General features: G+C 40.4%; 4 protein-coding genes and 1 pseudogene across 5 annotated transcripts; 3 read left to right on the plus strand and 2 right to left on the minus strand.

Annotated features, from left to right (window-relative positions):
- Nucleotides 1-10,650: 10,650 nt before the first annotated feature.
- On the plus strand, nt 10,651-73,324 carry slc12a2 (solute carrier family 12 member 2). Of its 2 annotated transcripts, XM_026172708.1 has the most exons (27): nt 10,651-11,695; nt 35,251-35,370; nt 38,181-38,256; nt 41,040-41,135; nt 41,221-41,360; nt 41,531-41,641; nt 42,465-42,573; nt 42,715-42,839; nt 43,071-43,155; nt 43,245-43,402; nt 43,523-43,630; nt 43,786-43,909; nt 45,506-45,607; nt 48,396-48,551; nt 50,022-50,121; nt 51,162-51,273; nt 52,367-52,507; nt 53,369-53,475; nt 57,998-58,077; nt 60,513-60,656; nt 62,161-62,208; nt 63,070-63,192; nt 65,404-65,515; nt 68,430-68,516; nt 69,096-69,231; nt 69,514-69,581; nt 70,688-73,324. In XM_026172708.1, the coding sequence occupies exons 1-27, from the start codon at nt 11,144-11,146 to the stop codon at nt 70,821-70,823; spliced, it is 3,456 nt and encodes a 1,151-aa protein (XP_026028493.1). In that variant the 5' UTR covers nt 10,651-11,143; the 3' UTR covers nt 70,824-73,324. The 2 variants fall into 2 exon arrangements, with proteins under 2 accessions (XP_026028493.1, XP_026028494.1); XM_026172709.1 differs by lacking the exon at nt 62,161-62,208.
- Nucleotides 73,325-75,561: 2,237 nt separating this feature from the next.
- Nucleotides 75,562-79,054, minus strand: LOC113027237 (major intrinsically disordered Notch2-binding receptor 1-like; annotated as a pseudogene).
- Nucleotides 79,055-82,639: 3,585 nt separating this feature from the next.
- On the plus strand, nt 82,640-90,911 carry LOC113025203 (solute carrier family 12 member 2-like). Its single transcript, XM_026172710.1, has 6 exons — nt 82,640-82,968; nt 85,180-85,291; nt 88,209-88,295; nt 88,875-89,010; nt 89,293-89,360; nt 90,467-90,911. The coding sequence occupies exons 1-6, from the start codon at nt 82,776-82,778 to the stop codon at nt 90,600-90,602; spliced, it is 732 nt and encodes a 243-aa protein (XP_026028495.1). The 5' UTR covers nt 82,640-82,775; the 3' UTR covers nt 90,603-90,911.
- Nucleotides 90,912-94,992: 4,081 nt separating this feature from the next.
- LOC113027496 (major intrinsically disordered Notch2-binding receptor 1-like) lies at nt 94,993-98,873 on the minus strand. The gene is made up of 3 exons (XM_026177114.1): nt 98,680-98,873; nt 97,983-98,228; nt 94,993-95,533 (listed from the first exon to the last, which is right to left on the minus strand). Exons 1-3 carry the CDS (start codon nt 98,824-98,826, stop codon nt 95,339-95,341), a joined length of 588 nt encoding a protein of 195 aa, XP_026032899.1. The 5' UTR covers nt 98,827-98,873; the 3' UTR covers nt 94,993-95,338.
- Nucleotides 98,874-121,987: 23,114 nt separating this feature from the next.
- Nucleotides 121,988-136,754, plus strand: ajm1 (apical junction component 1 homolog). Its single transcript, XM_026172711.1, has 2 exons — nt 121,988-122,205; nt 133,197-136,754. Exon 2 carries the CDS (start codon nt 133,251-133,253, stop codon nt 136,527-136,529), a length of 3,279 nt encoding a protein of 1,092 aa, XP_026028496.1. The 5' UTR covers nt 121,988-122,205; nt 133,197-133,250; the 3' UTR covers nt 136,530-136,754.
- The last annotated feature ends 7,425 nt before the right edge of the window (nt 136,755-144,179 follow it).

Genomic DNA, 144,179 nt, shown 5'->3' on the forward strand with positions numbered 1-144,179 from the left:
AACCTTCACAGACATACTATTAGTAAACAACAGAGGGCCGATCCCGACAGTTTTTGTAATGGGTGATGACAAAAGAGTCATTTTTTTTAAAACTCCCTTGCCCAAATTTTATTAGCATATCCATCAAGGAAACAACACACTTGACCACAATAATAGTAACACTGGTTTCAAGGCTTCACCTCTCTCCCATCTCGGACTATTTGAACAGATCTCTGTTTTTTATTCCAACATACAGACAAGTTATTAACATGGTTAAACCACTCACTAGAACAATACAAGTGTGACCAGTGCAGACTTTTGAACAACTTCATGACTTCATGACCAACCGGACTATATTCAATGTGGACTGTCAGAAGTCTGCAAGACATGGCTTATCACCAAAACTAATCATACAGAAGTACGGTACTGAGACTCACACGAGTGAGCTTCATTCAATGAGCTCCTTCATCTTTCTGCTGTTAAGGGTCAGATTCTTTTGTCCCCCAACAAGAATCTAGATTTTCCACTTCTTTCCTGTAAGCCTTGATGTCATTTGAAAACTTCACAATTTATTTGATTCATGTAGTTGTAAATGAACAGTGACTAGAGGAATGAATTGACTATGCAGCCTTGTGGTACCCTCATACTAAACATCAAGGCAGAGGAAATGTGGCTATCTAACCTAACAGACTGGAGTCTGTTGGTTGGAAATCCCAGAGTTAAGTTGCAAAGTGAAGTGCTGATGCACAGATGTGTGGCCATCAGCTTGGATGGTACAACGATGAGAAGTCCACAAACAGCGTTCAGAGAGTAGTGTCCAGAACTTTAGTTTTATCCAGATGTGTCAGTGTGAAGTGCAGGATGGAGGCATTGGCATCCTTTGATAAAAATGTGTTGTTTGAACTGTGTTACTTATTAAATTTCACAACTGAATGACTTGAAGGCGGTTGGTGCCGTGGCTCCAGAGACCAGCTATGTGCTAATAGTCTGACACCGCTTTGAGAGGTCACACTGACACTTAATGCCCAGGTTTTCTTCCACCCCGACACTGAAAACCACTCTTAGTATTGCACTTCATTACTGTATTCCAGTGTTTTGTACAACTATAGTTTGTCTTATGCTCTTGAATGACAAGGGGTTGTTTTTGTATTTGTTTTTTGTTTTGTTTTTTTGTTTGGGGGGGGGGGGGGGGGCAAAATAAGGTGCTAAAAATACAGATTAAAAATCACTAGCGATGGCTGCTGTCAATACCAGCATGTATGTATAAATATATTATAAATATATATATTTTATTCATTTTGAAATAGTCACTGTTAGAAAAAACATTTTTTTTCCATCATAAATTTTCACGTTCTTCCCATCAGGTTGATGCAGTGAGCTCTGATATGTTACTTGTTAGTAATGCTGTTAAATGCTGGGTTTTACATCTGCTCAGAGTGTGTATGGAAAAATATTTTCACCTGCATGATGTTTGTAATGGCAACCCACTTGTTTTTTGTGTAGCAGAGCATCTGGGCAGAAAGCGAGAGGTAAAACTCAATAGCAGCTGAATTTGTTAATTAGATATCAGAGAAACACAGTGTGCCATTTTCTTGAAGGATGATCAAAGAGTCTTGTAGATTGTTCCAAAATAAAAATCAATGGGTTTTTTTTTATTATGAATAAAAAAATTTTAGAATAAAGTCCTAAAACAACTCATGTTTAAAATAATTTCTCCATGCTCCAAACTGCATCCCGATTGGCCATATAGTTAAAACTACAATAAAGTAAGTCCAAAACTTCTGCATCTCATTTTTTTGTACTGTTGATCACATCATCCCCGATCCGCTCAATCTGATTTAAGAGAAATACAGAAAAGCAGAATGAATCCTACATCAGACAGCATTCCTTGATCAACAGTTTAGCGACTTGCCTCTTCATTTATGAGACATTTAAGGAGTGTTATTAAAAGAAGAGGGGATGATAAACACTCATAAACACAATCCTGTCTCAACTTTTTTTGAGATTTGTTGTGTTGCGTTCAACACTTGTTTTATTTGCATTTTTGGAATTGGAACTCTAAATTCCAGTTCCAGTCCAAATGACTCTCACTCCTAACTTTTCGACCTTCTTCACTAACAAACCCCAGCTATCGTGACCCGATTTTTTTATTTTATTTATTTATTCATTTGGGGGACGGGGCTTAAATTCTGACTTTCCATTGAAGTGTTAATGTTATTAATGCTTTGTTTTGTTTTTTACTATAGTTGTGATGGTACCTGAGTCGTCGATGTCTGTTTCCTGTTTTATTGTGATAGTCTCTTACCCTGTGTAGATGTTTAGTTTTGCTTCCCCTGTTTCATTAGACAGATTTGTTCCAGCTGCGTTTCCACCTGTTGCCCATCCTCTCGTCATCCTGCATATTAAACCCCTTAGTATTTCTATGTTACCGGTCACATTGTCTCATGTTTAGTGTAGTTCTGATTTACTGGTGATCTCTTTAAAAAGAGATCAAAGGGGGAATTGTGAGATTATCCTATCCTATGTCTATAATCGAAATGAGTGAATCATTATACTGCTGTAAGCCACACCATACTCCTTATTATAGAGAGTATTAGTTTGTAGCTGTAGTTCTAGTTTGCATTATGCTTCTGAATTACAAAAGAATGTGAAAATCATTAGATTCATTAGATAGGTTTGTATTATCCTATACTGTTGATTTACTGTGAGTGAGTTACACTGTTTCATGACATTTCATACTGCTGAGTTAAGAAGAGAATACTGTGTGCAGAGAGCACAAAGCACATTCAACAGGAGCTTCACCCCCTTGTTGGAAGCAGATAGGCAGGGAGCCAAGGTCATAACACAGGCTCACTGAGAGTTAGAGGGTATGTAAGTTTAGGCTTTTTATGACTAGGTGGTAGGGCTGAACGATTATGGAAAATAATCTAATTGCGATTTTTTGCCCCAATATTGCGATTGCGATGCGATATGCGATTATTTTTTAAGGTCTTTGTCTTCTGTATTATTAAACAAAGACAAGCAATATATCATATAGTATGGCCAATACTATATTACATTAATTTTAAACTGTTCTTTCCTGGAAGACAGACCTCTGTTATGATGACATGAGGTGATGCATGAATTGATGACTGACATTTTTATTTAACTTCTTCAATCACAACAGTATATTTGAACATACACAATAGTTTATTTTTAGCTTACAAACATCTGAGCATAAAGTGCTGACAAGGAACCCTGGTGTAAACATTAAAATGAAAGTCAGTACAATGTGCAGATTGCAGAAATATACATAAAAAAAATCAGTGGCTTTACCACACTCAGTTTTTCGACATCTGTGAACTACTAGACAGTCATTCAATTAAAAAATAATATTAAATAAATAAAACTAATAAATAAAAAATACACACATCTTACTGATCTCTGCAGTCAGTAACATTACACATAAAGTGCAAACATAATAGCAATTGTATAAACACACACACAAACACGCCTTTAAAGTTTAAAGGCGTGAAATTGGACGGTCTAGTTCTGATTAGCGTCACCGCTGTCTCGGTGGAGTTTAATAAACTCGGCCGTCTGCTTCTTGCTATCTAAAATATAACCAGACACTGGTGTAAATTCTCGACTGTCTCATACTTCTGTTTAATAAGTTTTCTGTTTGACGTTTAGTCAGCTGTGTGAAAACCAAGGAGGAACCCACCCGGGGGATTAATAAAGTTTTATTTTATCTAATCTAATAACTTTAATCTCAGCCAAACCGATTTACTCACGAACAAACAAAACACTGAAAAAAGCCCAACAATAACATTTTTAGGTTGTCTAAGTGACTTATATATTACGTTTAACCCGAGCAGCGAAACTCCGCGGTGATCTGAAAATGATGTGCCGGGAGTTGTGCCGTTCTCGGCAGCATCAGTAACCCTCGAGCTCCCGGCTAACTGTCGAGCTGGTGGGTAGCAGACGCCTCTGAAAACGTCGAAGCACTTTTGCAAATATGGGATATCTTGATAAACCGAGCAGATATTTGATGTTTACACAACTACTTTCTCGCCTGAAAATATGTTAAAAGTTTATTTTGTGACCCTGAAAGATTAGTATGAGTAATTTTAAAACTTAGTAGCGGCCGCCATTGCTGGAAACTGGAGTTTGGCTGGGCCGCGCTATGAATTCTGGGATATGGTAGTAATTTGGACAGCCTTCGGCGCGTCGCTGTGACGTAATCGGTCTACAAATGCGGCCTCAGGAGGATGCAGCCCATGAATTTGGACATGTCCAGAGTATAATCGCAGCCTTTGCGGTTAGAAAATTGCACTTGATCATGTCGCGATATTATCGCAAATGCGATATATCGTTCAGCCCTACTAGGTGGGGGCCACTAGAGGCTACAAGAGCTTGAGTAACCCTCCACCAGTTGGAGATTTGCTGTGTCCCTCTGCATGCATGTCTCCCCATCTGGATGGTTTATGCTCATAAAGTGTTGAATTGTATGGAATAAATGATAGTTGATTGAGCATTTATACACCGAGTATTGTAATTCTGGAGATAACATGACACAGCCATCCTTTTGTCTGTAGAAATCCTTGCTGTAAAATACTTGGGGATAAGACCGAGTTCTAACAATGTAGTCAATTTCTGACATTCTAAACTGCCTTAGTTGATGGGATAAAAGTAAAGAGTGAAACCACATGAAATGACCCTATTCTTTCATCTGGATTCAACGTAAGTTTGCAGACGTTATTGGTGAATCCTGCAACTGAAGGATAAAGGTCACTTGTTAAAGGATGTCAGTGGTCACATTTTTGGACCAAAAGATAGATCGTTTGAAAGAGGAGTAAAAGAGGCCATTACAAATAAACATTATTGGACAGAGGTGGTGGCTTACGACACCAGCTATCAGCCACCTACAATGGAGTTTTTAGATCTCTTCCCAGGCGCCTCAACCCCCACTCACATCTTGCAAGAGGGGACCTCAATAGAGTGAGGCAAGGTATTACAGTGGTTTTACAAAAAACCTCTTTTCACACTTTCGCTCATGTGTTGACACACATGATTGATGGTGCATCAACAACCCTCTTAAAGGATCCCCCCCCCCCCCCCCCCCCCCCCCCAGGGTTTAATTACCTGGTGCTCTCCACCTTTAGGTTTAAGAAATGAAAAAGTCAAGTGTCTTTCTTTCCAAGTTCCTTTGTTTATGTCTAACTAATATCACACGAGTTTTCAAAATACAAGCCAGCTTGAACTGTTGTTTAATAATTTCAAACACAAATACAAACACGCTTACACTTATCTCACCATCCACGCAATATATTTCCAGCTCTAACTTAATTAACCACAGCTAGAACTACATTCATTTCAAACCTGTAAATTATTGACATGATACGTCCCACATTACAAAAGTTAAATATTGCATGTATTTATGTTAAACATGAAATGTCTGTTGACATTAGTCTACTAAACAGACTAAAAATGTACTCTAGACATGACATTTTACACTTAACATGACAATGACATTAGTCTGTGGACATTTTTAAAAATGTCATGTTCATATAGAATGTTGACATTTATTTCCCTCCACATAAACATACATGACGGGGCTTAACAGTCACCTTTCCATGAATAAGTTGAGTGTGTTTGGCATATAAAGTAAGGCTGTCCTCACTGAACGTCACACTACCCTGTTAACTGAAAGGCCACAAATATAGACAAAATAAACCAAACACTGATGATATATTATACTCCACCACTCCAGCTTGAAAGTTATGGTAACATTACTCATCCATCAAACAGTGTAGATGAAATAAACAAATTACTCTTCAAGTATTACATTTCTTGTTTCTTCTTGTAAAATAATGTTTGAACACCAGGGTGTGGCTTTAAAGAAAAGAAATGATTAGAGACACAGAAAGACATCATAAATACAAATAATGATGAACAGACAGATTTAGTAAAATGTTTTATTAGAATTTAGTAAAACAAAACAGGAAATGAGTACTTAACAACTACCACAACAAAACAGGAAACAGCAAAAAAATGAAAGGAAACATTTTTACAAGTGGAAATTTCAAAATACAAGTTCAAATTGTTATTCACATTCTCATTTTTTATTCTACGAGCTCTCACACTTTGCAACATATTTACCTTCAAACTCCTGGCCACTCCAGGGCAGTTCTGTCTATAGCCTCCCGGATGGCCTCCCAGCTGGCTCCGTGATTTGGTTTGTTTCCATCGCTGGCCACCCAGCCAGCCTCCCGACTTGCTTTGCTTCTGCTACTGGCCTCCAGGCAGACGCTCTAAACTGCAGTGTTCCTAGTGCTTACAACAAGGTCAGGCTGAACCCTAGAACAGTGTCTTGTATATGCTTTTATTTCTTTGCTTAAATAACCTTCATTGGCATGTTTTACTGGAGTTATTCTATCCATCCATCTCCTACTTATAACTCAATCTAACACTCTGAACTATGTCTACAATCTACATACCTAAATACTGCTATTATGTGATTGGCTGATTAGATATCTGCGTTAGTGAGCTGCTAAATTAGGACATTTTTGCTCTGCTTACAACTATTTCATAAATTATGTATTGGACAAAATTAGAGAAAACGCCATCACACATTTTGGACATAATATGAAGAGAATCTTGTTCTTTCCCCAAACTCCCGTGTTGTGTCTTCTCCCAGTGTTTGTGCTCTCCGCTCCCGTGTCTCAGCACTCCCCGTGCTGGGTGCTGTCTGGCACTCCACACCTCTCGTGGAGTCTCGGGTGTGGCCAGTCCCCTAGCAGGGCCACACCCACCAGGCCTGAAGGTGCCTGTAGACGAGTGCTCAGATACACAGCCACCCACACACACATATGTACAATCATAGAATACATAAGTAACATAAGTCTATAACTGACATGAAATGGCTCATTATTTTACTATTAATTATCACAAGCTGTTGGTTCATTCTCTTGATTTATATTTCACTGAAAGTATATTACTGAGACTAAGTTGCAACACTTTTTTTAACTACAAGTTGTGTCACTGCCCACACCCACGTCAGAATAGGCTGCTTGTGGATTGTTGATGTAAAAATAATGCTCACTCATGAGTAGCTACTAAGTAAGGTGACGGCAGACTTGCCCTCAGTCCTCTCTGTAACAGAAACAACAGCTCCTTAACCAGAGAGGAGATGTTTGTTGTTACACAAATAAGAATTATTTACATACTAAATAACACTGTGTGTTCCCATTGTGATGTCAAATGTTCATCATCATCATCATTATCATCATCATCTTTATTTATAAAGCACTTTAAAACAACCACAGCTGACTCAAAGTGCTGTACATTGGAACTAAATAATAAAATTACATAAGATATAAATATAAAATATAAAATTTAGAAGAAGCTCAGACAGGTAAGGCTCGGCAAGATTGTGAAAGCATTCAAAAACAAACATAAAAAATTAAAAAAAAAGAAAAAAAAAAGAAAAACTCTAAAAGACATAGGTAGTCAGTGCAGCCGACCAGCACAGAGGTTATATGCTCTCTTTTACAACCTGCTTTTAACCTGCTGCAGACGTGAGAGCAACAACTGACTAACCCCACATAAAGTGAGTTACAGTAGTCCAGACGGGAAGAAATAAAAGCATGGACCACTGTTTCAAAGTGCTCAGGACCCTGGAAAGAAAGGAATTCACTCTTGCCAGACGCTTTAAATGATAAAAGCTGGACTTCTGCACTGCTCTAATTTTCTTTCCAATTAAAAATCACTGTCAATTTAAAACCAAGGTCAGTAATAACAGGTTTAAAATAAACTTCCAGGGGTCCCAAGTCAACAGAGGAGGACGCACAGGGACCATCAGGTCTAAACACCAAGACCTCTGTTTTCTTTTCATTAAAATTAAAAAGGTTTAAAGCCAACCAAGCTTTAATGTCTAGACATGTCAAGAGAGGTCTTATGGAGATGCCAACCTTCTGCTTTAGTGGCAAATACATTTGGCAGTCATCAGCATAACAATGAAAAGAGATCCCACGCCTTCTAAGGATGGAGCCCAGAGACAATAAATACAGTAAAAAGAGCAGTGGCCCTAAAATTGAAGAATTAGATGATTCGGAACTGAGAAGGCTATCAGAGAAAGTTCTATTTGCCACATAAGACCTAAACCAATTAAATGCAGTGCCGCCAATATCCACTAGATCATCTAATCGAGATATTAGATGCTGTGGTCTACTGTGTCAAAGGCAGCAGTTAGGTCAAGCAAGACCAGAACAATGTGGTTATCAGACTCACATGCCAGAAGGATGTCATTAAAGACCCTTAATAATGCAGATTCTGTGCTATGAAGTGTTTTTAAACCTGACTGAAAAATCTTAAGGATGCCATTATTATCTAGAAAATCTTTCAGCTGACAAAAAACAGTTTTCTCTAAAACCTTGGAAAGTAAAGGTAGCTTGGAAATAGGCCTATAATTAGCTAAAACTGTGTGAACAAGACCAGGTTTCTTAAGCAGTGGCTGCACTACTGCATGTTTCAAGGTTGCAGGAACCACACAAGAGGACAGACTACTGTTAATAATGGCAGGGGCAGAATGCCCTATACTAGGAAAAATTTCTTTTAAAAATTGTGGAGGGATAGGATCCCGGGGGGAACCTGCGGGCTTAATATGGCGAATCACATCCTCTAAATTGGAGACAGTCACAAGCTCAAACTCAGTAAAAACAGCCTTAGGCTGCCTGGTTTTTAACTATTTGTGATTAATTAAATCACTACAAACCACTCAGCAGACAGATCACAGGTAATGAAGTACTGGTTAGTATTGTTTGTTCTATCTTTAGCTACCTGAGGTTACAGGTGACTTTTTTTTTTAAATTAATTAATGTTGTCTTGAAAGGGACAAGTTCTACATAACTGTAACAGTATCTATACACTTTTGTTTCTTTTCTTTTTTTTTTTTAAGTCAAATATAAGAAGCTACAAAAAATGTTACTTAACTTGACATTACAAAAAGGATTTTTGTTAAAATCTCTAAAAGAATCTCAGAGATTCCAAGAAGGCCAGGTACCCTGAACTGTCATTCTGTGCATAAGCGCAGATGACAGTGAGGACCCCTTCCCTGACCAAAAGGTGCAGAAAGGTGATGTTCAATGTAGCAGTTGTCAGTCTTGGTAACCAGGGATCGGTTTGAAAAGGTCTCTGTCTTTGGCTGCCACCCAGCAAACGCTGCACCTAAGCGCTTCGGTGCCTCTGGCGGCTGGTGAGCCTACAGGAGGGTGTGCCCAGCCAGGCCCCATGGCCTAAGACATGGCCATCAGGTGCTCACTGGCCGCCCTCCCCGGGCCTGGCTCTAGGACGGGGCCCTGGTAACCCTATCCTGGGCAGGGTGAACTGTTCCCTTGGTCTTGTACTCATAAGGGTCTTCTGAAATACTTACTCTAGTCCCTCACTCAGGACCAATTTGGCATGAGAGATCCTACCATGGAGCAAAATCTGCCCGACAGGTGAGGGCAGTCAGCTGGAAAGCTGAGGACGCTTGGAGAACATCAGTGCCGAATCAGAAGCACTGTGTGCATAAACACTAAAGAAAAAGCAATCAGATCACTGTGTGAGTCCCTATGTGTTCACAAATGCTTATATTAATGGGTGTATTAATGGGGCAAGTTGTATAAAGCGCTTTGAGTGCTCAGGTAACCCATGGGGCCTGGCCACCAGGCGCTCTTCCTTGGGCACGATGGAGCAAGGTCTGGATCCAGGGCTGGGCCCCAGTAACCCTATCCCAGGCAGGATGACGTGCTCCCCTGATGTTACACTCATGTTTATCTTCTGAATCACTCTTTGTCTGGTCCCTCACCCAGGATGAATTTAGGATCCCTGGGACACACAAATCCCTTCATCACAAAAACGGTAGCAATTCATGGAGGGGATAATCATTTTAATCGAATCCATTTTTAACATACTGCTATTAGCCCTGTGCAACTTATGTTAATGCCCTAATAAATAAAAATGAAAAAAGGCACTCGCTTGACACTTCAAGCAAAATGGTTTTTAACCAGAAATTAATGGTAGAATACTGTATGTTGAGAAATAAGGGTTGAAATGTGATGAAATGTTCACAGACAGATGTGTTATATGAAGAGTTCATTACTTCTTACCCTAATTACCACTACGGACTATTGTATATTAAAATAATAAATCTAAAATGTACTGATAACTTATAAAATATTATTCAAATAGTTTAAAAACCCCTCAAAGGTAGCTTAAGAGATATGGAACAAGAAAGGAAGGAGGCCCACAGACTGCTTATGTATTGACTGAGAGTTCTGTGCTATGCGTCTGCATAAATGCAGAGAAAACTCAAAATGTTTTGGGACATGAAGGGTTTGGGCCACGCTGGGTACAATACACCGCTAAAGGGCAAACGTTATCCCATCCACATACTACAGTGAGATAGGCAATGTACAACAGACAAAACCTATACTTGTGAAGTCGTAGATGGAGCTTTGACAAAGACAAACGGACAAACAGACAAACAGCGGCACATATAGTGGTGCAGTTATGCCCTTCCCCGCCCGTCCCCAAATCCCCTCCCCTCTTCTCCGATCTCACAGGGGTCAAACAACGTCACGCCTACTCTTTGGGTATTGTCATATGTTCTCGCGACATTACCTTCCCTCTTAAAAAGGAACGCGATCACTGACACCTCGCGAGGTTCTTGTTAGTCGTTGTCCGCCCTCTGGCGATGCCGTCTGAAGTGTGTAAAATAGCAGCAAGGAAATCTCTGGGAGTCTAGGAGGAGCTACGGCAAGGTCGATATCAGCATCGTTTTCAGGGCAGCAGAAGGACCATAAGTGGCTGGGATCTAGTGCTGTGTCCCCGAGCGAGGGACAATAAATTGTGAGTTTTGGGATTTATCACCGTGGAAGAAGAAGTAGGAGAGCGACGGAAAGTTTACAATCTGTAGTCTTGTTCCGACCGTGCTAACAAGCTACCCTCACTACTCCTCCTTTCCTCGCCGCTATCCTGCGCCTTTTCTAACCAGTCAGAGCAGCGAGTTCATTTTTCCTGTAAATAGGAAGACGCTTTGTAACGGGTGGCAACCGGGTTTTTGCTCGCATCCATTATATTGTGTGGCCGAGTAAAGCGTTTGATCCACACGCTTTCCACGTTCATCTCTGTTTGCTGTACCATGTCAGCACCATCCTCTGCGTCTTCCGCTCCGGCGGAGAACTCTGCGACGGACCATGATTTTCTAGCCCCGGATGCGGGGCAGAAGCCACCCGGTCCGACGCCCAGTCAAAGCCGTTTCCAAGTGGACCTCGTGGCTGAGGCTGCGGGCGCCGCCGATGATAAGACTCCGAGCTCCGACGCCTCTGCCGCTGCCCCAGATGCTCCGAGTAGCAATCCAGCTGTCAGCGGAGAGGAAGCTAAAGGCCGGTTTCGGGTGGTGAACTTTGCGGATCCGACTGGGGTAGGCAGCGTGGACTCTCCGGAGGCAGCGCCGACTGAGGGAATGCAGAACGGAGACACGGTGATGAGCGAGACTAGCTTACATTCGTCGACTGGGGGGCAACATCACTATCACTATGACACGCACACCAATACCTATTACTTGAGAACTTTTGGTCACAATACCATCGATGCCGTGCCCAACATCGATTTCTACCGGCAGACAGCAGCACCGCTGGGGGAGAAACTCACCAGACCCACCCTGTCGGAGCTGCACGATGAGCTGGACAAGGTAAGACCACTCGCATCACCCGAAACTACTGGTTGAATCATATAGAAATCAGACTACAACTTATCTTATTATAATGGGAATTAACCCCAACTGTCAGAGTGTTCACCTTATGTATTTACAATCTCCGTTTATTGTCTTTAAACCATCACATGCCGCTCTACGTGTTATTGGTAGATGGGAACCTCTGCTTTTCCCGTGTACTCCATCTAGGTCACAGCAGTCCTGTCAGATAAAGTTGTTTTTGTTTTTGTTGTTGTGGTGTGGTTTTTGTTTTTGTTTTTCTTCTTCGGACAGATGCTCTGTAAGATGTTCAGGTCAAAATGACTGAACCCAGACTACCGCTGTGTTTGCTGGTTTGTGTCACTGTTTACGTTATTAAGAAACAAACATATCTAAAGAACATGGCAGATGTTTCCCTTGTAAATGACAGTCGCACTGAAAGCACTTTCGTGTTGCTAGTATTAATTTATTTTTAAGTAAAAACTTTATTTCTGAACTGTGGTGGTGTTTTCCCCCCCTTTTCCTCTAACTGGCCTGGAGTAGCCTGTTATTGTGAAGGTTATATTCTGATAAACTTCAAAGTGACTGTTGGCAGCAGTACCCTGACGAACTGATTTTCACTAACCACAATGAACTCCAACACGGACCCAAGCTTGTATGACAAAGCCCAGGTTCTCAGTGTTTTAAATACATTTTTCCAAAAAAATATCCACTTCAGTTTCATCCATATTGCTCATCTTGTATTGCGTCCATAGCTTAACAGAACATTTGTATGCTGTGTTTTGCTCTGGTGAGAAGTCACCTTGCTTACTGGGTCAGGTTAGATTGTTGGATGTTGCGATAAAGGAAAACGGAAGAATTCTTACACTTTTATTGCGTGTAGAAGTTCTTTATTTACTACAAAGTGTTTCGAGACAACTTTTGTTATAAACTGGCGTGGTCTAAAGAAAATTGCATTAACTTTATGCTGTCTTTCAGCGCAAACCAGTGTCATCACATTTGCAAGTCAAGAATTGTTACTTGGTGCCGAATTACTGGCACCAAATCAAGTCTGTTGACACGAGACTTGATTTTCCGGTATATCATTCAAAACTAAAGCAGGACGCCTTTGTCAATGCCTGCCCACTCCAGTCGATTGTATACCTTATGAAACTTAATGAAAAGTAAAGTCTGTTCTGATCGCTTTTTTTTTTTTTTTTTTTTTTAAATATATATATCTAAACATCAAGTAGTTAGTGTTGAAAAGCTGGTTTTGTTTTTTCAACTAGAACAGGGCTTCTATTGTCTTCCCCAGTCAGGCTATATTGAGACTTTATGGCAAATATTTAGTAGGCAAGTATGTTTCAACACCACAGAATTACAGCTGCTAGCAGATATGCATGATCAGCTGATGGACAATGGAATTTAATTAGCTGCTGTGGTTGGCTGATATTCATACAAGCTGCACTCTTTGGCTCAGTAGATTGGAAATAGCCTTTGAACATTAAATATCATGGGGTTTCTTTTAGTTTGAAGGTCATGGTCACCTTGGTGCTACTACTTTATCATGTCTGTCACTGAGTGTTTTGCAGTGTTTGTGTGGCACGCCCAGATCGAAATGTGGAATGGAAATTCCACCAATTGATTGTTGCTTCTGGTTGTTTTTCATGGCAATCAATGAGTCCTCTTATAAAGTTGGTAAAGTGTCTATGTGAAAGCTGAACGCATTGTCTTTATGTAATTGACTGTGGCAGTAAACTCCACTGAGAGTCTTGAGCCTCTAGTGACATGGGCCGTCAGGAACAGGCAGGTAAGTAAGTGTTGCCGTCCTGTAATGTTGAGCTCCAAAACAGCACCTTCAATAGCGCTGCGCTATGGGTCCATATTGAAGAGCCGGAAGGGAAACTGTGACAGGGAAGATTTTATTCAGTCCAGAGCAGCAGAGCATAAACACACTGTGCTTAAATATTGATGTCGCACTCAGTGCTGCTGAAGTTTGACATTAGACTGGAATATTGTACATAAAATACTGCTCTCTATACTTTTAGAGTAGCTGGGACAGTAGTTAAGGATAAGTTCAGTCTTAACTCGAGTCTTAATGGCATTTTTGCCGCAATACTTGCAAAATGTGCAGTTTCTTTCATGTCCTCTTATTGCTCCTGGATTTTAATGTGCTGAATCCAAAAACAACAGTTAAAAAAAAACTATGGATAAGCTATTTAGTTTAATTTTACACCTATGCACTTTGTTTAGATGATTTTCAATCATACATTGTGAGCATAGAGATATATCTCTATCTGTATATGGTAGGTGAATTATTGTGATGTGACGCTTTCTTAATTTTGTAACAAGATTTAAAAAAAAAAAAAAGAGATGAAGAACATTTGATGCAAACCATTATATTGGAAGGCACAGCTGGATTGTTCCACATCAAATCTCAAAAGATTTTCCCGAATTTATTCAGAGGTAGGCCAAGTCAGGATGTGGGTGTGGGATGCTGTGACACTGAGACATGCACAGTTAATCAGTTAGGTCTGACGTCTCGTGATGATGCCAGATATGAATAAGTGATTGAACATGTGATCCACATGTTTATTCATGTTAGTTTCATCACTTGACCACACATCATTTTTTTTTTTTTTTTTAAATAAATAGATGTTTACACAACTAAACAAAAGTAATTCAACAATGTCATGCACAAATGGAGGATGTGCAAAGGTGTCAAATTCTGAGTCGCAGTACCTTCCACAACATATCTGAAAAGAATTTATTTTTTAAAGTTTATTATAATAATCTTTAAAAAAAAAAATCTGTAGCCTTATTTTGCATCATCAGATTTGTTGCTACGGAGAAGGTCAAAGTAAGACCAAGTAAGAGTAGAGGTCAAAAGTTCAAATATCCTGCAATTTAGGCATATTATGTACATGTTATAATGATGTTGTATTATAATTAAATTATATTTTGATAGTATACTGTGTGTGTAGGTATGTGTGAGGTCTTAAAGACCTCTTAGTACAATCCCATATGGAAAAGAAATAGTAAAAACTTATATGTGATTACTCATGAAAGTGGCCACTTTCTCATTACTTTCATATATTGTTTTAGTAAGTATCCAAAACATACAAGTTTCATTATATAATTTTTCAAGGGATCTTATATCTGTTTTCACTCTTATATGCTTTTCATACAAGTTTCACACAAGACAGATACAAACTTTATAAGATTTATATCTTTTCCATATGGGATATCACACCGATAGAAAACTGCTATCAGACTGCTTGCTTACAGGATATTTAGAAGTAGAATGGCAGGCAGAACCTTTAACTTTCAGTTCAATTTAATTAAATAATCAGCTGCATTATTTAGTATTTTGTGATTGGTATTGTTATAGTTGTCAAAGGCTTGTTTGCCCGGTGGCCTTGTTAATTGGGTAAGTGTGACGGCATTGTAGTGCATCGGTTAAGACTGTTTATTCAGAACAAAAAAGGTTCCAAGTTACCATTTGCTACTAGGCTGGGTGCTTTCTGCGAGGAGTTTGCATATTCTTAAGGTGGATAAAATGCTTAAGGGGTTACAGTTAAGTGCTGCTGTTTTGTCAGTCTATATGGATATGAAATGTGGGATTGTAAGTTGTTGATTAGTAGAGAGGTACACATTGTAAAAGTGCCTGCTGCTTTCAGGGGACGTTGCAGGGTCGATTTGCACAATGGAACCCTTGTTTAAGTCTTACAAGCTTTTTTTTTTTTTTTTTTTTTCCCCCCCTTTTGAAGCAAATCCCTCCTGTGTTTCTAGTACCTCACAGCCCTGCAGATTGTACAGGCTGTATACAGAAACAGGAAGCGAAGGACCCCCTGGGCTTTTAGTGTGTCATTTGACAAGCAGTGGAGTCCTTTTGTCTCAGAATCAGCCATAGATGATGGTCTTACAGCTGTAGTAACAATCTCGCTCACTGGCTCGCACACGTGCACACCCTCTCTGTGTCTCTTTCTCACAGAGCCTTTTGGCAACTGCGTGAGAGAGAGAAAGAGCTTTTTGTCTGCAGAGGACCTGGCTTCTTCCTTATTCCCGTGTGCGTCACATAGACCCTGATGTCAGAAATAGCACAATGACCCCACCCCCTTGTGAGACGCAAGTACAGTAATTAAGCTGAGAGTAAAACAATAGCGGTATTAGCAGTAGCTGTGCGTATTCCGTTGAATTTATTTTGGCGGTAATGTATCTGTGAGAATATGTAACTATTGATGCTTTAGTTTAGATATGATAAAACAGTCCTTGAAAAACAAGCAAGTGCTGCAAAACCATCCTATTATATATACTTCTATACTTCTTATCATGACTCTCAAACTTTTGTCAGTCTCTATACTGCTTATATTGTCCTTATAGGTTGCAAATAATTTATTATGTAACTTCACCCTGTCAGTTGACACTCGTGTTTCAACCAATGTGTTTTACAGTGCTGTCACAGAAACTGTAGTTACTCTGAGACGCGCTAATAAGAGTTTTCTTAGTGTCTGTTTAGACATTATTTCCATGTTTAACTAGCCAATCAGGACATGAATTGTTTTTTGACATTAACAAAAAATGTGGGTTCCAGTTTACTTTCTAAGATACCTCAATCACCCCAGCTCTGTTGGAGTGCAACAAAATTCCACTCTTTTTTCCCCCCCCCTCTTTTCAGAGGAGTGGAATTTTTTCCCTTCAAGGATCAGAACAGAATTGACCTTCATAACCACATTTCCTGTTGTCTGCAGTTTCTGCTCGGCGTATTACAACAGCTTGACTGGCCACTCCCAGCACATAAGTTTAGCACTTCACAAAGCCCATACCCCACCTTGATTTGGGGACTCACTAGCAGCATGAGAGGTGAATTTTAATGTCGGGAAAAGGGGAAATGGTTTGGAAAAATAGCTCCCTGTTAAATCCAGACTCGAATATAAAATTCTCCTCGCATACCAGGGTCTTGTATAATCAGGCCCCATCTAATCTTTGTGACCTTATAGTACTGTATCGCCACAATTGAGGACTTCACTGTCAGACTGATGGCTTTCTTGTGGTTCCTAGGATATTTAAAAGCACTATAGGAGGCAGAAACTTTAGCTTTCAGGCCCCTCTTCTGTGGAACCATCTCCCAGCTTGGATTCGGGAGACAGACATCCTCTGTACTTTTAATATTAGGCTGATCTGGACTACTCATCGTCTCATTAATTCAATTCATTTCACAACAACAGTCACCTCAGGACACTTAATTATTCATTAGACCGCTCTGTCATTGTCGGGAATGCCATACAAGTGTGTGGGCGCCATAGAAACTATTGAGTACCTTTTTTTTTTTTTTTGAGTTGTTGCAATGAAATTCCAGCAAAAAGGACTAGCCCCCACGTCATTTTTTTTTTCACTTCAATTTTCAGGGTGTCTTTGATGTTCTCTGTTCATTGATAATTCATACACATTACAAATTTGCACACCCAGATACGTCTGTGTTGCAAGTATCAGTTATATGTGGAGATGTGCCATAGCAAGGCAACTTGAATTTTTTATGAGTCTCTTAATAATTCATTATTAGTCTGATCTTATCCATTCGGGAAATGAGATTTTTCAAAAAAAAAAAAAATGCCTTGACAAACAAGCTGATGCCGTGTACTTTGACATCATTGTCATCAGAACAACCCTGCTGTTTGGTCTCACATTACATCTCCAGTTAGTCTCGTGTCTGACAGGAAATTAATGCTGCTTCCTGTTTTCTTCAATAATCTGCTCAGAAAACAGCAAGGGTCATAACTTTTCATTCACCTTGAATTGGGGACAGTTGGACAAAAAGAGCTTTGTGAGTTAACGTGTCATATTTCTAGAGAGGGGACATGTGCATGTTGTTCAGAAGGAAACAATTTGATGAAAAGGTCAAAGATGTTTAGAGGTCAACTTCATGTGCTTGCAGCCTCTCCCTTTTGCTTACTTAGAGCTTGTTTCACAAGGAGAAAAATCTTATTCCCTTGATCATGGTTAGCATCATGGAAAATTGGCAAACATCCCTTTTATATCAAGTGTTTACAAATTGTCCCTTGTGTGTGCACATGCAAGCCGTATGGCAGGATGTGCCCACAGTTGGACTAATTAGCATTCTATTGCAAGATTCAACTACTCGTGGTAGCCTAGTTCCATGCACAGATGTACACAAAGCCCATGTGGTGCACAGTTAGTCATCAGTAGTGCAAAAATAAGCAAAATTGTTCAGAATGTGAGTGTCTATGAAAGTCTGAATGTTTAAGAAATGTGATGTGAAATGATAATTTTGTTTCAAAAAGAACAGCTTTTTGAAAATGTGGCATATATAAAAAGTGTTTTATGTTAACACTAAGGATCTGGTTACCCAGGACAGCTAGCTGGTTAGCAGTGACAGAACAAGTGTCTATAGCTCAAGCAGTTCTCTACTAATCGGAAGTTTGCAAGAGCAAGAAGGTCCTGAGTTCAACTCCATCATCTGGCTGGGGCTTTTCTGTGTGGAGCTTACATGTTCTCCCTGTGTTTCCATGGGTTCTCTCTGGGTACGCTGGAGATCTTATTTTATAATACATATCTTTATTATTGCTCAACCCTGCACAGTCACTAGTTAGCTAGTGACAAGTCACAGGTCACTAGCTAACTATCAACCAGTGGATAACTCTTCCAGTGGATAACATACCGATACTTACACTCTAAACTGCTAAGCAGCTCTTATCAAAAGCTTCTCTGTTTGTGGGACTCTACCTCTACCTCACTCGTCACCTCTTTTACACTCACACCAGAGTTAAATAGTAATTTGACACAATTGGGAAAACAAAAGTCTCTGCACTGTGAGGACAGGCCATTTTGATTCCGTCAGCGGCCCTCAGCAGACAGCGGAAAATCCAACACTGGGAGCGTTTCAGGACCGTAAAAGAATAATGAACTGAGTTGTGGGAGGTTTCTCCAAACAATGGTGAGATGTCTGAGGGAGTGGACATATGATCGGCCCTCTCGGCCAATGATCATTGTGCAAGGAGGACTGTCAGCCTGAGCATTCATCAGCATCAATCAGACTCAGAAGATGCTTACCACTGTATAATATGTATAGTATGTGGAACAGAGCGTACCTGTGAACAGAGCTATGGAGATATCCTTAAGTCTTAAATGACTAACAAGCAATGCGGTCTTTCGGTTAGTATTTAGGTATGAACACAAAGCCACCAGTACAAATCAAAGATGAAAACCAGCACAATGAAACTTTAAACGGCAATTGCAACCTGACATCAGTTTGTTACCTGTTGAAGTTCAGCAGCAGCTGGCTTCACCGCAAATGACGACTTTCTTTATCACAGTGTTTGGCTGGGGTCAGCATTCATTCATCTTTAACATCACTCAGAGTTCTTTGCTAGCTTAGTGTCAATATACTGTACATGCAGGTGCTTGCGAACACCGGAAGTTGTGTTAACAGTGTAATCTTTTTTTTTTTTTCTTTTTTTTCTTCTTCCTGGAGCAGTCTCCACTTTTTATTGCAGGATGACAGCACAATGGCAAACATTGCGCTGTCATCCTGCAATAAAGCTAAAAATAATGTCCATATCCAAACTGTAGATTGCGTCGATCTTTTCTTCCTGCAGCACACAGTTTGTACAGATATCGATGTTTTTAAAAAATTGCATCAAGTTTTGGGGTGATGAATTACAAACTGTGGTCGGAATAGAAACGGATGCATAATACTGCAACAGAAATGCAGGTCTCTACATGCATCTCTACAGACAGCATGCTAACACATTACCACAATAATTCTAAACTATCACTTTAAAGTCTCTTTAGGTTGGTTTTCGTCTTTGTTTTGTGTTGTTGGTTTTGTATTTATACGTAAAAGCTGAAGGCTCATATGTCTGTCCTCATTAGAATAGGGATTTGTGTTGGGTTGTTGAACTGTAGCCTCAGTTCTCTTTCAAACCTCACTTTGTATCTCATTATGACTAATCATGGAAGCTCCACCACCACCATGTCTATCCAACACAGACAAACGCGCCAAGGACACAGGGATCCAGTGACCCCTTTATAATAGCTCCTGGGCCCTTCTTGCTTATTTTTCCTTGCAAAGATCATAAGAGCTCTTCAGTGGTTCTAGACCAGGATATTTTACTTAACTATTTACTGACACAGCTATCAAGGTAGTCCACAAATGTGGGTTTTTCTGATTTCAGGAATATCTATTATGCTGTAATGATACATTTTTGTTGAGGAAATATATTCTTCTTGGAGAAGTTGATGCATTGCTGCATACCCACATGTTATAAAACTAGCTAGTCCCACGATTTGGGAGGAGATGTGTATTGCTGCTGATCTCATTTTCTGGGTCTCTAGGGGTGCAATACAGTGGCCACGTTATGGGCATGGCCATTGCAGGGGAGCGATCTCTGTGACTCAGTCTCTCCAGCCTGCCTTGCCAGGATAAGCAGGTTATTATTGATTCTCTGTACCAGCCATAATGGCCTAGGGGATCGTTTGAGAAGGTAAAAACTTCTATGCAGTGCGAAAACAACCGGAGGAAGATGCAGGTTAAGACTTTTGACCTCTGTCTTCCCCATAAACCCATGCCACACTATCCATTGCCTACCCGGGCTTTGTGGATATGCCAGTAAGGGAGTGTAATATAGGCTTCAGCGGTCCTACTTCCCAGCTGCCTGAGTAGCAGGGTCTGTAGATTGCCTACCAATGGGGAAAAAGTCTTCTGTTGCTGCCACACCTGCTGCTGCTTGAAGCCGTCAATCCAACCATCCACAAGGAAAATGTTCAACTTAGGAATTGTAGTGGCTGCCAGGGTCTTAGTGGGCAGCACTCACAGAGATCACTCCTCTAACCTCTCCAAGTACTTATTAACTGTTCCCTTCTTCTCTCAATAAATCGAGAGAGTCAGACACTTTCTCAGGTTCTAATCTAAGCTGTGTAATGGCCATCTTTGTTCTACCCATATACACAGTCAAGGAGGAGCACGGGTTCCTTCAGTGCCCCCCACTTCAATTTATTCACCTCTCCTCAATGCTTTGTGGGGGCAGTTCAAGGAGAGAAAGACGTGTACACATGTTTGGGTTTTTTGGGTCGCCCAAGGAGAGTGCAGCTGTCCCGGCTTTGAACTTCCATCCTCCTGGGCCCCTTGGCCGGATGGAGGATTGGTGGGCATGTGCAGTCCATTCATGGTTCTTGACCATTGTTGGCAGGGGTTACAGACTAGTTTGCAATGAAACCACCCACTTTCAGTGGTGTGGTGTTTTCAGTGTCTGCTCTCCAAAGCCATTGAGCTGGGAGCGGGACTTGGACTCTTCATCATATTTAGAATATTTTATGTATGCACTTACAGTAAAGAGGAAGCAGAGGAAAAACACACAGGTACTGTTACGCAGCCTATCTGGCCTAGGTTTCGGCACCAGTGACATCTCCCATTCAGAGTATAGAATATCTAGGCCTCAAACTTTCTTTTCAGGCCTTTCTGTAGTGAGGTGCTCAGGGACTGTTGAGGATGTGGGATTTTCAGGGTTGGGTGTCCTCCCTGAGACGTGAACCATATAGTGAGAATTTCCCTGAATGTTTACTGGCTCTAAGTCACTGGAGAGACTCTACAGTGTTCATTATTGGTGTTCCCTTTGGTACAGTTATTACGAGGCAAAACTCTGACAACAGATGGTTTGTTGACGGGGTGGGGGCTGTTTTCATGGGGGAGGCTCCAGGCCCCTTAGGGTCCGTTGTGTGTAAATATAAATTACCTGGAGCTGACTGCAGTTTTTCTGGCTTTGAGGTTTTGTTTTTTTTTTTTTGGGGTTTTTTTTCTGCTGCTTTTGAAAATTTGTCCTGTCTTGGTCTGGACAGACAATACAATGGCAACACATATAAATGGTCATGGAGCCACTCGCTCTGTGACTTTGCAAAGTCACAACCTGATAGCACATATCATGTCATTAAGTGGGACACACATTCCCGGTGTTTTGAACATCAATTTGGCTCTGCTCTCCTGAGGGGAAACTACAGGGTGTTGACACTCCATCCAGAAATAGTCCACCACCTGTGGGAGAGGTTTGGCCAGGCGTCCGCAGATCTGTTCACATCATGCAAAAAAATCACAATGACCTCTGTTCTTTTCAGTAGTGACGGAGCAGTGACGGTCTATGATTTTAATAGCTCCTTACTGGCATAGCCATGGATGGCGGGGCTAGCCTATCTGCTCAGTTGCGAGCCCTTGCACAGGGACCTGGTATTTCAGTAGCATGGATAGATTTTTCATCCACATTCATATTGCGTTATTTTTGTGCCGCTATTCTGAGCGCACGAAAAAAAAATTGCAGGTGCAAGTGTTGCATTTTGAGAAGAAATTTATTTTGAGCGAAAAAAAGCTAAATTTGAGTGAACAAAATTCATTGCTGCGTGCAAAAAATGTATTTCAGTGTTTGCTATTATCCACACACACGCACAATAGCAGCTCTTCTCGCTCAGTTTTTGCATTTGCGCTTGCTCGTAATGTGTTACTTGCACTCTCAACATTTCTGCCTGTGCGCGCTGAACTCTTTCTGTACACAGTTATATTTGTGCCACAAAACCAGCCAATCACAGACTTGGATGAAAAAAATCTGATTAGCTGTTTTGGTCTCCAATCAGCTCGAAATGACGAAATGTAATATCCCAGAATCCATTTGGTCCAAAACTCAAACAAAGCAGTGGCGGAGGAACACAGAGTGGCGGAGTTTGAAATATTACTCTTTCTGGGTCACAAAATAAACTTTTAAAAATGTTTTCATGCGAGAAAGTCACAGCTTCATGCGAGAATTCATGCAGCAATGAATTTTGATCACTCAAATTTAGCTTTTATTCGCTCAAAATAAATTTCTTCTCAAAATGCAACACTTGCACCTGCAAAATTCTTATTATTATTTTTTTTTTTACGTGCGCTCAGAATAGTGGCACAAAAATAACGCCATACATTCAGAGCAGGCTGAATTTAAAAGTATCTGGGCTCCCTCTGATCGTGATTGAGAGCATTTGGAGTGCAAGAACTCTTTTGCCACATGCTCACTTTATGATGGCAAATGTTGTGTATTTGAAAAAGAGTGCACAGCTAGCAATATGATTCCTTATCAGTTCTCTTTTCTAGATAAGGAAGGAACATTTTCCACTATTGAAGTGTATTTAGCTGCAGTTTCAGCAAGTCATGTTGGCTTTGGTAATGCACCAGTTGGCCAGCATTCTCTGATAAGGAGATTTGTGAATGATGTCCACAGACTGAGGCCTACTATTAAGCAACTCACTCAAGCCTTGGAGTGAGTTGTCTTAAAGGCTCTTTCACTCAAAACTGTCGTATTCCTCGGTTTGTCATCATTGAAAAGGATGTGTGAGTTGCATGCTTTATCGTTATACATTATCTGTCTGCAATTTTTCCCCAACTATAGTAAGAAGACCCTGCCCCCTAATGTTGCCTTTATGCCTAACGTTAGGGAATTTGCATTACGCATTTATCTAGGCGGTACTAAGGGGTTTATGAGAAGCAACTAGCTCTTTGTGGGCTTCCTCTAATACTGGCAAGCTGTGTCGCACCAGCCAGGTAATAAAGGCTATTGTGATGGCAATATCACAGCACAATCCCCTACTTTCATGGACATGTGGAAGAAATACCCCGTAGCCCCACAACAAGGAAGTATTCTAAAAGGGTTGGGGGACACTGTGTCCTTGAAGTGATTGGTCTGTCTTGGACATAGGTGGTGGTGGTGGACCTTCCATCATTGGTCATGACAAGAGGTGCGAGATTCCTCACATTGTTTTCAGAGAACTTGGATTATGCTAGTAACCACAAGTTCTACATTGTTAACTGGAAATTATGTGACATGTCAATTTACAAATGTAACATGCATTATTTTAAAGGAAAGTAATGAGTAATGTATAATAATAACTTTTTTTTTTTTAGTAACAACCCCAACCGCAGTTCCCTATTCTATGATGTGCTCCTTAATTCAGCACTGCTACATGATTTGGTAAAATCCTCTCCGTGGGAGAGAGTAGCCTCCCCCCCCCCCCTTAAGATACAGATTGTCAATCAAAGGTCTACTTAAGGATCTATCCTGTGTGCTTCAAGATTCACAAGAGGGTTTTTTTGTTTGTTTGTTTTTTAACTTTACTGTGCACAAGGTTAGGTTTTGTAAAACCTAAACTGCAAAATTAATTAATTTTATTTTGTGTAACTACCATTTGTGGCACATCATGATACAGTTTTCAAAAACATCCAAAGCTCTTGATGCTTTGTCATTGTTGTGCAGAGACGGCCTTTGTGTTGTTTCAGTCATGTAGAAACTGTTCACTAACCCATTCTGTGTTGTTTTGTGCAAGTAGAATGGGGAGCTGAATTTAAAAGGCAGTGACTTAAACTTATTAAATTTGTTCCTAACACAGAGCCAGCAAGTAAATTCAACAACATACTATCCTAATACGTAGCATGTGATGGATGATCTGATATCCTCGTGTTGGTGTTGTTCCCAGACCATCATGAAAATGTTGTTCCAGGTTCAACATTGCAAGTGACCAATCACATTGTTGTGACGTTATTCTTTTGCGCGCCAAGCCATTCGTGCATTTATGAAATTCCAATGTTATCAATTCTGCTTACTGTTTATTAAAGGGTTACGGTTAGGGTCAGGGTTCGTTGATCGGCAGACAGAGGCGGTTTCACGCAGCTTTAGTACAGTTTTTTGTTTTACGCCGGTTTTTCCCGAAGTCGCAAAAGTATGACGTCACAACATTCTGATTGGTCACTTGCAATGTTGATCCTGAAACAACATTTAGTATGATGATCTGGGAACAACACCAACACGAGGATATCAGATCAACCAGCATGTGATACTGCTTTCAGCTTCTTCTCCAGCTTTCATTACTGAGCACATGAACACTGTTTCTCCTTTTACTGCTTATATAAGATAAGACATGCTTATATAAATAATGACCATAAATTCTCTTAGAGCCCAGCTGATGTAGGATTTATTAGACTCATACTGATTTAGCGCTGCCACAAACAATTATTTTGACAGTCGACTAGTCACCGATTATTTTTGCGACTAATCGACTAATCAGATCATGCATCCATTGGACGTAAAACGTACAGCTTATTGCACCAGCATGCATCTGCTCTTATATAACTATCATTAGCTTACAGCTTTAAGTGTTTAAGGTCTGTGCTAACTAAAAATAAAGACAAGATGATAGTTTATTAAATTTTAATAAAATTAGCAGATTGTTTCGGTGAAGTTTAATAAACTCCTTGCTATCTAAAATATAACGGGACACCGGAGTATATTCTCGAGCATCTCACACTTCTGATAATCAGCCGTCTGTTTGACGTTTACTCAGCTGTGTAAAAACTTTAACCTCAGCCAAACCGATTTACTCAGGAACAAATGAAATACTGAAAAAAGCCAAACAATAGCATTTTTAAGTTAGCTAAGTGACTTCTATATGTTTAACCTGAGTAGCCAAAGACGGCGGTGGGTTTGAAAACGATTTGCCGTGAGTCTGGTGTTCTCAGCTGCTCTAGTGAGCCTTGCCCCCGGCTAGCTATCGAGCTAGTGGGTAACAGACGTCTCCGAAAACGTCGGAGTGCTTTTGAAAATATGTGGTGTCTTGATAAACTGAGCAGATATTTGAGGTTTACAGAGCTACATTCTCACCTGAAAATATGTTAAATGTTTATTGTGACCCAGAAATAATAATAAGAGTAATATTAAAACGAACTAGCTGCCGCCATTGTTGTAAACTGAGCTGGGCTGTGCTATGAATTCTGGGACAAAGCTACTTCTTCTTCTTCGGGGTTTAACGGCAGCTGGCATCCTTGTACATACAGTGCTGCCATCTTCTGTTTCAGTCCGTTATTACACTCTTAAATCCTGCTACTTATTCCTGCGTCTTTTGTGATCTTACAAAGCTTCAAACGACGCGTCGACTATTAAATCAGTCGTCGACGATTTTGATAGTCGTGACTAGTCGACTAATCGTGGCAGCCCTAACGGATATCTAATGAGTTTTTAAAATCCAATAAAAGCAACTTTTTCAGAAAGGGAAAACATTCCATAAAACAAACATAAAAAGATTGTTGTTGCCTTGCATCCACTATCAACTATCTTTCTCTCATCTAAAGTCAGGTTGTGGTGGGTCTATGCTAAGCAAGGTTTTCCAAATGTCTATCTTCCCAGCCACATTCCAGGTCCTCTTCAGTTTCTTAATCCAGAATTCCTCTAGATTTCTGAGCTCCCCGCCCTGTCTCTAAGGCCGAGAAACTCATATTCATGACCTTACTCATTACCCAGAGTTCATGGTCATAGATTGACTGACTGATAAAATCAAAAGCAAAGCTTTTGTCTCTCTTCACAACGACAGTCTGGCACAATACCAACATGACCCATGACGCCATACCAATCCACCTGTCCAAGTAAACCTTCCCATCACTTGTGAATAAGATATCAAATTATATTAACTCCCTTAACTCTGAATGGGCCCTTGTCACCTTTTTAGGCTTTGCCTGACTGAGCCGCACAGTTTATAGTCCGGCTCTGCCTTAAGCTTCCTCCCTAGGCCTGCCTATAGGGCAGGGCTCTGGTAAACATGTTCTGGCCAGAATAAATTGGTGCCTATGTCACATTTTAACGTAGACTAAGCCTACTTTTGAATTCTGATATATATTTAATCTTACATCTTAGGACTTACGTCATAAGTCTTAAGAGTGGTGATTTGATGAAGGCTGTTAACTTATACAGTTCGCTTTTTTCCTAGCATGGGCGATCGATCGTGGCTCAAGAGTTGGCAGTTCGTCTTGTAATCGGAAGGTTGCTGGTTGGAGCCCCGACTCCGACAATCTTGGTCGTTGTGTCCTTGGGCAAGACACTTCACCCGTTGCCTACTGGTGGTGATCAGAGGGCCCAGTGGCGCCAGTGTCCAGCAGCCTCACCTCTGTCAGTGCCCCCAAGGGCAGTTGTGGCTACAATGTAGCTTGCAATCACCAGTGTGTGAATGGGTGGATGACTAATGTAGTGTTCAGCGCTTTGGGGTCCACAGGGACTAAGTAAAGCGCTACACAAATACAGGCCATTTACCATTTAGCATCCTTTCTGGCTTCAAATAGGCTGGACATTATAGCACATAAGTTGATTTACAGTGGGGCAAAAAAGTATTTAGTCAGCCACCGATTGTGCAAGTTCCCCCACCTAAAATGATGACAGAGGTCAGTAATTTGCACCAGAGGTACACTTCAACTGTGAGAGACAGAATGTGAAAAAAAAAAAAATCCATGAATCCACATGGTAGGATTTGTAAAGAATTTATTCGTAAATCAGGGTGGAAAATAAGTATTTGGTCAATAACAAAAATACAACTCAATACTTTGTAACATAACCTTTGTTGGCAATAACAGAGGTCAAAGGTTTACTATAGGTCTTTACCAGGTTTGCACACACAGTAGCTGGTATTTTGGCCCATTCCTCCATGCAGATCTTCTCGAGAGCAGTGATGTTTTCGCCGAGCTACACGGATTTTCTATGGGGTTGAGGTCTGGAGAATGGCTAGGCCACTCCAGGACTTTCAAATGCTTCTTACGGAGCCACTCCTTTGTTGCCCGGGCGGTGTGTTTTGGATCATTGTCATGTTGGAAGACCCAGCCTCGTTTCATCTTCAAAGTTCTCACTGATGGAAGGTTTTGGCTCAAAATCTCACGATACATGGCCCCATTCATTCTGTCCTTAACACGGATCAGTCGTCCTGTCCCCTTGGCAGAAAAACAGCCCCATAGCATGATGTTTCCACCCCCATGCTTCACAGTAGGTATGGTGTTCTTGGGATGCAACTCAGTATTCTTCTTCCTCCAAACACGACGAGTTGAGTTTATACCAAAAAGTTCTACTTTGGTTTCATCTGACCACATGACATTCTCCCAATCCTCTGCTGTATCATCCATGTGCTCTCTGGCAAACTTCAGACGGGCCTGGACATGCACTGGCTTCAGCAGCGGAACACGTCTGGCACTGCGGGATTTGATTCCCTGCCGTTGTAGTGTGTTACTGATGGTGACCTTTGTTACTTTGGTCCCAGCTCTCTGCAGGTCATTCACCAGGTCCCCCCGTGTGGTTCTGGGATCTTTGCTCACCGTTCTCATGATCATTTTGACCCCACGGGATGAGATCTTGCGTGGAGCCCCAGATCGAGGGAGATTATCAGTGGTCTTGTATGTCTTCCATTTTCTGATGATTGCTCCCACAGTTGATTTTTTTCACACCAAGCTGCTTGCCTATTGTAGATTCACTCTTCCCAGTCTGGTGCAGGTCTACAATACTTTTCCTGGTGTCCTTCGAAAGCTCTTTGGTCTTGGCCATGGCGGCGTTTGGAGTCTGACTGTTTGAGGCTGTGGACAGGTGTCTTTTATACAGATGATGAGTTCAAACAGGTGCCATTCATACAGGTAACGAGTGGGGGACAGAAAAGCTTCTTACAGAAGACGTTACAGGTCTGTGAGAGCCAGAGATTTTCCTTGTTTGAGGTGACCAAATACTTATTTTCCACCCTAATTTACGAATAAATTCTTTACAAATCCTACCATGTGGATTCATGGATTTTTTTTTCACATTCTGTCTCTCACAGTTGAAGTGTACCTCTGGTGCAAATTACTGACCTCTGTCATCATTTTAAGTGGGGGAACTTGCACAATCGGTGGCTGACTAAATACTTTTTTGCCCCACTGTAAGTCTATATTCTGTCTTTTTATGTGGATAGAATAACTGAGAAAGAGTATGTCCAGATTCTTTAACTTCACCTCAAAACAACAAGGGGGTTGAAAATTGCACAACTTGGTGTTCCAGCAGGACAAAAAACCTCACACGCACGTCAAATGTGGTTTTGGAATCGCTAAAGTAGGCTGAGTTTTAGAGCTTCCCAAAGCTCTGACTTCAACTCTGTTGGAAATTTGTGGTCTTTGTTTACAGGCTGGTTCTCTGCCATGAAAAAAAGTCAATTAAATAAAACTCTACCAATTCTTCCAAGAAGAGTGGTCCAGCCACAATTATGTCAGAAGCTTGTTCGTGGCTGCTGAAAGTGTCTGGTTGAAGTGGAGCTTGTTAAGAGACATTTAACACCAGATTTGTGTTTTTAAGTAATCTCTAAGATGGTGAACATCTTTACTGAAATATAGTCTGACCAATGCTAGGTTTCCACAAATTAGTTTTAACTGTAAGTGTACTTGGAATTATTTTTTACCAGTTGAACAATGCAGTATTGTCTTTGCTTAAGTTTGATTGGAACTCTGAGAATGAGTTTGAGATAAACAAACGCTAAACTCTCATTTGTACAAAGAAGTAACAGAAGAAAATGTCTGCAGGGAACATAAGTGAAACCAGCTGGAACTTGTCATTGCAGTACGATCTGGAAATAGTTTTTCCACCTTTGTTTTTTTTACTCAGTATAGTAAGAATCATTCAGTTTTTCCAGTACAAACACAGAAAATGAGTCAAAATGAGGGGGATGGGGCTGCATGTGTGAACAGTTATCAAATGTCTACCATTCATGAATATGATGCTGAATAACTAGTTATGCATTCTTGAACTTTGACAAGTGTAAATGTATAAATGAATTTCTTCAATCTGTAGTAGAACAGTAAAGGGCGTTGTTTATTTCCATTCGTCATGAAGAGTGTCCAGGAAAGAGTCTGACCTCTTTCTACAAACGAGATGCTCTCCTGATTTATGGTGTCCGTAATAGCGCAATGACATAAGCAACATGACCTGATATCACCCATAGTTAGGAATTCAATTTCATATTGCCCAGCTGTTTAAAAATGTGCCCGAAGCAGATTTATTTTACCTTTGGATCTGTTAAGCTGTCCTAATGCCACATAAAGGTATCCTCAACCACTTGTCCAAAAGCCGCGGGTGCATTACTAAATTGCAAATGTGTTGGGGCACATAATGCAGACTTGCGTCAGTAGCTAGTGCTGCGTATCGTCACTGCAGTTTGAAAAGGTTACTGTATTCCTGTGGGATTTGTTATAAAGAACAATAGGTAAGAAAAGAAATGCTTCAAATGAAAGGATCATGTAGAGCTGGTGCTTTGTCATGGCCTGTTTTGTCTTTTTCCCCCCTGGATATGGTGATAATTGTTTGGACTGATTTCAAGGTAGATACTTGGAAATACTAGAGCTGGGCGATATGAGATTTTTTTCATATCACGATATGTTTTTTTCATTTCAGGCAATAACGATATCTATCACGATATAAGCCAAATAACTATATTTGTAAGATTTAAATGTGCCGTTGCTCACAAGTAAAATGTGAAATAATCAGCAGCTTGTTTTGATTTAAATATTTATTTCCCATAATAAGTTCAACAGGGTAGATGTACTAAAGAAACATGAGACTTTTTCAGATAAATAAAGGCAAATATTGCAAACTACACAAAAGGCAGCCGCTAAAGCGTTTAAGTTTCAAAATAGAACAAACAAAACAGACTAAACTGTCAATTCCACTTAGAAACAAAATATTAATTCTAAAAATAAATCTTAGTTTGTTTTACAGAAGAACAGACAAAATTGACTAACTTTTGTCAATATCAAATAAACTGAGAACTAAAAGGAAATTCTCAATCTCTCCTTGTTGTATAGCTGAGCTTTTCAAACAGTTTTAACAGTTACTTTAGTCTGACAAAAGCCGAATGACGAATTAGCGCTTCCAGTCAGAGATTGAGCATGCACCGGTTTATTGCATTTCCAGACTTGCTTTCGGCACAATTTATAGTGCGCGCTACTCTTTTTGTCAGACTTGAAATAGCCGAAATACCTTCACACTACGGAACTTCTATGGCTCTTCCGTTCGACAATCTCTCCGGCATTGGAACCATCATCTATTTTCTCTTCGGTAATCTTCGGTCACGCTCGGTTGATTTTTCTCTAATCGGCACACTCATTTCCTCCGTTACCCGGGCGGCACGGCGGCTGCCTGCTTCCCAAAACAAATACACATGTGCGGCTTGGCACTTGTGCTGTACATAACAAGTCACGTGACGCTGCGGCTGTGATTGGTTCGGCTCTGCACTATTTAATTTGGATTTCTTCTTCTTCTTCGTCTTCGTCTTCTTCGAGCGGTGAGGCCTATCGCAATACATATCGTTATCGTTCTATCGCCCAGCTCTAGGAAATACTATGAAGTGTCATTTCATAATGGACATCCTTCACCATTAACAGATGCTGGCTTTTAAACTGTGTGCTGATAACAAACCTGATGCTCGCTCTTCTCTTTAGCCTGGAGACAGAGCATCCATGATTCCCATAATGCATCTCAAAGTTCTGATAGGTCTCTCCACAGCACAGTTCCATTTTGCCTGGGTCCCTTTTCAACTTTGTTGTACAAGAAATTGTGTCTATAGAGCAATTTCTGTCTACGTTTCACAGATTTTAAAATGGATTGATCCATCATCTTAATACTTTTATAATTCTGGTAAAATAATACAATTATGATAATTCAGATCAGAAGCCTTTAGCCCATCCAGCTGCCATGGCTTGATTGTAGCAGTTTTGCTGAGTCATTGAGGGGATGTTGACAGATGGTCCAAGTGGAGTGATCTTGAGGCCCTCCCTCCCACAGCTCAGCACTGCACGTGCCAAAGGCCCAGCTCACTTGAATAATTTATAACACCTATTTATACAGCCAGTGTAACAGACCCGGTCCACTGACACGTCTCTCTCTCTGTGCGTTTGTTCATGCGTGTGTTCTCTGCAGTACAGTATCACTTCATATTCCTGTCACAATGCACAGTGGTGTTTTTGTGTAGCCTATTTAATGAAAACGTTTTAGATGACGTCTAGATAACGAAGTGTAATCTTCACGTGCTTTATCCAAGGTGCACCCTCTGTAACTGACACTAAATGTATTTATTCACTTTGACTGTAGGGAGTCTCTCGCTTGGCTTGTAGCCAACTCGCAACCAGCGTGGCTTCTTCACCTGTCCTTCCTGCACCTTTCTGCTCAGTGTATAGCTACTCTTGTAATAATCTAGTCCGTTTACTGCTCTGGCGACCAGGATTACTGAATTGAAGGCCCAGCTCTGCACTATTGCGAAAAACTCATAGCCAGGCTCCTGTATTCAGTGCAACTGTTGTTAGCATAGCCACCATTAGCTCTCACCCCAGCAGATTGTCCCATCAGCCAGGAAAGCATGATAGCTGTGTGACTGTGAAGAGGGAGCATAGCTCTAGACATAAAGATCTGGATGGCCTCTAATTACCTGCTGTTAAATTCAGATAAAACTTAGGGCATTGTATTAAACCCTAAAAATCTTAGAAATGTCTGTGTCTAACCAGATTCTTACTCTGGATGGCATTACCTTGACCTCCAGTAACACTGAGAAATGATGGAGTTATTTTTTTTTTTTTTTTTACCAGAATATGTGTTTCATTGTGCATATTAAGCAAATATGCAGGACTGCTGTCTGTACTTCTTCTTTTTTTTTTTTTTTCCTTTTTTTTTTTTTTTGCAATATCTCTAAAAGTGGAACTATCCTGTCTCAGAGTGACACTGAAATACTAGTTCAAGCATTTGTTACTTCTAGGCTGGGCCAATGTAATTCATTATTATCAGAATGTCCTAAAAACTCCATGAAAAGCCTTCCATTGAAATGAAATACTGCAGCGAGAGTGCTAACGGGGACTAGAAAGAGAGCATATTGGCTTCTCCCACTGGCTCCTCCTTACCTAATTTCACAATTTAAGGAGGACAAAGTTAATAGATTTAGTCCCCCAAAAACATATGTACCTGGAACATACACACCATTATTAGACCATTACCTACAGCTACTTTCAGTACCATTGATATTTATTTAGTCTTTTTCTTCAATTGATCTTTCTGAGTTAACTTCAGTTATTACTTCCTCCAAACTATCAACATGTCTTTTAGACCCCATTCCTACAAGACTATTCAAAGAAATGCTACCATTAATTAATGCTTCAGTCTTAAATCAAACCTATCTCTAATAATCAGCTATGCACCACAGACCTTCAAGCTGTCAGTAGTTAAACGGTTTCTTAAAAGGCCATCTCTTGACCCAGCTGTCTTAGCTAATTATAGGCCAGCCTTCATCTCCAACCTTCCTCCATCTCAAGAATTCTTGAAAGAGTAGTCTCCAAACATCTTAAAGATCATCTGCAGAGGAATGGCTTATTTGAAGAGTTTCCGTCAGGTTTCAGAGCTCATCACAGCACAGAAACCCCTTTAGTGACGGTTACACCCAATCTTCTTATGGCCTCTGACAGTGGACTCATCTCTGTGCTTGTCCTGCTAGACCTCAGTGAAGCGTTTGATACTGTTGACCATATCCTTTTACAGTGATTGGAGCATGCTGTAGGTATTACAGGTACTGTGCTGCAGTGGTTTGTATCATATCTATCTAATAGACTCCAATTTGTTCATGTAAATGGAGAGTCCTCTTCACACACTAAGGTTGATTATGGAGTTCCACAGGGTTCAGTGCTAGGACCAATTCTGTTTACATTATACATGCTTCACTTAGGCAGTATCATCAGAAGACATAGCATACATGTTCACTGCTATGCAGATGACACCCAACTTGATCAGATCGTGCCTTTATGGATGATCTGATAATCCTCGTGTCGGTGTTGTTCCCACATCATCATAATAAACGTTGTTCCAGGTTCAACAACATTTATTATGATGATATGGGAACAACACTGACACAAGGATATGAGATCGTACCAACTTTATCTACCCATGAAGCCAGATAACACACACCAATTAGTTAAACTGCAGGAATGTCTTAAAGACATAAAGACCTGGATGACCTCTAATTTTCTGCTTCTAAATTGAGATAAAACTGAGGTTATTGTATTTGGCCCTGAAAATCTTAGATATCTGTTAATATTGTAATCAGATTCTTACTCTGGATGGCATAACCTTGGCCTACAGTAACACTGAATGGGGACATGCAGTAAAAGCTTTAGTATAAGTTAGTAATGTGCGTTACCACAGATAACATTTTTGCCCCAATACCAAGTAAAATTCAGGTTGGTATTAGTGATACTGATCAGATCCAGATACTCTGTACAAAAACTTGATGTGTTTGGAAAATAAAAATAAAAAGTTGTGCATTTCAAACTGCACCTTCATAATGAATACAAGACATTAGACTCGTTGTTTTTATTGTTTAATTATAAAGAAATATCCTATAAGAAATCAAAAACCTAAGAAGTCATTACCTACATTTTAAAATATTCAATTAACAATCAAAAACAATAGCTCCTGTTCTGCAGCACCAAAGAACTCCACAAGTGACATCTATCAGTGATGACGGTCATCATCAATATACAGCTGTATTTCGCATCTCACTCTGTCAGGCGGAAGAAGTAGTAGTTTCTACCAATAATTTAGACAGTCCCAATAATAGTTACTTTCCACTGTGTTCCTGTTAATCATAAACAAATTTACCCCAAATACTAGTATACGTGCAGAGGGCTGGCTTGCAGATGTCCTTTGTTCTACTTCAGGTTAATAAGAAGGCAATCAATGCAGTTAATATAATACACTGTATACCCAGGGAGGATGCCAGTGGGACACTATTGTGCACAGAAGGGAGCTTCTAGTATTTTTAACGGCTACACAAAGTAAAGAAGGTGACCTGTGTCTGTAAGCCAGTGTTCCTTTTTTTTTAATTGCCTTTGATTTAAGCAGGAAATGAAACTCTTGTTATTTCGGAATGTTTTTGCAAGGGTGACCTGGAGAATGTTTTCGATGGCAGGAGAAACCAGAGTGCTGCAAAGAAGCCTGCAAACTGTCAAAAGAAGGGCCTTGTCTGGGTTGGAATTTCAGATTGTCTTGCTGCGAGGCATTATTATTATTAGCAAATGAGCCACTTTTGATGCTGTATAAAATGTGTGAATGCAGCAGTTTTTAAATCTAAAATCTGTTAAGTTTGATTAAGAATAGTACAATTACAACAAATGTTCAAACTGAGAAATCTTCATTTTCATGTATTTATTTTCAATTTAGTCCCAACAGTGTGTTTCAACAAATTTTAGACTGGGACACTCAGAATGAACAGAAACGCTCAGAAAGTCCAAACCTTAAAAACAACAAAAACCTTTATTAGAACACATCCCAGAATGACAGAGAAGAAAAATAGTGACCTGCAGTCAGTCTGTTACATATTGAAAACATTTGGCAGATTGTGAAATGTAAAGGAAGCCACAAACTGTTGAGCAGCTAAAATTTTATTTCAAGGATGAACAGGTAAACATTCCTGTCTAAATTATAGCAATTAGTCTATTCTGTTCCTCATTGCATGTAGTATGTTGTTTAATGTCATGCTGTACAGTGGGAAACATACTCTTGCATCAGTTTTATTTATGTGTTCCAAATGTTCCTAACTTTAAACACTTTCTCAGTTTTAACTTTTCATGTGCTTTGTTTGCATTTTGTGCTTAAACATCAGATTTAAATAAGGCACCAGCATTTCGCTTTAGATTACGTTTACTTCTACTTGTTGCTGACTTTGATTCAATTTTTTGTGCTTCTAAGGAACCCTTTGAGGATGGCTTTGCCAACGGTGATGAACTTACACCAGCGGAGGAGGCCGCTGCTAAAGAAGCAGCTGAGTCAAAAGGAGTGGTCAAGTTTGGCTGGATTAAGGGGGTGCTGGTAAGTCAAATTTAATTATTACTTTGCTTTGTTACTTGTGTGCAGAGTGAATATGCTGTCTTGCGATTTAAAAACTAAGTATGTCATTCTGTTAAGCCACTTAACACTGACCTTTAAGTCATTCAAGCACAGAAAAGGCACCTAATCCAGGGGATGAATAAATTTTGTCTACATATAACAGACAACTAAGCAAAGAACCAACTTTAAATTCTAATTTTAGGCCTTCATCAAGGTCAACCCTGACCCTGATGAAGGCCACAAGCCGAAACGCGTTGGTCAATCAATAAAGTTGTTCCTCCTCTTGTTTTTTTTGTTTTTTGTTTTTTTTCCCCCCTCTTCCCATCCTCTCCACGCACCTTGGAAGCAGGTGAAGTTGTGCCAGAATTTTTTTGCCTGCACTTTAATATCCCCAAAACAAATAATAGTTGTATAAAAACAAGGTGATTCCTAAAGAGCCTAGCTGAGAATCTGGAATATCTACTGATGGTGTGCAGTGTGCCCTTAAAAATCTGAGGAAATTGGAAAAGTGCATAACAAAAAAGATGTGCCAGCCCTACAAAACTATCTTCAATAGACGAACAGTAAGTAACTGAAAGTCATATCTTTAAGAAATAGGAAAATAAATCCAGCAAAGTGTTGACACAGGACCCAGCTGGCCCTTCAAAACTGTTCCTGAAGACTAGTTAAATGACGAAGTTCATGCTGTGTGTGGGTGTTTGTTTTTGTTTGTTTGGTTTTTTTTCTCTACCAAATATTGACCTTCAGTCTTGTTAGTTGTAAACAGGCTTAAGTGCTTATGTTTCATTTATTTCCTAGTTTGTTAGTTTTTTAAATCAAAATATAAAGAAGGAAGGATGCATGTGTTTGGGCAGGACTTTAGCTGCGGAGAAAGTTGGACCTAGTTTTCTTTACAATATTGCTTTAGTTTGTGCACATTACTTTTAAGGTACTGCCATAGTAATTTAATGAGGTAGTGAGCTGGACTTTTAATGGACCAATTCAACACCTTGACTGGCAGTACAAATGAGAGGTTTATGGTAATATGCCATTTTTATTTTTTACAAAGGTGCAAAGCCCACTTTAGTGACAGTTGTCCAAAGGAGTCTTGTGGTTAGTGCAAATTCAACTTTATAAACCTAAGCTGCCAAGTTGTGTTAGACAGAAGAGGCTTTCTCCAAGGAACTGTTCCAAACAAGCTTGCCTTGTTCAGTCTTTAATTGTGGCTTTAACTGAAGCCTGTAGAGTCTGAGATGTAGCTTTGTGTTTGGAAATGGTCTGCATGTGCTGCAGACAGTGATGAAAAATAACAAATTCCATGTAAAAACCAAAAATATTTCTAAAATAGTTGAAGTTTGCATTGTGTTCTTAAGAAAATGTTTTCTTATGTCAGATAGCACAAATTAATATTGATATATCTGCTATAGTCCAATATGGGCATCAGTTGGCTGTACTGCGTTTTCCATTCTGTTCTGTACTTTATCTGCAGTCCACTTACTATTATTGTCTTTCACCAGCCCAGCCAATTCATAATTGTCTGGGCATAATTGTGGCATAACCGTGGTTCAGGGGGTTGGGAAGCTCATCTGTAACCGGAAGGTTCGATGCAGCTGTGGCTACAGCTGTGGTTTGCCTGCACTAGTGAGTGAATGTGAAAGTGAATGATTAGTGAAATTGCAAAGCGCTTTGGGTGCCTAGAAAAGTGCTATATAAATGCAATTTATTATTATTATTATTATTATTATTATTATTATTATTATTATTATTATGCTAGTTATTTTAGCCATTGAGGGTAAAAACGGACATGTTTGAATCTAGTAAGCGGTTAAAGGATTATTCATGTTCATGTGTCTGGATATTGTCATCTTACTTCTGTTTTAATATGAGAAAGTGTTACTTCCTCTGTAATATAAACCTTGGCTTCTAATAACTTTTTTTCAAGTATTGTCTTCACGTTTACTTTGTAAAATGAGATCCTCGCTGATCCCTACTGGGGAGGGGTGTTGCTTATGGAGTCTATGTGAGGAATTTTAAGTGTTTTTAAATGACATTCTGCCAGAGGGGTAAAACCTGCTTACAGTGCGAGCTCTGTATACAAAATGTGAAGTTTTTTGCAGTCACAGGCAACAAGCACTGAAAAGAGATCTGGTGTTCGATAAAATCTTTGGTTTATCACATTGTCAGAATAAGAACTTCCACAGACTTGGTTAACAGAAATCTGTTTTCACTTCAACGTTTAATGTTATCTGCTCAGTTTTTGAACTCAGAGAATATTTTTTTTGTAGCTTAGTTTATTTATATTTAATGAAAATAAAAGGGCTCTTACTCATTGCTGTGTGAAAATAAGAACAAGCTTGTTGAACTTTGCAGTACAAATTTCAACAAGCATACAAACGAGCAAATTTTTAAAAATCTTTTTCTTTGACATTATATGTTACTGTAATAACTAATGGTGAACAAGTGCTTATGTAATGGCATTAGTAATGAATTAGTACCAGCTTGAACATGATATGATCAGTTTTAGATCCAGTTGTTTGTAGTCGACCCCCCTCCCCCGAGTGAGAGAGACTGTTTTTTACTTGTTTTTATTTGTATAAAAGGAAAAAACAAAAAAAACATTGAAAACTAGATTTGTTTTATTGACAGCGATTGACTGTCTGTGACGTAGTGCAGGTTTGGAGATTTATTATTTTAAGTTAAAAAAAAAAAAAAGTTTAGTATTTAACTTTCTGTACTTTAATATAGACTGACAAATGTGTTTTGTTTTTGTTTTTTTAAATGGCGTCAACAGTAACACTTCTTCATCTCTGTAGGTACGCTGCATGTTGAACATTTGGGGTGTAATGCTCTTCATTCGCATGTCCTGGATTGTGGGCCAGTCTGGAATTGGTAAGTAGAAAGCTGTCCAACTTAAAGGGGGTCACCTGTAAAAAGGGGTTTGAGCTCAGTTTTCCCCAGCTGTCAAAAGTAAATGTTGGATGGTAGAAGAGTCCTTATTCTATTTTTATTTAATCTTTCTAATCTAATCTTTCATAATTTTTATTCTAGATTAGTCAGAGGTGCAAGTGTTTCACTACATCTTTTTCAGTTATAATAAGGCTACGTTCACAACACTGCAGGCGAAAGCGCATCAAATCGTTTTGGTTTTTTATTTGTTTTTTTTATTTTTATTTTTTTTACACCCTATGCGACCCATATCCGATCATGGTGTGACAGTGTGAACGTCACAAATCCAATATTTTCAAATCCGATCTGGGTCACTTTCGTTTGTGGTACTGAATCCGATACATATCCGATGTTTTAGAAAGCGACTGCTGTCTGAACGGTCAAGTCGCATTAAATCCGTCTTTTACATCACTGACACAAGACAGACGCCAATTATCAGCGCCCGATAAGACATCGCGAACGCTTCCTGGCCATCCAGTGAAACTGTTGGGAAGACAGCGTTGGAGAAACATGAACATTTTATTTATACTGTATAATCTGCAGATTCTGACAGAAATCTGCAACTATCCTTTGAAGCACCGCTCCTCTCTAAAACAGCAATAAGGATCATTATTAGGTTATTTACATTATTATGTAAATGTTGGTATTGGGTCATTAACATTTTAAGGTGCTTAATGTGGAATCTGTTTGCATCCACATTAGCATTAAAATGAGAGCCAGGGTTGGCATGATACTAGAATTTCAAGCCAGATCCTGATAGCCAAGGAAATACTCGGTACCTGTTTTCATTTCTTGAATATGTTAACTTTAATTATAACTTTGGTTTAACAAAATAAGTATTTACAATTACGTTAAGTGATTTCATTTGTACAGATGGTTTACAGAAGGTAAAATGTATTTTAAAACATACTAATGAACAAAGATTAAATAATACATAAATTATATAATGATTGTAGAGTATTATGGAAAAGCTAAAAATGAATTTGGAGAAATGAATAGTAGTGTAGTATTAGTCACACACAAATAAAGAATGTATAAAAACACAGAGTACTTACTGCAAAAGATTGAACCAGTCCCTGCATTTTCAAACTGACCACACAGTAATTAAAGGAATACAAATGAATAAATTATTGTAAGAGTAGAAAGTTTTAAGCTCGTCTTCTTCTCCACATCCGTGACATCTCCCTCTCTCTTTCTCGCTTTTTCAGCATTCACACTGCTGCACGTTTACAGTCTGCAACTCCTTATGTCTTCAGCTTTGCTCTTCAAACCCGAAACCTGTCTGAATTGGCTCCTCTGATCCAGATTTCACACTTTAGTTCTCCACACTCTAGACCAGACATCTGAAAGTAATTTTATATTATTGGCCACGAACAATAATTGTTTGTGCTAATAGTTAAATGGCCATTGTTAAAATGTGCACTAGTCAATTTAACATTTATGGCTTATTAATACTTCAGTATTGATACCGGGACACTACTGGCTTCTGACCCCTTACCCCTGCTGGGCAAATGGCCACCCCTCCATGAGCCTGGTTCTGCTGGGAGTCCTTCCCACTGTCACTAAAGCGCCTCTCTCAAAGGGGATCAGTGGGTATAATAAACATTGAACACATTACCAATCTAAGTAAATGTATTTCTAAGGCATAAAAGTCATGACTCCAGCTCAAATAAGCATGATTTAGAAAGCAACCCCGCCACTTAGTGCAAATTAATGTCAGCTGGTTCAGTCCCCGCAGATGGCCTATGTAAAGGTCTCTCCAAAAAACAAGGTGTCACACAAGAAACATCTTTTGATGGGTAAAAATAAGCTCTCTCAAGATGTTTGTAACCTTATTACTGTAAAACGTGATGATAGCATCGTGCCAGAAGAATTTCTAAAGGCCAAAATGTGAAAGTGGAAAGAACATCATTTCAACCTAAACCAGCCACAACCAGGTGCTCCGCACAAGATTTCAAACAGAGGCGTGAAAAGAATTATCAGAAGAGTTGTCCAAGAGCCAAGAACCACTTGAGCCAGAATCAATAGTTACAATTGTTTCAAAGAAAACCATCAATAATTCACTAAACCACCAAGGCCTGTATGCTTGCTCACCATGCAAGACTCCACTGATTGCATGGTGCAAAAGGCATGTTGAAGTGTGTTTAAAGTTTGCTGAAAAAGATGGAGGCAAGTCTGTTTAATCCTGGGAGAATCTAGTCTGGTATGATGGGACCAAAATTGAACATCATGGTTTGGGGCTGTTTTTCACCACACAGCACTGGCACGCTTCATGTAATTGAAGGAAGGATTAATGAAAAAAATGACTGAGATGTTCTTAAAAAGACAAAAAAACCCAACATAAAAATGCAGCTGCCATCTACCAGGGTTATGATAAAAAAATGAAACAAGGTTTGTGGTATTAAGTATTACTTTCCAGAAAACCTAGCAAGGTGCATATGTCTCATTGCCCCTTGTTTATTGACAGTTTTGTGTTCATCACTTTTTCTCTGCTAGCTCATACTCAGCTAAGCCCAGTATTCCTAGCCTCCTGGCACTTGTTGATCATTTTCCACTTTGATGTGAAATATCACCACAACGTGAGACGTGCGACAGACGTTGCTGCATTGGCTTGTCCTGTTACTTTTTACAGAGACATGAGAGTGATTGGAAGGGCTGCTAAAAACTGTTAAGTATTATGCTTTTTTTTTTTTTTTAATCAGTTCATGATGTGGTCTCTTCTGCAGCTCTTTCCTGTGTGATCGTCGCCATGGCTACAGTAGTGACAACCATCACTGGCCTCTCCACCTCTGCCATTGCCACCAATGGATTTGTAAGGGGAGGTATGTTTTACTTGACTGAATGACTGACTTTGCATGACTGACTTTGCATGACTGAACTTTTGCTAACACTCCCTGCTATTTTCAGGTGGAGCATATTACCTGATTTCAAGAAGTCTTGGCCCAGAGTTTGGAGGCTCTATTGGTCTTATCTTTGCCTTTGCCAATGCAGTGGCTGTTGCCATGTATGTGGTGGGCTTTGCTGAGACTGTTGTGGAACTTCTGATTGTAAGTCTATTAGGATTTCACATTGAATTCAAGAAAGCTGCTAATTATGGCTGATCAGTGATCAGCAGGAGTGGGTTGTCCTGGCATCATTGAGAGAGAAAAGCACATATCAAAACACTGTTTGCTGATTATTGTCATTCAATTTACCAAGTCCTTGTATTGTATCTCAGGGTATGGATGCCGTCATGACAGATGAAGTCAACGATATCAGAATAATTGGCACCATTACAATAATCATTCTTCTGGGCATCTCTGTAGCAGGAATGGAGTGGGAGGCCAAGGTATGCACAACATCCCAATTCATAGAAACTTACACCTATATGAAACTACATAAAACATGAATGTAGCCAAAGTAGTGACACTCACTGGTTGTAAAATTTGTTTTTTATAAAGACTTAAGTTCGGTCTTATTGTGTGCATGTGTGATTGTGTTGGTGTTGGGAGGTGGGGGGTCCACACAAAAATCAAAATTTGAAGGTAACATGAAAATCTTCAGCTTACTTTGTTGGCAAGCTGTTAGCAAGTTTCGCAAGCTAAACCAATACAGGATTACACTCCAAAATTTGGCAACTTAGAAAGCTGGAAAATGTTTGTAATTCTGTTGCTGCTTACTCTAGTGATCTCATACTGCCTTCATGGGGTGTTTTGTTTTTTTGTCCTTTGGGTTTTTTTTTCCCCCTCTAAACTGAACAAGCCCATGTTGGTGCATGATGTGCCCGTGTGCTTGCCTCTGTTCCAATGTTGTTAATTTTGCTTGATGCTGGAAAGCTTTTAGAGTGAGTTTTTCAAAGCATGGCAGCCAAAAACGGTTTTATTGCTATATTTGTGTTATTGCTGTGTAGGGTCTTTATCTTACAACATAAAGTATCTTGAGACACGAGTTGTTGTAAGTTGGTGCTATATAAATAAAACTGAATTGCACTGAATTTTACTATGAAGGCTGTGGTAACTTGGAATCGGTACATTGCAATCCCAAATACTGAAGACACCAAATCATCCCAGACCAATGTTTACATGAGACTCGGACAACCCTGCAGATATACTACAGGTGTAGTCGATTTAACTACTACACATTAATACACTGGTTTTAATTGCTTCCTATAGGCCCAGATCTTCTTACTCGTCGTCCTTGTCACAGCCATCTTCAACTATTTCATTGGAAGCTTCATTCCTATGAAGTCAAAGGAAGCTAAGGGATTCTTGGGCTATGATGGTAGGACGTTTGTTTGTTTGTTTGTTTGTTTGTTTGTTTGTTTGTTAAAAAATAATATAAGAAACACCTCATAAATCTGAGGGCTCATGTTGGCTTTTACACTGCTGTGTCACAGTTGGCCTTTGATCTTTTTTCTGTCAGCTTCAATAATGTGGGAGAACATGGGTCCAGACTTCCGAGGAGAGACGTTCTTCTCTGTGTTTGCCATCTTTTTCCCCGCCGCCACTGGTATTCTGGCTGGAGCCAACATTTCAGGAGACCTTGCTGTAAGTCATGTGCAACCATGTGATGAATGTTGATATAGTGTCAAACCAAGTAAAGGTTTACTTTGTAGATTGTACTGTGCAGGTGAATATGACTATGCTTCCACTGATTAAGGCTGTTGAGACGGAACTCATAGCGTTGAATTGGCTGTAGGATTTGATGTACTCATCTTAAAGCCTTGTATCCAGTTATATATTGTAATCTTAAAATGTTGTTGTGGTTGGTTGTTGCAGGACCCACAGATGGCCATCCCCAAAGGGACCCTTCTAGCCATATTAATCACAGGGATAGTCTACCTGGGTGTTGCTATTTCAACAGGTGGTGTATAGTACCTGCATTTTTCCAAGGTTGTCACATCCTTTTTAAATACAAAATCTAATATGTGGATAATACTTTTTAAAAACTAGGCTCCTGTATTTTGAGAGATGCCAGTGGAAATGTGAATGACACAATCAGTTCTCACCTCATGGCAAACTGCTCCACTGCTGCCTGCAAATTTGGCTATGACTTCTCTACCTGCAAGAATGAGGATACCTGCCGCTATGGACTGCATAGGGACTTCCAGGTATCAAATAAGTGTAAAAGAATATGAATATTACAAAACAACTTTATCAGAACATGAATGTTAATGGTTTTTTTAATGTAGACATCTAACTTTTCAATTTACATGTAATCTTTTGTTCAGGTTATGAGCCTTGTTTCTGGTTTTGGGCCCATCATCACTGCTGGCATCTTCTCTGCCACTCTATCCTCAGCACTGGCCTCTTTAGTTAGTGCACCTAAAGTTTTTCAGGTAAGATCAGATCCAAGCTTTAAAGTACTGTATATAATAAATTGCAGTATTGAGTGATGGAAAAATGTAAATGATTTAATTAGTTTTTCTTATAGCGTTTGATTATAAACAGCTTAAACTCCAGTGAGACAACACAAAGGCTTTTGTTTCCGCAGGCTTTGTGTAAGGACAACATCTATCCTGGCCTGCAAATGTTTGCCAAAGGCTACGGCAAGAACAATGAACCCCTACGAGGATACATCCTGACCTTCGGTATCGGTCTGGCCTTTATCCTCATTGGTATGGCTTCACTCATTGCTTGCTCGCTGGTTGCTTTTCATACTTGATCACATACAACCGTACAAAAATATTAGCTGGAAAGTAAGAGCACCGTGGTTCTCAGAACCCTTGTTCTCTTTTGTGAGAACCGGTGTTTTCACGCAGTGTTTGTTCTAAACAGAAAAAATCCACGTTGGTGCATGCTGTACTGTGCCCTTGCCTAAGGGACATTTAGAATGATGTCATGATACTAGAATTTTAATCACGATATCTATACCCAGAAAAATACTCTATACCAAAGGGAGACTTTTGACCCCATGCTGAAACAGAAGAACTAATGGCCAAGAAGTCATTTCTTAAAAAAGTTATGTTGTCAGCTTTCTAAAATACAGCAAGTAAAATAGATAAATAAGTAAATGTATTTCTAAAGGTGCTATTGACACGATGTTCTCATCAGGTGTTGGTGACAAACCATCCAATCCACACTTTCAAAGAAACCCTGTGTGATCTCCAAGTATTAAAGCCGCTTACTGAAATTTGTTTAATACTTCAAACCAAGCCTTTGCTGGCGATGACAGCTTCAAGATGCCTCCTGTATGGGAAAGCTAGTCGTAGGCATGGCTCAGATGTGATTTTTGGCCCATTCTTTTCACACAGTCTTCTTTGTATGTTTGGATTGGATGGGTTGTTGCCAATATCTGGTGAGATTTCATGTCAGTAGCACCTTTATTTACTTTGAAAACTGGTGATGTGTTCAATACTTGTTTTACCCCCTTTATTTGAGTTTAGGTTTTAAAACCTGACGAGTCTAAATATTGTAATTATTGTAGAAGAAGAACATCATGGAAAACTTTCAAATGAACCTTGGATAACGTGTAGTATTAGTTATGCTAAAATAAATATAATGAAACAGAGGGCTTGATGTGAAAAGGATTGAACCAGCAAACAATAGAATAAGACACATAATGATAACACAGTGTAATAAATTGTTGTAAAATGGTTACATTTTACGTCTTGTCCACATCTGCGACCTCTTGAGCGGACCTGGAGGGCCTCTCTCATCCAGCACTCACACTGCTCAGCCCCAGTCTGCAGCTGTATATTGGCACCTCCCCCTCTGTAGGCCTGAAACCCACCTGATTCAGCTGCTCTGCTCCACATTTCATTCTTTGTTTGCTTGAACTGATACAGAACCAGGGTCATTACTGTCCTCTGAAATTCATCCTAAAGTGTTGTCAGTTTTATGAACATGGCAACTGGTCTAAAATTTGACAATAACTCTTGTCTGTAGTTTTTGTTTGTTTGTTTTATTGCAAGCTCCTAATAAAAACACTTTTACAGACCAGTGAAGTAAATTAATATTGATACAACAGCTGTTGAAAACTTTACCTTTTTAGATGCCTAAATATTTAAGATTTTACAGTAATGGCGCACTGCATGACCACATGCTGGAGTCAGCAGCAGCCGATATGTTCACTGTCTTCATCCTGAGAGTTTGAGTGTTTATTCAAAGGGTTTTGTTTTGTTTTTTTGTTTGTTTGTTTTTTTTGACTGGACATAAAATCACAGGTGAAATTTTTAACTTTTCTGAGTTGACTGGTGCTTTTCTTCTTGCAGCTGAGCTGAACACTATTGCACCCATTATCTCCAACTTTTTCTTGGCATCATATGCCTTGATCAACTTCTCCGTGTTCCATGCATCACTGGCTAACTCACCAGGTAAGATCAGTACATTTAGAAATGGGAGAATCTAAGCATAATAAAGTTCTTGATCAACATATTAAGACAATAGAGGAAGTTATTGTCATCCTAATCCAGACTGTAAAAAGGAAGCCTTCATGTCATTAGGTATAATGTTGTGTTTTTTAAAAACCAGTTACTGGTTTTCAATGAGACTGTCCTGATGTGTGTCTCATAAGAGAGGTCATTCACACTGATGACATACCAGAGGTTAGGTGGTTGAATACATTTAGGCTTAGAAGTTGATGCATCTTAGACAAAGAAAATTCAATTTGGACAGTTGATCATAAATATAGAAAGCATATTGTCATTAATCTCCTAAGACCCAAACTCTTCCACTGCATGCATTGTTAATCTCTCTTTGATATTTGGACATATTGGGGCCTGATGAATGTAAAAACAAAGAATTAACAGATTTTTTTTTTTTTTGCCTTATTTTTGTTTTTAAGAAAAATAAGAGACACATATGAGCATATTCGTTTAAAATTTTGATAGAACAGGAGCAGTATAATGTCCTCGTAAGTGGATATCAGGCCCTTGTAGAGCAAAATTCAGTATTTTGGTCTAAATAACCCAAAATGTGATGATGAGGTTAATGTTGTAACTATATTGGGACAGTACTGTTACACAAGAAGGTAGGTGATGTCTGTTTCCTCTAATGTTAGTCTTTGTCAACCACAAAGGGCTAGCCAAATGAAAGTTGTTTTTAGACTATTTACCTCCACTTGTCTGAAAGAAGAACCTCAGTTAAAGTCAAAAATCTCAAACTGCCCAGAATGGGAGATTTTCAAAAATGGCTGATACTCATGTTCTTGTTTTTACTTCTTATTTCTCTACAGTAATCCATCTATATGATGCAGTCTTTTAGTATTTGTGGAAAAAGTGTGTGGTATATCTGATGTGTTACCTGTTAAGATTAGTAACCATAAATCTTAGGTGGGATAAGATGGTCTCCTGCTCCCTTGGTACCCATCTCTCTATTCTAGTGACTAAAGTGTCAGAAATGCATACAAAACTGAACAAATAGATTCAGCTACTGATAAGGGAAAGTTCTCTTTTTTTTTTTCTTCCTTTTTTTTTTTTTTTTTTTTAAACTAACTTTGGTGAAGTCACACTTTGTAGACTGATGACAAATTCAGTGATGCGTCTGGCTGTAGCTCAGGAGGTAGAGCAGGTCATTTACTAACTGGAAGGTTAGTGGCTCGATCCCTGGCTGCTCCAGTTTGCAATTTTTGGGCAAGATACCGACTCAAAGTTGCTGTCCAATGTATCCATCGGAATAAGAATATGTGTGAATGTTAGTTAGAAAGCACTTGCATAGGGGGGAAAAAAAGCCCAGGGGGCGAGTTGTATAAAGCACTTTCAGTGATCATGTAGAGTAGAAATGTTCCATATACGAATCAGTTCATTTACCATTTATTGATGGCGTATATTGAGTTCTTTGCTTCCCCCTCTCTCTACACCCTCTCCTCTCTCTACACCCCCTCATCCCTCTCTCACACACACACACACACACACACACACACACACACACACACACACACACACACACACACACAGACAAACCAAAGCCTTAGCAGAACTGCAGGTACAGATTATTTTTCTCTTTCCAATTCCTCCAGCAGGTCATAAAATTACATGGACCTAAATGGTACATGACTCATTTAGCGAGTACAGAAACAGTATGATGGTGTAATAGATTTCTCTCTTTGGAACACAAACATTACTTTCAGTTCAGGGCCAATTACTTTCTCATTTCTGGGACTCCTAAAGTCCCTTCATAGACTCAGGAACGACACTGTCAATGTACCCTTTATGTCCTGTTTTTTAAAGACTCTGTCATTGTGTAACCAAACACACACCAACTGTATTCCATCACTAAAATCCCACTATTCTAGTTACTGTACTGTCCAATGAATGAATATGGTCCCTAATGTCTCGTATAACTTCTAGTAGACTGTCAACTCATTCTTTAACCCAAACATATGCCTAGATCCATCTGAAACATTATCCCTCCTCTCTAACAGCAACATTGACCGTTTTATAATAAGCTTCTTTAAATGGAGGCTGACTCAACGTTTCCTGTTCTTTAACCTCCCACATTGCTGGTCTTATTTAATTTGTTCCCAGCTGAAGTGTCTGAAAAAGAATTTCTACTCAGCCTTAACTGAATTTAATTCAGTTTTCAGTTCTAATTTTTGCACTTAATACCTAAACTGTATCAAATGAAATCAAAAAGTTTTGTGACTGCTCCAATAAAAAGCAAAAGCCCTTGTCACCTTGTACCCTGATACAGTGACTGATGCAGTCAGTCCTACTGCTTTACTTGAAGTGCTCAGCGGTACCATCTGGATCTCCTTCACCATGTCAGAATTGCTTTTGACCTGATGAGCCTTCTTTGGTTTTGACTGCAGATCCACCCACTAAGGGCTGCTCTGGGGTCTAACATAACTAGACCCAACTCTTCTTACCAGTGATGAAGAATCTTGAGTTGCTTTTAAAGTAAATGCTCGTAGAATTCAACACAATGGTTCTTTTGCTCTCATGTTATGAATTACAAATGCACCAATGCAAATAGTCACAACAAGAATAACATAAGCTTTCATTGTCATTGCCAAAGGTCATGTTTCATGCACACGACCATGTTCATACCCAGCTGGAGCAGTTATGGAACTTTTTGTTTGCACCTTATATGTGACTAGCACTGTTTGTGTGGCATTTTAAATGTATTTTGCTATTTTGTGACTAATTTACATCGATGTTACAGGCTGGAGACCTAGCTTCAAATACTACAACATGTGGGTTTCCCTTGCTGGAGCCATTCTCTGCTGTGGGGTGATGTTTGTCATCAACTGGGCAGCTGCCCTTCTTACAAATGTCATTGTTATGGCTCTGTATATCTATGTCAGTCACAAGAAGCCAGGTGAGTTGGAGAGCACGCCAAATTTGGCCAAAAATTCCTCACTTTTTTTATGGAGTAAAATAATTACCAAGTACCAATATGATATAAGAATTATATATTGGTTGTCATTTAGTTAAGCTGAGTTTTATTAATGTAGCACCAGTTCACAACGACAGTTGTCTCAAGACACTAGAGAGAAGGTAAGATGACAGTTAACCATGATTTAAGATAACATGCTGTGAAGTATTTTGATAATAAGCAGTGTTCTGTCCACAGTATGGTGTTTAGCCCTAACCTGCCTATGGTTTCTCCTCCATGTTCTGTTAAAGATTTTTCTTTTTAAAAAGGAATTTCTCTTTCCCACTCTCGCCAAGTGTCTGCTGATAGGGCGTCTTATAGGAATTTTGTAATTTTTTTTGTATTCTTGTATTAATGTAGGTCTCAATTTACAATATAAAGCACCTTGAGGCAAATGTTGTTTTGATTTTGTGCTGTATAAATACAATTTTATTGTATTGAATTCATTTGCATAAGGAATATGTTGCATTAAATTGATTGGTTAATTTAAAAGTCCCTGCACACCTCAGTCTTTTATGGAACCTCTACATATCTCTGGCTTTTTCCAAAAATGTTGAGGTGTTTATGGTTTACCTTTAGTGTGAAATTTGCAAACAGAAATAATATAAGTTCATAAATCAGGTGGACAGTAGTGTAGTGGTTAGTGGTTTTTACCTTTCAGCAAGGAATCTTGGTTTGTGCTCAATCATCCAGGTAAGGAAATTCCAGAAAATTGATTCTTTTTATCTGGATGTTGCGTGTTCAATGGGAGAAACGTTTCACTACTCATCCAAGTGAGTTCTTCGGTCTTGACTGACTGCGGATTTCCCTAATGGCTATAAATTATTATTATACATTTGCACAACGATGAAAATTTGCAGCACTGACTAACAGTGAGACAGTTTCGTGATCATTAATATGCAAAGAGTTGGAAGTTGGGGAATGGCTGCAATCACAGCATTGTAAGATGCTACAGTAAAGACTGAGCCCCATCCCTACAGACACAGCCATGAGGGAAGCTGAAGAACATCATATCAAAAAGGCCCTGAGCAAATGTAGCTATCCCAGCTGATATATGTTAAATGTACCTAAAGAATGCTCCAAGTGATCCAGGAGAGAAGAAAGGCAAATTGTTTCTCAAACTGAAAATGCTACATCCAGATGAACAGAATCAACTTTCTGGGATGTCAGCCAAGAAGGTTCTGGTTTTGAATCCATAATCTGAGTGGGGCAGCTCTTTAAACTAAAAGCTGGCTATACAGTTCTAAACACACCTGTGAGAACACTCAGTTTGACATGCAGCTACACATACACTAGGCCTTTTCACTGACGTTAACACCACATGGGTCAGGTAGCCTTTAGTCCAGCAATCTGACCCATAAACACACTTGCTAACTCCACTGTGTTTCTGCCTGCATGTGTCCTCCATTCCAGATGTGAACTGGGGCTCATCAACCCAGGCTTTGACCTACCACCAGGCCCTGACCCACACTCTGCACCTTAGTGGAGTGGAGGACCACATCAAGAATTTCAGGTACCAAACACAAACGTGATTGAGCTGAACCATTCTTGCCTGCAAGTGTAGATGGCATCTGAGTTATGGAAGCACAATATTATTACTCACCATGCTTGATAAACACTCAAGCTCGGTCCACATATAAAGCGATTGCTTGGTAGCTCTCGGTTGGATGCTTATGGACATCTGGTTATGTTATCCTCTAATCTATTTTTCCCCAACGTCATGTTAGTTGATGGGTTTTCTTCATTCCCAAAGTCTCTTTAAACTTCTGTCAATTGTTTATCATCGTGTTGTGCTAGGTTTAGCTCAGCTGCTATGCTCGATTTATGCTCACATCGTTGTGAGTGCCATGCAGTGATTTTGACGTTGCACCATGTGTCGCAATCTTTGTGGTTCTTCAGCCAGTCGTTCACCTCTGGATTTTTGCAGCCTGAGAAGAACAAAATTTGACATGATAATAACTTAGCCTTAGTGTTTCATGAAACAATTTAAATAATTTACCATCATATGGGGAAAAAGTAGAGACTTTGTGGAGGGGGAGATGATTAATTTTCAAATGTATTGAAATTTATTGAGTATATTTATATATGCGGCCTCATGTTGTGTGCATGTGTTCATTCTCTTAAAGCTTGCACATGTAACAAATTGGCTCAGTAATTGTTTTGTGGATTTACTGCACATTTCTCATGGCAGAAAACCAAGCAGTAGTTTAAAAGGATGAATCTTCAAAATTCAAGAATTTGTTTTGTTCCTCTGAAGTTGTTCTTGCCTCTGTATTGTGTCCAATAATCCTATCATGCTAACATATTTGCTTTGATGTTCATTGCTCTGCTTCTGGTGTCTGACTGTATATGGGTGTGGGTGTTTGTGTGTTAAGAAGACTAAAGGTTGCCGGGAAGGTCAAATGAAAAGTTGGCTACACATAAAGCATAAAATCAAACAATTCTGTAAACTTGGCAAAATATGGCGTCCCTTCTCTGCTTTTATAGATGTGGTAAAGGATGATGCAGATGCAGACTTGGTGGATGTTTTCTCTCATATGTGTCTTTTTGCAGACCCCAGTGTTTGGTGATGACTGGTTATCCCAACTCTCGTCCTGCCCTTCTGGATCTGGTCCACAGTTTCACCAAGAATGTAGGCATGATGATCTGCGGCCATATTCGCACGGTGAGCAGATGTCATTTGGCTTGTTTTTTGTTTTTGTTTTTTGCTACTGATGAATTAGCTGTCAAATTGCTGTTTAAAAGTCAGTTTTTAGCTAGATTCATCCAGTTCTTCACCAAACTGTTTAAACCACATAGCACTGATTAGCAGGCAATATAAAAGAAGACTTTGATATGCTGTGGGAGCCTCTGGATTTGGTTGCATCGGTGGTTCTTAGACTGTAGGATGTGGAGCCAATGCAGGGGCAACCAGGAGAAAAATGTGAAATGTGTATAAGGTGTTTTCATATCTTGGAGAGGACATCTAATTGACATAATACTTTCCCTGTTCCCTTGCTCTAACCATCAAAAAACCAATGCTTAACCCTAACCTCAGGTTATGGTAAGGTTGAGGCTAATTTTAACCCTGACACTAAAAGCACATTTTGAGCATCAAACACGCCTTCACACTCGTGGGTACTGGCATTTTGTCCCCATAAGTGAATGCTGGTCCCCACATGTTTAGTAGGAAGCCAATTTTCTGTCCTCAGATGCGCACACACAACCATAGAAGATCAATTTATGTACCTGCGCATTTTCCAATGTTTGTTCCAGGTGTTATGTTTATTTTTCTTGCAGGTGCAGCAGTTGGTGATACATTGTGCATTTCTATTTTTTAATCTGTCCTTTTATTTATTTGGATGGTGGTGGGGACTTTTTTTCCTTTTTCTAGAAAGCAATGAAAAACATATTCCAGTGAAGAGTTTTCGACAGCATGAAATAAACGATAGAGTACAATATGTCGTTTTAATATATCATCATATCGCACAGCCCTAATGTTGCACACAAAGCTAGTGAACGATTTGGAATAGCCTGGTCTTTTGTATTTTAAAAATAAGTACTGCAGAGTACTGAACGAAAAAGTCACAAAAGCAGGCAGAGATTCAGAGCAGGTGATTGAGCCGCACATTAAATTCTTCTGTTTAACTTTCACACATCAAAAGTTGTTGAAATTCGCATCTTTTCATCTTTGAAACTTAGATTTGTGGTCATTTGTTGTACAATACCAACACTGATAAATTTAAGGCTGTTGTTAATTTGGCCTCCTGTCTCCATAGGGCTATAGAAGACCAAACTTCAAAGAGCTTGCCACAGATCAGGCACGCTACCAACGCTGGCTGCTGAAGAACGAGACCAAAGCCTTCTACACGCCAGTGTTTGCTGAGGACCTAAAACAAGGCTGTCAGTACTTGCTTCAGGTAGGAAAACTAAATTCTATTCAGAGTTGTGTGTTTGTTCTTAACTCTTTGCACAGAAGCATTGTTCAAGTACTTTTTTTTTTTTTTGTGTGTTTGTTGGGCCGAGCCATCAATAGTAGAGGTTGGGGCATAATACTTGAACTGGTAAATGATGTTGTACATTATTGGTAAGTTTAACTAACTAATATTTCTGACAATGACTAGACCAGTCATGCAGATCCATGATTGAAACATTAACTATTATTCCCAAAATACAATGAAAAGAACACATGCTGTGACTCACACAGACGCTGTGACATAAATAGCAGTACTAACTGGAAGATAATTTTTAAAAGGCTGTCATTTCCTTAAACAAATGTGTTCCTGTGAATTATGGTGAGTTATGTAAAGTATATTGGGATCTACAGTATGTACAGAAATAACTGAAAATCTGGATAAAACTATTAACACTCAAGAGCATAGCAACAAGTTATTAAGATTAAGACAGTGAGTTGAAGCTAATGATTATTTGATGCTTTTAAAAAAAAAAGAGATGTGGTGTTGCAGTAAAAGGCATAAAATTGCATAAGGTAGCCCAGGTGCATTACTGTAGTGAAAGTGAGACTGGTTATTTTCAGGACTGAGGAGTAAGGTGCCTGGAAGTAATTATTCACACATTATTTGCTATCGGTAACCAACTTGAGAGTGGATAATATGAGTCTCCTTTAAGATTGGACTCATAACCCAAGTGAAAGGCTGAACACTGTATGGACTGAACTGTTTTTATTTCCTGCTCCACACTCATAGTTTTGCTTATTCTTTGGAAATGAGCCACATTTAAGAAATGATTAATCTGCGATTCCTGTTCCTGGTCCAATCAAGGCTGCTGGTCTTGGCCGCCTCAAGCCAAACACCCTTGTTCTGGGCTTCAAGAATGACTGGAGGGATGGGGACATGATGAATGTGGAGACTTACATCAGCATGATCCAGTAAGTAGAATAAGAGAAGAAAAGAATTATATAAAAGAAAAAACACTCTCTTCTTTCGACAAGTCTTCACTGTGTTCGATGGTACATCCGATGCTGTGGAAATTTTATACCCTCCTGCTTTGTAAGTGTTCTACAAACCGTGAATTTTTCTTTAGTACGCAACTCGGTAAATGTCAGGAAACTCCTACTAGGACAGCTGGATGTTACATAGGGCTAATCGGTCTCTGTAATTGTTGGCAGGTGTGTACAAAAGAAGACTGAATGCTGTGATTAAATCAAAAAGGTGCTTCAACAATTTTGTTGTTGACACTAATAAACTAATATTTCGTAGTTTAATGGTATGCACACACATGCAAACAGGTTATTGTACGTTTTATATTTTTCATATATTTCACCCTAACAGATTTATAAAATTTTCAGTGGTATAGGTTCTAGGTAACATAAAAGGTACAATTGGTCCATGCTGGAAGCTGCCAAGTTCTCTCACCATATTTGAATTCAGTGGCTGGGAACGATGTCTCTCTTACAACATATCCTGTTTTGTGCATGTCGCCAAACTCTTAGTACCCCAAACGTGGAGGCCAATAGAACTCAGCTGTCAGCAGGGCCATTAGAGCAGCTCGTTATAAGCTAACATTTTGCCAGGTAATTTTGGGCTCGAGTGTCGTAAAAATCACACTTTTCCTTAAACAGTTTGATTACACTTTCGCAGGGTACGATGGTTCATTCTTTAGGAATGTGAGTCCAGCAATGTTGGATCCACTTCAGAGAAAGTTTCACTAACACCCACTCACATTCTTGGCTGTTTGACCTCAGGAAATCACATGATAGGGTGGGGCTAGGTTTCACAGTGGGTTCACCTGAAACCTTGGCTGATTGTAACCCACACCCATTTTCACTAGAGATGGACCGATCCGATATTGCGTATCGGTCCGATACTGACCTAAATTACTGGATCGGATATCGGAGAGAAATAAAAATAAATAAATAAAAAAAACGTAATCCGATCCATTAAATATCATGAAAGCACCTCACAAAACTTGCGACATGGCGTAACTCACCTCATAACCTTAGCACGTCGGAGCAGTGTGCTCACGTGATAGAGCAGCGGTGGCGTGCGAGACTTCTCGGCGGTCTGTTTGAGCATTTGTAGCCTTGCTACCAAACCGGCATTTCATCTCCGAGGAAGTGATCCCAGAGGGAAGTAAAGCAAGTGTGTAAGTTCATCTCTGAATGTTTGAAAAGCATTCCCACATTAAGCTTAACAACCGATGGAGCGACTGCCTTTTCTCTCTCCCTCCCTCTCCTGTTGCTACTTCAATCGTGAAACTGGTCAATGATCAGTTAGAATTTAGAATTTATTTAATATTACTTTCTACACCAGGATCTTTTTCTACGTAGCTGACTGCTGGTAACTGTGCAGGGGCGGGTCTAGCAAAGTTATGCCAGGGGGGCCGATAGGGCATGAACAGGGAAAAGGGGGCACAAAGAAATACTCTTTTTTTTCTTATTCTCATTTAAAATGTCTAGCTTTTAATAAATAATTATCTGAATCTTACACCCAAAGTTTTATGTATAGAAGTCCATTACTGTATATAGTAACTATTAAGTCTAATATACCCTAGTAAGCTAGTACTTTTTCCTTTGGGAACCTTTCTTTCTTTCTTTCTGCCTTTCTTTCTTTCTTTCTTTCTTTCTGCCTAATATTTCCGCTAAGTACTCTTTAAAATACCAGAATAGGGAGGATGGAGTAGGTTTAAGTTCATTAGATTGATCAGTATTGCTGAACGATGAAATATTTTGGGTGCAGTGTATTTTTTTGCATACAGGTATAACAGAATAGCTTTAGTGTTTGTTTGGTTTTTTTTGTTTTCTTTTACTTTTTCTCAAGACTTGAGTATGAACTTATACAAAATGCAGCAAGATATTTAAAAAAACAACAACAAAAAAACTGATTTATTGATTAAAAAACACACTATATTGGATTCATATCAGTATCGGCAGATATCCAAATTTATGATATCGGTATCTGTATTGGACATAAAGTGGTATCGTGCCTTCTCTAGTTTTCACACCTTGGCTGGTGTGATTAGGTAGAGGATCCATGAGGGGTACACTCCCATAGGACTTAAAAATCTTGGACTCTCCACCAGTTGCTCCTAGAACTAAAGAAGCTTCTCGGATGAGAGGTGAAACGTCTTCAAGAAATTTAAGTTAAATAATTTAATGTAAGATGCTTTTCTTTCCAAGCTCCTTAGACTACGATGACCTGGATGACTGAGAAGTTTCACAGACATATTTCACTAACAACAGCTAATAACAACTAACAGAGTCTAACGGTAGCTCACAGCAGCAAAAACAGCTTACCAACAGAAAAACTAATGATATCCTTAACAACTCCTCTCATTCCCAAAAAGTTGATTCTGTTCATCTGGATGTCTAGGCCCCTTCCTCGTTTCAGAGATAGTCTTTCCCTTTTCACGTAAATGGCCTCCTTGACTCCGCGCTCAAACCAGCATTCATCTCTGTCCATGATGTGTACATCCTCATCACTGAGAGCGTCTAGGTGTAAATAAAGTGCAGAGTCCTGGCCTGATGAGTTAGCTCCTCTGTGTTGTCCCAATCCCCTTAGGTTGTTTGGTTTCCCCGATGTATAAATCATAGCAATCCTTTTGGCACTTAACAGCGTACGCTATGTTACTCTGTTTATGCAGTTTGACCCCATCCTTGGGATGGACCCATTTTTGACACAGCATGTTTTGGGGTTTTAAAACCACAGAGACTCAATGATTAGAGGAAATGCATCTCAGCTGTCTCATACTGTTTCTATACAACTGCTGTGTGCTCTATACAGCAGTTGTCTTTCACTCTGGATTGCTTGAAGCATTCTTTAGGTGTCTTCCCAGCTTTGACAAATGTCTAGGGTGCATCTTTCTTTCTTACAAGTTTGTGATTGGAGCCATTCCCCAAATCTCTGTGAATGGCCACTGAATAATGTTTATGACAGTTTGCATATTAATGATCATGAACCTGACCACGGTTCATTGTTAGTCAGTGGTGCTAGTTTTGGTCATTATGCAAATGTACGTCTGTGAAGGTTCTCAGTCATCCAGGTCATCGTAGTCAAAGGAGCTTGCAAAGAAAAGCGTCTGGACTTCTTTAAGTTACTTGAAGACGTTTCACCTCTCATCCGAGAAGCTTCTTCAGTTCTAAGGTCAAATGGTGGAGAGTCCCAGATTTAAACCTAGTGGGAGTGACCCCCCACAGAGGGACAAAAGGACCCCCTGATGATCCTCTAATCCCCTGAGCCAAGGTGTGAAACTGGGTGTGGGTCTCAATCAGCCAGAGTTTCGGGTGAGTTCATTGTGAAACCTGGCCCCACCTTATCATGCGAATTCCTGAGATCAGATGGCCCAGGATGTGAGTGGGCGTTAAGGCGTCTGGGAAGGGATCTCAAAACTGGATTATAGATGGCAGAGAGTTGGTGTCGTAAACCTCCGCCACCGAGAGTTGGTGTTTACGATACCAACTCTCTGCCATCTATAATCCAGTTTTGAGATCCCTTCCCAGACGCCTTAACGCCCACTCACATCCTGGGCCATCTGACCTCAGGAATTCGCATGATAAGGTGGGGCCAGGTTTCACAATGAACTCACCCGAAACTCTGGCTGATTGGGACTCACACCTTGGCTCAGGGGATTAGAGGATCATCAGGGGGTCCTTTTGTCCCTCTGTGGGGGGTTACTCCCACTAGGTTTATATCTGGGACTCTCCACCATTTGACCTTGGAACTGAAGAAGCTTCTCGGATGAGAGGTGAAACGTCTTCAAGTAACTTAAAGAAGTCCAGACGCTTTTCTTTGCAAGCTCCTTTGACTATGCAAATGTACATTTTGTAATATTGGGAAACCTCCAGTCAGCTCAGACTGAAGTAATTTACATGATGACAAAATGTTTCTCCCACTGAAAACGCTTCTAGATAAACAGAATCGGTTGTTTTTGATATTACTGATATTATTCAAATATGTTCAAATACAATGTATACAAAAACTTCTTTTTACATAAACAGTAGTAGAAACATGCTAGCCATTATGGGATAGAGTGTAATTGTCATGTTTTTGATCTTTTTGATCTCCCTTGGATTAAAACAAGTCCATGAGAAATCTGTTGTCCTGTTGAACTCTAAAGCAGTCATGTGAGACTTGAGGTGAATGGGTTCTTCATTGTAATGCGAGGATTATAGCATTAGAGCTGAATGTCACAGATTGTTCAGTCCGATAGTATTAAAATCAAAGCTAATACGCTTAAAAATTTGCCCTTTATTTTCCATTGTATGTTGTCCAGTGCAATACAATACTACAACCTGTGGCATTGAGAACGATGTTTGAGTCTTCTTGTGTGCTTGTTTATCTTTTTTCTTAAATACTCTGTGGGTTTCTTACTGTCTTTGTTTAGTTGAGGGCAAATTGCTTCAGTCCACTGTTAATGGGAACCTTTTTTTTTTTCTCCCCCTTCCTTTGAAGTGATGCCTTTGACTTCCAGTTTGGTGCTGTTATCCTGCGACTGAAAGAGGGGCTGGATGTCTCCCATATCCAAGGGCAAGGTACCAAACACATGCAGAGCAGCTTATTCTAAAAAAACACTGTTGTAGTACATATGTAGCATCAGCTCAGATTACATACAGATAAAGGTTAATTAAATATAGCTGAGTGTTTTTCCAGTATTATCACATAGCATCACATAAATCAACTTAGAAGGAGAATAAGCATTCATTATATTTCCTTCTTCTTCAGTCTGCTTATCAGTCTTAAGATATTTTCAAGCATTGATTGACGTTCCAGTTTGGAACCGAACACATCAGTTCATACAATGTTCACATTCACAATACTAAGCATGAAAACTTACAAGTGGAAAAAATGATAGTTTTCCACAGACTGAGGTGACATCTGGTTTTGTCTGACCAAAAGTCCCAGCACAGTGGCACACAATGTGTAATAAACTGTCTATACTTACTGTCAATATGCATTGTGTGGCAGAAAAACTCACCAAATCCACATCTTTGAGTGGCTGCAAACAAATATTTGACATTTTTTGCTTCAAGAACAACTTGCAGGTTGGCAACCTTAGTGAATAAATGTAAAGAATTGGAATAATTTGATTTTACCACAAATTAAAAAAGCCTGGTCATAAGATTGCTGTAGTAATTATTAGGGGTGCAACGATACACAAAATTCACGGTTCGGTTCGGTTCGATACTTTGGTGTCACGGTTCGATATTTTTTCGATACAAAAAAAATGTTCATGCCTTTTTAATTTGTCATTTATTAAAATTATAAATATATATTTTAACTCAAAAGTACAGTTTTTAAATTTAACCCTAACCCTTGTGCGTGTTTTTTATTTTGACAGCGAATGCGCACCTGCGGACCACTTATGTGCAGCCCTGGTTATTTAGCTCGTCATATTGCAGCCACAGAAATTATTTTGTCCATGAAACCATAAAGCTGCACTTTCTTTTTGCCTTATAGTCTGATTTGTCATAACTTCTCCGTTTTGTGGTAAGCTTTTCTTTGGCTGTCACTTCTTCACCCTGACCTGTCTTATTTGGCTCAGCAGAACTAAAATATATATCTGTCTGTGAAGGTTCTCAGTCATCCAGGTCATCGTAGTCAAATATAAATCCTGCTGCTTTTACACACGCACTCACATAAGCTCAGCGATTCTCTGCGCGATCAACCTCTCACATGTTTAAGCTTGCTGCGGGAGATTTCACTTGTCATGTTTGCATAGTAAGCTAACGATTAATAAGACGATGTCAGAGGAATTGGTGCACAAATTATCATCACTCACAGATCAGTGCTGTCGCTCTCTATACACAGTTCGCACGATTGCAAAGTGAAAGCAAAAAAACAAGCGCAAATTCAAACGCGACTTCAATATGTCACATATTGACAGTGGCTCACCGATGCCAAGGACATAATTACCCAGCTACATTTCTGAAAGAATGCAAAAGCATTGACATATATTTTTCCTACAATAGCCCGACGGGCAGGGCAGAGATAGATTTTGGTAGCCCGACTGAAAAAATCGCTAGCCCCAGGACGTTGGGCTAGCGATATTGCAAGCCCTGTATCTGATTGAGGAATCACTCATCTTTGGAAAAGAGAGTTTATTACAGAGAAATGTCTCTTTCCAAAATAAAAGCTATACTATCCGCTTTTTCTGGGCTATATTCTCAGCAGCATATTAAACGGCTGTCTAAATGACTCGGCTAAAGTTAGCAGCATGCTTGCTTGTTTTTTTTCTGCTTCCACTTGTCTTTGCACTAGGATGATGTCGGCGTAAATGTGCAGTCATATTCGTTGTGTTCCCACTAGTGCTTTCAGGTTAATCTCGCTGAAATGACCTTAACGCCACAACACGGCAAATCTCCGTTAACGAGCTACCGCCGATCGCCCCATGCATGGGGCTAGACGGCCAACACGTTAACGAGCTAACTGCGCTAACACACTAGTTCCCACCCATGTAATTGAGCATTGCATGGCACATCCAACATACTGTTTTACTTTAGTCCATGACTCGCTTACCTTCAGGGTCATACGTCACATGAAAACCAAAATAATTCCAAACGCCAGATCTGAATGAGGGTGGGGGAGGTCCATGTTGTAAGGAGAGCTTAACTTCTGTCTCGCTAGCTTACCCTGCGCTCTTCCTTCTGACGATGCTGTCTGTGTTGAGCGCTCAGTGAATCTGCGTTCAACTACTCCGCCTAGGCTGCACTGTCGACCCTAGGCAGAGTAGTCGAACGCAGATTCACTGAGCGCTCAACACAGACAGCATCGTCAGAAGGAAAGTTGATAAAATAAATTACAAATTTTGTATTGTTCGATACATATGCGTACCGAACCGAAAGCACTGTATCGAACGGTTCAATATCGATACGAATATCGTTGCACCCCTACTAATTATGTATGTGAACTAGCTTAGTATATTGTTATGTATATTTCTAATTCCCCCTTCCATTTAATTTTCTGCCAGATGAGTCGCTGTCCTCGCAGGAAAAGCCATCAGGGATGAAAGACGTGATCGTTTCCATAGACACCAGCAAAGACTCTGATGCAGATTCCTCTAAGCCATCCTCTAAGGCCACCAGCCTCCAGAACAGCCCAGCAGTCCAGAAAGGTTAGCTATCATCAGTATGACTACATAAAATCCTTCTCTGTAATCCAGGTGCGGTAGTGTTTACATTGACGTCTGCGTTTGTATTTTTGGTTTTGCATTGCAAGCCTTGTGTTTTTCTACATTCCTCATGTCACTATTTAAGTTTTCTTCTTTCAGTGGCCTTCCTTATTCTGCATACACAAGCATACATATGCACTGCCCTGAGACCCACAGCTCCAGCTTCCCCGCTGTGCATATGTTTTGGGCTGTGTGTGCGTGTGTCCCCTGTTACCGTATGAGAGAGAGACTAATTCAGCTCAAACAGGCGTACAATTGTTTCCAGATTGGAGGAGTAATGAACGTTCCCAGTTGCAGCCTGAGCACTGGGCTACTTTCAACCTGGCTTCATGAAAGCTGTTTGGTTTGTTTGTTTTCTTTAAAGAAGTGAAGAGAGATGACAAAAATCTGTCTGCTCTTTTGCTCTTTCCCCACAGCCCCCAGCTGGTCGTGGCAGATGGCTGCTTTCCCCCAACTCTAGCTCTGCTCTTGGCCTTTTCCTTTTTGTTTTTTTTGCCCCACCTCAACAACCAAGTGCTCTCTCATAGGGGGTTGTTGAATTGATTAGATTGTTTCTAATATTGGAGAGTCTGTAGCTATATAGTATAGCACCTTGAACTGGTATTGGGTTCTCATTGCCACAAATATATTAAGTATTAGATACTTAGATGGCATATGTTATAGTATTAGATGATGGTGGTAGTAGTATAGAGCAAAAACATAAAGTTGAACTAATTAGTAATAGTTCATGATTAAGCTTTTACTACCTTATTGATTGTTCATTAAAGATTCGGAGCAATATCACAATTTTTGTAGGAATTCGGAGACAAAATATAGCAAATGTTGTTTTTTTTTTTTGTTCGGTAGATTTTTGTCTAACAATACTTTTATCAGCTCTTTATTTTGCTAAAGTATCCGTGTGATAAACAGTGTTTTGGGAACTGGATTAGAAATTGTTGAGGTATACAAAATAACAACACACTGGTCTGGTAAAGGTTGCTTTGGGTAATCCTTTGATTTGCTGCCAAAGCATGAACCCGTGCTGTCATTTGTACAGTTTTTGGCGAATTCCCTCCTCTCATCAGATTCCATTTCCATCCTAAGGTAATCCACTCCTGGCAGGAAGTTTCCATTCGATGCAGTTTCCTTACCGAGGCCACTCGAAGCCACTTTGATGTAACCAGACAGTCTCGGCTCACTGCTGATGGTTTTGTTCATGTTGGACATTAGGAATTTCTAGAACTCAGGGAAAAGGTTGAGCCGTGTGTTTATTAGTGTCACTAGAGTATTTCAGTGTTTGTTTGTCTCCCACTGTGGGAGGTTACAGTTAACTGCCTCTCAAACAGCTTTAGATTCTTCCTCTGGTATCCCCTGACGTACTTAACTCCATCTTGCTACGTCGCATGTCAAGGTAACATTTTACCTTAACTATAATTTTTGTTTTCTCTCCTTTTGTCTCAATTCCCAGATGATGAAGATGATGGCAAAGCTACAACTCAGCCCCTGTTGAAAAAAGGCAGGAGATCCACTTCATTTAGTTGCCTTAAACCTTTCCCCTTCTTTCCATTTTGATCTTAGTATCTTTTCTGAGCTCCTGCTGCTATGCTCCCCTCATTTCTGCCACCATTTTTTTCGCACTATATTTTGAATCCCTCTTGTACTAACATACAGTCGCCACCCTGCTGTCTCCCTTTCCCTCTGTTCCTTCTTTCTGGCCTGCTAGGTCCCTGGCTGTGGGATATAACATGTCTCTTTCTCATGTCCCTAGCGTGAGCCAACTCTAAAGCTGTACTGTATATGATGTTGCCTTTAACTTAGTCTGTTTTTCTGTAGGTAGGCGCGTGTGTGTGTGTGTGTGTGTGTGTGTGTGTGTGTGTGTGTGTGTGTGTGTGTGTGTGTGTGTGTGTGTGTGTGTGTGTGTGTGTGTGCGCCTGTGTTCCAACATTTCTGTTTTCTCCAAGCTGTCTTCAGTCTCTCACCTGCTTTTCTTGCCACATTCTGGAGCTGACTAATTTGCCTTAAGCTTTCTTCTTAGGATGGAAACTGCTCTCCTGTTTTCACACTTCCATTTGTTTGGTTTTTAGTAGTAATGTTTTTTTATTCTGTACCTATATCACTTAAAACTTTTAAATAATAAAATTAAACGAATTTATTTTCTAATAATAGAACACTATACTTACAAGCAATAAACAGAATTCTACTGTATACTTCATTTTCAGCTATGGGCATGTATATTCTTTATATACATGTCCATAACTGACATGTGTGTGTCCTATTGAGCTACACTTCTACCAAGCACAAAATTATTAGTTTTATTATGCCTTATTAATGAGATTTGCTTTTATTTTGTCTTTTGTTGTGGTGTGCATCCCCGCAGACAAGAAGAGCCCGACAGTACCTCTGAATGTGTCCGACCAGAGGCTGCTAGAGGCCAGCCAACAGTTCCAGAAGAAACAGGGGAAGGGCACAGTGGATGTCTGGTGGCTGTTTGATGATGGAGGTGATTGTTAGTTATATTATTGTGCGACCATTATTGATCTCAAAATTCTCTATTTGGTCTGTTATTAAAATACTGTCATACTGAACAGGTTCATAAGTATTGACATATTAGGTTACTTGTGTACTGAACCATGTACAAGTTTAGGTTAGTTTTGGGGGTTTTTTGGCCTGCATCAGTTGGACATGTAATATACTCACATTTACTTTTAGGGCTGGTTGATATGAGGAAAATCTAATATCACAATATTTTTGGGGCTAAATCACAATACACGATAAATATCACGATATGTTTAAATAACCTCCATAAACAAATGTTATTTTCAACCGTATAGTGTGTAAAATTGCACTTGTATACTCATTCAAATCAACCAATTAATATTTTTTTCTACTTTGAATTCAAAAAATCTGAATGAATTGCAATGTTTTAACCATTTTCTAACCGTCAGTTGCAATACCGCGACAGTAAGTCTCTTTCTGTGGTCAACATGAGACCAAACAAAAGATCATAGCAACAAAAAAGTCCAAGCATTCATGAGACACTCATAATCCACTCTCTCTGAAGTAATTGCATTACTAGACTCTTTCTCGAGAGTTTCAGATTATTCAATAAACTAAAGTACACTATTTTGGTATTAACCTCTCTCTGAAGTTTGCAGGCTCTGAATCGTCTATTTCCAAATTCTTATGGAGAGATAAACCCACATGTATTAGCTGAAACATGCCTATAAAGGACCAAGGATAAAGGAGGACTAGATGTGCCTAACTTTCAACACTACTTCTTAGCCAGTGGGCTACATTTCATCTCAGGATGGTTAAAACATACCCTCTTGGCCCTGGCTAGATGTCAAACAGCCACTATGCAACAATATCTCTGACCTACCATTCATTAGCTCAAACAACAAACGACAGTTATGCTTAAAAGCATCAATATCAGATACTCTCTGACGGCATGGTGGGAGTTTCTAAAATGACTGAGTCTTCATTAATTCCATGGAAATGTTGGGCAGGTGCTCAGCATTTGTATATGTGTGCATGAGGGTGGGCATGCATGCTTGTGTCTGTGTGTGCCTTTTTGTCTACATCTGTGTGTCAGGTTGGGTCTTGGACTCAACCTCTCTTGGAACATCTTGGGCCCCCCATCTCCATCACCGCCCACCACACCGGTGCATTGGTGGTTCTCAGTGTCTGGGGCTGGGTACTTGGGTGTGGGGGGTTCTTGGATCTCAGGTCTCTGGGCCCGGGTTCGGTCTGCTTAGTCATAGCCGTCGGAGCCTGTGGGCTCGTTGTTGTGCGCTCGTCGTTCTGGTTCTTAAAGAAAATACGTTGCTTGGCAAACATTTCTATGCAAGTAAGAGTTTGCAGTGGCTCCACCTCTGTAAAGATGTGACCAGGGCCAGCGGGAGAACTCTGGCTTTTAACACCAGCTGATGAGTGTCACTTCAGATCTGGCTCATCATCATCATTATGACATTAAGTATCATCGGCACTAAAAAGTGCAGATACAACTGTTGACAGCATATGCAGTAGATCCTAAAAGTACTCAGGCCTCTACAATTCTGGCACCTGTAAGTTTCACATTAAGTGTCAAAGCATTAAATTTAAATTGCTGACTTTTTCTGTAATGTTCAGCCTGAAATATGTAGTTTTAAGCCCAAAAGAACATCTGTGAAGATTCTAGTTCTGATTATCTTTGTGCTGTCACAGCATCATGGGGATGAGCAGAAACAAGTAAAGCCGTATTTGGTATGTTTTGCATTCCTATTGATACGCAAAGGCAGACTCTCACCCACAAAAACACATAGACAGTATGTTCTGACAGGATCTGTCATTTTCACACTTCCCAATGATTATAAATCAGGATTGAATTCATTTTGGTAGCATCATGTTGCATTTGCATTTTGAAGTGACAGATTCAACAACTGCTCATCTCAAACATGCTAGAAAAATTTGTTTGTCAAGTTGGGTTTTCTTTGTTTGTTTTTTGTTTCTGAGAAGAAGGGGGAAAAGGGCCACTACGTTGTTTTCTGTTTGAATTTAATTTGACTCTGTTTAATGCAAAAGGGATCATGAATCGGTTTCTGCAGCACTGAGTGCTGGTCTATAGAAAGTCCAAAGGTCTGAGGTTTGGACTTTAGAGTGTACAGATCTTAAATGTTTGTGTCACAAAAGTTGTATATTGAGCAGTTTGTTTGTTTTTATGTTTCCCATCTAGGTCTGACTCTGCTGATCCCCTACCTTCTTACCAATAAGAAGCGGTGGAAGGAATGTAAGATCCGTGTTTTCATTGGAGGCAAGATCAACAGGATTGATCACGACCGCAGAGCGTAAGTACTGTACAGGCTGACAGTTTTGTCAAGACTGGAGAGTACTGTACAAAGGAATGAGTGTCTACCCTATGAAGTCTTTTATTCAGCCTTTGAAATCAAAACGATACTACCAAAAGCCAGCACTCCAAAAAATGTAAACAAAACCAAACTATCTAAAATAATAATAATAATAACTTTCTAATATCTTTCTAATTGCCTTTTAAAAATTTAAAGACACTTGTTGTTATAAGCAGCACTAAGTAAATAAACTGAATTTAAAATTCAGTCATATTGTTAATTACACTTAAATGTAATTGTTATTAAACATAAAAGGATTCATAACATTGGATGAGAACAAGAGGAAGCTGTAAATAGCCCCGGTGCTCTTCTGCCTTTAGTCTTTTGACTAAAACATAATTTAGGCACCTGAAGTCTAGTTTTAGTCTAGGTTTAGAATGCAGACTGCTGATGGAAGTTAGTTGGTAGCTAAATCTGGCACAAAGCATCCTTTTCTTTTTAACTTATTAATGTATTTTGTGCGTGGGCCCGTAAATACAATAAAATGAAACTAAATATAAAGGTATAGCAGTATAATATTTAAGTGTGAAAGTTTGTTTTGATTTATACCAACGAGAGGTGCCCCTAAGGGGGGGGGGGGGTGTGTGTGTGTGTGTGTGTGTGTGTGTGTGTGTGTGTGTGTGTGTGTTTTAGGAAAAAAGTAGTAACATTTCCTGGGGGCACAGCAAATGTGTGCGTTTAACCTTATTGCTCAAGGGGATTAGTTATGATTTGATGACTTTCAAACTCATTCACCTGTCTATACAATTTAATTAGTTCTACGTGGATCTCTTCTTTCGGGCAGGGTCAGGGTTAGTGGACACCCAAGCTTTTGAATGTGGTAACTCGAGAACGAAGCAATGTAGGAGTTTGAAGTTGATACCATAGGTGTATCTACTGAAAATCCAGACTAGTTTGAATCTCAGTGACCTCGACCTTAGGGTCAAGTTTTCTGAAAACCTTGTAAATGCCATAATTGGAGAAGGAGGTCACCTAGGATCTTAAATAGATTTATAATAAGTTCATGAGTTTGGCCTTAAGGTCAGGGGTCAGAGGTTTTCTGAAAATTTAGCGAACGTGACAACTTGAACAAGGACAAATTCGCACCATAGGTGCATTTATCAGGAGGCTGAGGGCGACCACTGGCCACCACCAGTATTTTTATTTGTTGATACAAGTGTCATAGTTATTGTCAAAAGAAGATTTTCGTTGACAAAAACTACGACAACAATTATTGGTCAACGAAATTAACACTGTTGCAGACACGAGGAAGCTGTGCTTTACCATACATGCTGTGCAGTTAGCAGAAAACACAGTGTAGGTATGTCTTTCCTTTCAGCACCACTCTCACACATTTGTTTATAACATAAGGATGTATCCAAAAACTAGATGTCTTAAAATGCATTTTATATGCACAAAGTTCTAACCCTGACTGTTTCTGTAAAGGCTGACATCTCTCCAGGTTAATGTAAGCGCATACAACGTAAAATGTACACATAATGTATACTGCAGCATTCAACACTGCATGTTTTTGACCATAAATAGGGAAACAATCACACAAAGCTCATATTAGCTATTAAATATTATTTGTAGTGATAAAAATTAATAAAAATCATCTAAGAAGCTGACCTGCTACATATAAATGATAAATTTGCCTTTGTACTTGCTGTGTGGGTGTATGCATGCAAGTGTGTGGGTGCTCGAAAGGAGCCATACCCACATTTTCTTAAATGGATTGAATTTTGTAGGTGCTAATATTACATGTATCTTAGTAAATATACCTTATTTATTATGTGTGCTTACAAAAATTGCTCATCCTGCAGACAGACTCCACCTCCTCTGACTTGTCTTTGTTATCCTCTTAAAAAAAAATAGATTCGCTCGACACATGAAGCAGTTCTACAACTGCTACAGGTTGTGGTTGGATTTTCAGTTGCAGCAGATCTCAAGTGCAGAATGAGGTATACCGATGCCAGCTCAAGACCAGTGCTAGAGTTAGTCCATCTGTTGTGGAATGAGAGACTGGAGAAGCAGCTGAATGAAACTGATGGCAGAGAGCTGGCCAGTAGGGAAAACACAGGAACAAAAAGGGCATAGCTGACAGATTAGCAGGCGCTGAACAGTCAGTCTGAATCCAGTAAAGTTTCAAATCAGTGAAGAAAATGTGATTGAGTTCATTCTCAAAAGTTATTCTCTGGGGATGATGTGAGTCTATCCCTTACCCCCATCCCTCCTGCCAAAGAAGTCAACACGATTTTATTGGCCGGAGAATGTGCCACTCATTGTCCTGCTTTTGTCGTATGAAATTAGCTGGGTGTAGAAGCTTTTATGTTTGCGTGACTGCAAAACTATCAACAGTTTGTTTCAACAGACATCTGACATTTCAACATGTTCCTGTCTAACTTCATCTCTTACCAACAGACAGAAAGTAAAACCTGCATAACTTTTTTTTTCCCCTCCAAAGCTGGGAGTCCTGCCTGCTGCTCCTGCTGGAAAGCAGCTGAACTAAAGATTTGAGACAAAAATAAAACAAATTTGTTAAAGTAAATGAATAAATGCTTGGCACTGACACTGGAAACATGACAGTCACGTAGCCAACACAATAATAACGAACTTGAACACGTAGTCCTGTAGCCCACGACACATAGATAGCAGATGATGCTCTCCGGCACCAAGTGTTTGAAACTAAAGCTAAAGGAAATTATTCTCATAGATAGAATTCCACATTATAAACCCTGTACCACCCGCTAGTGTTCAGAGTTATTCAAAGCAGCTTCCCGTGTATCCAACCAGAGCTTCTTAGACTGCACGTCTTGTTTAACAGCTTATTTATAGTATTGATCCTACCTCTCTGTTTTTGACATTCCTGTTACAGGATGGCTACTCTGCTGAGTAAGTTCAGGATAGACTTTTCGGACATTACTGTCCTTGGAGACATCAACACCAAGCCCAAGAAGGAGCAGTAAGTCCACTTTGTTAAGCTTCACACTTTGAACATCCTCCACAATTGTTAACGTGTATTATGTCACACATTCAGTATCTAAAGTGCCTTGAGGAAACTGTTGGCTCTATTTGGCACGGTATAAAGAAAAGAAAACTAACCGTTTTAATTATGTCAGCATTTGAAATTCAATGTTTAGCATGTTTGAGGACAGTAAGCTGAGCTGAAAAGCAAATTACTGGCGCCCTCGTGTGGTCTGTGTGGGAAAAGACGTGTGGCTTTGAGACCATGTTGATTTGGTTTGAACAAATGATGATTTTTAACAAGGGAACATTTTCTTAACATTAATAAATCTGAAGACTTTTCAAGAAAGTATCACAGTCCAGATCCAGACATCCGCCTGGGTCTCGAGACTTGGTAATTAGTAATTTCATTTTTATTCAAAACATCCATTTTTGTTCATTTCTTTGGTGAGATGATTTTGAAAATTCAGTTCATTTCAATTTTATTTATATAGTGCCTTATCACGACAGTTGCCTCAAAGCTTTGTGTAGTTACCTGTTTTACATGAGGATTAACCATGAAGCTGTTGTGACGCAGCATGGCAGCCTTCGAGGAGATGATTGAGCCTTATCGGCTGAAAGAAGATGATATGGAGCAGGAGGCAGCTGAGAGGCTGAAGAACAGCGAACCATGGAGGATCACTGACAACGAGCTGGAGCTATATCGTGCCAAGGTCACAAGATTTCCCCGCATATTCCATTTACATGAGTCTTTAATCTCATAAGATGAAATTCTTGAGTCAGTCAAAGTTCCATATGACTTCAGGGTTCAGAGGGATTCATTCTTTGATCCTCTGCAGCCTCATTCAGTTGTTCTGTAGGGAGAGTGGAAGCAGTTCAGTGTAGCTTATACTGTGAGCGACACTGCTGCCTCGAAGTCTGTGGTGCAGTGGCTTGCGAAAATGATCTTGTTACGTGATACCTGATTGCTTGATCCTGTGGTTGTCTCTCTTTAGACCCATCGGCAGATCAGACTCAACGAGCTGCTGAAGGAACACTCAAGCACAGCCAACCTCATTGTTATGTAAGCTTGGGTTGGGTGGGTGTGGGGGGTGGGTGCGTATGTGTTTTAGTTTCAATAATACAAAGTGGGGGAGAAAAAAACATGACAATTTAAAAAAGAAAAAACTTGAATGAAAATACTCGTTGTCAGCAGATTAGACATACAAACCTCTTTCTACTGATAGCAACACCAGCTGGTTATAAGCTAACATTATGCAAGCTAATGTTGGGCGCAAATGTCCTAGAAATCACGCTTTCCCTCTGATAAACAGTTTGATTGCGTTCTCATATTATTAAACGGTTTGAAGACGACGTAACATCGCTGGCCTCTGAGGCTTACTGAACAAAGTTTCACACCAAACGGCAGCTGTCGGAAGCTACCAGGAGCAAGAACAGCAGCTCGACTGACTGTTAAAGCCCGAACCATGAAAATTCACTTTTTTTTGAAAATGGAGCATTTAATTTGAACAAATTAAAATAAATTAATCTTCATTAATATGAGTTTTATTTGTGCAATTTCAGAAGTGAGGTGGGAAAATCCCACAAGGGCTGCTGGTGTGGAGATGCTTTGACCCTCATCTTTGGGTCGCTCAAATCTTTCCTGCTACTTTGTTCACTTGCTCATTAATTTACCCCATCTAATAACAGATGACAAGATAACTAGTGCTAAAAAATGCGGGCTGAAAGTGACTATTAACATTTGACCAAGTCAACAGGCAAAACTGTGATGAACCACATTGGAAAAGGAAAGTGGAAAGCTTGCTTTGGACTGGCGGTGATAATGATCATAACAGATAAATTTGGCTTTTAGTCACTCTTTCCTGAAAAGGCCTTTTGTGGGTTTTGTAACTTTTATAAAGAAGAGTTGATACACATTCAGTTTAAGTTAACTTTTGTTAACTTAAAGACACTTTAAAACAGTCTACACAAGACGAGTGGCTTCAATAAGTGATGCTTCTACCTAATCCTTAAATGTGCAGTGAAGTGATGAGCTTTCATTAATTTGAATTGCCAATTCTTAAACCATTATGTGTAGAGATAACAGTACCTGATTTTTAGAACTTTTCTTATTGCTCCTTTTTGGTTATAGTTTCATTGCAGTCTCTTTCTTTGCCTTTCTCTGTGCAGAAGCCTCCCATTAGCCAGGAAGGGTGCTGTGTCCAGTGCTCTCTACATGGCCTGGCTGGAGGCATTGTCCAAGGATCTGCCTCCCATCCTTCTGGTGCGTGGCAACCACCAGAGTGTCCTCACCTTCTACTCTTAAAGGGGAAAAGCCGGTGATTTAAGTCACAGCTAAAGTCTAAAGGTCCACCACATACACTCCTGAGATAGCAGAATACAAGCCAGTGATGGAAACAGTGCTGAGTAATATGAATCCAATGAAAGTGCTATTTTTTTGTGTAAAAGTGCTACGTGTTTTGTGATGGAGGAATTTTATGTTGGGGTGGGTGCTGGTTGTAAAGTTGCCCACTCTTTTTCCTTTCTTTCTTTTTATTCCAAGATGTCTGGGTTATTCTCTCGTTGCTCTAGTTCCTTCTGATTTCCTCATTAAAGTGTCATTTTTGTTCAAGTTGATTTCTCTCAGGCTCTCTAAAGCAGGCATGCACAATATAGATGTGTTCATGATGTGGAATATATTGATGTCATACATTTTAAGTTTATCAGACCAGATGTTGTTTGCTCCAGCAATAATCACCCTGTTATGTTTTTTTTCCAAGTTGGGGAAAATGCTTTGCAACACCTTCTAAAGCCTTATGGATGTGCCTTCCAGTCGAATCGGATGAAACGGAATTAGAATCTCTATTCAGATTGACAATTTTAACAGAATTTCCTTCTTAGCTGTGCAGGTGGATTTAAAGTAGAATTTTATAAAGGGTGTCAATTTGAACACTCTTACAGTTTTGACCTTAATCACCAATATTTATTTGGGGCTTTGATTTTTATATTTTTCACTTTTTAGTCTTCCTTCGTATAAGTTGCTGAATACTCATCACAACAAGATCCTTGATCTTTTAGACACAGTTTGTAGGGGAGGGGTGCATGTGGGCATAGACTTAAAGTCTCTGTCAGAAAAAATGTGAGGCTGGGTTTTTCTTTAGCCTTTTCAGGTGGATAAAATCTCTCCCTAGTAGCTGCCGATTACCAGCTTTCTTTGGTTCTGTGGCCACATGTATTGTTGTTTCGCTGTAAAGAAACTCTTCTACCCTTCAAGATGCTAGTCCAAACCTTGCCTTAATGCTAGAACTATACTATACTGTCACGATTGTCATAAGTTCTCGCTCCCTCTTAAGCCATGTTGGCTGAAGGGTTTGTGTGTAAATGCAGATATTCATCCATTATTAAGTCTCAGCGCATATGCATCTTAATCTGCATTAGTCATTTAGCCTCACTTCATTTAGTGTGCACTTGTGGCACATCCCTGTCTTTTAGCTTAATTATTACTATTGATTTTAGGGGTGACGTGGCATCACAAAAAAAAAGCCATACATAGACATTTTCCAGTTGTAGTGTACTGTAGAGGTCACATGTATCCCCTGTTCTACTGTGACTGTAGAGAATATTGATTAACTAGCTTCAGTATGCAATAGTACAGCTGTTACTTTGGGGAGTGGTCACAGGTGTCGTCACAGAGAAAAATAACCCTGAGCCTAAAATCAATTCATAAAACTCATTGCATTTGAGTTTTGTGGGGAAAATGGACAGTAAAGTGAAAGTAACCCTGAGCATAAACGGGTTGGTTGGAGTGGTTCTAGCATAGATGATTATTTTAAGTGCATTGCCCTAAAATTAGTCATGATATTTTGAAGCCTCTGCATTGTGTTGTTAAATACAGCAGAGATGCACAAGTCATTGTGGGTGGTCTCGTTATTTTGAATTAAACAGCATGGACTTTGGCTCATTATGATTATGGGTGAGAAACTACTATGAAGCAAATGAAACTTTACTATATGCAATTTCAAAGAAGAATGTGAGAGTGCTTAGGTTAGTTGAATGTACACTACACTAGTAGTACCTTTTGGTTTCCATTGTCATATGTATCATATGTTTCCTGCATATACTGCAGTTAGCACAATAGTGTTCTGTCTGTCAGCTTCATTGTGCTATTAGCGTTCATGCAGCACCATTGCCCACCACTCTGTTGTTCACATGGATTATCACTACGTTAATAATCCATGTGTGTAATGTTTGCAGGGACTGTTGATAGGATTCAGTACAAACATATTATATAGATCTATACTCTTACTCACCAGAGTGCTAAATGTAGCCGGAATAAGTTTTAGTTATGTTGAAAGTGTGGGCTTGGAAAGCACTGTTAGATCATTTCGAAGGCAGTCCTACATTGTGTAACAGCCTCAAATACCAAAATTCATCCACACCACAGCTGGTGTTCATTCTAATCCAGCTGACACTGCTTTTCAAAATAAAAGACAAAATGTATCTAAAATTTGGTGTTCCTGCAGCTGAGTGCATCCCTGTGCACTGTAACTTAAACAGTGAAACTAAGTTATGCTTAACTCAAATTATGAAGTATGACTGAATATTTCTGTATTAGAGCAAATGTAAATGAATTTCTTGAAGACTAACTGCTAAGCAATACAATTAGTGAAACAAACTGCAGTTTTTGTTTTGTTTTGGTCTTTTTTTTGTTTGTTTTTTGCTGTGCATTTTGGGCAATATAAATCTGAGATTATCAATGTGGGCTGAGATGGGGATTTGGGGGCACTATTGTGTACTATAACAAAATAAAGGAGTGTATCTTTCAGATCTCTGTTCGTTGTTGTGTTGTGAGGCATTCACTCTTGTTCTCTTGTTGGTACAGAACAACATTATTACAAACAAGAACACGGGTTAAACCATTTGTATATTTAAAAAGATTATATTTGCTTATCTATCTATCTATATCTGTATCTATCTGTAATTATACACACACAGTTATATACATACATACATAATATAAAAAAACACAACACTCATGTATCAATTAGAGGGGTTCTTTTTCATGTCACATTAAACGAAACAAAAATACCTCCTATCAACGTTTTCCAGCCAGCTAATGGTGTTTGGGTGTTTCCCTCATTTGTCTCGATAGAGCCTAACATCTGTCTGACAAAATTACTGCATTGTCCTCAACAGATCGAATCATATGTACGTGTAAGTCGAGGCATTATTTGAGTTCTCCTAATCATTGTTTGTATTCTTTGCCATATTCCCTGTTCCTCCTAAAGCAGGCATGTTGTTCCATGAGGGTGGATTCTAATATTTCAAAAATGATAAAATGGTCCTAAAATCTATTGGTGGTTGACATCACTAAGTTTATAGTAAGTATAAACTAACATGTAAATAAACGTAATAGTATGTACACATGGAACATGTTGGAAGGGTATTTATTTTAGTTCAGACTTTTTTTTTTTTTTTTTGTCTTTTAATATTTGGAGTTTTGGTTGTAATTTGATTTGCATGTCAATGGTTTTTTTTCTTTTGCAGTTTGTTTCCTTTTGATTTTAGCAAATTGTCTTTCTCCTTGAGTCTGTATCTGTAGCCTTTCAATGAAGAAAAAGATATGATGACAAGCGGCTCAAACCAGTTTTCTCCTGCTTTAACTCAAACGTGTAAGGCCCAGCTGGTTGAAGCAGGAATGTTTTGATACTGTTAACAGTCACAGATATGCTTTTTCTAACATTTTAACATGTATGATTACCAGTACTTTGTACATCTTTATTGCAATAAATAAACCAAATGAAACCATTAACATCTGTAGTCTGCATTTGTGGTTTGCAAGGCTTCTATTTAATTCAGTTTTATGTATTGTTTACTGAATTTTGCATAATGGATAAAGCTCCTAGAGTGTTAAAGTGAATCAGCGATCTGATCTGAGGAAGAAATCTCCTTAGGGTGGGGTGGGGGGGGGGGACTATTTTAGGTTTATTTGCTGTTGGGGGTTAATGGAGGTCTAATACTGTGTTACAGCAGACAACAAATTATAGGAAAAACTCTGCACAACTAAATCAATGACAGCTAGTGTATTTGTTTTTTTTGGTAGAGAAATGTATAATAAACCCTCAGCACACTGTCCCGCTTATCGCTATTTTTATTCAGTTACAGTGTTTTGGTCCATGTAACTTGCATAATGTAATATAAAAATCTAATGTATAAAATAATAACACTAAAAGTGAAAATACAAAAACATGAAGAGAGCAATAAATTAAAAAAATAGTTTTAAGATCCTTATTGTATTATCGTAAAAGCTCTGTGGTATAAGATGGATGGGGCAACAGAGCTCAAACACCTATTGGTCAGGATTCGATAATTATCATTTCAACACAGGGCATAAAGCCAACTGTTTAACCCCAAACAAATCTGTTCCCTGCACTTTCGGAAGAAAAATACAAAACGTTTGTCTTCTGCACCTTAAAGAAAGATAACACTTTGAGATGAAGAGTTGAAAAGCATTTATAGATTGAAATGTACAAGTACGCAGTTACATCTGTGGCTGGGCATCTTTATAAGTGCACCCTCACTCTTTATTTATATCAGTCTACCGCACCACATAAAGACAAAGTGTTAAATTTCAAGGGCAAATATTAATTATTTTCCTACATCATATCTTTTCTTCCTGGGCTTTCACAGTTTTTAAATAACACATTTATTAGATCACCAGCCAGTATAAATATAATCCTGCTGCTGCCCTAAATTAACATGATTAGTACTTACCAAATATTTTATGTTTTTGTAATCACTATATAGCAAGATAATGGACCCTACAGTATTAGAAATCGGCATTTGTGGGAAGGAGGAACTCACTTTAAACAGGAAGAGACCTCCAAGCAGATCCAGGCAAAACCTTCACAAAACTGTGTGTTTTAGTGCATTTCAACTAATTTAAAAAGTATATTTCAGCAAATACTTGACAGTTAATTAGAGAATGTGCTTTGAATTCACGACCCCCCACAGATTGTAGCCAAAACATGTCCATTATGGATATGAAGCCATTAGGGTGAAAGTCAGATGTTTTTGTGGAGAACCACAGCTACTGCAACAAAAAGAAGAAGTACACAAACAATCACAATGATTGAAGAGATAATTTACAGAGTCTTCTTCTGCGCTCTGCTTCTTTCCTCTTCAGTAAAGAATCAAATCCCGGTGTGTAGAGATCCTCGAGCCAGAAATCCAGATCTTTAGGAGTCTTGTCCTCTTCCTACAAAGAAAACAAAGATGTGAAACAGTGTATGAAAAGTGCACCAAGATTCTTGTGTTAGACATACAGTAAATATGTGTTTGTAACATATCTGCTCCCTTTAGCAGACTCAGGAAGAACATTTCCTGTGCATTAAAAAAAAAAATGCACCATTCTTTTTCTGCCAACAGATGCCCATTGACTACATGAGATTCCCGTTCTTTTGTTGCTTTCTTTCAAGCAGCCTGTGTACATACAAAGGCAAATGCTAATGCCCTGGCTAATGAGGCTGACCTCTAAAGTTTAAGGCTTACCACCCAAAAAGACTGGCTGCTGCACCGTCAAAGAATAGTGGCACATAACGTGCTGCACAGGCCGAGGGACTGTTGCATTAACCTGCATTAACATTTGCCACAATCGCAAGAGTAGCGTACCACTGGTCACTTTTGAATCTTAGGATTTTCGGCAACATGGACTACAGAAATAGAAAGGCCAAATCATTTCTATGTTGCATCTTTTACACACAACAACACAAACAGCATCAAAGTAAGCTAAATAATGACTCCTAAATTGAAGATTTGTGGTTGTTGAACGCCATAATTTGATGGTTACACATCAACTAAAAGTGTGCTGATACATTTTGTTCAGAAATATACATGACCACTGCAAATCATAGTGTTCTCCCAGAAGCGTTCCTTCCCCTAAACATGTTTATTTACTGAAATTGAAACAAAAAAGTTTTAAATCAACACTTGATGACGGCATTTTTTTATTTTCCTTAATATTTAAAGTGCAGCTGGTAAGCTATAAGTTTTGGGGGCACAAGTACTGTAGTAGTGACTTAGCAAATATTGACTCAGGGGTGAAGGCACACTAATGCTAGCAAGACAGGAATACTTTTAGTCCTTCAGTGGTCAGAAAAACTAGTGAAGAGAAATATATCACATTTTGTTACAATATAAAAATAATCAAAGCCACCTAAAAGTGTAAGTATTAAACCATCACAGACATCATCTGGAAAGAAGCTCCAAGGGTTAAATGGTATAAATTAAAAACTGGTATTTACACCAAAAACGTGGGATTTTATTGAATGAAGGACTTTTTGATGAGATCCAAAGAGAGTTTTTGGAAATCAACAACTGCAAATATGCAAAATGCATACTTGTGGGAAAATGGAATAAAACTGTTTTAGATGGCAATCATCATATTAGAAGACCTTAGTCAGTGATTTTTGCTCAGCAATTGAGCCCTAAGCATTCACTTGCTTCATATCTTCTTTATTTCTTTTGGTTTCTTTAGTGTGCCTATACAATATATAAAATGAAGTATGAACATATCACCAATTTTGTAAGTAAATATATTTCTAAAGGTGTTATTGACAATACATTCTCACTAAATGTCAAAGAAATCACATGGCAAAGAAATCAAACCATAGATTTCCATAAATAAAGTGGAATAGTAATGAAGCACTTAACACAACTTGCTCCATTCGTCCAAGCACTTTTTGCAATTCTGTTTCTATCTAACATCCTATAGTGCATTAGAGAGCATTCTTTCCCAAGAATATTTGTTATGCAGACTGAAGCAGCCAGGATCAAAACCGCCAACCTTCCAATTAGCAGATGACCTGCTCTACTCCTTGAGCTACAGCCACTCCAGTAGTGAGAAGCATCAAGAAACATCTCATGATGGGTAAAACCAACAAGCCTGTTTCGACCACTGGAATCTTACTGTTGCAAAACATACTGATGGCATAGTTAGAGAAGTATTTCTAAGCTAATGAAGGTTCCAGTGAGCACTGCTGGGGCCATTAATCCAGAATCATGTCAACATAAAACCAACAACCAAGCGCTTCTCATTAGATTTTAACTCAGACTCTAATTAACAGAAGAGTTGTCCAAGAGCCAACGCCCACTGGTGGAGAGCTACAGAAGACCTGGAATCAGCAGTACAATTGTTTTAAAGAAAACAATAAGTAATAATTTACTTTAACTGCCATGGCCTGTATGCACACTCACTACGCAAAGACTCCACTGCTGAAGAATGCATGAGACTATTTCTCCATACAGAAAAACATCTTGAAGATGCCATCACCAAAAGAGGCTCTTACACGAAGTATTAAATTAATTTCAGGTATCTTGTTCGATGCTTTTTCCCTGTGTTAACTTCTCATTATTACACATAACTTTATGGACAACTGTTTAATTTCTTTGCATTTCTGGATTGGTGGGTCTTGCCATGACAATTTATGTCAAAATCCTTTTTAGAAATATATTTGCTTATAAAATTGGTGACATATTTATACTTATTTTAACCCCGCTGTATATGCATATGCATATTATATATACATGCACAGTTCTTTGTTTACATATATGCATGTCCTCCTAGCAAACAACTGCACTAACAACTGTTTTGTGTATCCAAACCATTAACCTTGTTAATCTTCCACAACCTTTTTACTTTTCCACAAAATTACCTGTAAATATTCTGCAAGATTGCTATGGTTTGCTTGAGTGTCATAGTCCTTGACAGTCCAGGAAGGGTGTGATGTCTCATTCTGCTCAATTCACTGATTTTACATCCATGTACAAGAGGGTTCTGTCTGATGTTGGTCTTCAGAGTGGATGGAGTGATGTGCTTCTCCAGGTATCTGTCCACAAACACACAGACTCCAGTCTGGGTGTGGCACAGAACTGCTTTTGGTTGTTACCCTTGGCTCCCTCTGTGGAGACAGAGAAGAATTCTCAATCCATCCAGCTTTAACATTTCTATGGAGCTGTAGGCTACACTGGTTAGATAGCCTAAACCAGGGAGTCATGTAATTAAAGGCTTTCTTTTTCAGAGGAGCCATCCACAGTGAGGAAGTAAAATTATTAACAAGATTTAAAAAAAAAAAAAAAAAAAAGCAAGTCCCAGTTGTGTTAAACATACCACCAAAACTCATGCATGCTCAACATGGAGCTGTTTGTTGTCTTTCGAATTCAAAGTCAAAGTCAGCTTTATTGTCAAAAGCTCCACTGCAATTTAAAGAGCTAAAAACAAAAGATATTTGTACTATAATGTTATAACTTAATGTTTGTTCATGTTTTTGGTGTCTTGTAAGCCAAGTATGACACAACAATTGCTGTGCTCTCCTGCTCTGCTATTTCAAACTACTGTCACAAAGATCATACCTGAGAGTAAATCCTGTTCTGCCATTGTTTTCTGACTGGACATTACTGCCCAACCTGGAACATGCTGTGTGTGGCTGGCAGCATCCCAACGTCTAGCTGGAGGAATTTCTCAGGGTGGTTATTGTTGGGCAAAGCAGAAATATCCATCCTGATTCTGCTGCTCCATCCACGCTGAGCACTTCACTTGCCAACTAACCTGGCTAATTCCACATACTCCCTACGTCTCACAGGCTCTGCAATAATAATTTATGAAGAGTGTGATATCTGAGGCTGTATCACTTGTGTAATGTGTGTAACCCAACCTGGCCAAAGGGTGGGGTGAAGGTGTGGCGTTTGAGAGAGAGAGAGAGAGAGAGAGAGAGAGAAGAGAGAGAGAGAGAGGACCTAGTATCTGTGTCTGTGTTAAAATGTCATCTGAGTAAGCAAGTAAATAAGTATGTGTTTATTTCGTTTAGAAAGTTTAAGTTTATTTAATAACTTGAAATACTTCTCACATGTAAGGTCTTCAATAATCAGGCCCCCATCTTATCTTAAAGACGTGATAGTACTGTAAAATGTGGAGCTTGTAGAATAAAAAGTGAGAATGTGGAGAAAATTGTTGGGTATTTTGAAATTTTCATCTGTAAAATATTGGTGAAGAGGGAGCTGGAGTGTAAAAGCGAAAGCTCTCAATTTACCGGTCGATCTACGTCCCTACCCTCACCTATGGCCACGAGCTGTGGGGTAGTGACCGAAAGAACGAGATCGCGGATACAAGCGGCAGAAATGAGCTTCCTCCGAAGGGTGGCTGGCCTCTCCCTTAGAGATAGGGTGAGAAGTTCGGCCATCCGGGAGGGGCTCAGAGTAGAGCAGCTGCTGCTCCACATCGAAAGGAGCCAGCTGAGGTGGTTCGGGCATCTCACAAAGGATGCCCCCTGGCGCCTCCTGGGTGAGGTGTTCCAGGCATGTCCCACCGGGAGGAGGCCCGGGGCAGACCCAGGACCACGCTGGAGAGATTATATCTCTCAGCTGGCCTGGGAACGCCTTGGTATTCCCCCGGATAAGCTGGAGGAGGTGGGCTGGGGAGAGGGAGGTCTGGGCCTCTTTGCTTAGGCTGCTGCCCCCGCGACCCGGCCCCGGACAAAGCGGATGAAAATGGATGGATGGATGGAAAATATTTTCACACTCTTGAAATAAAAATTTCTGTCACCACAGTAAATCTAAAATTAAAGTATCAATTGAGTCATCTAATTGTTGAAGTTTCGCAATAATATTGTAGGGTCTTTACCTTAAATATTAGGGGCCTTGTGCTGACTGTTGTTTGTGATTAGGCACTATATAAATAAAATTGAATTAAATTGAATATTGAGTTCAATTCCACCCATTGGATCGGGGTCTTTCTGTGTGGAGTTTGCATGTTCTCCCCATTGTTTGCGTGGGTCTCCAGTTTTCTCCCACAGTCCAAAGACGGTGCAGTTAGTGGGGATAGGTTAATCGAAACTCTAAATTGCCCATAGGTGTGAATGGGGAGTGCATTTGAGTGTGAATGGTTGTCTGTGCATATGTGTAGCCCTGCAACAGACTGGGACACTGTCCAGGGTGTACCCTGCCTCTTCGTCCTAAGACAGCTGGGAAAGGCTCCAGCACCCCCCGCGACCTGAAAAAGGATAAGCAGAAGCAAATGGATGATTAATCCATGTAGTAACTAGTTGTATTTTGTATAACTAAAGTAATAACAAAAAAATAGAGTACTATTTTTGCCATATTTTTGAGTACTATTGAGTACTATTTTTGTGTTTATAAATTAAAATGAAAGTACCTCAAGATTCAAACAAGTCTCAGCTATCTTCAGAAAAATGACACAAGTTTGTAAGATGGGTTAAAGAAAGAAAAATACACTGACCTGTTGAAGCCACAGGGTAGCTTAACTTAAATATGCCAAAGGTTATTCATTTAAAATAAAATATTAATTTTGTTATCACAAAACAATAGTGAATGTTTCACAGAGCTTCACAAACAAGTGTAAACACCATAAATATGGTGTCTATCATATGAAACTAATAATACTGGAAAATGTCTGAGCTGAAATGCAAGAAGTAGTGCATGGTCTCCTATTCCGGCACAATGAAAACTCCTTGGAGCAAGGAGGTGGTTCTTTGTCATTAGCATAGCTTAGGAGGTAGTATGGGTCATCTACTAATCGCAAAGGTGATGGCTCATTCCTGGCTGCTTCAGTTTGCATGCCAAATAGATAGGATACTAACCCTAATTTTTTCTCTGATTCATCTATTGGAATATGAATGCGTCTGAATTTCAAATAGAAAGTACTTAAGGATGAAAATAATGCTTGTGTGTATGGGTGAAGGAGCCATGTTGTATTGAGTGCACCAGGAGAACAGAAAAGCTTATCCGGGGCTGGGTCGTGGGGGCAGCAGCCTAAGCAGAGAAGCCCAGACCTCCTTCTCCCTGGCCACCTCCTCCAGCTTATCCTGGGGAACACCAAGGCGTTCCCAGGCCAGCTGAGAGATATTGCGGATCCTAGGTCTGCCCCATGCCCGGAACACCTCGCCCAGGAGGCGTCCTTGTCAGATGCCCGAACCACCTAAACTGGCTCCTTTTGATGTGGAAGAGCAGCAGCTCTACTTTGAGCCCCTCCCAAATTCATCACCCTATCTCTAAGGGAGAAGCCAGCCACCCTTTGGAGGAAGCTCATTTCCGTCACTTGCAATCTCGTTCTTTCTGTCACTACCCACAGCTCATGACCATAGGTGAGGTTAGGAACGTAGATCGACTGGTAAATTGAGTGCTTCGTTTTTACACTCTTTACCATGATGGACCGGTACAGCGTACGCATCACTGCAGCCACAGCACCAATCCATCTGTCGATCTCCTGATCCCTTCTCCCATCACTCGTGAACAAGACCCTCAATACTTAAACTCCTCCACTGGGGGCAGGAACTTTTCCCTGACGCAGAGTGGGTACTCCACCATTTTCCAGCTGAGGACCATGGCCTCAGATTCGCTGGAGGCTGTCGCCTGATTAAGCCAACAGAACTCATCTGCGAAAAGCAGAGATGAGATTCTGAAAACACCCAAGTATAAGTCTTCCGCCAATTGGCTACACCTAGAAATTCTGTCCATAAAAATTATGAACAGAATCGGTGTGTGGCAAGGATGATGCATGACGGGTCCAGAGGTTTGATTTGAGAGCCAACTTTATTCACACAGTGTGACTGCAGCTCTCAGCTGCAGGCTGCACAGACTCCTTGCCACTACACAGACCAACAACCCTGAATCCGAGGCTGCGCACGCCCCCAGCAGCGGCGGCAACGCTCGTCCGGAGGCCGACCACCGCAGACATGGTCGGGAGCCCCGGCTCACGGGTGGCTGGGCCGGCATACGTCGCTCCGGAGTGACTCACTCCTCGCCCTCGGCCCCAGGTTGCGCAGACTCCCCTGGGACTGGCACCTCCGCCATCTCCGGCTGGGGCAGCTCCTCCACTGCTCCCAGCTGGAGCAACCCCTCACGCAGCGGCTCCTCCACCTCCAGCGGGCACGCTGGAGCGGCTCCTCCACCACTCCCCTGGAGCTGACTAATTTGCCTTAAGCTTTCTTCTTAGGATGGAAACTGCTCTCCTGTTTTCACACTTCCATTTGTTTGGTTTTTAGTAGTAATGTTTTTTTATTCTGTACCTATATCACTTAAAACTTTTAAATAATAAAATTAAACGAATTTATTTTCTAATAATAGAACACTATACTTACAAGCAATAAACAGAATTCTACTGTATACTTCATTTTCAGCTATGGGCATGTATATTCTTTATATACATGTCCATAACTGACATGTGTGCGTCCTATTGAGCTACACTTCTACCAAGCACAAAATTATGTTTTATTATGCCTTATTAATGAGATTTGCTTTTATTTTGTCTTTTGTTGTGGTGTGCATCCCCGCAGACAAGAAGAGCCCGACAGTACCTCTGAATGTGTCCGACCAGAGGCTGCTAGAGGCCAGCCAACAGTTCCAGAAGAAACAGGGGAAGGGCACAGTGGATGTCTGGTGGCTGTTTGATGATGGAGGTGATTGTTAGTTATATTATTGTGCGACCATTATTGATCTCAAAATTCTCTATTTGGTCTGTTATTAAAATACTGTCATACTGAACAGGTTCATAAGTATTGACATATTAGGTTACTTGTGTACTGAACCATGTACAAGTTTAGGTTAGTTTTGGGGTTTTTTGGCCTGCATCAGTTGGACATGTAATATACTCACATTTACTTTTAGGGCTGGTTGATATGAGGAAAATCTAATATCACAATATTTTTGGGGCTAAATCACAATACACGATAAATATCACGATATGTTTAAATAACCTCCATAAACAAATGTTATTTTCAACCGTATAGTGTGTAAAATTGCACTTGTATACTCATTCAAATCAACCAATTAATATTTTTTTCTACTTTGAATTCAAAAAATCTGAATGAATTGCAATGTTTTAACCATTTTCTAACCGTCAGTTGCAATACCGCGACAGTAAGTCTCTTTCTGTGGTCAACATGAGACCAAACAAAAGATCATAGCAACAAAAAAGTCCAAGCATTCATGAGACACTCATAATCCACTCTCTCTGAAGTAATTGCATTACTAGACTCTTTCTCGAGAGTTTCAGATTATTCAATAAACTAAAGTACACTATTTTGGTATTAACCTCTCTCTGAAGTTTGCAGGCTCTGAATCGTCTATTTCCAAATTCTTATGGAGAGATAAACCCACATGTATTAGCTGAAACATGCCTATAAAGGACCAAGGATAAAGGAGGACTAGATGTGCCTAACTTTCAACACTACTTCTTAGCCAGTGGGCTACATTTCATCTCAGGATGGTTAAAACATACCCTCTTGGCCCTGGCTAGATGTCAAACAGCCACTATGCAACAATATCTCTGACCTACCATTCATTAGCTCAAACAACAAACGACAGTTATGCTTAAAAGCATCAATATCAGATACTCTCTGACGGCATGGTGGGAGTTTCTAAAATGACTGAGTCTTCATTAATCCATGGAAATGTTGGGCAGGTGCTCAGCATTTGTATATGTGTGCATGAGGGTGGGCATGCATGCTTGTGTCTGTGTGTGCCTTTTTGTCTACATCTGTGTGTCAGGTTGGGTCTTGGACTCAACCTCTCTTGGAACATCTTGGGCCCCCCATCTCCATCACCGCCCACCACACCGGTGCATTGGTGGTTCTCAGTGTCTGGGGCTGGGTACTTGGGTGTGGGGGGTTCTTGGATCTCAGGTCTCTGGGCCCGGGTTCGGTCTGCTTAGTCATAGCCGTCGGAGCCTGTGGGCTCGTTGTTGTGCGCTCGTCGTTCTGGTTCTTAAAGAAAATACGTTGCTTGGCAAACATTTCTATGCAAGTAAGAGTTTGCAGTGGCTCCACCTCTGTAAAGATGTGACCAGGGCCAGCGGGAGAACTCTGGCTTTTAACACCAGCTGATGAGTGTCACTTCAGATCTGGCTCATCATCATCATTATGACATTAAGTATCATCGGCACTAAAAAGTGCAGATACAACTGTTGACAGCATATGCAGTAGATCCTAAAAGTACTCAGGCCTCTACAATTCTGGCACCTGTAAGTTTCACATTAAGTGTCAAAGCATTAAATTTAAATTGCTGACTTTTTCTGTAATGTTCAGCCTGAAATATGTAGTTTTAAGCCCAAAAGAACATCTGTGAAGATTCTAGTTCTGATTATCTTTGTGCTGTCACAGCATCATGGGGATGAGCAGAAACAAGTAAAGCCGTATTTGGTATGTTTTGCATTCCTATTGATACGCAAAGGCAGACTCTCACCCACAAAAACACATAGACAATATGTTCTGACAGGATCTGTCATTTTCACACTTCCCAATGATTATAAATCAGGATTGAATTCATTTTGGTAGCATCATGTTGCATTTGCATTTTGAAGTGACAGATTCAACAACTGCTCATCTCAAACATGCTAGAAAAATTTGTTTGTCAAGTTGGGTTTTCTTTGTTTGTTTTTTGTTTCTGAGAAGAAGGGGAAAAAAGGGCCACTACGTTGTTTTCTGTTTGAATTTAATTTGACTCTGTTTAATGCAAAAGGGATCATGAATCGGTTTCTGCAGCACTGAGTGCTGGTCTATAGAAAGTCCAAAGGTCTGAGGTTTGGACTTTAGAGTGTACAGATCTTAAATGTTTGTGTCACAAAAGTTGTATATTGAGCAGTTTGGTTTGTTTTTATGTTTCCCATCTAGGTCTGACTCTGCTGATCCCCTACCTTCTTACCAATAAGAAGCGGTGGAAGGAATGTAAGATCCGTGTTTTCATTGGAGGCAAGATCAACAGGATTGATCACGACCGCAGAGCGTAAGTACTGTACAGGCTGACAGTTTTGTCAAGACTGGAGAGTACTGTACAAAGGAATGAGTGTCTACCCTATGAAGTATTTTATTCAGCCTTTGAAATCAAAACGATACTACCAAAAGCCAGCACTCCAAAAAATGTAAACAAAACCAAACTATCTAAAATAATAATAATAATAACTTTCTAATATCTTTCTAATTGCCTTTTAAAAATTTAAAGACACTTGTTGTTATAAGCAGCACTAAGTAAATAAACTGAATTTAAAATTCAGTCATATTGTTAATTACACTTAAATGTAATTGTTATTAAACATAAAAGGATTCATAACATTGGATGAGAACAAGAGGAAGCTGTAAATAGCCCCGGTGCTCTTCTGCCTTTAGTCTTTTGACTAAAACATAATTTAGGCACCTGAAGTCTAGTTTTAGTCTAGGTTTAGAATGCAGACTGCTGATGGAAGTTAGTTGGTAGCTAAATCTGGCACAAAGCATCCTTTTCTTTTTAACTTATTAATGTATTTTGTGCGTGGGCCCGTAAATACAATAAAATGAAACTAAATATAAAGGTATAGCAGTATAATATTTAAGTGTGAAAGTTTGTTTTGATTTATACCAACGAGAGGTGCCCCTAAGGGGGGGGGGGGTGTGTGTGTGTGTGTGTGTGTGTGTGTGTGTGTGTGTGTGTGTGTGTTTTAGGAAAAAAGTAGTAACATTTCCTGGGGGCACAGCAAATGTGTGCGTTTAACCTTATTGCTCAAGGGGATTAGTTATGATTTGATGACTTTCAAACTCATTCACCTGTCTATACAATTTAATTAGTTCTACGTGGATCTCTTCTTTCGGGCAGGGTCAGGGTTAGTGGACACCCAAGCTTTTGAATGTGGTAACTCGAGAACGAAGCAATGTAGGAGTTTGAAGTTGATACCATAGGTGTATCTACTGAAAATCCAGACTAGTTTGAATCTCAGTGACCTCGACCTTAGGGTCAAGTTTTCTGAAAACCTTGTAAATGCCATAATTGGAGAAGGAGGTCACCTAGGATCTTAAATAGATTTATAATAAGTTCATGAGTTTGGCCTTAAGGTCAGGGGTCAGAGGTTTTCGAAAATTTAGCGAACGTGACAACTTGAACAAGGACAAATTCGCACCATAGGGTGCATTTATCAGGAGGCTGAGGGCGACCACTGGCCACCACCAGTATTTTTATTTGTTGATACAAGTGTCATAGTTATTGTCAAAAGAAGATTTTCGTTGACAAAAACTACGACAACAATTATTGGTCAACGAAATTAACACTGTTGCAGACACGAGGAAGCTGTGCTTTACCATACATGCTGTGCAGTTAGCAGAAAACACAGTGTAGGTATGTCTTTCCTTTCAGCACCACTCTCACACATTTGTTTATAACATAAGGATGTATCCAAAAACTAGATGTCTTAAAATGCATTTTATATGCACAAAGTTCTAACCCTGACTGTTTCTGTAAAGGCTGACATCTCTCCAGGTTAATGTAAGCGCATACAACGTAAAATGTACACATAATGTATACTGCAGCATTCAACACTGCATGTTTTTGACCATAAATAGGGAAACAATCACACAAAGCTCATATTAGCTATTAAATATTATTTGTAGTGATAAAAATTAATAAAAATCATCTAAGAAGCTGACCTGCTACATATAAATGATAAATTTGCCTTTGTACTTGCTGTGTGGGTGTATGCATGCAAGTGTGTGGGTGCTCGAAAGGAGCCATACCCACATTTTCTTAAAATGGATTGAATTTTGTAGGTGCTAATATTACATGTATCTTAGTAAATAACCTTATTTATTAGGTGTGCTTCAAAAATTGCTCATTCCTGCAGACAGACTCCACCTCCTCTGACTTGTCTTGTTATCCTCTTAAAAAAAATAGATTCGCTCGACACATGAAGCAGTTCTACAACTGGCTACCAGGTTGTGGTTGGATTTTCAGTTGCAGCAGATCCAAGTGCAGAATGAGGGTTATACCGATGCCAGCTCAAGACCAGTGCTAAGAGTTAGTCCATCTGTTGTGGAATGAGAGACTGGAGAAGCAGCTGAATGAAACTGATGGCAGAGAGCTGGCCAGTAGGGAAAACACAGGAACAAAAAGGGCATAGCTGACAGATTAGCAGGCGCTGAACAGGTCAGTCTGAATCCAGTAAAGTTTTCAAATCAGTGAAGAAAATGTGATTGAGTTCATTCTCAAAAGTTATTCTCTGGGGATGATGTGAGTCTATCCCTTACCCCCATCCCTCCTGCCAAAGAAGTCAACACGATTTTATTGGCCGGAGAATGTGCCACTCATTGTCCTGCTTTTGTCGTATGAAATTAGCTGGGTGTAGAAGCTTTTATGTTTGCGTGACTGCAAAACTATCAACAGTTTGTTTCAACAGACATCTGACATTTCAACATGTTCCTGTCTAACTTCATCTCTTACCAACAGACAGAAAGTAAACCTGCATAACTTTTTTTTTCCCCTCCAAAGCTGGGAGTCCTGCCTGCTGCTCCTGCTGGAAAGCAGCTGAACTAAAGATTTGAGACAAAAATAAAACAAATTTGTTAAAGTAAATGAATAAATGCTTGGCACTGACACTGGAAACATGACAGTCACGTAGCCAACACAATAATAACGAACTTTGAACACGTAGTCCTGTAGCCCACGACACATAGATAGCAGATGATGCTCTCCGGCACCAAGTGTTTGAAACTAAAGCTAAAGGAAATTATTCTCATAGATAGAATTCCACATTATAAACCCTGTACCACCCGCTAGTGTTCAGAGTTATTCAAAGCAGCTTCCCGTGTATCCAACCAGAGCTTCTTAGACTGCACGTCTTGTTTAACAGCTTATTTATAGTATTGATCCTACCTCTCTGTTTTTGACATTCCTGTTACAGGATGGCTACTCTGCTGAGTAAGTTCAGGATAGACTTTTCGGACATTACTGTCCTTGGAGACATCAACACCAAGCCCAAGAAGGAGCAGTAAGTCCACTTTGTTAAGCTTCACACTTTGAAACATCCTCCACAATTGTTAACGTGTATTATGTCACACATTCAGTATCTAAAGTGCCTTGAGGAAACTGTTGGCTCTATTTGGCACGGTATAAAGAAAGAAAACTAACCGTTTTAATTATGTCAGCATTTGAAATTCAATGTTTAGCATGTTTGAGGACAGTAAGCTGAGCTGAAAAGCAAATTACTGGCGCCCTCGTGTGGTCTGTGTGGGAAAAGACGTGTGGCTTTGAGACCATGTTGATTTGGTTTGAACAAATGATGATTTTTAACAAGGGAACATTTTCTTAACATTAATAAATCTGAAGACTTTTCAAGAAAGTATCACAGTCCAGATCCAGACATCCGCCTGGGTCTCGAGACTTGGTAATTAGTAATTTCATTTTTATTCAAAACATCCATTTTTGTTCATTTCTTTGGTGAGATGATTTTGAAAATTCAGTTCATTTCAATTTTATTTATATAGTGCCTTATCACGACAGTTGCCTCAAAGCTTTGTGTAGTTACCTGTTTTACATGAGGATTAACCATGAAGCTGTTGTGACGCAGCATGGCAGCCTTCGAGGAGATGATTGAGCCTTATCGGCTGAAAGAAGATGATATGGAGCAGGAGGCAGCTGAGAGGCTGAAGAACAGCGAACCATGGAGGATCACTGACAACGAGCTGGAGCTATATCGTGCCAAGGTCACAAGATTTCCCCGCATATTCCATTTACATGAGTCTTTAATCTCATAAGATGAAATTCTTGAGTCAGTCAAAGTTCCATATGACTTCAGGGTTCAGAGGGATTCATTCTTTGATCCTCTGCAGCCTCATTCAGTTGTTCTGTAGGGAGAGTGGAAGCAGTTCAGTGTAGCTTATACTGTGAGCGACACTGCTGCCTCGAAGTCTGTGGTGCAGTGGCTTGCGAAAATGATCTTGTTACGTGATACCTGATTGCTTGATCCTGTGGTTGTCTCTCTTTAGACCCATCGGCAGATCAGACTCAACGAGCTGCTGAAGGAACACTCAAGCACAGCCAACCTCATTGTTATGTAAGCTTGGGTTGGGTGGGTGTGGGGGGTGGGTGCGTATGTGTTTTAGTTTCAATAATACAAAGTGGGGGAGAAAAAAACATGACAATTTAAAAAAGAAAAAACTTGAATGAAAATACTCGTTGTCAGCAGATTAGACATACAAACCTCTTTCTACTGATAGCAACACCAGCTGGTTATAAGCTAACATTATGCAAGCTAATGTTGGGCGCAAATGTCCTAGAAATCACGCTTTCCCTCTGATAAACAGTTTGATTGCGTTCTCATATTATTAAACGGTTTGAAGACGACGTAACATCGCTGGCCTCTGAGGCTTACTGAACAAAGTTTCACACCAAACGGCAGCTGTCGGAAGCTACCAGGAGCAAGAACAGCAGCTCGACTGACTGTTAAAGCCCGAACCATGAAAATTCACTTTTTTTTGAAAATGGAGCATTTAATTTGAACAAATTAAAATAAATTAATCTTCATTAATATGAGTTTTATTTGTGCAATTTCAGAAGTGAGGTGGGAAAATCCCACAAGGGCTGCTGGTGTGGAGATGCTTTGACCCTCATCTTTGGGTCGCTCAAATCTTTCCTGCTACTTTGTTCACTTGCTCATTAATTTACCCCATCTAATAACAGATGACAAGATAACTAGTGCTAAAAAATGCGGGCTGAAAGTGACTATTAACATTTGACCAAGTCAACAGGCAAAACTGTGATGAACCACATTGGAAAAGGAAAGTGGAAAGCTTGCTTTGGACTGGCGGTGATAATGATCATAACAGATAAATTTGGCTTTTAGTCACTCTTTCCTGAAAAGGCCTTTTGTGGGTTTTGTAACTTTTATAAAGAAGAGTTGATACACATTCAGTTTAAGTTAACTTTTGTTAACTTAAAGACACTTTAAAACAGTCTACACAAGACGAGTGGCTTCAATAAGTGATGCTTCTACCTAATCCTTAAATGTGCAGTGAAGTGATGAGCTTTCATTAATTTGAATTGCCAATTCTTAAACCATTATGTGTAGAGATAACAGTACCTGATTTTTAGAACTTTTCTTATTGCTCCTTTTTGGTTATAGTTTCATTGCAGTCTCTTTCTTTGCCTTTCTCTGTGCAGAAGCCTCCCATTAGCCAGGAAGGGTGCTGTGTCCAGTGCTCTCTACATGGCCTGGCTGGAGGCATTGTCCAAGGATCTGCCTCCCATCCTTCTGGTGCGTGGCAACCACCAGAGTGTCCTCACCTTCTACTCTTAAAGGGGAAAAGCCGGTGATTTAAGTCACAGCTAAAGTCTAAAGGTCCACCACATACACTCCTGAGATAGCAGAATACAAGCCAGTGATGGAAACAGTGCTGAGTAATATGAATCCAATGAAAGTGCTATTTTTTTGTGTAAAAGTGCTACGTGTTTTGTGATGGAGGAATTTTATGTTGGGGTGGGTGCTGGTTGTAAAGTTGCCCACTCTTTTTCCTTTCTTTCTTTTTATTCCAAGATGTCTGGGTTATTCTCTCGTTGCTCTAGTTCCTTCTGATTTCCTCATTAAAGTGTCATTTTTGTTCAAGTTGATTTCTCTCAGGCTCTCTAAAGCAGGCATGCACAATATAGATGTGTTCATGATGTGGAATATATTGATGTCATACATTTTAAGTTTATCAGACCAGATGTTGTTTGCTCCAGCAATAATCACCCTGTTATGTTTTTTTCCAAGTTGGGGAAAATGCTTTGCAACACCTTCTAAAGCCTTATGGATGTGCCTTCCAGTCGAATCGGATGAAACGGAATTAGAATCTCTATTCAGATTGACAATTTTAACAGAATTTCCTTCTTAGCTGTGCAGGTGGATTTAAAGTAGAATTTTATAAAGGGTGTCAATTTGAACACTCTTACAGTTTTGACCTTAATCACCAATATTTATTTGGGGCTTTGATTTTTATATTTTCACTTTTTAGTCTTCCTTCGTATAAGTTGCTGAATACTCATCACAACAAGATCCTTGATCTTTTAGACACAGTTTGTAGGGGAGGGGTGCATGTGGGCATAGACTTAAAGTCTCTGTCAGAAAAAATGTGAGGCTGGGTTTTTCTTTAGCCTTTTCAGGTGGATAAAATCTCTCCCTAGTAGCTGCCGATTACCAGCTTTCTTTGGTTCTGTGGCCACATGTATTGTTGTTTCGCTGTAAAGAAACTCTTCTACCCTTCAAGATGCTAGTCCAAACCTTGCCTTAATGCTAGAACTATACTATACTGTCACGATTGTCATAAGTTCTCGCTCCCTCTTAAGCCATGTTGGCTGAAGGGTTTGTGTGTAAATGCAGATATTCATCCATTATTAAGTCTCAGCGCATATGCATCTTAATCTGCATTAGTCATTTAGCCTCACTTCATTTAGTGTGCACTTGTGGCACATCCCTGTCTTTTAGCTTAATTATTACTATTGATTTTAGGGGTGACGTGGCATCACAAAAAAAAAGCCATACATAGACATTTTCCAGTTGTAGTGTACTGTAGAGGTCACATGTATCCCCTGTTCTACTGTGACTGTAGAGAATATTGATTAACTAGCTTCAGTATGCAATAGTACAGCTGTTACTTTGGGGAGTGGTCACAGGTGTCGTCACAGAGAAAAATAACCCTGAGCCTAAAATCAATTCATAAAACTCATTGCATTTGAGTTTTGTGGGGAAAATGGACAGTAAAGTGAAAGTAACCCTGAGCATAAACGGGTTGGTTGGAGTGGTTCTAGCATAGATGATTATTTTAAGTGCATTGCCCTAAAATTAGTCATGATATTTTGAAGCCTCTGCATTGTGTTGTTAAATACAGCAGAGATGCACAAGTCATTGTGGGTGGTCTCGTTATTTTGAATTAAACAGCATGGACTTTGGCTCATTATGATTATGGGTGAGAAACTACTATGAAGCAAATGAAACTTTACTATATGCAATTTCAAAGAAGAATGTGAGAGTGCTTAGGTTAGTTGAATGTACACTACACTAGTAGTACCTTTTGGTTTCCATTGTCATATGTATCATATGTTTCCTGCATATACTGCAGTTAGCACAATAGTGTTCTGTCTGTCAGCTTCATTGTGCTATTAGCGTTCATGCAGCACCATTGCCCACCACTCTGTTGTTCACATGGATTATCACTACGTTAATAATCCATGTGTGTAATGTTTGCAGGGACTGTTGATAGGATTCAGTACAAACATATTATATAGATCTATACTCTTACTCACCAGAGTGCTAAATGTAGCCGGAATAAGTTTTAGTTATGTTGAAAGTGTGGGCTTGGAAAGCACTGTTAGATCATTTCGAAGGCAGTCCTACATTGTGTAACAGCCTCAAATACCAAAATTCATCCACACCACAGCTGGTGTTCATTCTAATCCAGCTGACACTGCTTTTCAAAATAAAAGACAAAATGTATCTAAAATTTGGTGTTCCTGCAGCTGAGTGCATCCCTGTGCACTGTAACTTAAACAGTGAAACTAAGTTATGCTTAACTCAAATTATGAAGTATGACTGAATATTTCTGTATTAGAGCAAATGTAAATGAATTTCTTGAAGACTAACTGCTAAGCAATACAATTAGTGAAACAAACTGCAGTTTTTGTTTTGTTTTGGTCTTTTTTTTGTTTGTTTTTTGCTGTGCATTTTGGGCAATATAAATCTGAGATTATCAATGTGGGCTGAGATGGGGATTTGGGGGCACTATTGTGTACTATAACAAAATAAAGGAGTGTATCTTTCAGATCTCTGTTCGTTGTTGTGTTGTGAGGCATTCACTCTTGTTCTCTTGTTGGTACAGAACAACATTATTACAAACAAGAACACGGGTTAAACCATTTGTATATTTAAAAAGATTATATTTGCTTATCTATCTATCTATATCTGTATCTATCTGTAATTATACACACACAGTTATATACATACATACATAATATAAAAAAACACAACACTCATGTATCAATTAGAGGGGTTCTTTTTCATGTCACATTAAACGAAACAAAAATACCTCCTATCAACGTTTTCCAGCCAGCTAATGGTGTTTGGGTGTTTCCCTCATTTGTCTCGATAGAGCCTAACATCTGTCTGACAAAATTACTGCATTGTCCTCAACAGATCGAATCATATGTACGTGTAAGTCGAGGCATTATTTGAGTTCTCCTAATCATTGTTTGTATTCTTTGCCATATTCCCTGTTCCTCCTAAAGCAGGCATGTTGTTCCATGAGGGTGGATTCTAATATTTCAAAAATGATAAAATGGTCCTAAAATCTATTGGTGGTTGACATCACTAAGTTTATAGTAAGTATAAACTAACATGTAAATAAACGTAATAGTATGTACACATGGAACATGTTGGAAGGGTATTTATTTTAGTTCAGACTTTTTTTTTTTTTTTTTGTCTTTTAATATTTGGAGTTTTGGTTGTAATTTGATTTGCATGTCAATGGTTTTTTTTCTTTTGCAGTTTGTTTCCTTTTGATTTTAGCAAATTGTCTTTCTCCTTGAGTCTGTATCTGTAGCCTTTCAATGAAGAAAAAGATATGATGACAAGCGGCTCAAACCAGTTTTCTCCTGCTTTAACTCAAACGTGTAAGGCCCAGCTGGTTGAAGCAGGAATGTTTTGATACTGTTAACAGTCACAGATATGCTTTTTCTAACATTTTAACATGTATGATTACCAGTACTTTGTACATCTTTATTGCAATAAATAAACCAAATGAAACCATTAACATCTGTAGTCTGCATTTGTGGTTTGCAAGGCTTCTATTTAATTCAGTTTTATGTATTGTTTACTGAATTTTGCATAATGGATAAAGCTCCTAGAGTGTTAAAGTGAATCAGCGATCTGATCTGAGGAAGAAATCTCCTTAGGGTGGGGTGGGGGGGGGGGGACTATTTTAGGTTTATTTGCTGTTGGGGGTTAATGGAGGTCTAATACTGTGTTACAGCAGACAACAAATTATAGGAAAAACTCTGCACAACTAAATCAATGACAGCTAGTGTATTTGTTTTTTTTGGTAGAGAAATGTATAATAAACCCTCAGCACACTGTCCCGCTTATCGCTATTTTTATTCAGTTACAGTGTTTTGGTCCATGTAACTTGCATAATGTAATATAAAAAATCTAATGTATAAAATAATAACACTAAAAGTGAAAATACAAAAACATGAAGAGAGCAATAAATTAAAAAAATAGTTTTAAGATCCTTATTGTATTTATCGTAAAAGCTCTGTGGTATAAGATGGATGGGGCAACAGAGCTCAAACACCTATTGGTCAGGATTCGATAATTATCATTTCAACACAGGGCATAAAGCCAACTGTTTAACCCAAACAAATCTGTTCCCTGCACTTTCGGAAGAAAAATACAAAACGTTTGTCTTCTGCACCTTAAAGAAAGATAACACTTTGAGATGAAGAGTTGAAAAGCATTTATAGATTGAAATGTACAAGTACGCAGTTACATCTGTGGCTGGGCATCTTTATAAGTGCACCCTCACTCTTTATTTATATCAGTCTACCGCACCACATAAAGACAAAGTGTTAAATTTCAAGGGCAAATATTAATTATTTTCCTACATCATATCTTTTCTTCCTGGGCTTTCACAGTTTTTAAATAACACATTTATTAGATCACCAGCCAGTATAAATATAATCCTGCTGCTGCCCTAAATTAACATGATTAGTACTTACCAAAATATTTTATGTTTTTGTAATCACTATATAGCAAGATAATGGACCCTACAGTATTAGAAATCGGCATTTGTGGGAAGGAGGAACTCACTTTAAACAGGAAGAGACCTCCAGCAGATCCAGGCAAACCTTCACAAAACTGTGTGTTTTAGTGCATTTCAACTAATTTAAAAAGTATATTTCAGCAAATACTTGACAGTTAATTAGAGAATGTGCTTTGAATTCACGACCCCCACAGATTGTAGCCAAAACATGTCCATTATGGATATGAAGCCATTAGGGTGAAAGTCAGATGTTTTTGTGGAGAACCACAGCTACTGCAACAAAAAGAAGAAGTACACAAACAATCACAATGATTGAAGAGATAATTTTACAGAGTCTTCTTCTGCGCTCTGCTTCTTTCCTCTTCAGTAAAGAATCAAATCCCGGTGTGTAGAGATCCTCGAGCCAGAAATCCAGATCTTTAGGAGTCTTGTCCTCTTCCTACAAAGAAAACAAAGATGTGAAACAGTGTATGAAAAAGTGCACCAAGATTCTTGTTGTTAGACATACAGTAAATATGTGTTTGTAACATATCTGCTCCCTTTAGCAGACTCAGGAAGAACATTTCCTGTGCATTAAAAAAAAAAATGCACCATTCTTTTCTGCCAACAGATGCCCATTGACTACATGAGATTCCCGTTCTTTTGTTGCTTTCTTTCAAGCAGCCTGTGTACATACAAAGGCAAATGCTAATGCCTGGCTAATGAGGCTGACCTCTAAAGTTTAAGGCTTACCACCCAAAAAGACTGGCTGCTGCACCGTCAAAGAATAGTGGCACATAACGTGCTGCACAGGCCGAGGGACTGTTGCATTAACCTGCATTAACATTTGCCACAATCGCAAGAGTAGCGTACCACTGGTCACTTTTGAATCTTAGGATTTCTGGCAACATGGACTACAGAAATAGAAAGGCAAATCATTTCTATGTTGCATCTTTACACACAACAACACAAACAGCATCAAAGTAAGCTAAATAATGACTCCTAAATTGAAGATTTGTGGTTGTTGAACGCCATAATTTGATGGTTACACATCAACTAAAAGTGTGCTGATACATTTTGTTCAGAAATATACATGACCACTGCAAATCATAGTGTTCTCCCAGAAGCGTTCCTTCCCCTAAACATGTTTATTTACTGAAATTGAAACAAAAAAGTTTTAAATCAACACTTGATGACGGCATTTTTTTATTTTCCTTAATATTTAAAGTGCAGCTGGTAAGCTATAAGTTTTGGGGGCACAAGTACTGTAGTAGTGACTTAGCAAATATTGACTCAGGGGTGAAGGCACACTAATGCTAGCAAGACAGGAATACTTTTAGTCCTTCAGTGGTCAGAAAAACTAGTGAAGAGAAATATATCACATTTTGTTACAATATAAAAATAATCAAAGCCACCTAAAAGTGTAAGTATTAAACCATCACAGACATCATCTGGAAAGAAGCTCCAAGGGTTAAATGGTATAAATAAAAACTGGTATTTACACCAAAACGTGGGGATTTTATTGAATGAAGGACTTTTTGATGAGATCCAAAGAGAGTTTTTGGAAATCAACAACTGCAAATATGCAAAAATGCATACTTGTGGGAAAATGAATAAAACTGTTTAGATGGCAATCATCATATTAGAAGACCTTAGTCAGTGATTTTTGCTCAGCAATTGAGCCCTAAGCATTCACTTGCTCATATCTTCTTTATTTCTTTTGGTTCTTTAGTGTGCCTATACAATATATAAAATAAGTATTGAACATATCACCAATTTTGTAAGTAAATATATTTCTAAAGGTGTTATTGACAATACATTCTCACTAAATGTCAAAGAAATCACATGCAAAGAAATCAAACCATAGATTTCCATAAATAAAGTGGAATAGTAATGAAAGCACTTAACACAACTTGCTCCATTCGTCCAAGCACTTTTTTGCAATTCTGTTTCTATCTAACATCCTATAGATGCATTAGAGAGCATCTTTCCCAAGAATATTTGTTATGCAGACTGAAGCAGCCAGGGATCAAACCGCCAACCTTCCAATTAGCAGATGACCTGCTCTACCTCCTGAGCTACAGCCACTCCAGTAGTGAGAAGCATCAAGAAACATCTCATGATGGGTAAAACCAACAAGCCTGTTTCGACCACTGGAATCTTACTGTTGCAAAACATACTGATGGCATTAGTTAGAGAAGTATTTCTAAGCTAATGAAGGTTCCAGTGAGCACTGCTGGGGCCATAATCCAGAATCATGTCAACATAAACCAACAACCAAGCGCTTCTCATTAGATTTTAACTCAGACTCTAATTAACAGAAGAGTTGTCCAAGAGCCAACGCCCACTGGTGGAGAGCTACAGAAAGACCTGGAATCAGCAGGTACAATTGTTTTAAAGAAAACAATAAGTAATAATTTACTTAACTGCCATGGCCTGTATGCACACTCACTACGCAAGACTCCACTGCTGAAGAATGCATGAGACTAGTTTCTCCATACAGAAAACATCTTGAAGATGCCATCACCAAAAGAGGCTCTTACACGAAGTATTAAATTAATTTCAGGTATCTTGTTCGATGCTTTTTCCCTGTGTTACTTCTCATTATTACACATAACTTTATGGACAACTGTTTAATTTCTTTGCATTTCTGGATTGGATGGGTTCTTGCCATGACAATTTATGTCAAAATCCTTTTTAGAAATATATTTGCTTATAAAATTGGTGACATATTTAATACTTATTTTACCCGCTGTATATGCATATGCATATATATATATACATGCACAGTTCTTTGTTTACATATATGCATGTCCTCCTAGCAAACAACTGCACTAACAACTGTTTTGTGTATCCAAACCATTAACCTTGTTAATCTTCCACAACCTTTTTACTTTTCCACAAATTACCTGTAAATATTCTGCAAGATTGCTATGGTTTGCTTGAGTGTCATAGTCCTTGACAGTCCAGGAAGGGTGTGATGTCTCATTCTGCTCAATCACTGATTTTACATCCATGTACAGAGGGTTCTGTCTGATGTTGGTCTTCAGAGTGGATGGAGTGATGTGCTTCTCCAGGTATCTGTCCACAAACACCACAGGACTCCAGTCTGGGTGTGGCACAGAACTGCTTTTGGTTGTTACCCTTGGCTCCCTCTGTGGAGACAGAGAAGAATTCTCAATCCATCCAGCTTTAACATTTTCTATGGAGCTGTAGGCTACACTGGTTAGATAGCCTAAACCAGGGAGTCATGTAATTAAAGGCTTTCTTTTTCAGAGGAGCCATCCACAGTGAGGAAGTAAAATTATTAACAAGATTTAAAAAAAAAAAAAAAAAAAAGCAGTCCCAGGTGTGTTAAACATACCACCAAAACTCATGCATGCTCAACATGGAGCTGTTTGTTGTCTTTCGAATTCAAAGTCAAAGTCAGCTTTATTGTCAAAAGCTCCACTGCAAATTTAAAGAGCTAAAAACAAAAGATATTTGTACTATAATGTTATAACTTAATGTTTGTTCATGTTTTTGGTGTCTTGTAAGCCAAGTATGACACAACAATGCTGTGCTCTCCTGCTCTGCTATTTCAAACTACTGTCACAAAGATCATACCTGAGAGTAAATCCTGTTCTGCCATTGTTTCTGACTGGACATTACTGCCCCAACCTGGAACATGCTGTGTGTGGCTGGCAGCATCCCAACGTCTAGCTGGAGGAATTTCTCAGGGTGGTTATTGTTGGGCAAAGCAGAAATATCCATCCTGATTCTGCTGCTCCATCCACGCTGAGCACTTCACTTGCCAACTACCTGGCTAATTCCACATACTCCCTACGTCTCACAGGCTCTGCAATAATAATTTATGAAGAGTGTGATATCTGAGGCTGTATCACTTGTGTAATGTGTGTAACCCAACCTGGCCAAAGGGTGGGGTGAAGGTGTGGGTTTGAGAGAGAGAGAGAGAGAGAGAGAGAGAGAGAGAGAGAGAGAGAGAGACCTAGTATCTGTGTCTGTGTAAAATGTCATCTGAGTAAGCAAGTAAATAAGTATGTGTTTATTTCATTTAGAAAGTTTAAGTTTATTTAATAACTTGAAATACTTCTCACATGTAAGGTCTTCAATAATCAGGCCCCCATCTTATCTTAAAGACGTGATAGTACTGTAAAATGTGGGAGCTTGTAGAATAAAAAGTGAGAATGTGGAGAAAATTGTTGGTATTTTGAAATTTTCATCTGTAAAATATTGGTGAAGACAGAGCTGAGTGTAAAAGCGAAGCTCTCAATTTACCGGTCGATCTACGTCCCTACCCTCACCTATGGCCACGAGCTGTGGGTAGTGACCGAAAGAACGAGATCGCGGATACAAGCGGCAGAAATGAGCTTCCTCCGAAGGGTGGCTGGCCTCTCCCTTAGAGATAGGGTGAGAAGTTCGGCCATCCGGGAGGGGCTCAGAGTAGAGCAGCTGCTGCTCCACATCGAAAGGAGCCAGCTGAGGTGGTTCGGGCATCTGACAAGGATGCCCCCTGGGCGCCTCCTGGGTGAGGTGTTCCAGGCATGTCCCACCGGGAGGAGGCCCCGGGGCAGACCCAGGACACGCTGGAGAGATTATATCTCTCGGCTGGCCTGGGAACGCCTTGGTATTCCCCCGGATAAGCTGGAGGAGGTGGCTGGGGAGAGGGAGGTCTGGGCCTCTTTGCTTAGGCTGCTGCCCCCGCGACCCGGCCCCGGACAAAGCGGATGAAAATGGATGGATGGATGGAAAATATTTTCACACTCTTGAAATAAAAATTTCTGTCACCACAGTAAATCTAAAATTAAAGTATCAATTGAGTCATCTAATTGTTGAAGTTTCGCAATAATATTGTAGGGTCTTTACCTTAAAATATTAGGGGCCTTGTGCTGACTGTTGTTGTGATTAGGCACTATATAAATAAAATTGAATTAAATTGAATATTGAGTTCAATTCCACCATTGGATCGGGGTCTTTCTGTGTGGAGTTTGCATGTTCTCCCCATGTTTGCGTGGGTTCTCCAGTTTTCTCCCACAGTCCAAAGACGTGCAGTTAGTGGGGATAGGTTAATCGGAAACTCTAAATTGCCCATAGGTGTGAATGTGGGAGTGCATTTGAGTGTGAATGGTTGTCTGTGCATATGTGTTAGCCCTGCAACAGACTGGCGACCTGTCCAGGGTGTACCCTGCCTCTCGTCCTAAGACAGCTGGGAAAGGCTCCAGCACCCCCCGCGACCCTGAAAAAGGATAAGCAGAAGCAAATGGATGATTAATCCATGTAGTAACTAGTTGTATTTTGTATAACTAAAGTAATAACAAAAAAATAGAGTACTATTTTTGCCATATTTTTTGAGTACTATTGAGTACTATTTTTGTGTTTATAAATTAAAATGAAAGTACCTCAAGATTCAAACAAGTCTCAGCTATCTTCAGAAAAATGACACAAGTTTGTAAGATGGGTTAAAGAAAGAAAAATACACTGACCTGTTGAAGCCACAGGGTAGCTTAACTTAAATATGCCAAAGGTTATTCATTTAAAATAAAATATTAATTTTGTTATCACAAAACAATAGTGAATGTTTCACAGAGCTTCACAAACAAGTGTAAACACCATAAATATGGTGTCTATCATATGAAACTAATAATACTGGAAAATGTCTGAGCTGAAATGCAAGAAGTAGTGCATGGTCTCCTATTCCGGCACAATGAAAACTCCTTGGAGCAAGGAGGTGGTTCTTTGTCATTAGCATAGCTTAGGAGGTAGTATGGGTCATCTACTAATCGCAAAGGTGATGGCTCATTCCTGGCTGCTTCAGTTTGCATGCCAAATAGATAGGATACTAACCCTAATTTTTTCTCTGATTCATCTATTGGAATATGAATGCGTCTGAATTTCAAATAGAAAGTACTTAAGGATGAAAATAATGCTTGTGTGTATGGGTGAAGGAGCCATGTTGTATTGAGTGCACCAGGAGAACAGAAAAGCTTATCCGGGGCTGGGTCGTGGGGGCAGCAGCCTAAGCAGAGAAGCCCAGACCTCCTTCTCCCTGGCCACCTCCTCCAGCTTGTCCTGGGGAACACCAAGGCGTTCCCAGGCCAGCTGAGAGATATTGCGGATCCTAGGTCTGCCCCATGCCCGGAACACCTCGCCCAGGAGGCGTCCTTGTCAGATGCCCGAACCACCTAAACTGGCTCCTTTTGATGTGGAAGAGCAGCAGCTCTACTTTGAGCCCCTCCCAAATTCATCACCCTATCTCTAAGGGAGAAGCCAGCCACCCTTTGGAGGAAGCTCATTTCCGTCACTTGCAATCTCGTTCTTTCTGTCACTACCCACAGCTCATGACCATAGGTGAGGTTAGGAACGTAGATCGACTGGTAAATTGAGTGCTTCGTTTTTACACTCTTTACCATGATGGACCGGTACAGCGTACGCATCACTGCAGCCACAGCACCAATCCATCTGTCGATCTCCTGATCCCTTCTCCCATCACTCGTGAACAAGACCCTCAATACTTAAACTCCTCCACTGGGGGCAGGAACTTTTCCCTGACGCAGAGTGGGTACTCCACCATTTTCCAGCTGAGGACCATGGCCTCAGATTCGCTGGAGGCTGTCGCCTGATTAAGCCAACAGAACTCATCTGCGAAAAGCAGAGATGAGATTCTGAAAACACCCAAGTATAAGTCTTCCGCCAATTGGCTACACCTAGAAATTCTGTCCATAAAAATTATGAACAGAATCGGTGTGTGGCAAGGATGATGCATGACGGGTCCAGAGGTTTGATTTGAGAGCCAACTTTATTCACACAGTGTGACTGCAGCTCTCAGCTGCAGGCTGCACAGACTCCTTGCCACTACACAGACCAACAACCCTGAATCCGAGGCCGCCCACGCCCCCAGCGGCGGCGGCAACGCTCGTCCGGAGGCCGACCACCGCAGACATGGTCGGGAGCCCCGGCTCACGGGTGGCTGGGCCGGCATATGTCGCTCCGGAGTGACTCGCTCCTCGCCCTCGGCCCCAGGTTGCGCAGACTCCCCTGGGACTGGCACCTCCGCCATCTCCGGCTGGGGCAGCCTCGTCCACTGCTTCCGGCGCTCCCGGCAGGACCAGCCCTTTGCCCGGCTGCTCCCCCTGCTCCAGCAGACGCAGACTAACGCGCGCCTCATCCCCCACCTCCGGCTGCCAAGGTACCTCCCGCATTCCTCAGTACATTCCAGTGGGGGTGGCGGCAGCGGGGCCGCCCAGTCCTGAAGCAGGGCCGCCATCTCCAACATTCTTCTTAGGTGTCGCTCGGTCTCATCCCGCAGTTCTTCCTGCCTGCGGCGCACCTCCGCCGCCTGCTCCTGCTGGGTGGCTGCCATTTCGGCCACTATCTGGGCCAGCTCCTCCCTTCCCTGGTTCAGGTGTGGACCCGCCATGCCACTTCCTTGGTTTTGGCACCACTGTGCCAAGGATGATGCATGATGGGTTCGGAGGTTTACACACACCAACAACCCTGAATCCCCGTGTCTTTAACTCGGCAGGCGTGATTGCGGATGCCATGTAGGTGCGTCTGCATGGCACCACAGACCACGCCCCACCACACGGTGACAAGTCCAGAAACAAGTCCAGACAAAGCTCTTGCAACAGTGATATAAGGATTGAATGGCCCATAGCAATGGACCAGACACCAAATACTCCTGAAGTACCTCGCACCCCCCACTCTGACATGGTCGAATGCCTTCTCTAAGTCCACAAAACACATGTAGACTGGTTGGGCAAGCTCCCATGCATCCTCAACTACCCTCGAGAGGGTAAGGAGCTGGTCGATTGTTCCACAATCAGGGTGAAAACTGCATTGTTCCTACTAACAACTAACAGACGGACTCTCCTTTCCAGCACCCTGGCATAGACTTTCCAAGGGAGGCTGAGTCCTTCCTGTGATAGTTGGAACACACCCTCCAGTCCCCCTTCTTAAAGATGGGAACCACCACCCCGGTCTGCCAATTCAGAGGTACTGTAACTGATCTCCATGCAACATTGTAGAGGTGTGTCAACCAAGACAGCACACCATCCACCAGAACCTTCAGGAACTCAGGGTGAAACTCATCCACCCCAGTGGCCCTGCCACCAAGGAGTTGTTTAATTGCCTCTTCTTTAACTCATATTGCTCCAGCAATGTTGAACTTGTCTGTCACTCCGGGTGAGACCCAGGTCACAGGCTTGTAACTCCTACTTAACTCAATTACGGTACTGCCCAACAAGGAGATGGCAAACTGGAGAAATGGAGGACTTCGGCCTATTATTTCCTCTATGGCATTTAGCCCAACTGACATGGTCTTTAATGTGAGACTTGAACATGCGAGAAAGGAATTCACATACTCTACCCAATTCCAAAAGCAAGACTGACCATACCGCTCATGAAAATACACTTTCAGCTTCACCTACCCCTGATGTCATCTGAGTCTGTGGCTACACCAGTGTCTGTCCATGGTGGGTTGTCTGAACATACCTCTGTGGTGAGTGAAATTCACTTTTCTCTTTATGCTTGCTCAGAGCCAGCAAACCAGAAAACAAAGAGTTTTGTTTTCAGCACCAAAAGTTTAGAAACTGATTCTTTTGTTCCTGAGTCAGCCAGAACTAAAGTTTTCTGTTTTTCTTATAAACTGGCCCACAATAACTTTATGTTTTCAGTGTGTGTGAGTGTGTTTGCAAATGAAAGTTTTGTGTTTCGCAAATGAAACATTGCCAGGTCTGGATCTATGTTGTTAATGAAAGCGTTTTTTAGTGTTGTCTGTCTGAGCCGGCCTCTTAGTTTTCCACACTGACAAGTAGAAGAAAGACAATTGATGTGTCCGAATTCAGGGGAAGGATGCTCCGAAGGACACTACCTACCTACATCATGTAGGTAGTGTCCTTCAACGGACGGGTAGTCAGGAAGTGAGCGGCTGTGGACAGCCTTTTCTTAATAGAAACTTTATTGAACAAACAAAGAGTATAGAACATAACAGGTTGGCTGTGGACAGCCTTCTAGCCTTCGTTGAACTCCGCCCTTACTTAGGTGTTTTTCCGGTCGCTAGCGCCACAGCGCGAAAACGTTAAAATGGACCCAGAAATGTCGCTCCATTTTCTTATACATTTTTAATTCTCGAGGAGCTAGAAAAACCTTATTGTCGTCGCCCGGTTGTTTTGTACCTTAGGCTCATCAGAGACAATCATATCCAGGTAAAATAATTTCCTTTAATCTACACGCATTTAGGAATTACTTAGCTAATTACACGGATAATTGAATTATTGCCGATGGTGTGCCAAAAAGTGTTCGCCTGCCAAAAACTGATTACCAATATTTCCGTGTGCAATATCTTCATGTATGTTGGTAAAAAAAACTTCGGTGAATATTGTTTACAAATGGGTTATATATATAATTTAAAAATTACCTGTTTTTCAAGTATCTTTATAACTCTGGTTATAATGTAGGTATAGTTGATATATTTGTTGCACTGTCTGCTGCCCTCTTGGCCAGCTTACTCTTAAAAAATTTATTTTTAATGTCAACAAGATTGTTTGTGAACTGGATAAATAAGGGATAAATAAAAGTCACTGCCAAAAACTGATTGCAGCTTCTACCTTGTTACAGGAATGTTGCTTGTGGCTCAAGGTGACTTGATATCATTAATGAGAGATACATTTGATATGTTTTCCGTATTATAGACCAACAAGTTATTTATAGCAGTTTAAATACGAGCAATCAGTTCTGGGCAAAAAACGGAAATCAGTTCTTGGCAGATGATCATTTTTTGGCACAACACCGGTCATTCTTACACATGTACTGTATTATATAAAATATATAAACTAAATATCTTTGAAACTTATACAATCTAATCTTTTAGTTTCTTTTTTTACATAGCACTTTATTAAACTGTTGTCTACTACAGAGTTACAAGTAGTATTCTAGTAGTAATAAGGCATCCACCATCTCCTGCTAGCATATTTCTGAAAGCATCTTAGTGGTGTGGCAGCCGTCGAGTGAGCCAGCCCTGCAAACCCTGTGGATGGACGATGCAGTGGACAGGGGGAGGAAGCATCCTAAAGCTCTTTGCAGACCACCCTGTGTGATTCTCCACTCACCCACCAGAAAAGGCAAACCGCAGGTGTCAGTTGCAGCACCCCATCCACGTCTGATCTTGCTCGGGCAGATTCAGCAACACTGCCAGAGACTTCCTGTAATCTATTACAGTTGTTAAAGAAACTGTCCAGGAACAGGTCACTCAGGTTAACCCTGTGTGAACAACTGTAAATATAGTTTTTTCATCTACATACTGTTGGTGTATTTGAAATATTCTTGTTTAATGGTTATTGTTATTTACTCTATTGCTATCAAATAAATATCCATGCAATATTGTTCATAGTTAGTGTTATGTTCATACATGTTACAAATACCTGGAAATAAAATGAGTTCAGTGACAATTACTGTTTGTTTTAATCAATTTATTAATAACATAAAACCTTTAAACTAATGCAACACATATAACAATGTAACAAATATATTAAAATAAATAAATGGTATAATGCATAACTCATTTTGGACCTAATCTTTCAAGAAGTGAAAACAGTCTGTCCATCCTCTCCCTGCTCACCTGTGCTCTCCTCTCCTCAGCCTCTCTTTGCTGCCTCATGTCCTCTCTGATGAGGTCTAGCAGCTCATCAGCCCTGTCTCTTCTCCTGTTCCTCCCTGTTGTGGGTGGCTCACTCCCTTCCTCCTCGCTTTTGTTTTGGTCACCCACTGCTGCGCTTGGCTCTGGAGTGTCCTCAGTGAGAGAGGAAATTTGGACAGGAGGCCTAATTTGGAAGGCCTCCGTCCTATCACCTCATCCATGAGGGCAAACCAGGGCCAAGTAGCAGCAGTGAGATTCCCGCTGACTCTCTCTCCTGACCCTTGCACTTGCAATCACTTGCAATCCTAAAGGCAGAGGTAATAAAAAAAATGACAGTGGACAAATAAAAACAACACAACAACTCTTAGTAATTGCACATTTATTAACTTCTGTTCTTAAGAATTATTGTCTTGATAACACACATATGTACTTTGTATTTTTTAACGTTATCCCATGTCTTCTGGCCTGCAAGGGGGTGACTTTCCCCTGCAGGCCCATCTTCTCATGGTTTGTATCGTTCCCTGGGTCTTTTCCCGTGTTGTAGTTGTGTGTCTTATTTTGAAAGAAATATTTACAAGTTACCATAGCAAACGGGGCGCATTGGGGCGCAGAGAGGAGGTTGTTACTCTCAATGTTGGCGCATTTCAGGAGGACGCTGCTAATAAAGTTACACAATGACACAGTTAATTCGCGTTTATTATTATATTTACAAAATACCACAGTGTTTGTCTTGGTCGTATCATTTTATTTTGGTGTATTTTTCCGCGACACCTTAAAGGCCGGTCCGTGTCTGACATTAAACCGGTCTGTGGCACAAAAAAAGGTTGGGGACCGCTGCTGTACAGCATGAGGGTTAATAGGACCGTACTCATATGAATATGATGTGTAAACTGATTTATTCTTATACCTCCACGCCACAGTGGCCCAAAACGCGGGACCCACCATACAAGCTAGTTTACGGTTATTTAAATTGAAAAGAAACATGTCTATGCAGATGCCCAAAGCTTAACAACACAACCGCTATGACAAGATTTTCATATACTTACATTTGAAAGTGTTTTCCTCTCCCGCTTTGACCACCGTCGTTATCAGAAAAAAAATCTCCTGTATGGCCCGCAATGAATCCTGGGATATGGTAGGACACGAAGGATACTTACATAAAATTTGGGGAAAAGTAGGACGCATTTGTCGCCACATTTTGAGTATTCTTTGCATTGGGACAGCCTTCGCCGCTTTGCTATGACATCATTGATCCCAAATATGGCATTTGAAGCATCCTTCCCCAGAATTTGGACACAGCCATCTTCAAATTCGGGGAAAAGTAAGATGCATTTGTCGCCACATTTTGAGTACTCTTTGAATTCGGACAGCCTTCGTTGCTTCGCTGTGACGTCATTGCCTCCAAATACGTCCTTCGGAGCATCCTTCCCCTGAATTCGGACACAGCTAATGTTTTGTCTCAATGTCTCATGACAATGACATAAGCGAGTGCGACGTTCGTGGCAACCGCTGTGTGCAGATCAAAAATGGATAATATAACGAGTGTGGGAGAGAGTATGACCATGCAGCGTTTAAAGCGTGGAAGAAAACTTCTTTTTATAGCGAAAAAACCCTAAACTTTCCAAGCAAGCACTGAGTACGCTGCCACGGGAATGTGAAATTTACAGAGAATCTCCCAGATCCTTCCACTGACATGACCGCTGCGGCACACCTGCACCAGGGCAAACCTCCGCCTGCCCCACTCCTGCTAAACAGGTGAAAATAGAGCAACAGGACCGCTGAGTCTTTCATTTTATTTATTTTCTGCTGTGTTTTACTTGCATCTATTTGAAAGAGTGAGTGTAAACACAAACAACTATTTTATTTTATATGCCGAAATATGCAGAAAATAGGTTTCAATGTTAAACAAATTTCTTTCAGTCAGAGAATGTTACATATAATTTCATTTTTGCTTGATGCATAAAGTTAAAAGATTCAAAATAATAAAACTAGTTTTAAAAAGAGACTTTTTCACTTAATTACATTTTAGATGATGGATTGTGCAGAGAAAGTAGAATTGGGCTGAAAGATCTATTGCTTTATTACCTATTCAGGTTGTAAATCATGTTTTTAAAAAGTAACTACGTAACCAAGCAACTAATTACTTTTGAAAATAAATAATCAGTAAAGTAACAGGATTACTTTTGGGGGGAAGTAATCAGTAATTAGTTACTGATTACTTTTTTCAAGTAACTTGACCAACACAGGTTAGATTTAGTTAGTTTTATTTCCTGAGTTGCCTATCCCAGAAACTTCCTGAACTGGCCTTTTTTGAGCCTGTTGTCTTGCTTGGGGCACTGGCAGAAATTGGTTGAGATCCTGAGCTCACACTCCCAGAGACTGTCACTCTGCCTGGGGAATTCCCAGAGACTCTGCCTGATGCCAACTCATGTTTGTACAGTGATATGAGAAAAGCGTTTGCCCCCTTCCTTATTTCCTATTTTTTGTATGTTTGTCACACTAAAATGTTTCAGATCATCAAGCAAATTTTAATATTAGACAAAGACATTACAAGTAAACACAAAATGCAGTTTTTACAATTACAATAATTCTACAAAGATGAGAAGGCCAAAATTCCTCCACAGCACTGTGACAGTCTCATTTCCTGTTGTAGCAAAAGCTTGATTGCAGTTGTTGCTGCTAAGGGTGGTAAGGTTTAGCAATCACAAGTTGCTGTTGTCAGTATACTGCTAGACTATTGGGGGTCCCTTTATCCCTGCTATCACCTCCAGCATCCCAAAGGACACTGCTTTCCATGCTGCTGCTGTCTTTATGTTTTGTCCTCAGTGTGTCCAGTGAGATGTCAGTCTTGTCTCTGTATTTCTTTACCTTAATTTCTGTTTAGTTGCTCCTCCCCCGCAGTTTGTCTCCTTTGTGAACAAGTGTTGGATTAATTCTGGGCTTACCTCTTGTTTGTTTTGTTATTTCTTTTTTTTAATCTATTTTAAAATTAGAAACATCCTGTCTCAGAGTGATGCTGAAAAACTAGTTCATGCATTTATTAATTCTAGGCTGGACTACTGTAATTTGTTATTATCAGGATGTCCTAAAAACTCCCTAAGAAGTTGATCCAAAGGTTGCAGTAAGAGAGAGAGCATATTTCTACTATATTGGCTTATTGGCTCCCTGTTGAATCCAGAATCGAATTTAAAGTCCTGCTCCTCACATACAAGGTCTTGAATAATCAGACCCCATTTTAATCTTGAGCTCCTTTTCCATTAGTACCTACCCGGATCGACTCACCACAACTCAACTTGGAACAACTGGTTTTCCATTACAATTGAGTACCCCCTAATGCGTGTAGTCATTGTCAAAGCAACATGGCTAAATGTCCTGTGACGTAATTAATATGCGACACAAATGCTACAACAAAGGTGAATGGTGAGGTGACCTGTTGCTCAGTCTGTGGCTTTTTGTCAGACTCGGGGATCACAGCGGTGTTTTTGTAGACATTTCCCTTGTTGCCGGGTTTAATAAATGGCAATTTTAATTTTCTTGAACAAGGCACTCTCATGATTCATCGAGTGACATCACTGACCAGCCAATTGGTGGAATGTAATCTGACAATGTCATATTTGAGTACCTGGTCGGATTGCTTGGAACCTGATTAGAGCAGGTACCATTTTATAGTGATGGGATTTCCGGCTCTTTTTAGACAACCGGCTCTTTCGGTTTGGCTCACTATAAAGAGCCGGTTCTTTCGGCTCCGAACACGCTCTTCACGTTGTTTTGTTGCTTTAATTAATTTATTATTACCAATAGAGCAGGGCGATATGGCCAAAAATATTTATCACGATATATATTTGAAAATTTGCGATAACGATATAACCGACGATATAATTGATGCGAGACAAAATACAACTCCACAACATTACTAGCGCAAAAAGACAACCTTCCATTTATTTTCACTTAAACAAGAAGCTGGTTTTTATGTACATTAAAGCTTTATAAAAATGTAACAGTGCAAATGCAAATTCCTTGCTGAAAGTTTAACCAAAAGGCATTTCCAGTAGAAATGGGCTGACATATCCTGAGCATAACCACGTATAATATCCACTGAAGTTAAAAAGAGGTGCTTTGCAACATTAAACTGCAGTGTGCAGTACGCATTTTTCGGACCATAAGGTGCACGGGATTATAAGGCACATTAAGCGAAACAAAGCAGTCAGATAAATCAAACTTTATTAAACTCATTCTTCTTGCTTCCTCCACTTCTGTACCATTGATTCATTAATGTTGAATTCTCTGGCAGCTGCTCTATTCCCATGTTGTTGCAGTATATTAATGACTAACCTCGTATTGTGGATGGATTATCTCAGTTGTTCTCCTGACTGAAGTTTGGTCCGTTTACAGCATCCTGCCATGCGATTGCATTTGTTTCTAACCATGAAGAACCTTCACGTTAACTTTTATAAGTGGAAAAGTGTTAGTGTTCGTCCTCCAGCTTCACTGTTTATGTTATGCTAACATAGCTGTGTCGCTAGCGATCACGTAGCACATCATTATATACCAGCTAGCCCAACTTCAGTAACCCTACAAACGTCACTGCTGTTTAGTTTCCTGTCTTCATTTATGTTGGAAGTGATAGCAGAGCTGTACGTTTGATTTTTTTCAGAAATCTCTCAGTCAGAACATGCTATATCATGCTTAGGTAACTAGCGAAACTAGCGAGCTAACTTCTGCTAGCTTCCTGCTAACTTCTAACAGAGGTGGGACCAAGTCATTGTTTTGCAAGTCTCAAGTAAGTCTCAAGTCTTTATCCTCAAGTCTCAAGTCAAGTCTCAAGTAATGTCAGGCAAGTCAGAGTCGAGTCTCAAGTCACTGGTGTAAAAGTCCGAGTCAAGTCACAAGTCTGAAACTTTGAATTTCAAGTCCTTTCGAGTCTTTAAAAAAAAAACGAAAAAAAGCATGTTGCAGTTATGCTAAATGTAAATATTAGACCATGTAATTTTAAAATCTGTGTTTTTCTCAACACATACAAAATAGTGAACTTAGAAAATATACACAAATTGTGAAATTGCACCTCTTTAAAATGCAGCTCAATTAAACCTAGCTCCAAGAATAATTTTCACCGACAGTTCTGAGATAAGCTGCATGTTATTCTTGGATGCGGTTGTAGGACCAGCTTTAAAATCGCATGACAAAAATATCATACACATTAAAAAAAAACTGTATCACCAACGTAGCCTGGAAAACATTTGCTAGTTAGATGAAGTCAGCTATCTCATCTTAGCATATTTATATGCATATTTATAATTATACAGTTCTTGGAGTGAGTGCATACACTCATGAAGTTTAGTAACTTCCGGTCACTGCAACAAGCCCAGGTACAGTTTACCGACGGATGGGTGCAGGACCTTGAAATGCACCGTGTAGAACGAAAGACCATCGTACGTATCATAAGTTTACCAGTCTCACAAATCGTCTTCATAAATACACATTCGTTAACCGTTTATTAATAGGACCTTTGAGCTCAACGGTAATTAATTAGTAGTGGAAATAATTTCTGGTAGCATCACAGAAATGTAGCAGTGACAATAATATTGTATGCTGTAATCGTACTGGGCAATTAGTGATACAAAAAACCTGTTTTATCCTGTGAATAAAAGTACGTGTTTTTGTCAGTGTACCATAATAACAGAAGCGAAACGCAATATTGTGTCAGGACAATTCACTATTTATGCACAATAAATAAAGGAGCATAGCGCGACAATTTCTGTTCAGCGCCAGACTTACTTGTAACCTATATCACCAATTATGTTAAGAAAAATGACGCATTAACTACAACAGCAGACTGACCTTTGTGTAAATGCTTGGAGCAGACTAACCTGTGAGCTGGAGTGTTCTGGGACGTTATATTTGATCTTTGAATGGCTGCAATCCAGGCCACCCGTCGCCTCTTTGTTACTTCGGAAACATGGCTCGAACAATTTCTCTTCAACGACGTAATCCGATAACAACCGATCTCTTTACCCGTCGGCTTCCCGTGGCTGTCATGCGACCGGCTATTGCAGTTAATAATACAACAGCTTCTTGACATTTTTGTGTTTCTTTTTATCGCTGTATAACTGATTTTAATTGAAAGCCTGCGTGCGCTAGTACCGCTTGCCACGAGTTCCCAGAATCCTTTGCGGTTCTACCCGTGAATGACGTCACATTTTCAATCTCCATATAATATGCATGTTAAATTTTATATTTGGGGTAAAATATCAAGTCTTTTCAAGTAAACCGGTTCAAGTCCAATTCAAGTCCCAAGTCATTGGTGTAAAAGTCCAAGTCAAGTCACAAGTCTTAGAACATTTTTTCAAGTCAAGTCTAAAGTCATAAAATTAATGACTCGAGTCTGACTCGAGTCCAAGTCATGTGACTCGAGTCCACACCTCTGCCGACTACGGAACGGAGCAGTTGTCAGCCACCTCCTGTACATGGATGACATCAAGCTGTATGCCAAGAGTGAACGAGACATCGATTCACTGATCCACACTACCAGGCTATACAGCAATGAAATTGGAATGTCGTTCGGACTGGAGAAGTGTAGTCGGATGGTAACAAAGAGAGGGAAGGTAGTCAGAACTGAGGGGATTGAACTACCAGAAGGCAACATTGCAGACATAGAGGACAGTTACAAGTACCTGGGGATCCCGCAGGCGAATGGGAACCATGAAGAGGCCGCTAGAAAAGCTGCAACCACCAAGTACCTGCAGAGGGTCAGGCAAGTCCTGAGGAGTCAGCTGAATGGTAAGAACAAGATCCGGGCCATCAACACGTACGCCCTGCCCGTGATCAGGTACCCTGCTGGGGTAATAGGCTGGCCAAAGGAGGAGATAGAAGCCACTGACATAAAGACAAGAAAGCTCCTTACCATGCATGGAGGGTTTCACCCCAAGTCCAGCACCCTGAGGCTGTACGCTAAGCGGAAGGAAGGGGGCCGGGGACTGGTGAGTGTCAGCACCACAGTCCAGGATGAGACAACGAACATCCAAGAATACATTGGGAAGATGGCCCCAACTGACCGAGTGCTCAGTGAATACCTCAGGCAGCAGAAACCCAAGAAAGAGGAGGGAGACGAGGAACCATCATGGAAGGACAGGCCCCTGCACGGTATGTACCACCGGCAGATAGAGGAGGTGGCTGATATCCAGAAATCCTACCAGTGGCTGGACAAAGCTGGACTGAAAGACAGCACAGAGGCACTAATCATGGCAGCACAAGAACAAGCTCTGAGCACAAGATCCATAGAGGCTGGGGTCTATCACACCAGGCAAGACCCCAGGTGCAGGCTGTGTAAAGATGCCCCAGAGACAATCCAGCACATAACAGCAGGGTGCAAGATGCTAGCAGGCAAGGCATACATGGAACGCCATAACCAAGTGGCCGGCATAGTGTACAGGAACATCTGTGCCGAGTATAACCTGGAAGTCCCGAGGTCAAAATGGGAGATGCCCCCAAGGGTGGTGGAGAATGACCGAGCTAAGATCCTGTGGGACTTCCAGATACAGACGGACAAAATGGTGGTGGCTAACCAACCGGATATAGTGGTGGTAGACAAACAGAAGAAGACGGCCGTAGTGATCGATGTAGCGGTTCCGAATGACAGCAACATCAGGAAGAAGGAACACGAGAAGCTGGAGAAATACCAAGGGCTCAGAGAAGAGCTCGAGAGGATGTGGAGGGTGAAGGTAACGGTGGTCCCCGTGGTAATCGGAGCACTAGGTGCGGTGACTCCCAAGCTAGGCGAGTGGCTCCAGCAGATCCCGGGAATAACATTGGAGATCTCTGTCCAGAAGAGCGCAGTCCTGGGAACAGCTAAGATACTGCGCAGGACCCTCAAGCTCCCAGGCCTCTGGTAGAGGACCCGAGCTTGAAGGATAAACCGCCCGCAGGGGCGTTCTGGGTGTTGTTTTATATATATATCATAATAATCTGACAATGCTATAATAGTGGCCATATTATATTTACATTACCACAGTGAGATGACTTTAGTCTCATGAACAACATTAACTAATTCTTATTTACTAACTAATCTTAAATGACTGTTCAGCACAGAAATGAAGCCCAACAATCATGTTTTACAGTCCTCTGGTCTCAGCCTCAGATACTCAACTAATCAAAGTGATGTCATGACAAAAATGAATGACTAACAAAACATTTTTCTCCTTCATCTCTGTCAAACAAAGCTGTATGTAACGTGTCTCGCGGTTAGTATCATGGTTGCTAGGCAACCTGAACAGCGCGACGAAGCGTATACTGTCCCATTTCACAAGCCTCTCACTTCCGCACTTCTCGTACTTATAGTACGCACCGTACGTAGTACGCGTAGTGCGCGTACTTCAAGCGTGCAGACGCTGAATTCAGAATCAGAATCAGAATCAGAATACTTTATTGATCCCTGGGGGAAATTATTTTTTGTTACAGTGCTCCATTTTAAACCAACATTAAGACAAGACAGACAATACGCTAACTAAGAATAGTACAATATATACATATATATACATACATACATACATAAGTCACTTATAAATAAATATTTGGAAAAGAAACATGTGTAGTTGTAGCAGCAAACAGTGTGTTAAGTGGATGCGTTGTACAGGGAGATGGCCACAGGCAGGAATGATTTCCTGTGTCGTTCAGTGGTGCTTTTCGGTAATCTCAGTCTCTCACTGAACGAGCTCCTGTGACTGACCAACATGTCATGGAGTGGGTGGGAAGTGTTATCCAACATTGTCTTTATCTTGGACAGCATCCGCCTCTCTGACACCACCTTGAGGGAGTCCAGCTCCATCCCCACAACATTGCTGGCCTTACGGATCAGTTTATTAAGTCTGTTGGCATCTGCGACCCTCAGCCTGCTCCCCCAGCATGCAACAGCATAGAGGATCGCACTGGCCACCACAGACTCATAGAAAATCCTCAGCATTTTCTGGCAGATGTTGAAGGACCTCAGTCGCCTCAAAAAATAGAGACGACTCTGGCCCTTCCTGTAAAGTGCTGTGGTGTTTTTAGCCCAGTCCAGTTTATTGTCAATGTGTACTCCAAGGTATTTATAGTCCTCCACAATGTCAACACTGACCCCCTGGATTGAAACAGGGGTCAAGTGTTTCCTGGTCTTCCTGAAGTCCACGATCAGTTCCTTGGTCTTTGCCACGTTGAGCTGCAGATGATTCTGCTCACACCACGTGACAAAGGAGTCGACCACAGCCCGGTACTCTGTCTCATCATCCCTGCTGATGCATCCAACCACCGCAGAGTCATCAGAAAACTTCTGAAGATGGCAGGTCTCTGTGCAGTGGCTGAAGTCTGTGGTGTAGAGGGTGAAGAGGAAGGGGGAGAGGACAGTCCCCTGTGGTGCCCCTGTGTTGCTAATCACCTTGTCAGACACACACTGTGGGAGACGTACATATTGTGGTCTTCCTGTCAGGTAATCAACAATCCAGGACACCAGAGAAGCATCCACCTGCATCGCTGCTAACTTATCACCCAGGAGGGTCGGCCTGATGGTGTTGAAAGCACTGGAAAAGTCAAAAAACATGACCCTCACAGTGCTCGCCGGCTGGTCCAGATGGGTGTAGACACGATTGAGCAGGTAGATGATGGCGTCCTCTGTTCCGAGACGAGGCTGATAAGCGAACTGAAGGGGATCCAGATGTGGTCTTACTATGGGTCGCAGCTGGTCCAGGATGAGCCTTTCCAGGGTCTTCATGATGTGGGAGGTCAGTGCCACGGGCCTGTAATCCTGGGGGCCACTGGGACGAGGCGTCTTTGGTACAGGGACGAGGCATGATGTCTTCCACATCACCGGGACCCTCTGCAGACCCAGACTCAGCATAAACAGTTTATGAAAGACTCCACACAGCTGGGGGGCACAGGCCTTGAGGACAAGGGGACTCACTCCGTCTGGTCCAGCAGACTTGCCTGAGTGAAGTCTCCTCATTTGCATCTCAACCTGGTATTGAGTGAAGGTGATGGGTGGGGGAGGGGTGTCAGGAATCTCACAGGAGGCAACATGTGAAGAGAGAGGCTGGCACAGTGGTGTGGCTCTGGATTCCAGGCTGACTGCAGGTGAGGTTGTGGGGGTGGGAGCAGACACTGTGGTGTCGAATCTATTGAAAAACAGATTCAACTCGTCGGCTCTATTCTCACCTCCCTCAGCTCCCCTGCTGTTGGTTGGCCTGAATCCAGTGATGGTCTTCATGCCCCTCCACACCTCTCTCATGCTGTTCTGCTGGAGTTTCCACTCCAGCTTCCTCCTGTAATTGTCCTTAGCCTCTCTGATCTTGTCCTTTAGTAACACCTGGACCTTCCTCACCTCCTCTTTGTTGCCCCCTCTGAAAGCCCTCTTCTTGTTGTTGAGGAGGGCTTTGATGTCCTTAGTCACCCACGGCTTGTTATTTGGGTAACAATGAACAGTCTGAGCTGGAACAATGGAGTCGGTGCAGAAAGTTATGTAGTCTGTGATACACTCAGTAAGCCCATTGATGTCCTCGGCGTGAGGCTCACAGAGTGTTTCCCAGTCGGTCACCTCGAAACAGCCCTGTAGTTCCGCTATTGCCTCCTCTGACCACCTCCTAACAGTCCTGGTGGTCACAGGTTCCCTCCTCACAATTGGCACATAGCGGGGGGTGAGGTGAATCAAGTTATGATCTGACCTACCAAGTGGGGGGAGGGAGGAGGAGCTGTATGCATCCTTGACGTTAGCATACAGTAAGTCTAAAGTTTTCTCTCCCCTGGTGGGACAGTCCACATATTGTTTGAATGTTGGTAGTGTATTGTCCAGTGATACATGGTTGAAGTCACCCGAGATCACAATAAAGGCACTCGGGTGCTGAGTCTGTAGCCGAGCTATGGCAGAGTGGATAGTGTCACATGCAGCTGTGGGGTTAGCAGAGGGGGGAACATAAACAGCCACCAAGATGACGTGAGAGAATTCCCTGGGTAAATAATACGGCCTGAGTCCAACAGCACACAGTTCAGTGTCCGGGCAACAAATCCTTTCTTTGATTGTTATGTTGGCAGGGTTACACCACCGGTTGTTAACTAAAACAGCAAGCCCACCTCCTTTACGCTTACCGCTAGCGATGCTGTCCCTGTCCGCCCGAACAGTGTGGAAGCCTTCCACGGAAGCATTCTCATCGGGAATGACCTGGTGCAGCCATGATTCGGTGAAACACATCAGGCTACACTCTCGGTATTCCCTCTGACTCCGTACCAGTGCTGAGAGCTCGTCGATTTTACTTGCCAACGATCGCACATTTCCCATCACGATAGACGGCAGACACGGTTTAAACCTCCTCCTCGCTTCGAGCCTCCGCTGTCTCACCGTCACCTTTTTTCTTCTCTTCTGTCCTTGACCTCTGCATCCCCGATGTGTTTTCCTCCAAATTTCAGCTGGTACTTCTGCGGGCACTTCTGCGGGCCTGGCCAGCGAGCCGGCCGGCATCAGGGCGATCAGCTGATCTCTGGAGTAAACAGTCCGTGCGTGTAGGAGATGTGCCGCGGTCCCGTTCCATGATAAAAGTAACAGTTCCACGGCCACCAGAAGAACAAAAACTCTCTCAATCCACATGATTGAGTAAGAGATAGAAAATGGAGGAAAATACAAGTCAGAAAAAAAAAAGAATACGTAAGAAAAAAGAGCTAAACTAAGAGAAAAGCAGGAGCGACTGTAACAGGCTGCACGCTGGTTGGCGCATGCGCACATGTGGTACACAGCTTATGGCTTGATTGACTGGTGCGTGTGACAGTGTGTCCGCTGTGAGGAGAGCTCGGTTAGGGCTTGATTTCCTAGCAGGCTGACGAGTGGTTTGTGGTCATTCTCTAAGGAGAAGTGTCTCCCGATTAGAAATCTTTAAATCTTTCATACATTCCCACGTTAATCCAAGCGCCTCCTTCTCCACTTGTGCATGCCTCTGCTCCATTTCCGTTAAAGAGCAAGATGCGTATGCCACAGGTCTCCATTTGTCACCCAGTCCATAGAATGAGGCATCTGCAGACAGTTTTAACTCTTTGTTGCAATTTGTTGAGCACTGTGTGCAGTCTGGCATTGTGCTCCTGCTGATCCTATTTCCAAATGAGGATGTCATCCATGTGACAAACCACTCCCAGCAGCCCATAGAGGATCACTGACAATCCTCTGGGGCTGAGGCTATTCCAAAAGGTAGCGCCCAAAGAGGGTAATGAACGTTGTGTAGTGTGCTGACTCTGGTGACAATGGAACCTGCCAGAAGCCTCTATTTGCATCCAACTTACTGAAGACTTTTGCTCCAGCCACGGATCCAAGTGCCTGTTCAACCAAAGGCAGGACTTTTTTCTGCACACTGCTTCATTGAGGTGAGTAACGTCAACATAAAATGCAAACTGAGTCATTTTTTGTTGGCACAGTGACCTGTTGGTTCTTCGACTCTGCTGATTACTTCCATGGAATCCATTCTTTCCAGTTCCTGTTTCACTTTTTCTAACAAAGGGATGGGGACCCATCTTGGCTAGGGAAAAAGGCACAGCATTGGGTTTCAACTTAGTAGTATAAGGTTGCTGCATTAAACCCAGTCCCTGACCCAGCTTTGGGTAGTTCTCATTCAACACATTCACGTCTATGCTGTCTGCTCTACACACAAGGTGCACACCCTTGACAATTACTGGCCTGCTTAACAACGCTATGTGAAAATCTTTCATAATAAACACATTTTCTTGTATTTCTTGTTCACCTTTGCATAATGTTTCTCTTCACATACCCAACACATCAAGTGGAGTACCACCTGGTCTATCTGCTTTACATAACTCTGTCACATATTAGTTTATGCAGTAATACATCTGGGCTGGGATAACAGAGACATCTAACTTTGTGGTTTCTGATAGTAAGGACTGACCAAGGATCTGAACCTGTATCTACAGAACCAAGGAACACGGGTGCATCGTTACCTTTCTCTGTTTCTATCACATGCACAGATTTAACAGATTTACACAGAACAAATGAAAACAGTCCAAAACAAAGAACCAAAATTTCAGGAGGCAGACCGCATGGAAGGGGGCTGTGCCAAAACAGTTCCAGAGGCCGATCACATGGAAGAAGGCAGTGCCGAAACAGATCCAGAGGCCGACTGCGTGGGAAGCGGCGGCGGCGCAGGTGAAGCAGGTCCTGAGGCCGATCACATGGAAGGGGGCTGTGCCGAAACAGATCCAGAGGCCGACTGCGTGGGAAGCAGCGGTGGCGCAGGTGAAGCAGGTCCTGAGGTCGACCACATGACTTGGTGGATGGATGTGGCCTTGCAGGCCGTGCAGGACCTGGAGGAGCCAGCAGGTGTGCTGACGTCTGGTGGAGATGGAGCTGGACCAGATGGCACGACGACCTCCAGCAGAGACAAATCAGATGGTGTGGAAAACGCTGGCGGAGACAAACCAGACAGTGTGGAACCTCTGGCTGAAGCCAAATTAAACAAAATTGAATTGTAAAGCTATTATATTATACTTATATGCAAGACCCACCCAAAATGTGCAATACTCATCATTTTCTTTTAACCAGGGGTGTCAAACACATGGCCAGCGAGCCAGATGACACAATTATATCCGCCTGTGAGACAATTTCATATGCCAGTTATTAATGGCCCGTTGGTATGCGGGAGCTGAATGTTCAGCCCTGCAGAGAATCCATGCAGGCAAGGCTGGGACTTTATTTTCATGGTCACACCATGCAGCCAATCACATGCAAAGACAGACTGTGATCATTATGTGAAAGAAGGAAGGGGGAAAGACACTACGAAGACATCAAGTGTAATAGTACAGGCCAGGTACACAGAGAGGCAGGGAAATTATTTTCAGCCATTTTCCATTGTGGAGGACAAAAGGTTTAAAACTTTAACAGGCCTTCAACCTCATAGTAAATGCATAAATATAAGGCTTTTAAGAGAACACTGAATGAAAATTGCAGCCTTAAAAAAGCCTAAAATCACAGTCCACTATTGAATATTTCATAAAATAAAAGTTTCTTTGAATGGCAGAGATGCAGAAATGTCTGCATGTACCACAGAGCCATGGTTCAGTGTCTGAGTGTCTAGTTGAGTCTCACAGGCCTGAATGTGCACTTGCAGCAGTTTTCCCTCTCCCAAAAATGCCCTCTGACAAGAAAGCCTATTTTGTGTCATTCAGTACTGAAGAAATTTCAACTTTCACAGATTCTGCCAAATTAGAAAAAGGCTTAGCTATGTTTATAATAAAACCCCTGTAACCTTCTGAAGAAAAGAAAAGTTTATGGTTACTATAGAAATTTCTTAGTAACTGTACTGTCAATCTGTAATTATGCATACCTACTAATGATGTATTTTTAACCTTAAATGTGCTGTGAAGTGTTATTAATGTGCAGTTAATTAGTTTAAACTGCAGCTAAAATATAATCAGTTGGTCTATAAACTGTTCAAACATCAGTCTAAAACCTAAAATGGTCATAGCTGCATGAAAATCTAGACGTGAACAGGTTTGTCGTTTTATATTAACGGGTTTTGAGTTTTCTGTTGGTAAAATAATGTGCTAAGGATGAAAAACACAGCACTCCTTAATTGTTGCTGCTGTTGTTATTACAGACAGGTGATGGCAAGAAAATTAATAAATCTCATTAATTGATGTGAATGTAAACTGTGTTCCAAATTATTATGCAAATTGTATTTAAGTGTTATGAAGATTAAAAATGTTATTTTTCAATTACACTCATGGATGGCATTGTGTCTCAGGGCTCTTTGGATTACTAAAATCAATCTCGGACACCTGTGATAATTAGCTTGGCAGGTGAGCCCAATGAAATGAAAAACTACTAAAGGAGGATGTTCCACATTATTGTACTGTTAAGAGATTTGTGGCTGAGCCACAGCAGACATGGGCTCGTGCAGATAAAGGCACAATGAAGGTTTCTGCCAGACAAATACATTGGATTAAGAGAGCAGCTGCTAAAAGGCCATTACAAAGCAGCAAACAGATATTTGAAGCTGCTGGTGCCTCTGGAGTCCCACGAACGTCAAGGTGTAGGACCCTCCAGAGGCTTGCAGTTATGCATAAACCTTCTACTCGGCCACCCCTAACCAGTGCTCACAAGCAGAAACGGCTGCAGTGGGCCCAGAACTACATGAAGAATAGTTTTCAAACAGTCTTGTTCACTGATGAGTGCTGTGCAACCCTGGATGGTCCAGATGGAAGAGTAGTGGATGGTTGTTGGATGGCCACCATGTCCCAACAAGGCTGTGATGTCAGTAATTACGTGGTGGAGTCATGTTTTCGGCCCGAATCATGTGGATTCCAAGCTGGTCAGCCCCTTTAGGCTCCCTGAAGGTGTGAAATTGACCTCTGCAAAGTATGTGGACTTTCTGACCGACCACTTTCTTCCATGGTACAATATAAAAGACCGTTCTTTCTGCAACAAAATCATCATGCATGAGGATGCTGCAAGGAATACTATCTCATGCTGCAAGGAATACCTCTGCATCATTGGCTGCTATTGGCATAAAAGAAGAAAAACTCATGGTGTGGCCCCCATCCTCCCCTGACCTCAATCCTATTGAGAACCTTTGGAGCATTCTCAAGCAAAAGATCTATGAGGGTGGGAGGCAGTTCACATCCAAACAAGAGCTCTGGGAAGCTATTCTGACATCCTGCAAAGACATTCAAGCAGAAACTCTCCAAAAAACGTACAAGTTCCATGGATGCAAGAATTGCGAAACTGCTATCAAATAAAGGGTCCTATGTTAATATGTAACTTGACCTCTTAAGATGTTTTTGATTGAAAAGGCTTTTGAGTTCAGTAAATATGATATCCTAATGCTGCAAATTTAACAAATTACCATTTTCAGTTCTTTACAACCTATGAAATGTTTTGAAACATCTGCTGTGCATCATAATTTGGGATAGTGCATTTTGTTAGTGTGTTAGTTTTGAAAAACATACCGTTTTCACTGGGATGTTTGTTCAGTAACATTCCAATTATACTCTAATGCTTGATGACTCGAAAATTATGCTGACTGTCACTTGGATCGACTATTTAGGAAAATCAGAGAAAAATGTCATTTGCATAATAATTTGGAACCGCGGTGTAAATGTGCGCCAGAGCTTTGCTTCTTTTGTACATGGTCATTGCAGTCAGGCGAAAGGCTGAGGCACTCAGCCTCATTGGAAGGGGTGGTTTCAGGCGTGTTGCTGTCAGTGGTACAGGCGCAATGGAGGGGGAGAGAGCGCGAGAGAGAAAGCGGGAGGGGGGACGGAGCACGGGTTGCGGCGACATACGTGTGGATGTTGCAGCAGGGTAACGCAGCAATCTACCGAGTAGGGAGGAGGAGGAAAAAAATCTAAAGATTCTGACCAATAAGGAGCAGCTTTGCCTTTTGCACATGTTCGATGTCGTCACTGAGAAACCACTATCACACTCCCTCGTGTCACGTCCCTAACAGAAAATGGATAAGCACAAGCTGGGAATCCGAACTGATGCGGTAAGATGCAGCTTTTGATTTACGGTATCGCGCTGTCCACTATTATGCACGCAGGAACGTTTGGATCGTCTCCCCCTCGCAAATCTCTGCTTAATTTCACAACACTGCGACGGTAATACGGGCCGAACAACATGCAGACCGTACACCTTGTTCTCGGATCTATGGTCTAATAATTAAACTGCTTGTAATCACTCGAAGCTCGCAGAGCATTGCATGTTCTGAGCATAGATGGGGTATTGGTTCTTTGTATTATTCATTTGGCTACTTTTTTTTGTGCTTTCTGCTGGCTGACGATAGGCTAATGTGTTCCCATCATCGAACACTGACATCATCCTCTTAAGGATTCAGGCTCCAGGCAGCAGCAGGAGCTGCAGGATGTGCTGCAGCAATCAGGATAGTAGCCTGCGCAGTATTAGCTACCCCAGCGATCCCATGCGACGTTTATTCACGCTTGATTCACGGCTCTGAGACGAGAGTTCATTTTATTTAAAAAAAAATGCTAGTGCTAGCCCTGAGCACTATGTATGCCCTCATACACAGATGTCAAAAATACTGGCAAATGCCTATCATTGCACCCATCAATACCCATCATTGCTTTATTGCCTCCCATATTAATTGGTCCATTATCAAATGGTCAATACAAACTAATAATTTTACCACTGTAGACCAGTAAAGTCAGATTTCTGCTGTAATGCAATAGGGTCGGCATGTGGCCACAGAGAGGCCACATACAGAGGTGTCTAAGAAGAACAATAGACATATTGTGAGGAAACTGCAGCAAAAAACATTGATCCAGCACACTGTCAATCATCTACACACATCATTTGTCTGCCAATGGATGCAGGAAAGTGAGAAGAAAAGGGCATTTGTAGAGGTGAGGAATCAGCTTGCTTGTAATAGTTCAGTTATGGGGCTGACACACAAGATACCAGAGACTGCTCCACCTGGATTGAGAACAAGTAAAGAGATGGAGCCTTCAAGTCTGCTGTACAGTGTGTCTTGGGTTGAACTTTGGTCTTGAAATTTCATATGTTCGTCAAAACAAAACACCTTATACACAATCCAAACAGAGAATGAATGAACCACACATCCAGCTGTCATATAAGTTTGTCCTAGTTACTTTTATTTTGTTTCAGTTTGGGAGGGGATGAAGTTAGATTTTTGCTTTTCATTAGGGCTATGCCATATCATGCTGTCCGTGGACTAAAATTTTACTTGATATAAAAATGTTATATTAGGATGTCATTGCTATTGCCTTTCCCTCGTACATGCAACAACAAGACAAGCTGAGATATGTCTTTTTGTGTGATGATTTAGTATCTAAAAGAGAATCATAACTGAACATGCATATGGTGAAAGCCCTGAAATCTTCTACTATGAATTTTACATGTAATTGATATAGTATTTGGTTTAGCATTATCTTGCTGAAACACACAATTCCTTCCCTGCAAAAGATGTTGTCTGGATACGAGCATACACTAACAGTCAAAAATTTGGACACACCTTTTCATTTAATGTTTTTTCTTTAATTAAATGACTATTTACATTTTAGATTCTCACTGAAGGCATCAAAACTGTGAAGAAGCACATATGGAATTATGTAGTAAACAAAAAAGTGTGAAATAACTTAAAACATGTTTTGTATTTTATATTATTCAAAACAGCCACTCGTTGCATTGATTACTGCTTTGCACACTAACATTCTGTCAATGTCCTTCATGAAATGGTTTTCCAAGATCCTGTTGGCTGTTTTCTGTGGTCCATCACCTCCCAAACCTTCTCGATTAGGTTTAGGTCAGATGACTGTGGAGGTCAGGCCATCTGATGCAGCATTCCATCACTCTCCCTCATGGTCAAATAGCCCTTACACAGGCTGGAGGTGTGTTTGGGATGGGATGGCACGCTGCTGCAGGATGCTGTGGTAGCCATTAGGGCTGCCACGATTTGTCGACTAGTCACGATTACGTCGACTATCAAAATCGTCGACGACTGATTTAATAGTCGACGCGTCGTTTGAAACTTTGTACGATCACAAAAGACGCAGGAATAAGTGGCAGGATTTAAGAGTGTAATAACGGACTGAAACAGAAGATGGCAGCATTGCATGTACAAGGATGTCAGCTACCGTTAAACCCCGAAGAAGAAGAAGAAGCAGCTGTGTCCCAGAATTCATAGCGCGGCCCAGCGCAGTTTCCAACAATGGCGGCAGCTAGTTAGTTTTAATGTTACTCTTATTATTCTTTCTGGGTCACAAAATAAACGTTTAACATATTTTCAGGCGAGAATGTAGCTGTGTAAACCTCAAATATCTGCTCAGTTTATCAAGACACCACATATTTTCAAAAGCGCTCTGACGTTTTCGGAGACATCTGTTACCCACTAGCTCGTTAGCGAGCCGGGGGCTAGGCTCACTAGCGCCGTGAGAACACCGGACTCCCCGCAAATCGTTTTCAAACCCACCGCCGTCTTTCGCTACTCAGGTTAAATATATATGAGTCACTTAGATAACTTAAAATGTTATTGTTTGGCTTTTTTTTTTTTAGTATTTTATTTGTTCCTGAGTAAATCAGTTTGTCTGAGATTAAAGTTATAGTTTTTACACAGCTGAATAAACGTCAAGCAGACAGCTGATTATCAGAAGTGTGAGATGCTCCAGAATATACTCCAGTGTCCTGTTATATTTTAGATAGCAAGGAGTTTATTAATCTTCACCGAAACAATCTGCAAATTTCATTAAAATTCAATAAACTATCATCTTGTCTTTATTTTTAGTTAGCACAGACCTTAAACACTTAAAGCTGTAAGCTAATGATAGTTATATAAGAGCAGATGCTGCTGGTGCAGTAAGCTGTAGTTTTACGTCTAATGGATGATGATCTGATTAGTCGACTAATCGCAAAAATAATCGGTGACTAGTCGACTATCAAAATAATCGTTTGTGGCAGCCCTAGTAGCCATGCTGGTTCAGTGTCCCTTCGGTGTTGAATAAATTCCCCAACAGTGTCACCACCAAAGCACCCCTACACCATCACACCTCATCCTTCATACTTAATGACAGGAACTATGCATGTAGAGACCAAAGACACAAAGACACTGCGGGTAGAACCAAAGATCTCAAATTTGGACTCATCAGACCAAAGCACAGATTTTCACTGGTCTAATGTCCATTCCTTGTGTTTCTTGGCCCAAACAAATCCCTTCTGCTTGTTGCTTTTCCTTGGTATTGGTTCTTTAGCAAGCATTAAATTATCATGATAAGTGTGTTATTTTAAAAAGATCACTGGGAGATGTTTTCAAAAGATCAAATTTTCCCAGGAACAACGGGCTTATATTTTGAAGCCTGTTACAGTATATAATTTTTTGCTGTTGCTGTAATTTCTTACTGCTGTATAAAGTATATGCCATATTCTCACTGTTATGTTTCCATCTTATTTTTTACCATGAAATATTTCATCTGTTCCCAATGTCATCTTTTGGTCAGATCTGTCCATTTGAATATTTAATATGAAAGTAGTAGTTTTTACTGAACCAAAAACTGTGTTAGGCGTGTTGGCACAACTGAAAAGCTTTGATGAAGGAGTTTCACACACAGCCTCCCATATACTGCTCCTGAACAGAATTCCTGTATCAGTTTAAAAGTCTTCTTACCTTCTTCTGTAGTTATAAGTATTTTGGTATATGTGATATATTTTTTAATACCGCAATAAAAAAAAAATCAAGTACACATGTATAACAACTTCAGTTTTTAATACTGTATTATAATTTAGATTTTCAAGGCTTCCATGCCTCAAACATTTGACAGTACAGAACAAAAAATGTCTAGGTAGTCTAAGTAGCTTGGAAAGAAAAACATCTGGACTTCTTTTAGTTTCTTGAAGATGTTTCACCTCTCATCTGAGAAGCTTCTTCAGTTCTAAGATTGGTGTGGTGGAGTGAGTAGTGGATGTAGAACTGGAACTATGGAAAATGTAGAGATTTAAATCCTACCGTTCATTAGCTCAATCATCATTGAGCTAATGAACGGTAGTTCAATGATGATAGCTCATTGCTTTAAAAGCATCAATATCAGCTCCTCTCTAACAGCATGGTGGGAGTTTCTAAAAATGACTGAGTCTTCATTGATCCCATGGTCTTCGAACACCCATTTGGAACAACCCTGACATACTACAGAACAATGATATGATAAACTTTGCAGATTTGAGTTGTAAACGAATTAAATACTTTGAACAGTTATGAATAATCGAAAAAACAGACTTTATACCGTTTGACAGATTAGCTAAACAATATGGAATTATCAAGAATAGATTTTTAGAATATTAACAAATTAAATCTATAGTAAAAAATAAATTTAAGCCTAATCAAGTCAAATTATAAACACCACCAAGTGTGGTATAATTCCTTAATCTCAAAACCCCTCAAATTACTGTCTAAAATATACAGGACACTCCTAAATAAATGAATCAATATCACTTCCTATTGCGAAATAGGAGGCGGATCTATCAGTCAGCTTGGACAACAGCTTCTGACATGTTCTTCTTCAGACATGTTTAAAAACATTTAATTTGATTAGAAATCACAGTCTACAATATAAAATACTACACAGGGTGCACTATACAGGTCAGCGGATGTTCAGGATGGGTTTTACATCTTCTGCGCACACTGTCAAGACAATACACCTGACAATTATATCCCCGCTCTCTGCTTCTGTCCACTTTTTCAGACATTTTAGCGCAGGATATGCGAAGACTATCAATGTCTGAAATGTAACATTTCAGCCTCCCCTTTGCTTGCTGAGTGACTTAAATGATTTCACTATGGAGATGAACACAGTCCACATGGCTCTCACTGCCTTCTGCAAATCCTAAGCAGACTGTCTGGGGGTTCTCTAGGAGTGGGTTTTTTGGGGGTCTTGACCTGGGGGCTGTAGTGCTGGCTGGGATGGGACTCTGGTGGCTCTTGGGTGGTGTCTTTATGGTGGCTGCATGCAGCAGGGCTCGGGGAGGTCTATGCTGGCAGACATTGCAGTGCGGGTCCGGGCCAGGCTTGGGGACTTGGGGTTCTGTGGGTGCTTTGTTTCCAAGCTGGTGTTCTGGCTAGCCTGGGGGCCTGGTTCCTGGTTGGTGTATCACCGGAGTTGTGCGTGGGTGCATGCAATGGGGCCTGGCACTGACGCGGGGCCTTTGGTGCATTTGTAGAGCTAGGGCCTCTTTAGATGGCGGGGAGGTTGTTACCATCTTTTGCAGGTGGTTTCTGCTCTTGTGGAATACACTCTGCAGGTGTAGTCTGTGAGTTGACTGAATGTTGGGGTGGGTGTAGTTTTCCTCTGCAGTAGGGTCGAATGGGCTATGTGGGCTCTGTGGGCCATGGTAGTGCTGTTGCTGTGAGCCCCGGTCTCGATGGACCTGAGCTCTCTGCCCTTGGTGGATTTGGGGGAACAGGTGTGCCCATGGGGGTCAACGAGAAGGCTGGCTGCAGGGCGGGGGGTACTTTCCCCCCCACCCCTTTCCTCGCCTCCTCATCGCTAATTTCTTCCCTCTTCTCACACCCCCATTCGCTGTTTGCTCTCTGGGGCAGGGGGCCAGGAGGAGGTCTGGTTGGTGTCTGGGCTGGTGGACTTCCCTGCTGCTGCGGGACCGGGGCAGTCTGCTAGTCTCCACCCCAGAGTAAAGGGAACCATATCCTTGGTCTGGGGTCAGATTGCCCCTCTGGGCATGTTGGTGCCTGGACCTGGGAGCAGAGTGTGTATACTGCGTTCTGTGTGTCTCAATGTTGGGTGAGTATGTGAGTATGTATTTTTACTAGTGCTGTCAAAATTAACGCGTTAACGCAAATTAATCTGCCATCACGGTAAACGCAATTAAAATTTTTAACACAATTGACGCATCTAGAGTGCAGAATTACTCAAAATACCTGAACTGTTTCTGTCAATGCATTTCGAGCAGTTTGTTGACTGATTCTGATTCTTATATAGCGCTTTTCTAATCTCCTGGAGTACTCAAAGCGCTCTATACAACACGCCACATTCATCCGTACACACCCGTTCACACAAGCACTGTTGTCTATGCTTTGTCGGTGCTTTCTAACTAACATACATTCATACGCATTCATACTCCAATGGATGCATTGGAGAGCAGGTGGGGGTTAGTGTCTTGTCCGAGGATTTTTGGTATGGAGGAACAAGGAATCGAACCACCAAGGAACTTTACTATAAAAGGAGTCCAAAATGACCCAGACTGGTGTGGCAGTTCCTGAGGTTTTTCCAGGTGGAGCTTTTAGCAACTCCATTGATGATTTTTTTTAAAGTAATGTGGTAGCAATATACACAACAGATAGATTAAAGACACTGCAGTGTGCTGAAAGTTCACAGGCTCTCTGTGACAGTGCCTGTTGAGGTGGTAACCAACAAACCAGAGGTGAATGGAGCCATCTACCTCCTTAAGGCCTTACTTGTTGTAGGGCTGTCTTGGTTGATATCACGTGGAAATCTGGAGCAGAACCTTTTGTTTGGGAAACCAGGGTGGTGATTCCTGTCTTTAAGAAGGGGGATCACCAACAGTGTTCCAACTATAGGGGCATCACACTACTCAGCCTCCCTAAGAAGGTCAATGCCAAGGTACTAGAAAGGAGACTTTGTCCTATTGGAACATCAGCTTCAGTGGTCTTTTTCCTGGTAGTAGAACACTGGACCAGCTCTTTTTCCTCTTGAGGATATTTGAGTCTGCAGAGAGTTCTCCCAACCAGTCTACATGTGCTTTGTGAACCTGAAGGCATAAAACACATCCTTCAGGGTACAGAGTATTTACTACAAGCCATTGTCGTGAGAGCTTGGTCCACATTGCTGGCAATAAGTTGTACTTGTTCCCAACTGGTCTCAGCAGCATTAGTAGTTCAAAACCATGTAATGTTATGCCTGTCTGTTTCAACAGTTGTTTATTCTTTCTGCTTATGACTTGACTGGGTGTTCCTGGAAAACCTCCTGATTACTAGGTGACCTGTTCTACCTACTGAGCTACAGCAGCCCCAATTAAATGATGATTAAATGATGGCTATCCGCTCCCCTAGCACTGTCCCAGGTGAGGATGCTGCCCTATCCTCTTCTGCAGCCGAGGTACAAGTCACCTCCACCTCACCTCTAAGTTTAACCAGCTTAAGTTTAAGAACCCTACCATCATTAGTCTACTTCTTAAACCATGCAAAGATAGATGACTAATGACTACCATCCAGCTACTGCCCAATGTCACACATAAATCTAGACCACAGAATACTTTGCAAAGCCCTTGCAAGAAGATTAAGAAAAAAATCACTCCATTTATAATACACCCTGACTAAACAGGTTTTATCAGGAGCAGATACTCAGCCACTAACACATGCAAACTAATAAATGTAATAGATTATTGCTTACTTTGGAGCTTTGGAAAGTAAGATCAATCTACAAATGGGCACCAGACAGGGCTATCCACTCTGCCACTTCCTTTTTTGTCATTTTCATTGAGTCATTATCAGCAGCAGTCCGACACAAATGTAAATATTAAAAGAAAATACAAACCGTAAGATAAGCTTATATGCTGATGATGTATTATTTGTCCTTGGTAACACACAAACCTATCTTCTGAGGACAATCACATTAATAGAAAAGTATTTATCTATATCAAACTACTCCATCAAATGGAGCAAATCAACAGTTGCCTCTGAATTTTAATTTTTAGAACACCTCCACTGTGTCACTATAGTCAGGTAACATTTAGATATTTAGGTATAATTATTTTTCTCCCAGGGTCTCAGATATGGTACAGTTGAACCATATTCCTCTACTATAAATGGTCTTACATGTTGGAAAACTTTACCTATATTTCTCATGGGAAGAATTTCCACAAATAAGTCTTAAAACTCTACAAAAGCCAAAACACAATGGTGGTGTAGAAATACCAAATTTCCGTTGCATGTTATTCAAGATAGAAACTCTGTTTCATTTCAGAAATTCATCAGCAAAAGTAAGTTTCTTGAATATCAGGAATTGAAATCCATCAAACAGGAAAGATTTAATCCCAATGAACTGAACTTGATTATGAATTATTACATTCCTGTACCTAGGACGGGGCGATATATCAAGTTTTTAAATATATCAATATATTTTTATATGAGATAAGAGATGTGACAATATCGTTTATATCAATATAGTGGAACCGCAAGTTTGCCTCTCTTTCATCCACTTTTGTCTCTGCGCTGCGTTACTCGGCCTCGCCTCTCTCCTTCACTGAACACAACTCCCCCTCCCCCATCGCTTCACCTGCAGGTAACGACAAGATGGACACAGCAGCTATCAAAGAGCAGCTGGTCGGTAAAAAGAAAACATTTGGAGATTACTATTTTAGTGCTGCAGCGTTACTCTCGTTAAAATGACGTTAACTCCATAACTGTATTAACGCGGCAAATCTCCGTTAATGAGTTACCGTGGATCGCCCCGTGCATGGGGCTGCACAGTGTCAACGCGTTAGCGTTGCGGTTAGTGGTTACGTCATTAACATGTTGACGCCGTGCAGCTAGCACTACTAGTATTTTCACTATTTACAACAGCGCCATAAAGTGCAAAATGAAGAGGGTGTGAAGAGTGCTGTATCCCAGACCGCGAAGTCTCCCAGCCTCCTGCCCCGAAACAAACTACCTTACAAAACTCGTGTACCGTATTTTTTGAACTATAACCTTACACTAAAATCCTTTCATTTTCTCAAAAATCGACAGTGTGCCTTATGTATGAATTCTGGTTGTGCTTACTGACTGCAAACCGAGATATGAATTTTAGGCCATATCGCCCAGCCCTACCTGTACCCCCAAATTGTTATCAAAAATATTATTATTAAAATGATGATTCAATTTCCTTTCCAACCACAAAGTGGGAACGAAGTCTTTCCATCAATCCAGACCAAAACTTCAAGACACAAATATGCTTACACACCTTCAAAATGACTAAAAGCACCAATTTACAACTTATACAATACAAAAGTATACATAGAACACACTACACAGGACAAAGGATGCTCCAACTGTGCCTTACAGACTATGCACACACTGAACAGTGAACACAACAGATAACTATATGCATGCTATATGATCTTGTGTTCCTGGTCATATAGGTTCTGGCAGAGAACCGCTGAACAGGACCCATCCATATGAGGACCTATCCATATGAATTAGTGTCTATATCCCAACCCCACGTAGTTGTGTAGCTTAGGTGACGTAAGTGAATTTGCTAGGAAAGTAAATACGTCACATATACATCTTACTTCCTTACACATCACTAATTAAAACTATAATCATGAAAGGATAATTAAAAAAAACAGATTCTGTATAACTCAATATAGAATTTTACGTATAGATCTACTGTTATCATCTTGTTTCTTTTATTTATCTCTGGTCCCCACTGATCAAGTACATTACTTTGTTGGTGATAGTTGTCGACTGTAGTGCCCTCTCCCTGCCTGCATTGCAGGTGGCTGGGGGTGGTCTCTAGGGCTATGGGTGTCTAGCGGATTCCTGGGGCCTGGAGGGGCCTGGAGATGGGTGCTGGCCCCAGGCCGGGTGGCTTGCCTCTTCTTTGCAGGTCCAGGAGCTCAACCTGGGGCTCTGATGCGGGGGTCGCAGATTTTCTGGTTAGGCCCCTGGTTCCATAGGGGTGGTCTGCATTCAATTCAATTCAATTCAATTTTATTTATATAGCGCCAAATCACAACATAAGTCGCCTCAAGGTGCTTCATAGATACAGAGAAAAACCCAACAATCATATGACCCCCTATGAGCAAGCACTTTGGCAACAGTGGGAAGGAAAAACTCCCTTTTAACAGGAAGAAACCTCCGGCAGAACCAGGCTCAGGGAGGGGCGGGGCCATCTGCTGCGACCGGTTGGGGTGAGAGAAGGAAGACAGGATAAAAGACATGCTGTGGAAGAGAGACATAGGTTAATAACAGATATGATTCAATGCAGAGAGGTCTGTTAATACATAGTGAGTGAGAAAGGTGACTGGAAAGGAAAAACTCAATGCATCATGGGAATCCCCCGGCAGCCTATGTCTATTGCAGCATAGCTAAGGGAGGATTCAGGGTCACCTGGTCCAGCCCTAACTATATGCTTTAGCAAAAAGGAAAGTTTTAAGCCTAATCTTAAAAGTAGAGATAGTGTCTGTCTCCCGAATCCAAACTGGAAGCTGGTTCCACAGAAGAGGGGCCTGAAAACTGAAGCAGCGGTGCTCTGGTGTACAGAAGAAGAGAGAATAAGAAAAGTGGGCCCAGGACCCATGCAAGCTGTTTGCATGGGTCCCGGGTTCTTCGTGTTATGGGCAGTGGGTGACCTGCTCATCTTGCATCTGTCCCCTCAGTTTTAATAGCACTCTAGTTCTCATACAGTCATACTCACTATTTAGACCCCATACTGGTTGGCTGGTGATCTGGGGCCAGGCTGGCTGCATTCCAGTGTTGGCTCTGGGAGGGCATGTGTTCATATGCATTTTGGAGGGTCGGGTCGATGTGGATAGATATGTGTCTTTGTGCATTGTGTGTGTGTGTGTGTGTGTGTGTGTGTGTGTGTGTACAGCTAGGCATTGGGTCTGGGGATTGCTAAGTTTTAGTCAATGTGGGAAATTCGATTGAAGATAACGGGGGCCCCCTCCCTGCTGCCCCCAACTGATTGTTGCCACCCTCAATATCTTATTAGTTAAGTAGTTGCCTAAGTGGCATCTCACTAGCTGCATCAGTGTCAGCAGCAACTCTATTCCAAGTTGTTCACAAGGAAAGTTAATCTTGAAATGGAGAAAAAATTTGATGACCTTTTTCAATTCCATGATTTAGAGCGGTACAATTTTGCTCGACTAAATTTGTAGTACTGATCTTGTTTTGATCTACAACAGTCCTAGAAGGCTGAATAGTTTGCAGAATTTAATATAAATTTTCGTTATTAATGTTTGTACAAAATGTGACTGAAATTCTTTGTTTTTCTCCAGGCAACATCAACATTAAAGCAACTTGATGGAGAAAACTAGAGGAATCCCTTTAAGATGACACGCACAGACCCACCTGACATACTGGTATCAACGGTGCATCAAGACATAAAAGTGATCCCCATTTCTTCACTCTATAAGTCCTTACAATCTTCCAAACAATGTGATAGTATAAATTCCAACACACTGGAGGACGGTAAAAGCAAAGACAATAAGAGACACTGCCGTACCTTTGACTATAAGTCACTGGAGTACCCCAAATCACACAAATATCCTATGGATTCTCCATACAGGAAAGGAGATAGGCAGGCATCCAACCAAGATGTTGCCTGGAATGTGTTGGGCCACCGGCAGAGGTACCGTTTTTCTGCTCCTGACATTTTTAGTCACAGGTTGACTCCTCAGCCAGTGACAACAGATATGGCCAGTGAGGTAATTGTCCCTGAACAAAAACGAAGGACCAGGTCAAAAAGTGCACCTCGAGTCCAGACAACTTTCACTGCCGTGTCTCTTGAAGGATCATCATCTTCAGGAAGGAAGGGCAGAGAGTTCCAAAGGGATTATAGAGACTCCCGTCGGAGACCAGAAGTATCACCACATAGGGAACCCTCCTATGCAGCAACCAGGGCTCATATGCAAGAAGTACATCCCATTAAGTTGCAGCCACAAATGGGTGACAGTAGTCGATATTCTCCTCACTACACTGCTGATAATTTTGAGGATGAAGGTCTGGATAAACCAGCAACTAGCCCTCATGTCAGGTGTCGGGTTGACATCAAGCCTGATGATGCAACATTACATCATTCAGGACGGAAAAATGCCACACCTCAAATGGACATACCCTGGCAGAGACACCACAGTGCAGGGACTAGGAGCCTGACTGTGCCACGTCATTTCTCATATTCTAGAACGCCTACTCCCACTGACTCATTTGTTACAGAAAGTCGACAAAGTTATCAATATTCCCGTAGCATGCCAAGTAGTTATGTACAACCTATGGAGATTTCCTTGCAGAGGATGCCTTCATCAGGTGATTTCTATGGCAGAGAACGCAGAGCTCACTCTAGTCCTAATGTGCCAACTAAGTTCTTTTATGCAGATGACCCAGGGGGATATGTTACTACTGCTCCTCCTCAACCAAGTTCTTACTTTCATGATGAACGTTACACACCTGGACAAGCATATACTCCAAAAGTCCAATTTGTGCAAGATCCAAGAACTCGAATAGTGCATGCTGTAGCTACAAGACCATATTATTCTGAAATGGAGCCCTATTCATACTCTATGAAGACAGGGTATCCCAAACCCTATGCAGCAAATGAACCATGGCCATATATCATACAGACACCTCCAACAAGAATACTTTATGGGGATGATCCAAGGTCTTATCAAATTCAGACTGCTCCACCTAGGTTTTATTATTCCAGTGAGATGTATGCAATGCCACCAGAGCACCATGTCCCAGCTAGGGCATATTACACTGAAGGCAGAAGACATGCTAGAGTAATGCATTCACAAACAGATGACTGGTATGGTTCAGATGCATCTGGTTACACCACCAATCCTCCCTCTCATGCATCTCAAGTCACTCCAACAAGAGTACAACAAGAGCCTGCACTGACTCCGTGGTATACCAACCCATGTGTTGAACCTCAAAGATTTGGTACAGATTCCAAATCTTACTCAAGGTCTTGGGACAATATTCTGAACTCACGTGTGGAAAGAGAACAGCCTCTTCCTGTACAGCGAGGTCAGAGTTATGATGATCTTCTTGACTCCAGAAAGCCCGAGAGATCTGCTGGTGAAAAACCACAACCAGTGGTTGTTAATCTCTCTAGTTCACCAAGACGCTATGCAGCCTTGTCAATGTCTGACAACTCACTGATTGACAAAAGCCCAACAGAGATATCAAAGAGCAGCTCCAGTAAACTCTGGTTTGTCACCCCTGAAATAACAATCACAGATAATGACATTCGATCAAGTAGCCTTAATAAGGCTGAAGGACGATCTGCCAGTTGGGACATTCTTGATACCAGAAGCACAGAGAGTCCAGAAATGATTCATCGGGACTTTGAAAGCTCAGCCAAAGAGAAGACACATGACAATGCTTCACTTCAGCAAAGTCTTGAACAACTTGATGAACTTCTGGCTGATCTTGTGACTGACTATAAGCCACCCAGCAGAAGGGCAAGTGAAGACATTCTGGACCAACTAAAGAAGTTAATTGATGAGGAAGAAGCAGTGTCTTTGTCCAGAAAGAGTTCAAAGACAGGCACAGAAGAAGCAGCTCCTCTGGACAAACAACCCACCTCGATCCGAATGAATCCTGATGCTTTTCGAGATATAGATGGGGCAAGTGATGTAATGAAGAGTGCAGACGAGTGTTCCCCTGATCAGAGCCCAGATGAGGATGATACAATGATGTGCTCTAACAACAAATGCCGGAGGACAGAAACCCTATTCAATGCCTGCCTTTATTTTAAATCCTGCCATAGCTGTTACACCTATTACTGCTCTCGAAATTGTCGCAGGGAGGACTGGGATATTCATAAAGAAAGCTGCCTGTATGGAAGAATTGGTAGCACTTGCCGTCATATCATCAAACACTGTCGGGAGACTGTTGAAGTCCACAAAGCCTTCTCCCGTATTGCCAAAGTTGGCTACCTTTCTCGAGGTAGAGGAGTTCTCTTCCTTGGTTTTCCTAACCCTTTGTCATCTAGTAACTTCTTGCAGTATGGTCTGGATAGTTTACTTATGTCTCCTACATATTTGTCCCTTCGAGAGCTTGAAAGCTTCAAAGACAACCTAGGGGAGTACTGTAAAGAACTGCAGGAAGCTGGTAAAGAGTATGACCCAAACGAATGTTTCATCTTAAATGTATCCATTGCTGTAGGTGAGCAGTTGCCTGAAGGGCCATCACCAAGGAACCAAGCTCCAACTGTCAGAAAATATGCAAAAGTAGCATTGGCTTCGTTTAGCCCAGAGAGAAAGGTTCACAAGCAAGAGAGTGACATGGAAACACTGATCCTTACTCCACCCCCAGGAACAGCAGATCTCGACAAAGAGGGAGAAGAAGGCCGGAAGGCCAGAGAAATTTGTTTCATTAATATACAACGAGAGTTAAGGATTCGAGGGGTTTTCTTACGCCACGAATACCCACAAGTGTATCAGCAGCTCTGTGAGTTTGTGGAAAGTAACAGAAGATTCACTCCTACTACAATCTATCCTATTGATAAGAGGACTGGTAAACAGTTTATGTGCATGATTATGGCTGCTTCAGAGCCCAGGACGTTGGATTGGATAGGCACCCCACATCTCCTTGATGACATTATTTAAGTGCACCTTTAGTTGTAAATATATATGTATAGAAATACATATATATTGTTATACATATTTATATATCCACTCAATAACAAAACATTTGTAGATAACTATTTTGTTATCAAAATAATATATATATTCATGTTTACTTCGTCAGTATTAATCTTTATCAGAATACTTCCTGTCAGGTGCAGAATGAGTAAAATACATTTTTTACATTTTTTTAACATACCTTTTATCAGCCACACTTAATTTAAATAAAATTTAATTATTAGTACGCTGATCATTTATGATACATTTTCTTTTGCTAAGGTGTGCACAAAGGAAAATTCTGGTGTTTTCATTTTATTTAAATTAACAAGTTCTGTATATTCTTTGAATTATAGCCTCTTTAAATGATTGTCCATTTCTGTGAGTGAATACCATGCTGAAAAAATGAAATTTATTTATAATTTTCGTAACTATATAACTTTCCTATGCAAGGTTATTTCACGAATTAACTACAGAAATTGTAGTTTCTCTTATTATATTATTTTATTTTATATTATATTATATGTAAAAAAAATAGCTGCAACTGAGCTAAAATATAAAAAATTTTAATGGAAGCATAAATACTCATAATAAGACAACTCTGAAGTGAGATTTAAAACAAAAACTGATGTATGTATGCTGCTTTGGTAGGAATACTACACTTACAAAAACACTATTTTCCTCTTTCCCGAGACAGTACTTTGAAGAGTGGCTCAATTCAGTCGTTGTTCATGGGTGCTTTGCAAAATCAGCTGAGCAGTATTGGGCTTGAGTTACATTTTAATGGATATTGGAACGGTGCCAGCTATCAGCCACACTGTGTGTTGGCCTGTACTGTTTAGTTTTAAGCACTGTGAATAGTGAGTGTTATCTACTACAACAAAAATAAGCAAACAAAACCATGCACATACAAAATGGTCTGATATCGATAAATTATGTATTTTTTAGATATATTAATAAATGAAACTATATGAGTAAACAGCAGGAGCAGGTTATTGTTCTTAGAGCAAGGTGAGCCAGAGTAGTAGCTATATGGTACATACATGTTTAAAGGAGACATTAGCTGTGTATTTGTGCTGCACTAGTTTTAATTCATCTGTGTCTTACACCCTCCTATTTTGGTTTTAGCAAACTGGAATCATTACATATTACTCATTGTTTTCAGAAGTTTTAGAAATATTTCTTAATGAAACCATTTCACATAGAAAGTGGCTTGTGCACTGATTGCTAGGTTGAGCGAATGGCTCAAAATTTGTGCTGTGCTGTGCTTGGGTCTGTACTACAAAATTATTATTTTGCAACCACTTGTGATCTTTATGTGTAATGTGTAACCTTTCCCCATCATTCTGTGTTTTCTTTTGGTTGTACAAATTTCCATTACACCGCATGCAGAAGTGCTCCACAGCTGCCACGCTTGCACTGCATTTTTCTTGACGCAATGGTAATCTGTTCTTGCACGATGCAAGCTATAGAAAAGAATGCGTTCCAGAGCGCAAAGGTGCTACTGTCACCTGGTGTGTGAAAGACACTTCAACCATGTTGGTTCATTATTTGTAAGCGTAGAACATTTCTCGACTTTGCTTTTGTAGTATCTAAATCTCAAATGCCTGCCAGCACAGTGATTACATTTTTAAATCAGTTTTAAAGAATCAGTCATGTGTTGCAGCAATTTGAAAATTGTTCAGCCAAGCCCTTTTTTGACCTGTGTATTTGAAAAAGTCATGACTCTGTCAGTTAGCTAGTGCTCAAAAGTCAGCCCAACCTTTAATCATTCCTTGACATTTCAGTTTTTCCCTTGTGATATCACCTTTCCTTACATTTTGTAATACAAAGTACAATGAAACTTGAAGCACATATATTCGAAAGTCAATTTTATTTATAGGATGTGCTGTATAGATTCAGTAAAAAGTTGCTGGCTGCATGTGATTCTGTTTTCTATGCCCTGATATCATTTTAAAATGACATAAATGATAGTAACTTGCTTGATGAATGGATTTGTCAAAACTATCCTAAGAAAAATAGGAATTTCCCATTTTTGTCATTTAAGTTAAAATAATATATTAAAGCAATGAAGAAGAGACCTCACTAAAAAGTCTAGAAAACTCTGTAGTCTTGTATTTTTTATACTTTCAATGTGAGTGTCTGAGTGTGTCAATTTATAAATCATATATAATAAATGGAATGGGAACTGCTGTCTAGCTGTTCATGTGATTATTATAATATTGTTTTAGATTCCCAGTAAAGCACCTTGTAACAGATTTGTGTCTTAAAAAGTGCTATATAAATAAATTTCACTTACTTACCTGCTATGTTTAGCAAGGTCAGACTGTCAAGTTCTTAATTTTTCTTCAAAAGAGGGATACATATACATACACAATACTGTGCAAAAGTCTTGACCCCTTGTCACTTCATATTTTTCTTCCAAGAAGGCGTCAAAAAAAAATCTACTAGTTGATCAATCTGAATGGTCTCAGTGGGAAAGGTGGCTGCCAAGAAGCCATTCTTAAAGAAGGGAAACAGGGAGAAATTTCTGGTGTAAGAACTGAACTGAAAATCAGAGGCAACAGGTCTGATTAGAGTGATGCATCCAAATTTGATATCTTTTGCTCCAATCATCCTCAGAGTGGACGTCCCAGCAACTCCACCCTGTCAGATCATGCAAAACTCAGAAAAAAACAGGATGTCTAATTAGCAATTAGCTTTCTTTCTTTTTTTTAAGAGTTAATCTACGTTCCTCCCTACAATACAGCAGTGCAAAATTCTGAAACCAAGCCCCATTTTTTATATTTAGCTGGGAAAATAGGAAATGGGTGCAGTAATTTTTTGAAACCGGCAAACATATATGTAAATACAATATAAAAGCCAAACTCTTTATTCTTCAACAAAGCCTGGAGTGTCTTAGGTGAGCTCTTGTAATGTCTTTCATTTTTTTTCAGGATTCTTTCTCCAGACTTCTTGAAGGCACTCCAAAGCGCTTCTTTGGCTTCTGGCTCTCTGGCGTTTTTAATTTTTTTTATTTATTTATTTTTAATAATATCCTGTCCTGTCTGACAGCTTTTGCAATCAGAATATAGAAACAAATACAAATGCACACACTTTTTCGTTGTTATGTTTCAACGTTATGTTAACCTTAACGCATTAACGCTGATTAATCTGTCATCACCATTGACACAGTTAAAATTTTTAACTAAATTAACCCATCTGGAGTGCAGAATGACTCAAAATCTCTGAAATGTCTCTGTCAACGGGCAGTTTGTCCAAAGTTTGTCCATTCTGCGCTGCAGATTGGTTAAATACGTTAAAAATTTTAATTGACTTAATTGTGATGACGCATTAGCGCGTTAACGTTGATAGCTCTAGTTTCAATATGGTCTATTTCTCTACCCAGGTATGCTTCTAGTGCATTCACACTGTGGTTGGGATCACTGTCATGCTGAAAAATGTCAATCAAATACTTTCCAGATCATATTGCATGGTGGATTAAAATCTAACAGGACCTTTCTATGTTCATAATTGATTACCTTTGATAAGACCCCCAACACCACTGGCTAAAAATGCAGACCAACTATGACAGAGCTTTCATCTACTGTGTTCTACAGATCATTGTGTATCCTCATTATTGTCATACATACCAACAATGATTTGGAACAAAAGATCAAATGTGAAATCCTAACTCCATACAATCTGTTGCCACTGGTCTTCAGTCTATTTCTTGTGTAATTTGGCATAACACAGCCTTTTCTCTCCCCATTTCCCTTCTGGACAGCTACTCCTTCACTGAGACGATTTCAAGTTTTATCAAGCAGTAGATGCATCAACTAGCCCCATCTCAGGTCTTTATTGGGTTATTTTCTCTTTCTTAAGGAGATGATTTTCATACTCTGTTCATCTGCTGTAGATCATAGGCCTGCCACTTCTTTTGTGCCCAAAATAATGAGATTATAAAAGAGATCTCGACTGGCTTGGAAATGCATTGACGGCACAGCTGAAGCCAAATGGTGAATATCACAGGTGGGGAGAGGGAGCTCTGGATATTGCTGCTTAAACTGCTGCCACTGGATAAGTGGCAGAAAATAGATGGATGAATAGACTTCTGAAGCCTTTTCTCCATTTTCATTTTTAAGTAAAGAGAATTTCTGAAATCTCCACAACAAAAAACGAAGCAATACATTGCGTTACTTATACTTGTTAGCTTAGTGCTTTCCCCTCCTCTTTCTGATTTCTTTTCTTTGTTTTGTATTGTCTTTCGGAACCTCTCCCTGATGAAACCTCAGATGATAAAGAAAAGATGACCTTCATCAGTCCATGCATGCCCAGCAATCAATAAATCGTTGAATATCTTTACATGTGGACTTGTGTGTCTCCTGTGCATGTGTTTAAACTGTCCAATGCCATTGTAAGATTGTAATGCAGTGGTGTAAAATTGTTTAGGCTTTCTTCTTTTGGCTGGGCATTAAGCTGCTAGGCACAGCACCTTCTGTGACTAGTGGCAGTCTGACAAGTCTGCAGAGCTTCAGATTAGTGCCACACACCAGTGCACTGTGGGCACAGTCAATGCAAGTACTCTAGAAAACCCACCAGAGAGTGTGAATGAGTCCACACTGAATTTAGGCCAAGTGTTAGAGAATGAATAACAAGAGCATAAGAGCACTGACTCAGAGAGCACATCATCCTGTGCTTTAAGAAAACAGGAATCAGGTAAAACATTGCAAAGTTTAAACATTTTCATCCACTGCTGGTGTTTATCAGCAGATATCTAAAATAGTCATATAAACCATTAAACAAAATAAATTTCATTTCAGCTCATTTTACCAAACCTCTCTTGACTTCATCAGCAACATGAGTCACCATGGCAACAACAAGCAAGTCCCAGCAGGGTTCAAGTTGTAAGTTTCACACAAATGTGACAAAAATGGTCACACTTTCAGGTTTTCCTCATTTCAGCTTAATATCTTTTATTCTTGGACACTACTAAAGTAGCATTGCATTATTCCATATCAAAATAATCAAGTGGTATAAATTAGCAAAACAGGGAATCTGATGAAACACAAGATGGGATAAAATAAAATAATTCAAATAAAAGGAGGTATTAAACAATATGACATGGACTAAAACTCATAACTGGAATAACAAAAACGTCCCAATAGGAACCAGCACAAAACCAAAACCCTTGTTAGAGCTAAAGCTTAAGATTACTAAAATGATAATAAAATCAAGCAATTTTCCAATACTAAACATTACAACACAAACCCCGGACTGGAAATTCATACAACCTATTTTCTGTTTGCATACGTAAATGGTAAATAGACTGGTTCCTATATAACGTGTTTACCCGAGCATTCATTTCTACTGAATATTTACACTCCAGTGAATGCATCGGGGTTAGTATCTTGCCCAAGGATATTTGGCATGCAGAATGGAGCAGCCAGGAATTGAACTACTACCCTTTTGATTAGCCAGACAACCTGCGCTACCTCCTGAGCTACAGCCACCCCAACAATGCACCTTCCTGATTTGCCCGTTAGTGTTGTTATTAAATAATTTAAACATACTATAAGAGACACAGTACTCTTGAAATCTATTTTAAATAAATGGACGAGTAGTCTTTTGAAGTTTTACTGAACTGAGATAAAGATAAAGTCATCCATTCACACACAAATTCATACGGTATTTTAGTCTTTACACTTTAAGGCTTCTTTTTTTTTCTAATTCATCACCTGCACCTTCAAACTCTGACGTATACACAGGGGGGTAAATTGGTGTTCTGTCTTTCCCCATGAACACTTCAATATATACTGGAGAAGCAGAGGATCAAACCGCTGACCTTATGTTTGGTAGATGGCCGACTTATTCACAGTAATTCACAGCTGTTCCAGAAATTCTAGCAGGGTAAAATCTCCTGATGTGCAACACAATTTTAGTGAGCTGCTGCCAGCTTTACAGTAACTGCTGCATTCCTACTATTGTTGTTAATCGCTGATAAAATGTAAATGTTAAGAAACATTTCTATGTCAGTGTGTGGTTTTTAGCTCTGCGGAGGAGGAGGGTCAGGGCAGTGGGTTCAGGGGGAGGCTGCCCAACAGTCAACACTCTAATCATGTCTTCCCTATTTAAGCAGCACCTTGAGTCCCAGAGGAGAAGGAAGGAGAGCTGTGTGTGGTGTGCTGGGCAGCAGAAGGCAGTTGGCCCTGCTGAGAATGTATGCAGGCAGGAGTTTGGCTTTATTTTGATGGGCACGCCATGCAGCCAATCAAATGCAAACTTGCAAAGTCAGACTCTACCATTATGTGAAAAAAGGAAGGGGGCAGACGTCACGCCACGTAAACGGAGGAGCGCTGGATTTAAATGCAAGCTAAAAGAGTGGGTAAACAGATACCGCAAAGGGATGTAAACAGAAAACGCGGGTCCGGACATGCCGTCACGTGTTAAAGTCGACATCTCACCGAAAATGGGGATTCCGTCACTCTGACCAAAATTCTGTGAACCAGCAGCAAAAGAAGACCTAAACTACACTTCACTTTTGAAAAAAATGTGATGAATTCCTTCTTACTTTTAATCGAAACTTCCTGGACAGCTCTATCTCTCAGTGTGCTTCGGGACCGCCTTCCCATCAAAAATCTCTGCTTTCTTTCGCTTGCTTGTCACGCACCGTTGTGTAGTGTTGTCGACCGCTGCTTTTTCAACTTTCACAAAACCTGACAAATTATAAAACGCTTAGCTATATCTCTAATAAAACCTCTGTAACTTTGTGAAAAACAGAAAAGTTTATTTATTTTTACTTTCTACTATAAAAATCTAAGTTAATCTTGAAAAAAAGTTGAGCAACCAGAACTTTTTCTGTAATTTATTAACACATTTAATTCTTACATTTTAAGTCCAAATAGTTGTGCTGACAGCAGCTTTTTTCATACAGAAAAACAGTTAAATATGCAACTTCTTTACACTGACAGAAACGGGATCCCGAGTGTCCTTGGTCCGGTCCGCTTAAGATCAAAGTGGGCTATGTGGCGCACGATGTAAAATCAGTTTGACACCCCTGGTTTAAAGCCACATATTGTATTACGCCATACCAAAATTATCTGTGATATAATGACGCACTACAACATTATAAAGAATAATGATAATATTAATTAATATCTAATATTGTCAATTGTAATCACTTAAAATGGTGTATATCGTAATTTTAGTTTTTACTGAGAAGTTATTTTTATATACCTATTTCTTTAAAAAATGACATTACATGGCTACACACCTTAATTAAACATGATTGAATGTGAACTCTGTGCATAATGGTAGAGAATATGAGTTATAATCAAAGATTTGACAACTGCAAAAAATAAATAAAAATATACTTAAATTCAAGATCTCATCTATCAGCAGGTTCCAGGGAAAACTGGAGTTTTAATGTTCTGGTGTCTTTATAACCTGAGAATAACGGCAAGCCATTGTCTACCACTATACAGGAAATTGAAAAGATGGGTTTTTGACTACACCAACTCAATCTTCTTCACCACCTGCCCTACTTCTGAAAATTTGTCTCCATGCAAATTTGTTAATTTCTCCAAATTGAAAATCAAGTTTAAAGGTTGCTGAGATCATTGCAGAGGCAAAAAAAAGAAAGAAAGAAAAACAAAA

This window comes from Astatotilapia calliptera, chromosome 7, assembly GCF_900246225.1.
Source record: "Astatotilapia calliptera chromosome 7, fAstCal1.2, whole genome shotgun sequence".
Classification (NCBI taxonomy): Eukaryota; Metazoa; Chordata; class Actinopteri; order Cichliformes; family Cichlidae; genus Astatotilapia; species Astatotilapia calliptera.

Bases quoted from the DNA above. Each gene is read 5' to 3' on its own strand.
- ajm1 (XM_026172711.1), top strand. From the start codon at position 133,251: ATGACACGCACAGACCCACCTGACATACTGGTATCAACGGTGCATCAA.
- LOC113025203 (XM_026172710.1), top strand. From the start codon at position 82,776: ATGTTTTATTATGCCTTATTAATGAGATTTGCTTTTATTTTGTCTTTT. The intron at 82,969-85,179 runs GTGATTGTTAGT...TTTCCCATCTAG, and splicing joins GTGGCTGTTTGATGATGGAG to GTCTGACTCTGCTGATCCCC. The intron at 89,011-89,292 runs GTCACAAGATTT...GTCTCTCTTTAG, and splicing joins TGGAGCTATATCGTGCCAAG to ACCCATCGGCAGATCAGACT.
- LOC113027496 (XM_026177114.1), bottom strand. From the start codon at position 98,826: ATGGATATTTCTGCTTTGCCCAACAATAACCACCCTGAGAAATTCCTC. The intron at 98,229-98,679 runs GTATGATCTTTG...CTGTCTCCACAG, and splicing joins AGAACAGGATTTACTCTCAG to AGGGAGCCAAGGGTAACAAC. The intron at 95,534-97,982 runs GTAATTTGTGGA...TTTTCTTTGTAG, and splicing joins ATCTTGCAGAATATTTACAG to GAAGAGGACAAGACTCCTAA.
- slc12a2 (XM_026172708.1), top strand. From the start codon at position 11,144: ATGTCAGCACCATCCTCTGCGTCTTCCGCTCCGGCGGAGAACTCTGCG. The intron at 42,840-43,070 runs GTAAGTCATGTG...TGGTTGTTGCAG, and splicing joins ACATTTCAGGAGACCTTGCT to GACCCACAGATGGCCATCCC. The intron at 48,552-50,021 runs GTGAGTTGGAGA...CCTCCATTCCAG, and splicing joins TGTCAGTCACAAGAAGCCAG to ATGTGAACTGGGGCTCATCA.